Source organism: Bubalus bubalis, chromosome 13, assembly GCF_019923935.1.
Source record: "Bubalus bubalis isolate 160015118507 breed Murrah chromosome 13, NDDB_SH_1, whole genome shotgun sequence".
In the NCBI taxonomy this organism is placed as follows: Eukaryota; Metazoa; Chordata; class Mammalia; order Artiodactyla; family Bovidae; genus Bubalus; species Bubalus bubalis.
The window spans coordinates 47,031,215-47,175,393 of NC_059169.1; positions in this window are offsets into that span (position 1 = coordinate 47,031,215).

The following is a 144,179-nucleotide window of genomic DNA, read 5'->3' on the forward strand; positions in this document are numbered from 1 at the left end:
GGTGTTTAAGTTTAATTTTTCATTTTAAGGCAAACTTACAACAATTTATTGTGGTATTAAGGCTATGTAGAGCAAGTGGCTAGTTACTTTGATTTTTTTTCTTTATGGTAAGATATTCAGTATCAGAAGCTAAAGATTAGTAGCTTTAGGTGTACATATACACAATAATAATGGTAAATAATAATAATAATACTGCTTGGCTTTAAAAACAGATAATTCATCAGAAGTCCAAAGTTAGGGTCTTATTAACTATTTCTTGAAAAATTGTACAAATGGTAACAATTTGCAACATTCCTTATATTGTTCACTTACAGAAACCCAAAGTTATTTCTTTTTAAATGCACAATCTACAACAAAGAGTAAATTTGTTGAAGCATTTATGAATGTATCACTTCAAAGACAATCCAGATATGACCATTCTGCCTGGTCACTTTACATCTCAGCAGATAAGCTTGCCAATTTGTAGTGAATGATGAAATGTCCACTTTGGTTTCCTTTTCCTGTTATTTCACTAAGTATCAAGAAATAAAACACTGGTTTAGAAACAAAGAACAATCACATCAGAAATCTTTATTCAATATTTTTATGTGTAAATCTTTCCCATCCATGATTTAATGTTGTTTAAAAATCCTCCCTGATACTCACTGTTATTGACTCCAAGGATGCATTTTCTTTGTAATAATATATGAAACATAAGAGTTTTATACAAATTAAGAGAAATGATTTTCATGTGTTTATAATATTTCTTAGAAGAAGGAAAATATTTGGAGGCATGTTATTGATTTATTGAAGTCATTAGGGTAATGGAATAACCATTAAAGAATCTATTATCTGGGTTTTATGCAGTCATAGAGGTATATGGATTAGCTTTATGACTTGAAAAATGTTTCATGATGCAGAATAAAGAAAATAGACTTATTTGAGACACTTTAATACATCTTTGATATATCCCTTGCTTTTTAAACCCAGTGACATTTTATTGAGTAACTGAATTACATTTAAAAGACAAAATTAAATCTTCACTGGATTAAGATTACTTATGCAAGAAATTGCATTTCTCAGAGCATGAGGCATAGCAGGGAGAAGGGTTTTGTTTGTTGTAGAATTTCATTACTAGTATCAGGACATCTAATGCTGAAAAATACATTCAATAAATTCAAATTCATTTGTACATTCTTTATTCATTCTGAAATGTTCCAAAGAAAGTCACATGTCTTAGACTGGAGAAGATCTAGTTAATGTTCCATATAATAATCCCTGAGTCTTTTGCTTTTTCATATTACTATTTTCTCCTCATCTTGGGCTTATTTCAAGCCAGAAGGGCAGAGCAGCATGGTCTCCCAGGCCTGTAGTTACTGCTTCTTATTCTGACGAATCAATATATAATGTTAGCCTGAAACCTGATATCATCAACTACATTCTTTCTGTTTCACAGCAGGAAATAAAGTTATTTCAGAATCCAAGGCACAAAAATATGTGTTTATTGTAACATAATTTTGCCAGGCAAAATACTGAACCATTGTTTTCTCATAATACTCTTGGTTAAAATAGTTGATTCAATATTTTTGTAAAAATATGCTGTAAAATATAAATCAGCCTGAATATACTCCTTTCCTATACATACTTGTTGACAATATCTGTAATTAGAATGTAGATCAGTCTGATGCAAAGAGTAAAACAGGTAAAAATATACTTTTAATAGTTTAACCTTTAGTAGTTTTATTGTTTATTCTATGTTTTTGTATATCTTTTCTGTTCTTTAGCATTTAATACTGTTCTAGTTTCTAGTCTATCTGGCATTTACTAAAATGGAACTAAGAAATCACTTGCATAAAAATTAATAAAATATCACTTTTGATACAATGTCAATAAAATGAAGGAGATATTTGACACTGAGTGGTTTCCAATTATCCAAAATATCACATAATAAAGCCATTACTTACGTGTACATTCTTATTAGTAACACGGTGCATATCTGTTAAAGTTTGAGAATTTTGACGTTTTTGGATAGTAGGTATATTGGTGATAGCATATTTTTAAGTAAAAAAGTCATCTCTCTAAATCTTTGCCACTTTGACATTATTAATATCATCTTGCTACTCAAATATCAGACTGAATTCCAGTGTCTTTCCCAGAAACAGTGACCTAGCATTTTTCACGTTGCATGAAATCTGTGGAGTAACCACCTCAAGAACTCTATGACTAGAACTATACTGAGTCATGACTGAGAACTATTACACCAACAAGCCAGTCAGAACAGAAGGGAATATATATATATATTTTTTTTAATGCTGAATACTTTTTCTTCATCCATATTTCTCTACCTGGACAAGAACAGAATGAATCTAGATTTCAAAGTTTGAGAAAAGGCTTGTTTTGTGATACAGTTATTCACTCATCATATATAGGCTAATGCACAAGTTTAAATATAATATCCTACAACAAATCCCATTTTTTTTCCCCTAAAATAGCCTTAAGGAATTTTAAAAAGAAGATTTTTTTTTCAGTTCAGCTGAATGCTATGATATTTTAATGTTAAAAAAATTTCACTGTTAATAACAGAATTATCAATCACATTATTTATCTGTATTTACATTCTGATAGCATACAAAATCTATAATTTTCCTTTCTTATTCTGAGGAATTAACTCAGTTTATTAATTAATGTGTCTTCATAATATTTATTTGTGTTAAGTGCAGAAAACTTTTCCCTTTTAATTGATGGAAGAAAAAATAGTGTCACATATACACAGAGGAAATAAATCAACTTGTGACGATGGTAGGTATTTTACTAGACAGTACAGCTCCAGATGTTTGAAGCATTGTTTGTCATTTCAACAGACTGAATAAAGATGACATTCAGTGAAGAGGAAGGAGGTTCAGTGAAGAGGAAAGAGAAACTTGAAATCATACAATAGACCACAAATAAAGCACATAATTACTTCTTAGAAACAGAACAAAAGTTTATCGTTCAAATAACTCTCAACAGTTTAGCTCCATTCAGAAAGATGTTTATGTTTTGTGTTAAATTTGAATACATTGGACTCATTCCTAAGGCAAGCCAGATTTTAGCTCAGTAGGCATTGGAGTAGATCCAGGTAGCTGGCACAAGTCCTCAAATAAATAAACGTTAAAGAGTACAATACTACAGCAGCAACGTTAAATTAAACTTGACATTCTTAACAAAAAGATTAATTATTTCTATGCTTTTGGGAAATCTGATTTGTTCCCATAATTCTCTTCTTTTGGTATTTTGAGCAGCTGGTTTAAAATAAAATATTTCTGCCACCTTACTTTATTACTCATAATTAATACTTATAAAAATACAAATATTTACAGATTGCCATAATTTACTAGTAAATTAGTTAAATCATTGCAGCCTAATTTTGAATGACATTATTAAGCATCTATCTGCCACTTGAAAAATCCATTAACTTGTGTTGTATAATATTTCCCTTGACCACACCCATCTTTCTGTAATAGTGATGTCAAAACAACTAAAATATTTATCTAACTTTACCTCCAAAGGCTAAACATGTATTTAAGCCTCTTTAAATTACTTCTGAATAATGTTTGAGCACCTCTAGGAGGGTATTTTTCATGGACTCACATAGTTTTTCTCTTTGATATACTATAGTAAATGCCAGTTTCCTCATCTAGCATAGTAGTATAACAATGACCATAGATATTCAATATTACCAACAAACAGTGGGGTGTGTGGATAATTATTCAATTCCACATTACTTGCCTGAACCATTGAGACAAAGACCTCCTTTAAGATGGGATGTTTTCCTTCTCTGTCTAACTTATATCACTAAGTATAATATCCCTATGTGTGTGTGCTTAGTCACTTCAGTTCTATCCAACTCTTTGCAAACCTATGGGTTGTAGCTCACCAGGCTCCTCTCTCCATGAAATTACCCAGGCAAGATACTGGAGTGGGTTGCCATGCCCTTCTCCAGAGAATCTTCCTGACCTAGGGATCAAACCTATGTCTCTTGCATCTTCTACATTGGCAGGCAGATTCTGTACCACTAGCACCACCTGGGAAGTCCATGTATTTGTATATGTGTATATGTATATGTATATGTATATTTACATATGTGTGTTTTTATATATGGGCCTCCAGGTGGCTCAGCAGTAAAAAATCCACCTGCAATGAAGGAGCTGCAGGATATGTGGATTCTACTTCTGGTTTGGGAAGATACCCTGCAGGAGGACATGGTAACCCACTCCAGTATTCTTGCCTGGAGAATCCCATAAACAGAGGAGCTTGGTGGACCCTACAGTCCATAGGGTTGCAAAGGGTAAGACAGGACTGAAGCGACTTAGCACACATGCATATATTTCTATATAATATATATATTATCATTATATATCACTTTGGTTATTTTATAGAGAGACATAACATGATTTAAGATTATCACTTAATATGTAGGAATATATAATTTTTCATATATATGTACATATATGTAACAGAAAAAATCAAAAGGAACTTAAATATATACATATTATAAGTAGCTTCACTTGTTATCCCAGAAAATATTCTTTCACATTACTTTTTTATGATCCAACATATTTCAAAGAAGACTAAAATATGATGTACATTATTCATTTGTCTAAGTATTCAGTCTTGATAATATAGAACCTGAAGGCTGAAGACATTTAAGAATATAGAGATCTATTGAAAGTCTCTCATAACAGCATTTTATAGTAAAAAATAACTAAGTTAAGTTGCTTCTATTTTGAGATCCACAGCAATATTTGAAAGAGACAGCTTTGCTTATCTAATTAATATATGCCAGAAAGTTATATTATTATGGCTGATGTATCAAGCTCACTACATTTTAATCTGATTAGAGTTACATAATATATAAAGGTTACATTTCATCATACTAACACAAAGATGTTGGTGTTTGGAAAATGCCCAGAAATTTTCACAGTAGAGATATCCAGAGAAGGAGACACACTGATTTTGTGTATTAATCCCTACATAATTGCATAGGCAACCCCTAGTCAGGTGCATAAAACCTCAGAAACTGAATTGGGATCACTGCCTTAGTCTAAAATCATTGAGTGGGTCATGTAAATGGCAAACCCAATGCAGCAGAGCAGTAGAGCTTTGAAATTAGAATTTTTAAACCACAAACCAAAGAAAGTGAAAATTGGTCTGAAATTATCTGGGTTAATTTTGTGCTAAGATAAAATAAATAAAAATAAAAACCCCATATTCTTCAAAGAATTATAACAGGAAATAAAGTCTACATAAAATCCGAACACAATAAACAAGGGCCAGTAGTATTAAACCAATCTCTCTGGAGAAGGAAATGGCAACCCACTCCAGCGTTCTTGCCTGGAGAATCCCAGGGATGGGGGAGCCTGGTGGGCTGCCGTCTATGGGGTCGCACAGAGTCGAACACGACTGAAGTGACTTAGCAGCTGCAGTGGATAAAACAATAATGACATCTTACCCAAATCTGACCCAGATGTTAACATTACCAAACAGACTTTAAAGCAGCCAGCCATTGTATCTATCTCACTAGGTAAGGGAAAACCTTTAGAATGAATGGAAAGTTAGTTCTGAGAGAAATCTTTTAATATAAGAAAAGTAATTTCATAAAAATTATAATACTTAAAAAAATCCCAAATGAGTACTCTATGTGTTCAATAGCAAAATAAAGATGAGAAAAGAATTAGTGAATTTGAAGAAATGAGCTTGAAGACACATTAATAGAAATTATTTATTCAGAAAGAGAGAAATGTTAAAAAATAGCAAAATATGACAGGGAATTTACTGGTTTCACTTGCTATTGAAAGTTGAGCATTTCTATGAAACCTTTTGAAAGCTTAAATGGACTAAGCGAAGAAGCAGCTACCTTAGGACACATCTTGCTATTGAATACACACAGTAAGTAGAGACAAAGCGCAGATGTTCACAGACACATTTCAAAGCTCTGGTGGCTTGATGCTAAGTGTAGTTCCCAGCGAAGGAGCTTGGTGGTGCCACTCTCGCTGCTTGCGTTGTGTGATTCCTCTGTGATGGCTTCCCACAAAATCAACATTAAACTCTATTTTTGCTTTTTCTCTATTTTTGTATAAGCAAAAAATCCTCTTCAGATATCTTTTTGTTAGTGAAAAGTAGTATTAAGCAATCTTTGGAAAAGCAAGGTGCACCAGGATTGTGCAAACTAGTACAATAGCACCAAAGGACTTACAGGCAGGTAGGTCACTGTGATGAGGCCATCTGTATTTGCTGGCTGGCTCTTAGGCAAGTTAGGCCCCTACCCTCCCGAAGAGATTGGAAGACAAAGTTGCTATTTTTGTGGATGATTGCATTTCAAAGAAGGTAGGTAACTCCCAGGTCCTGAGAAAGACATTCCTCATTTGTAGAAAATTTACATTTCAAAGAGGTAGAGAAAGAGTTTACAATTGCAAGTTTTTCTAAAGTAAATGCCCTAATAAAAGAGAAATCAAGGACCTATAGTTGGGAAGAAACCTGTTCAAATTTAGTTAAGCTGTACATGTTAAGTAGCTAAAGTCATGTCTGAGTCTGTGATCTGATGGGCTGTAGCCCACCAGGCTCCTCTGTCCAAGGGATTCTCCAAGCAAGAATACTGGAGTGGGTTGCCATGCCCTCCTCTAAGGGATCTTCTTGACCCAGGGATTGGACCCACATCTCCTGAATCTCCAGCATTGGCAGGTGAATTCTTTACCACTAGGGCACCTGGGAAGTGTTTAAATTAAGCTGAAGGAAATGTTAAGAGTATTGGTCAATGACTAGGATAAAGTATGAACATAAATGATACAGCTGAACTATTTCAGTTTTTAGCTCTGTTTTATTTGACACTGGTTATCCTATAATCAGATTTACTTGTATTCTCTATGCCCTTTTACTATATTTTAAAAATTCCAATTAAAGCTATTCTAATTCATGCTTTAATTTCTGCTGACAATATTTTCCTAACAGTATCCTTTTCTTCATTAATTGGTCTGGGTAAATTAACTTGGGATTGCTTTTCAAATATTTTTCTTACTGCTATAATAGTCAGAGTCTTGTCAATCACTTATTTTTAAAATGGCTACATTTGAGTATTTTGTTTTAAAAACAAAGTAAACACTGTAAGTTGTATCTTTAAAAATACAAACAAATCATGACCAAAATTCAAGAAGTGAAAAAAAAAAATACTTTTCATGACATGAAAATGGTCAGAAATTCAGGCTTTAGGAGTTTCAAATATCATTACGAGAATCAAGCACAGTCACATAAAAATACCTTTACCTTATTAATTTGTCAACAGGTATTTGTTAATTACCACTTATGTTCCAAGCACTGCTTCAATGCTGAATATATAATATACCAGGGAAAGGGGGGCAGACAAAGTGTAACTGAACAGATAAATTAATAACAAATAAATAGTTCATTTATTTTGTAACATATAATTCATTAAGAAAACTCAAAGCAAGTTTGGTAGTGCCTGCCATGGTTAAAAAAAAAAAAAATAAAGTAAATAATGGGGGAGAATAAAGAAGAGGCACCATAAAGAAAGTGGTGTTGACATTTTCAACAATGTAGTGGGAAGACCTTACTGATAATGAGCATTCAGTTTGTCAGGTGGCTATCTGTGGGTAAGGTACTCCAGACAAAGAAAACAGCAAGTGCAGAGACTCAGAGATAGAAGAGCTAGACCCATTAAAAAAAAAAAAAGAAAGAAAGAAAAGAAAAGAGGCTAGAATGTCTGGTGAGGATAAGAAGGAGAGGAGTTGGGGATAATGCCCCAGTGATAACAGCAGGCCAGGTTACGTAACCCTATATGTATCATGGAGAAACTTTAACATTTTATCAGAGTGAGGTGGAGCCACTGGAGTAGATTTTGACCTGAGCTTAAAGCTCAACATTCATGAAACAAAGATCATGGCATCCAGTCCCATCACTTTGTGCCAAATGGATGGAGAAACAGTGGGAACAGTGGCAGATTTTATTTTGGGGGGCTCCAAAATCACTGCAGATGGTGACTGCAACCATGATTTTAAAAGATGCTTATTCCTTGGAAGAAAAGTCATAACCAACCTAGACAGCATATTAAAAAGCAAAAGAGACACTGATGTATAGAACAGTCTTTTGGATTCTGAGGGAGAAGGTGGGATGATTTGGGAGAATGGCATTGAAACATGTATAATATCATATATGAAACAAGTCACCAGTCCAGGTTCAATGCATGATGCTGGATGCTTGGGGCTGGTGCACTAGGATGACCCAGAGGGATGGTATGGGGAGGGAGGTGGGAGGAGGGTTCAGGATGGGGAACACATGTATACCTGTGGCGGATTCATTTTGATATATGGCAAAACCAATACAATATTGTAAAGTTAAAAAATAAAATAAAATAAAAATAAATAAATAAAAAGCAGAGACATTACTTTGCTATCAAAGGTCCGTCCAGTCAAGGCTATGGTTTTTCCAGTAGTCATGTATGGATGTGAGAGTTGGACTATAAAGAAAGCTGAGCACGGAAAAATTGATGCTTTTGAACTGTGGTGTTGGAGAAGACTCTTGAGAGTCCCTTGGACTGCAAGGAGATCCAACCAGTCCGTCCTAAAGGAGATCAGTCCTGAATGTTCATTGGAAGGACTGATGTTGAAGCTGAAACTCCAATACTTCGGTCACCTGATGTGAAGAGCTGACTCCATTTGAAAAGATCCTGATGCTGGGAAAGATTGAAGGTGGGAGAAGGGGAGGACAGAGGATGAGATGGTTGGATGGCTTCACGTACTCAATTGATGTGAGTTTTAGTAAACTCCGCGAGTTGGTGATGGACAGAGAGGCCTGGCGTGCTGCAGTCCATGGGGTCGCAAAGAGTTGGACATGACTGAGCGACTGAACTGAACTGAACTGATAGCATATATTTGACTTTCCAGGTGGTGCTAGTGGTAAAGAACCTGCCTCATGTCTCTCAAGAGACATGAGATGCAAGTTCAATCCTTGGGTTGGAAAGATCCCCTGGAGGAGGGCATGTAGCCTGGCAGGCTACAGTCCATAGCATTGCAAAGATTTGGACACAACTGAAGCAACTTAGCAGGCACACACACATAACATATATTAAAAGGATCATTCTGGCTGCTCAGTAGGTCAGAAACTATGAAATTAGGGAGTATCTTTACAGCATTCTTACAATAGTTCTGATGGAAGGGTCAATGGCTTTACTCATAGTGTCATAGCAATGATAAGAGGTAGGATTCTGAAATTGGAGCTAATTACAATATAGTGTGTGAGAGAAATTACAGAATAATTTCAAGGATTTAGGCTCCAGAATCTGGAAAAAGGGAGTTGCCATTTATTGAAATAGGAGAAGTTTACCGTGAGGAGGTGATTTGAGAGGTGTTTTAGACATGTTATGTGTGAACACCTAATAGAAATCTACGTGGAGACAGTAAGCTGATATTTGGATATGATTATAATTGGGGGAAGATCTCTTGTAAATGTAGGCACATAGAGTCAGAGGTCCCCTACAAAAGACCTAGGCGTATATTTTTTAACATAAGAGAAGCATTTTAGGATGAAGTCATTCTGTGATCTTTGCCTGGCCACAGTGCTTGGCTTTGCAGAAGACTAGGTCTTACAGTTCCAGAGAAGGCACTGGCGACCCACTCCAGTACTCTTGCCTGGAAAATCCCATGGATGGAGAAGCTTGGTAGGCTGCAGTACATGGGGTCGCTAAGAGTCGGACATGACTGAGCGACTTCACTTTCACTTTTCACTTTCTTGCATTGGAGAAGGAAATGGCAACCCACTCCAGTGTTCTTGCCTGGAGAATCCCAGGGACGGGAGCCTCGTGGGCTGCCATCTATGGGGTCGCACAGAGTCGGAAAGACTGAAGCGACTTAGCAGCAGCAGCAGCAGCAGCAAGTCTTGTAGTTAATAATTTCAAAGAAACAAAAGAATGGAACAAACAGTTATTACTAGGCAAGGAGATAACTCACTGTATCAGAGACAATATTTCACTTGTAAAGACTCCTAGTTCCATTTTGAAGGTAAAGGTTAGCCCAGATCACATTCTTGAGCTGTTCTGCAGGATCCAAACCCCTTGCACATTCAACCACCATATTAACTGGAACCTCAGGAATGATGATGCTCACCGTTATTGGCCTTTGTGACTTCAATCAAGGCCTAGAGCCTGGACTCTGTCCAACCTTTGTCTCAATTCCATTCTGAAGTTTCCTCTGCTCAAACCCCTTCATGAATATGCATATACCCATCCTTATCCTAAGACAAGCTCAATTTTGCTGTTTGGAGAGTCACAGCTGGAAATATCCTAAGAGTTCTCCTTACTTGCTGCAAGTAATAAATATTGTCTTTTTTCTTGGTTTTGTCTCATGGCTCCACACCTACCAAGATGTAAACCCAGTTTTAGGGTAACAGTTAAATATACATAATTTTTATTCTTAGCAAATAAATGGTGTTTAAAATGATAAAGCTATTCATTTGCAATGAATGCTATTGCTCTTATCTTCATTACCTAGCTCTTTAGGAACTTATTAAACAATGTTGTTCACAGTATTAATGATACAAATTATTACAAATTTTAGGACTTAATAATTTTACTTTGAAAGTGTGAAAGTGTTAGTTGCTCAATAATGTCTGACTTTTTGCCCTAGAGACTGTAGCCCACCATGCCCGTCAGGCTCCTCTGTCCATGGAATTATCCAGGCAAGCATATTAGAGTGGGTAGCCATTCCCTTCTCCAGGGGATCTTTCTGACCCAAGGACTGAACCCAGATGTCCTTCATTGCAGGCAGCTTCTTTTCCATTCTGAGCCAGGAAAGAAGCCCCATTGGTTGCCATGTGCATGCATGTATGTGTGCTCAGTTGCTTCAGTCATGTCTGACTCTGCAGCCCTACGGACTATAGCCTACCAGGCTCTTCTGTCCATGAGATTCTCCAGGCAAGAACATTGGAATTAGTTGCATGCCCTCCTCCAAGATATCTTCCTGAACCAGGGATTGAATCCAAGTCTCCTGGGTCTCTTGCATTGCAGGTAGATTCTTTACAACTGAGCCAAAGGGGAAGCCTATTGGTTGCCATACTACCAAGCCATTCTCTGACATAATCTGGATGTCCCATAATTCAACTCAATTCTGATACTATCTGAAGATGTCCTCAGTTTCTACAGGTTAAGGGCTCAGTCCCATAATAATGCTCTCCGCAGCTCTCAACACATGCACACTCTTCAGATTCCAGGCACAAGTTCAGGTTATCACTTGTACTTCTGACTATCTGTTGGATTGGTGATTTCAAGGAATTGCCTCCTTGAGTTTGATTAATTTGCTAGAACAGCTCACAGAACTCTTAGAAACATTTTATGTACTAGATTAATGGTTTATTATAAAAGGTTATAACTCAGGAAAAGCCTGATGGAAGAAATGCAGAGGGCAAGGTATGAGGAAAGGGTTTGGGGCTTCCACAGCCCCTCTCAGCATGCCTATATTTCCAGAAGCTCTCTGAACCTCACCCTTTTTTATTTGATGGAGGCTTCATTGCATAGACTAATTACAGTATTATCCATTGGAAATTGATTTAATCTCCATTCCCTTTGGAGGTCAAAGGGGTGGGACTGAAATTCCCACCTTTCTTATCACTGATTGGTACTCCTGGGAACTAGTTCACATCCTTCAGTGGTTCCAAGAGCCACCTTATCAACAGAAAAATAATCTTTGCTGTACCTCAAAGGAAATTCCAAGGTTTTTGTACCAGAGATGTGATGAAGAATATATACTTCTCATTATAAATTACCATATCACAAATAGTTTAAATATTATCTGAGAATGGTTTGCCTTGGAAACAAACAGAGGTCATTCAATCGTTTCTGAGATTGCATCCAAGTACTGCATTTCAGACTTTTGTTGACTATGATGGCTACTCCATTTCTTCTAAGGGGTTCCTGCCGACAGTAGTAGATATAATGATCATCTGAGTTAAATTCACCCATTCCAGTTCATTTTCATTCACTGATTCCTAAAATGTCAATGTTGACTCTTGCCATCTCTTGTTTGACCACTTTCAATTTGCCTTGATTCATGGACCTAACATTCCAGGTTCCTATACAATATTGCTCTTTACAGCATCAGACATTACTTCCATCACCAGTCCCATCCACAACTGGGTGTTGTTTTGCTTTGGCTCCGTCTCTTCATTCTTTCTGCAGTTATTTCTCCACTGATCTCCAGTAGCATATTGGGCATCTACAGACCTAGGGAGTTCATCTTTCAGTGTTCTATGTTTTTGCCTTTTCATACTGTTCATGGAGTTCTCAAGGCAGAAATATTGAAGTGGTTTACCATTCTCTTCTCCAGTGGACCACTTTGTCAGAACTCTCCACCATGACCCGTCCATCTTGGGTGGCCCTACATGGCATGGCTCATAGTTTCATTGAGTTAGACAAGGCTGTGGTCCATGTGATAAGATTGATTAGTTTTATGTGATTGTGGTTTTCAGTCTGTCTGCCGTCTGATGGAAAAAGATAAGAGGCTTATGGAAGCTTCCTGATGGGAAAGACTGAATGAGGGGGAAACTGGGTCTTGTTCTGATGGGTCGGGCCATGCTCATTAAATTTTTAAACCAATGTTATGTTGATGGGTGAAGCTGTGTTCCTTCACTGTTATTTACCTGGAACCAAACTATGGTGGAGGTAATGAAGATAATGGTGAACTCCTTCAAAAGGTCCCATGCAAGCACTGCTACACTCAGTTCCCCCAACTCTGCAGCAGGCCACTGCCAACCTATGCCTCTTCCAGAGACTCCTGGACATTCATGGGCAAATCTGGTTCAGTCACTTGTGGGATCACTGCTCTTCCCTCCTGGGTCCTGGGGCGCACAATCTTCTGTTTTTGCCCTCCAAGAGTCTATTTCCCCTGTCCTGTGTAAGTTCTGGCAGCTCTTTTGTGGTGTTAATGGCGACATCCTCCAAGAGGGCTTATATCATACCCAAGTCTGCTGCACCCGGCCCAAGTCTGCTGCAACCAGAGCCCCTGCCCCTGTGACAGTGCACTGCTGACCCATACCTCCACAGGGGACACTCAAAAACAGTTCTATCTCAGTCTCTGTGAGGTCTCTGGGTGCTGGTGCACACAAAGTTTGTTTGAGCCCTCTGAGCATCTCTGGTGGGTGTGGGGTTTGATTCTAAATGCAGTTTCGCCTCTCCTACCATCTTGCTGGGGGCTTCTCCTTTGCCCTTGGAAATGGGGTATCTCCAAAGTGGCCCCAGAACCGTGCAGCCACTGCTCCAGTGCCTACTATCTTGATGGGGCTTCTCTGCCCTTGGACATGGGGTATCACCTCACAGTCATTCCAGCACCATGCAGCCGCTGCTATAACTTTGCAGCCAAAGATGGAGAAGCTATATACAGTCAGCAAAAACAAGACCAGAAGCTGACTGGCTCAGATCATGAACTCCTTATTGCCAAATTCAGACTTAAATTGAAGAAAGTGGGAAAAACCACTAGACCATTCAGGTATGACCTAAATGAAATCCCTTATGATTATAGAGTGAACATCACGAATAGATTGAAGGGATTAGATCTGATAGAGTGCATGAAGAACCATCGAAAGAGGTTTGTGACATTGTACAGGAGGCAAGGATCAAGACCATCCCCAAGAAAAAGAAACGTAAAAAAAGGCAAAATGATTGTCTGAGGAGGCCTTACAAAATAGCTGTGAAAAGAAGATAAGTGAAAAGCAAAGGAGAAAAGGAAAGATATACCATTTGATTGTAGAGTTCCAAAGAATAACAAGAAGAGATAGGAAAGTCTAACTCACTGATCAGTCCAAAGAAATAGAGGAAAACAATAGAATGGAAACGTTAGAGATCTCTTCAAGAAAATTAGAGATACCAAGGGAACATTTCACACAAAGATGGGCACAATAAAGGACAGAAATGGTATGGATCTAACAGAAGCAGAAGATATTAAGAAGAGGTGGCAAGAATACACAGAAGAACTATACAAAAAAAAAAGATCTTCATGACTCAGATAATCACAAAGGTATGATCACTCACTTACAGCCAGACATCCTGGAGTGCGAAGTCAAGTGGACCTAGGAAGCATCACTACCAACAAAGCTAGTGGAGATGATGGAATTCCAGGTTATCTACTTCAAATCCTAAAAGATGATACTATGAAAGTGCTGCACTCAATATGCCAGCAAACATGGAAAACTCAGCAGTGTCCACAGGACTGGAAAAGGTCAGTTTTCATTCCAATCCCTAAGAAAGGCAATGCCAAAAAACGCTCAAACTACCACACATTTCATCTAATCTCACACGTTAGTAAAGTAATGCTCAAAATTCTCCAAGCCGACTTCAACAGAATGTGAACCATAAACTTCCAGATGTTCAAGCTGAATTTAGAAAAGACAGAGAAACTAGAGATCAAATTGCCAACATCAGTTGGATCATTGAAAAAGCAAGACAGTTCCAGAAAATATATCTACTTCTGCTTTATTGACTATTCGAAAGCCTATGAAAAATTTGGCTTAAAACTCAACATTCAGAAAACTAAGATCATGGTATCTGGTCCCATCATTCATGGCAATAGATATGGAAACATTGACAGACTTTATTTTTATTTTTTTTTTAATATCTGAGTATTTATTAGCAGACCACATATTATTATGGGGCTCCAAAATCACTGCAGATGGTGACTGCAGCCATGAAATTAAAAGACACTTGCTCCTTGGAAGAAATGTCATGACCAATCTAGACAGCATATTAAAAAGCAGAGACATTTCTTTGCTAACAAAGATCTGTCTAGTAAAAGCTATGGTTTTTCCAGTAGTCATGTATGGATGTGAGAGTTGGACTATAAAAAAGCTGAGCACTAAAGAATGATGCCTTTGAACTGTGGTGTTGGAGAAGACTCTTGAGAGTCCCTTGGACTGCAAGGAGATTTAACCAGTCCATCCTAGAGGAAATCAATGCTTAATATTAATTGTAAGGACTGATGCTCAAGCTGAAGCTCCAATACTTTGGCCACCTGATGCAAAGAGCTGACTCATTTGAAAAGTCCCTAATGCTGAGAAAGACTGAAGAAGGGAGGAGAAGAAGGGGATGACAGAGGATGAGATGGTTGGATGGCATCACCGACTCAATGGACATGAGTTTGAGTAAACTCAGAGAGTTGTTGATGGACAGGGAGGCTGGGCATGCTGCAGTCCATGGGGTCACAAACAGTCGGACATGACTGAGTGACTGAACTGAACTGAACTACCTGAAAAAGGAGTTCTAATATATAAGATTATAATTGTGATCTTTTTTTTTTCTATTACCTCTCAAGTTTTTTTTTTGTTGTTTTTTTTTTTTTTTTTTTTTTTTTTGCTTCATGCATCTTTAAGCTCAGTTTTCAGGTGTATATATGAACTAAGAATTGTATTTTCTTGATGATCTTGTTTATTCCTGTTTATATATATATAAATACTTGTTCTGAAATGGATTTGTTTGAAATTAAAACATTTATCCCAGCACTCTTTTGGTTACTATTTATCTATCATTTTATTTTAAGCTATTTTTATATTTCAAATACATTTTTTAAATACAGTAGTTCTTTTTTTTTTTAATCATTTTCTTTTGTCTGAGATTATTGAAATCGACAGTGCCCATTGATGTCATTGGGTTAAAGCTATCCTTTTGCTGGCTACTTTATATTCATTTCATTTTTTGTTTTTACCTCTTTGTCATCCCTCAATCTAATTAACCAAATATTATGATACTGTTTAACCTGTTCTTTTGGCTTATTATTTAGACATATTTTGTTTTAGAATCATTTATTTATTTTAATTCAAGGACAATTGCTTTACAATATTGTGATGGTTTTTGCCATACATGAACATGAATCATTCATAGGTATACATGTGTCTTCCCCATCCTGAAACCTCCTCCCACCTCCCTCCCCATCCTATCCCTCTAGGTTGTCCTAGAGCACTGGCTTTGGATGCCCTGCTTCATGCTTCAAGCTCACACTGATCATCTATTTTACAAATGGTAATGAATATGCTTCAATTCTGTTCTCTCAAATCATCTCACTCCTTCTACCACTGGGTCCAAAAGCCTGTTCTTTATGTCAGCATCCTTTGCTACCCTGCATGTAGGATCGTCGGTACCATCTTTCTAAATTCCATATATATGTGTTACTATAGTGTTTGTCTTTCTCTTTCTGACTTACTTCACTCTGTATAATAGGCTCCATGTTCATCCACCTCCTTAGATCTGACTTAAATGCATTCCTTTTTATAGCTGAGTAATATTCCTTTGTGCATATGTACCACAACTTCCTTATCCATTCCTCTGCTGATGAACATATAGGTTGCTTCCATGTCTTAGCTATTGTAAATAGTGCTGCAATGAAAACTGGGGTACGTTTTTATCTTTCAATTTTGGTTTCCTTGGGTTATATGGCCAGCAGTGGGATTACTGGGTGGTATGACAGTTCTGTTTCCAGTTTTTTAAGGTATCTCCATTCTTCTCTCCATAGTGATTGTAACAGTTTGCATTCCCACCAACAGTGTAAGAAGATTCCCTTTTCTCCACACCCTCTCCAGCCTTTACTGTTTGTAGATTTTTTGATGATGGCCATTCTGACCGAGGAGAAGGCGATGGCACCCCACTCCAGTACTCTTGCCTGGAAAACCCCATGGACGGAGGAGCCTGGTGGGCCGCAGTCCATGGGGTCACGAAGAGTTGGACACAACTGAGTGACTTCACTTTCACTTTTCACTTTCATGCATTGGAGAAGGAAATGGCAACCCACTCCAGTGTTCTTGCCTGGAGAATCCCAGGGACGGGGAAGCCTGGTGGGCTGCTGTCTATCGGGTCACACAGAGTCAAACATGACTGAAGCAACTTAGCAGCAGCAGCAGCATTCTGACAGGTATGACATGATACCTCATTGTGGTTTTGATTTGCATTTCTTTAATAATGAATAATGTTGAACATCTTTTCATGTGTTTATTAATCATCTGTGTGTCTTCTCTGGAGAAATGTCAGTTTAAGTCTTTTGCCCACTTTTTGATTGGGTTGTTCATTTTTCTGGTATTGAGCTGCTTGTATATTTTGGAGATTAATTATTTTTCAGTTGTTTCATTTGTGGTTATTTTCTCCCAGTTTGAAGCCTGTCTTTTCACCTTGCTTATAGTTTCCTTAGGAGAAGGCAATGGCACCCCACTCCAGTGCTCTTGGTGGAAAATCCTATGGATGGAGGAGCCTGGTAGGCTGCAGTCCATGGGGTCGCTAAGAGTTGGACACAACTGAGCACCTTCACTTTCATTTTTCACTTTCATGCGTTGGAGAAGGAAATGGCAACCCACTCCAGTGTTCTTGCCTGGAGAATCCCAGGGACGGGGGAGCCTGGTGGGCTGCCATCTATGGGGTCGCACAGAGTCGGACACAACTGAAGCAACTTAGCAGCAGCATAGTTTCCTTTATTGTGCAAAAGCTTTTAAGTTTAATTAGGTCCCATTTATTTATTTTTGTTTTTATTCCTATTATTCTGGGAGGTATGTCATAGAGGATCTTGCTGTGATTTATGTCAGAGAGTGTGCTGCTATGTTTTCCTCTAAGAGATTTTATAGTTTCTGATCTTATATTTAGATGTTTAATTAATTTTGAGTTTATTTTTGTATATGGTGTTAGAAATCATTCTAATTTCTTTATTTTACATTCTGGCAACTTTTCCAGCACCATTTATTGAAGAGATTACCTTTTCTCCATTGTATATGTTTGCCTCCTTTGTAAAAGATAAGGTGTCCATAGGTGCATGGCTTTATCTCTGGGCTTTCTATATTGTTCCATTGATCTGTATGTGTATTTTACACCAGTGCCATACTGTCTTGATGACTGTAGCTTTGTAGTATGGTCTGAAGTCAGGAAGTTTGATTCCTTCAATTCCATTCTTCTTCCTCAAGATTGCTTTAGCTATTTGGGGTCTTTTGTTTTTCCATACAAATTGTGGAATTATTTGTTCTAGTTTTGTGAAAAATATCATTGTTAGTTTGATAGAGATTGCATTGAATCTATAGATTGCATTGTGTAGTCTACTCGTTTTCACTATATTGATTCTTCCAGCTCAAGAACATGATATATTTCTCCTTCTATTTGTGACATCTTTCATCCGTGTTTTATAGTTTTCCATATATCTCTTTTGATTCTTAGGTAAATTTATTCCTAAGTATTTTCTTCTTTTTGTTGCAATGGCAAATGGGATTGTTTCCTTAATTTCTCATTCTGATTTTTCATTGTTACTTTATAGGAAAACAAAGGATTTCTGTGTATTAATTTTATATTCTGAGACTTTATTATGTTCATTGATTAGCTCTAGTAACTTTCTGGTAGCATCTTTAGGGTTTTCTATATAGAGGATCATGTAATCTGCAAACAGTGAGAGTTTTAATTCTTGTTTTCAAATCTGGAGTGTTTTTAATTATTTTTCCTCTCTGATTGCTGTGGCCATGACTTCCAACACTATGTTTAATAATGTGGTGAGAGTGGGCACACTTGTCTTATTCCTGATTTTAAAGAAAATGCTTTCAACTTTTTTCCATTGAGGATAATCTTTGCTATGAGTTTGTCATATATGACTTTATTTAGTGATCACCTTTGGGTCTACAATGTGCACTGAAAATAACCCAAATCTTATTTCATAATATTATAGCATTCCACATGTCAGGCCTTACACATTTTCAGTTCTTCAGTTATCTTGTTCTAATGTTGTCATATATACATGTCATACCTTTCACATATAGTGTTTTTTTAGGCCTCTTTGAGAACAATTAAATATACAGGAAATAATTTAGGTTATATTTATTGATTTAATTTATTTCTGCTCATCCACATTTTTGCTATGTCATAATCCTTCTTCTGAAATAGTAAGTTCGATTTTCTATTTTGTTTAACTGAGACAATTTATTCACATTTTAATTTTTTAAGATAATTTTAGATTCATAAAAGATCTTCAAAAATAATACAGTTTTCTTATATCCTTCACTCAGATTCTCATATTGTCACATCTTATGTGAACATGGTATATATGTGACAAGTAATACACCAACATTGATAAATTGTTATCAAGTGGACCTAGATTTTAGATTCAGATTCCATTAATTTTTCTATTCATGTCTTTTTTTTTTTAATTTTTTCTGCCCCAATATTCAATGTGAGATGACACAGTGCCTTTAGACATCATGTGTGTCTTTTTCAGTCTAAAACTATTCTTAGCATTCTCTTATCTCTCATGAAATTTATAGTTTTCAGGAATACAGGGAAAACTTTTTAAGCTGAACTTCATTGGGTTTATCTGTTTGTTTGTTTGTTTTTTCATATAAAGAGACTGGGAATAATGGTTTTGAGAAAAAAAATATTGCAAAGGTGAAGTGCTATGCTCATTACATGATATTTGGATCATATGCAATAAATATGCACATTAACATAGATTATTTGGCCAAGGATATTGTTGCCAATTTTCTTGTATACAGTAAAGATATTTTTCCCTTTAACATACTTGAGTGAACCACATCACTGAGTCCATTACACAATGGATACTAAACTCCACCTCCTGTAATAGGAACATATATATGATTTGAATTATTCTGTAAGAGATGTTTACTTCTCTATTATTTATTTTTTAATCGTTTACTTATATTGGTATCTGTGTGTGCTCAGTTGCGTGTGCTCACTTAATTGTGTCTGATCTTTTGAGAGCCCTTCAACTGTAGCCTGCCAATCTTCTCTGTCCATGGCAAGAGATTTTCCAGGCAAGAATACTGGAGTGGGTTGTCATTTCCTACTCCAGGGGATCCTTCAGACCCAGAGACTGAACCCACATCTCTTGCATCTCCTGCATTGACAGGCAAATCCTTTACCACTGATCCATCTAGGAAGCCTTATGTCAGTAAGGACTCATGTTATTTATTTGATTATTTGGGGTATAATCTGTTTAATTTTTTTTTTTAAGCTGAATAAAGCTTTTAATAATGACAAAGCCTCATGTTGAATTGAGGACAAATTCTTTCTGACTCAAGGACTTTACTCACTTTTTTACTTTCTCAGATGCTCAGTAAATAGTTATTTACATGGCATTTCTGAGCTATAGGTATTTTATTTCTTTTGTTTTTAATTGTTTTATTTATTTAATTTTAATTTTATTTTATTTTTTAAACTTTACATAATTGTATGAATCTGTTTAATTTTTAAAAGTATTGTTCAAATTGAATGAGCGTTGGCCATTGATAGCTCTTTCAGTTGACAGTGTTTTGCTATGGAGAACATATTCATTCAATATCTTTTATAAACTTCCTCCATGTTTGACACACTTGAGAAAATCAGTTAAAATTAATTTATTTATGCATTCAAACTGAGAGTATGTATATAAATATGTGCAAATGTGATGTTATTTTTAGTGACATACTTTAAACTCTCTTAAAATTTTAATCATTATACTTTTCAGGGTCCACTGAGGAGGGGTGTGAGTAGTAGGTCTCAAGTAGATTCCTTTGGCACTCATAATTTCATCATGCCTTAATATTGGTCTTTAAAGGGAGGAAGGATTGTTTTTTATTGTGGCTTGCAATATCCTTCATATCTCTTTCCAGTTATCTTAATAGTGCCTATATTCTTCCCTCAAGTCTCCTTTCATGGAGCAGAAGTCAGATGAAGAACAAAGATGTCAATTAGATTACTTAGGCTAGTTGTGTCTTTGAGGAAATAAAACAGTATTTCCCTTTGGTTCTTATCAGATAAGACCAGATCAGTCGCTCAGTCATGTCCAACTCTTTGCCACCCCATGAATCGCAGAATGCCAGGCCTCCCTGTCCATCACCAACTCCAGGAGTTCACTGAGACTCACCTCCATCGAATCAGAGAGGCCATCCAGCCATCTCATCCTCTGTCATCCCCTCTCCTCCTGCCCCCAATCCCTCCCAACATCAGAGTCTTTTCCAATGAGTCAACTCTTCCCATGGGGTGGCCAAAGTACTGGAGTTTCAGCTTCAGCATCATTCCTTCCAAAGAAATCCCAGGGCTGATCTCCTTCAGAATGGACTGCTTGGATCTCCTTGCAGTCCAAGGGACTCTCAAGAGTCTTCTCCAACACTAGAGTTCAAAAGCATCAATTCTTTGGCGCTTAGCCTTCTTCACAGTCCAACTCTCACATCCATACATGACCACAGGAAAAACCATAGCCTTGACTAGATGGACCTTTGTTGGCAAAGTAATGTCTCTGCTTTTGAATATGCTATCTAGGTTGGTCATAACTTTCCTTCCAAGGAGTAAGCGTCTTTTAATTTCATGGCTGCAATCACCATCTGCAGTGATTTTGAAGCCCAGAAAAATAAAGTCTGACACTGTTTCCCCATCTATTTCCCGTGAAGGGATGGGACTAGATGCATTGATCTTCATTTTCTGAATGTTGAGCTTTAAGCCAACTTTTTCACTCTCCACTTTCACTTTAATCAAGAGGCTTTTGAGTTCCTCTTCACTTTCTGCCATAAGGGTGGTGTCATCTGCAGGTGTCATCTGAGGTTATTGATATTTCTCTCAGCGATCTTGATTCCAGCTTGTGTTTCTTCCAGTCCAGCGTTTCTCATGATGTACTCTGCATAGAAGTTAAATAAACAGGCTGACAATATACAGCCTTGACATACTCCTTTTCCTATTTGGAACCAGTCTGTTGTTCCATGTCCAGTTCTAACTGTTGCTTCCTGACCTGCATACAAATTTCTCAAGAGGCAGATCAGGTGGTCTGGTATTCCCATCTCTTTCAGAATTTTCCACAGTTTATTGTGATCCACACAGTCAAAGGCTTTGGCATAGTCAATAAAGCAGAAACAGATGTTTTTCTGGAACTCTCTTGCTTTTTCCATGATCCAGCGGATGTTGGCAATTTGATCTCTGGTTCCTCTGCCTTTTCCAAAACCGGCTTGAACATCAGGAAGTTCCTGGTTCAAGTATTGCTGAAGCCTGGCTTGGAGAATTTTGAGCATTACTTTACTAGCATATTAGATGAGTGCAATTGTGTGGTAGTTTGAGCATTCTTTGGCATTGCCTTTCTTTAGGATTGGAATGAAAACTGACCTTTTCCAGTCCTGTGGCCACTGCTGAGTTTTCCGAATTTGCTGGCATATTGAGTTCAGCACTTTCACAGCATCATCTTTCAGGATTTGGAATAGCTCAACTCGAATTCTATCACCTCCACTAGCATTATTTGTAGTGATGCTTTCTAAGGCCCACTTGACTGCACATTCCCGGATGTCTGACTCTAGGTCAGTGATCACACCATTGTGATTATCTGGGTCGTGTATTCTTGCCATCTCTTAATATCTTCTGCTTTTGTTAGGTCCATACAATTTCTGTCCTTAATCCTGCCCATCTTTGCATGAAATGTTCCTTTGGTATCTCTGATTTTCTTGAAGAGATCTCTAGTCTTTCCCATTCTGTTGTTTTCTTCTATTTCTTTGCATTGATCGCTGAAGAAGGCTTTCTTATCTCTTCTTGCTATTCTTTGGAAGTCTGCATTCAGATGTTTATATCTTTCCTTTTCTCCTTTGCTTTTCCCTTCTCTTCTTTTCACAGCTATTTGTAAGGCCTCCCTAGACAGCCATTTTGCTTTTTTTGCATTTCTTTTCCATGGGGATGTTCTTGATCCCTGTCTCCTGTACAATATCATGAACCTCTTTCCATAGTTCATCAGGCACTCTATCTCTCAGATCTAGGCCTTTCAATCTATTTCTCACTTCCACTGTATAATCCTAAGGGATTTGATGTAGGTCATACCTGAATGGTCTAGTGGTTTTCCCTACTTTCTTTAAGTCTGAATTTGGCAATAAGGAGTTCATGGTCTGAGCCTCAGTCAACTCCTGGTCTTGTTTTTGCTGACTGTATAGGGCTTCTCCATCTTTGACTGCAAAGAATATAATCAATCTGATTTCGGTATTGACCATCTGGTGATGCCCATGTAGTCTTCTCTTGTGTTGTTGGAAGAGGGTGCTTGTTATGACCAGTGCATTTTCTTGGCAAAACTCTATTAGTCTTTGCCCTTCTTCATTCCATATTCCAAGGCCAAATTTGCCTGTTACTCCAGGTGTTTCTTGACTTCCTACTTTTGCATTCCAGTCACTTATAATGAAGAGAACATCTTTTTTGGGTGTTAGTTCTTATAGGTAATTATTTTTCTCTGTAAAATGGTCCAGAAAGTATCTAGAACCAGAGAAAATAAAACAAAGAGGCAGTTTGTCTTGCTTCACTTCATTTCAGTCAACTCATTTTGTCATCTATGAGATAAGATACAAATTAAATACCAATGTCATGAAAAGTACTTAAATGTTCACATTTATCTGAGTATAACAAAGTATAGTGTAAAAATTCTGACGGCTACATAATGGTTGCTAAAGTATAGAATATGCTATATATTCAATACTATTGGCTTTACATAAATTCTTATTTTATTTCATAATAAAGTTTTTAAAATGGATATTAGCATATAAATCATGGGATTCCTAGGTGAGGCGAGTGGTTAAGAATCCAGCTGCCAATGCAAGAGACACTAGTTTGATCTCTGGGTCAGAAAGATCCCCTGAAGGAGGGCAGAGAAACCCACTCTAATATTCTTGCCTGTAGAATCCCATGGACAGAGGAGCCTGGTGGGCTACAGTCCATGGGGTCACAAAGAGTCAGATATGACTGAAGCAACTTAGCATACAAGTCATAGAAAAGAATAAAATTAGCCTTGACAGTATTAAATGACTTGGTAAGGCTTACACAGATAAATTTTCAACTTGAAGTTCAAATCTACAAAGCTTGGTTAGGAAACGTGTTATTTTATATATATTTATCTGTACCTGTATTTATGCCAAGATCAGTCAACATCTATGTACATATAAGCATGCATGTATGACATGACAAGTCATAATATAAAAAATATCTATTGTAATAATGTCCTGCTTTATGATACTACACAAGTTGATTATCTTGTTTGGAATATAAAATTCTAATATATTTTTTAAAAGAAAGAAAAAAATAAAAAAAGAAAGACAAATACAGTAAAATAAAGTTTTTGTAATTTCATACTTATCATAAAATAATATGATATTGCTCTTGAATGGCAAATAAAGTTAAGTCCCTTCATTTTGAGGATGATATGTTTTGACACCAATATATGTAAATGGTTTGTTTAGGTTCAAATGTTTAACTAATGATACATAGCTGCTAGTTTTCTAGTTTCAACTTAATATTAGGCCATTTTATCTATTTTCTTTTACATTAAAATAAACTATAATTTATTATAAATTTATTGGGAATATTAAATTACAGATGGACCTGTTATAACTAAGTTCATAGTTGAGTGCACACTTTATACAGCAATGGAATAAAAGAGAAATAATATTACTATGAGGAGAATATTTAACTCCAGACTAAATAGTCATAAAGAATCATATATCAGTAGTAAAGGCACAATACCAAAATAGAACAGAGCTATAAACTAAGATATAGGCAAATGAGCAGACCTTTATATTAATATTTATGTGTGCACATCATCCTAGATAACTTCCAAATAAAGGATGAATATGTTCTTATAAACTTAGTAAAAGATAAAAGTGATAAACCCATTAATAAGAATAGGGTAGGATAACTTATGTTTTCATTTTTAATAACATTAATTAAAACATGTTTTATAGATAGTGCAAAGTTTTAGAATTAAATAGATGTCAATTTTTTTTTATTTTTATTTAAACACGAACATCTGCTTACATTCACTTGAAATCACTTTTCTCAAGCTGCTAAGAGAACAGTAATTGATGCAGAATTGAATTATAAAGAAAATGTCTAAATAAAACAGTTGTGGTACAATAAGGAAGGTATTCTCAGTCAATAAAATACTCCCTGAATATCAGTTACATGGGCAAATTAAATTAACTCTTCCACGACTTTAGGGAATCAAGAACTAATTAATACTTTAATTATTAACTGACTTTTACATGTTTTTAAACTTTTATAATATGCTTGATTTTAGCAGACACATTCATCTAAGAACATCATCAACTAACTTAATAAATTATAGCCAGAAAAATAAAAATCATAATAAGATTTAAATCTAATATAAATCATTAGTCCACATGTCCTTAACATTTCAAATCGAGAAGTGGTAATGTGAAAAAAAAAAAAAAATGGGAAAAGTCTGTCAATAGCAGACTGGTTGGATATGCTTAATTTTACTTATATTTCTTTATATATCTCTGCAAATAATTAGAACATATGTGATATTCAATGACATATCTATTTACATTCAAGGTGTATAGTGGTAGGGTTTGCATACCTGCATGCTGAGTGCATGCTAAGTTGCTTCAGTCATGTACAACTTTTTGTGATCTTATGGACTGTAGCCAGGCAGGCTCCTCTGTCCATGGAATTTTCCAGGCAAGAATACCGGTGTGAGGTGTTAATTCTTTCTCCAGGAGATTTTCCTGATTTAGGGATCGAACCTGCATCTCTCAGGTCTCCTACATTGGCAGGCAGATTCTTTACCAGGGGGTCTCTATAAAAACAGAGAAAAATAAATTTAAAAATATTTATTTATATTTAAATAAATGCTACTTTGTGTCTTATTTATGAAATGTATCCCTTCTGGGTTCAGTTTAAGATCAGAATAATGCACATACACGAAGGAGAAAAAATTGATAGCATCGCTTCCTTTAAGGAATTACATTTCTAAAAAGTAATGAAGTCATTGTGATGTACAAAGGGCAAAAATGATAACAAAATATTTTAGTAATTCCTCCTTTAGGCATCTGCTTTCACTGTAGATTTTTTATTTATTGGATTCAAGGACCAAAACAAACAAACGTTCACTGATTATTATTATTGCTTGCAAAGCTATCATTGAATTTATATCTTACAAAGTCTATTTTTTATATATAATTTAAAATATTGGATTCTTATTAATTCTGGAATACTGTATTCAATTCAAGGAAACCTCAAGATAGATTTGTCTCTGACTTTTGCTACCCATTTGGAAGGATCTTTATAAATTCATTAGAACTTCCTTAAAAATTATAATGTTTAGATCACTCGAAGACTATACTTGTTTTTCTGTTTGATATTCAAGGTTCTAAAATTGTATGCCAAATTTTATCTTTATGGTCATATCATAAAAATTTGTCAATATATTGTTGAAACTCTGAAAATTTTAATTTATATTATATATTACATATTTTTGATAACATATCTTATCATTTTGTAATAATTTTTGTTGGTCTAAAATATTCTTGCCTATATTTTATATTTATATAAAATTTTGTTTTGGTGAAAATATAGGTATGTACACACATGTTTCTTTTTTAATTAATTAGTTTATCTTAATTAGAGGATAATTAAAATATTGTGGTGGTTTTTGCCTTACAGATATTATTGACATAATAGGTTATACTCAATATATACACTTGATGAGTTGGAAAATAAGTATATATCTGTGAAACCACTACAACAGTCTATGCCATAAGCATAGCTATTACCTCCAAAGCTGTCCTCCTGTCATCTTTATTATTTTGTGATAAGAACACAAAAAGAGATTACTGTTCCGTTTGAAAACTCACTTAATGCTGATGAGATCCTTAAAAATCAGATGGAAAAAAATGATTTATTCTATGAAAATCAATCAGCCTTGTTCTCTTTCAGCTATCCTTGCATGTGCTCAAAAATCTCATGAACAAAGTAACTATAATGGCAAGGATAGAGGTATTTGCATTCACTCAGCTACATGAATTTTTCTCTATGAAGCTACACAGACCTCGATACCCAAAAGCAGAGAACCACTGAAGGTCAAAAAGGCTTACTTTCTCAGGGGAGCCATAGATGGTTTTTGGTTTCAATGAAGAAGATAAGTTAGATTGCACGTAAAATGTGTATCCTTTGCCAAAAGACTTTGATAACCATACCATCTGTTGCCTTAGTGAAAGTTTTAGTTGCATGGTAATTAAGGAGGAGAGAGGCAAGGAACATATTCTACCTCACAGTTATAAGAAGGAATGAACCAACCTTACTGGAACTTGATCATGGATTTCTGTTCTCCAGATCGAGAGATGATAGATAAATTGTCATTGTTTTAGCCACCCATTCTAGAGTACTATGTTATAGGAGCCTTAGAAAGTGAATATAGTCAGCAAAAGCATGATGTTGTGTACTGCTTTTTTTTTTTCTATTTTAATTATGAGTAAAAGGAAATTTAAGAAAGCTGAGGAGTAGGTCATCGTCTGTTGATAGTGATCAGAATTTCTGCCTTTATAAGCCTCTGCCCATACTACAGGAGCTGGAATGTCCTCTTGCCCGAACATTTGCAGTTTAAGTTCTCCCATTAAAAGACAAGTGCAAAAATTTGGAAAATGGGATAGAAGCCAGTTCTGTCCCTGTGGCAGTGGTGACTAAGCACATTGACTTTGACAGATGATAGATGGGAGGTTTGGCTGGTAAATTGTGGACATCCTCTTTAAATCCCACAGCTGGAAGCTGCAGGCAGCTCATCTCATCTCAGTGGCTCCTAGTGATATGTGCACCCTGATTTCTTGAACAGAATTTATGAATTCTTTGATCTTCTCACCTCAACATTTCTGGTATTATTTTAATTCCCTATATTATATCCTTGGCAGGATGAAATAACTAAAGCTGTCTGTTTTCTAAATCAAATGCATGCCCCCTCAAACTTTACAATAAAATAGAATTTAGAAATAGAACTCTTCACATAATCCAAAAATAATGAAAAACTTTACTGAATATTACTATAAAAGCAAAATTATATGACCTTTAGGACAAAAGGCTGATTTTATTCTCCAAAGAAAAATGCTAATTGACATTCTGCTTATTCTAGCTTCACATTGTACTGTAAAAGCCTGTGAAATGATACATATCATAAAACATTAATGTGAGTATCTTGTCAACTATGGGTTGATAGTTCAGAGAACCCCATAGAGCTCACTGTCAGGTCTCGATGTCTCCAAAGTGATGCTGTTAAATGAGAACAGTTAAAAGAGGTACCTTAGCTGGCTAGAAAATATTTTACATGTTAGATTATTTTATGTGAAACAAACCAAGACTGCTGTCCAAGTGATTTTATCTTCTAGAAAATTATTCTACATTTTTCCATCACAAAACAGACATTTATTATAGAAGTAAAGTGAATCTAGTGCATACTTGTCATCAGATAATAACTACTCTTGGGAATTATAGATACTTGGTTAAGTTTAGTGTCTCTTACTGCCTTAGGGATGTGGTTATATTATGACAAACATAGCCCTCATCATTTATTTTTTAAAAGGGATTATCAGTATAGTATACTAATACTACTAAATTTTATGTTTAAAATTTCCATATAGGAGAATTCTAGCTATTCAAACAGTTTTGTATGTTTCCTAAACCCTTTGGTCCTGCTATAACTGTTATGCATTTCATAGACTGAGCAGCACAGGGGCATTCCCTTAGCCTAAATTCTCATTCCTGGCTGCTGTGTGTTCCATTAACTGCATGATGATATGTTCAAATTTGGGGGGGGGGATCTATGTTCAGGCTGAATCTTTAAATGGTATATGTATTCAAGGATTAGAAATAGCTGCTATTAAAAACTTATTTTCCAGATAATTCCAAATTGGTGATGCTAGAATATTCCTGAGTGAATCAAGATGCTGCTTTGTTCAGACCTTCATTAAGTCCATATTCTCTCACAAGCAGGTATTCAATTGTCTTTAGGGTTTTGCATTATGCAGGATAAGTCCAGAGGTTTTCATATTTATAATCAAGGCTGATAGGCTGATTTATTTTAATCTTTGCCACAGAGAGTCCTATATCAGACTAGTATGCTTAGTGACATAAAAATAATTAGGTTCCTAATTCAGAAAACATGACGATCAAGTAAGCACAGTTCACGCTTTCTCTCCAAATGACTGCAGTTATAAAACCTAAACAGAACACATAGGAGAGCTAAGTAAGGACTCTAAAAAAGTAAAAGGTAGCAGATATAGTGACAAGATCAGAAATTGAAATATCACTGGTAGAAGTGAGTTTCCTATTTTTTTTTCCCCTCTGTTATTTCTCAATCTGGTCTCAAAGCAATCTAAAAACTAGAATTGGGCACCAGCACTGCAAGACAGAGAGCCAGGAGAAGCATCTAGTCAGATTTAATGCACAAGAAAGGATTCTTCGGGCAAGGACAGCAGAGTCTGTAGGACTTGTAGGGCCTGAAACTGCATTAAGGGAATTCTGTTCAATTCAAAAGGCTCTTCAATTAAAAAAGCTGTATTACCAAAAATTAGGGCAAGTCCCTTTGATGTTTTTCTTTCTCTCTTCTCCTGCCACTTGTTAGGATGCAAGTGCAGTTAAGGAAAATTGCATGTTGGTGGAGAAAGGGAATGAATAGAGTTCCAGTTTTGGAGTCAAAGGACCTAAATGAGGCTCTATCAATAGATCGTACCAGGAAGAAAACAGGGAGGGTGGATCTACTGAAAGGCAACTCTAGGGTGCACCCCTCAGTGATACATGTGTGAAATTAATCCTAAAATAGCATCAAATAATTTCAAAGCTAAACAAAGAGATAGATGCTGCTCAGTTCCCCAAAATGGCTACTGTTTGATGCATATGTGGAGCAGGTCAGAATACCACTGCAAAGCCTTTGCAAATTGAACCAACATTAAATAAAAAACCCAAAGAAGCCTGGACAGAATGGGTCAGCTAAATTCAACCATGTTGATACATTCTATAACAAAAATAAGAATATTTTCAAGGAAATTAAATTAGGTGTGGAGCAAGTGTGAGACTTCAAGCAGATAAGAAGAGGGAGCCTTTGGAAATTGTGGAACTGTTCTGTGTCCTAATTATGATGATGTTTGCATGAATAACACACTTGTAAAAATTCCTAAAGCTCTCCTATAATAAAGTCAATTTGACTGTATTATAATTTTAAAAATAAAATTACATTAATAACTATATTTTTTTATTTGTTCACTTTTATTTATTTATTTTACTTTACAATATTGTATTGGTTTTGCCATACATTAACATGAATCTCCCATGGGTGTACATATGTTCCCCATCCTGAACCCCCTTCCCACCTCCCTCCCCATCCCATCCCTCTGGGTCACCCCAGTGCACCAGCACCGAGCACCCTTTATTATGCATTGAACCTGGACTGGCGACTTCATTTCACATGTGATAATTTACATGTTTCAATGCCATTCTCCCATATCATCCCACCCTTGCCCTTTCCCACAGAGTCTAAAAGACTGTTCAATAAATCTGTGTCTCTTTTGCTGTCTCGCATACAGGGTTATCATTGCCATCTTTCTAAATTCCATATATATGTGCTAGTATACTGTATTGGTGTTTTTCTTACAGGCTTACTTCACTCTGTATAATAGGCTCCAGTTTCATCCACCTCATTAGAACTGATTCAAATGTATTTTATTAATGGCTGAGTAATATTCCATTGTGTATATGTACCACAGCTTAATTTTAAGTGATAGTATCAATTTATTATATAAATATCCTGTTGTTCCATCACTAAGTCCTGTTCCACTCTTTGTGACTCCATGGACTGCAGCATAACAGGTTTCCCTGTCCTTCACTAGCTCCCTGAGTCTGCTAAAATTCATGTTGATTGAGTTGGTGATGTCATTCTACCATCTCATCCTCTGTGATCCCCTTCTCCTCCTGTCTTCAGTCTTCCCCAGCCTCAGGGTATTTTCCAACAAGTCAGGTCTTTACATCAAGAGGCCAAAGTATCAGAGCTTCAACTTCAGCATCAGTCCTTCCAGTGAATATTCAGGGTTGATTTTTTTTTAGGATTGACTGATTTGCTCTCTTTGCTGTCCAAGGGGCTCTCAAGAATTTTCTCCATCTCTACAGTTTAAAAGCATTAGTTCTTTGGCATTCAGCCTTCTTTATGGTCCAACTCTCACATCCATACATAACTGCTGAAAAAATCATAGCTTTGAATATACAGACCTTTGTCAGCAAAGTGATGTCTCTGGTTTTTATACACTGTCTAGGTTTGTAATAGCTTTTCTTCCATAATTAATTTATTTCAAGAAGCTTCCCCCCCCCCCAAGGAGCTTTTAGTTTCATGGCTGCAGTCACCATCCACAGTGATTTTGGAGCCCAAGAAAATAAAATCTGCAACTGCTCCCATTGTTTCCCCATCTATTGGCCACAAAGTGAAGGGATTGGATGGCATGATCTTTGGTTTTTGAATGTTGAGTTTTAAGCCAGCTTTTCCACTCCCCTATTTCATGTTCATCAAGAGGCTCTTTAGTTTCTCTTCACTTTCTGCCATTAGAGTGGTGTCATCTGCATATTTTGAGGTTGTTGATACTTCTCCTGGAAATCTTGATTTCAGCTTGTGATTCATCAAGCCTGGCATTTTGCATGATCTACTTGGTATACAAGTTAAATAAGCAGGTAATAATATACAGCCTTGAGGTACTCCTTTCCCAGTTTTGAACCAGTCCATTGTTCCATGTCCAGGAATCAAACTGGCATCTCCTGTATCTCCTGCACTGCGGGCGGATTCTTTACCACTGAGCTACCTGTCAATCCTAAAGGAAATCAGTCCTGAATATTCATTGGGAGGACTGATGCTGAAGCTGAAACTCCAATACTTTGGCCATTTGATGTGATTTTTCATTGGAAAAGACCCTGATGCTGGCAGAGATTGAAGGTGGGAGGAGAGGGGGACGACAGAGGATAAGATGGTTAGATGGCATCACTGAAAGGATGGACATGACTTTGAGTAGGCTCAGGGAATTGGTGATGGACAGGGAAGCCTGGTGTGCTGCAGTTCAAGGGGTCTCAAAGAATCGGACACAACTGAGGAACTGAATTGAACTGAATCATGGAATCCACATAAGTATGTTAAAAGTTGTCAATTTCAAATTAAGTTTTCAGCTAAAGTCTGTTCTATTTTACTCACTTGAGCAGCCAATTATCTGTTTGACACTCTTGGAGTCATGGAACTGGGGTGTTCTACATTTATTTAAATAAACATTAACCCTGAACTCTTAATCTATGTTTCCCATTTTTAATTTATTCCCTTTTTCTCCAATTCTGTAAACAGCAGTACCAACTACCCATTTCCACATTGCAGAAAGAGTGACTGCATCTTGGCATGTAGATATTTCATTTCACAATGAATCAAAAGCCATATCTCCATACTTCTAAATTCAGTGCACATACATATGCACAGGGGCACACACATACATGGACATATGTACACATATTTAATTCTAATTCCTTTCCACCAATAGATTTTTTTTGTCTTAATGACCTACAGCTCTTGCTTAGTACTCTCTAACAGAAGTTTGTGTATTTTTTACCTCATCTCTCATTCTTTTTATATTTATTTTTTTAAGCAACAGGCTGATGACTATTTTCATATTTTACTTGGATATTAGTACCATACCACTTAAAATATTTCAGTAAATTTGTAATGGATTTATAAAAAAATGCAAAATAATTAAGGGCTTGAATATCCAGTTGAGGATGTGACTGGTGATAGAAGCAACGCCCGATGCTGTAAAGAGCAATATTGTGTAGGAACCTGGAATGTTAGGTCCATAAATCAAAGGAAATTGGAAGTGGTCAAATAGGAAATGGCAAGAGTGAACATCAACATTTTAGGATTCAGCAAACTAAAATGGACTGGAATGGGTGAATTTAACTCAGATGACCATTCATCTACTACTGTGGGTGGGAATCCCTTAGAAGAAATGGAGTAGCCATCATTGTCAACCAAAGAGTCCGAAATGCAGTACTTGGATGCAATCTCAAAAACGACAGAATGATCTCTGTTCGTTTCCAAGGCAAACCATTCAATATTACAGTAATCCAAGTCTATGCCCCAACCAGTAATGCTGAAGAAGCTGAAGCTGCATGGTTCTATGAAGACCTAAAAGACCTTTTTAGAAATAACACTCAAAAAAGATGTCCTTTTCATTATAGGGGACTGGAATGCAAAAGGAGGAAGTCAACAAACACCTGGAATAACAGGCAAATTTGGCCTTGGAATATGAAATGAAGCAGGTCAAAGGCTAATAGAGTTTTGCCAAGAGAACACACTCATCACAGCAAACACCCTCTTCCAACAACACAAGAGAAGACTCTATACATGGACATCACCAGATGGTCAACACTGAAATCAGATTGATTATATTCTTTAGAGCCAAAGATGGAGAAGCTCTATACAGTCAGCAAAAACAAGATGGGGACCTGACTGTGTCTCAGATCATGAGCTCCTTATTGCCAAATTCAGACTTAAATTGAAGAAAGTAGGGAAAACCACTAGACCATTCAGGTATGACCTAAGTCAAATCCCTTATGATTATACAGTGGAAGTGAGAAATATATTTAAGGGACTAGATCTGATAGAGTGCCTGATAAACTATGGACTGAGGTTAGTGGTATTGTACAGGAGACAGGGATCAAGACAATCCCCTTAGAAAAGAAATGCAAAAAAGCAAAATGGCTGTCTGAAGAGGCCTTACAAATAGTTGTGAAAAGAAGAGAAGCGAAAAGCAAAGGAGAAAAGGAAAGATATAAGCATCTGAATGCAGAGTTCCAAAGAATATAAAGAAGAGATAAGAAAGCCTTCCTCAGTGATCAATGCAAAGAAAGAGAGGAAAACAACAGAATGGGAAAGACTAGAGATCTCTTCAAGAAAGTTAGAGATACCAAGGTAACATTTTATGCAAAGATGGGCTCGATAAAGGACAGAAACGGTATGGGCCTAACAGAAGCAGAAGATATTAAGAAGAGGTGGCAAGAATACGCAGAAGAACAGTACAAAAAAGATCTTCATGGCCAAGATAATCACGATGGTGTGATCACTCACCTAGAGCCAGACATACTGGAATGTGAAGTCAAGTGGGCCTTAGAAAGCATCACTACGAACAAAGCTAGTGGAGGTGATGGAATTCCAGTGGAGCTATTTCAAATCCTGAAAGATGATGCTGTGAAAGTGCTGCACTCAATATGCCAGCAAATTTGGAAAACTCAACAGTGGGCATAGGACTGGAAAAGATCAGTTTTCATTCTAATCTCAAAGAAGAGAGCAGTGCCAAAGAATGCTAAAGCTACCGCACAATTGCACTCATCTCACATGCTAGTAAAGAATTGCTCATAATTCTCCAAGCCAGGGTTCAGCCATATGTGAACCATGAACTTCCAGATGCTCATGCTGCTTTTAGAAAAGCAGAGGAACCAGAGATCAAATTGCCAACATCTGCTGGATCATCGAAAAATCAAGAGAGTTTGAGAAAAACATCTATTTCTGCTTTATTGACTATGCCAAAGCCTTTGACTGTGTGGATCACAATAAACTGTGGAAAATTCTGAAAGGGATGGGAATACCAGACCACCTGACCTGCCTCTTGAGAGACGTAAATGCAAGTTAGGAAGCAACAGTTAGAACTGGACATGAAACAACAGACTGGTTCCAAATAGGAAAAGGAGTACATCAAGGCTGTATATTGTCACCCTGCTTATTTAACTTATATGCAGAGTACATCCTGAGAAATGCTGGGCTGGAAGAAGCACAAACTGGAATCAAGATTGCTGGGAGAAATCTCAATAACCTCAGATATGTAGATGACACCACCCTTATGGCAGAAAGAGAAGAGGAATTCAAAAGCCTCCTGATGAAAGTGAAAGAGGAGAGTGAAGAATTTGGCTTCAAGATCAACATTCAGAAAATGAAGATCATGGGATCTGGTCCCATCACTTCATGGGAAATTGATGGGGAAATAGTGGAAACAATGTCAGACTTTATTTTGTGGGTCTCCAAAATCACTGCAGAGTGTGATTGCAGCCATGAAATTAAAAGATGCTTACTCTTTGGGAGGATAGTTATGACCAACCTAGATAGCATATTCAAAAGCAGAGACATTACTTTGTCAACAAAGGTCCATCTAGTCAAGGCTATGGTTTTTCCAGTGGTCATGTATAGATGTGAGAGTTGGACTGTGAGGAAGGCTGAGCGCCGAAGAATTGACGCTTTCGAACTGTGGTGTTGGAGAAGGCTCTTGAGAGTCCCTTGGACTGCAAGGAGATCCAACCAGTCCATTCTAAAGGAGATCAATCCTGGGTGTTCTTTGGAAGGAATGATGCTGAAGCTGAAACTCCAGTACTGTGGCCACCTCATGCGAAGAGCTGACTCATTGGAAAAGACCCTGATTCTGGGAGGGATTGGGGGCAGGAGGAGAAGGGGACGACAGAGGATGAGATGGCTGGATTGCATCACCTACTCGATGTACGTGAGTTTGAGGGAACTCTGGGAGTTGATGATGGACAGGGAGGCCTGGCGTGCTGCAATTCATGGGGTTGCAAAGTCGGACACGACTGAGTGACTGAACTGAACTGACTGATGAGTCCTTATATGATCTGGCTTCTGCAAGCTTCATGGGGCTCTGTTAGTGCAATTCTCTTGGTTACTACTTACTAGGCTTTTTCTTTAATTTCCTTCTTTCATTGTCCTGATTAAGGTAAGCTCTTGCTCTCTCTTCATTAACCTTGGAGCCCCTTCATGATTATCCCTTTGCCTATAGTACCCCCACTTCCTTCTTTGCCTTGACTAACTAAAAACTATTCATCAGCTATATCTCTGCCTTAACAGGATTTTCTGGAGTGTTAAACTACACTTTCCAGAGAAGTAGAAGAGAGTAGTCTGGAATAAAAGAAACTAATTATTTTCTTTCATGCTTATCTGTCACTCCCTTCAGAGCATTATATGTTGATACATAATGTTGTGAATTTTTACTCATCTCTAGTATTAGAGGCCAATCAGTTCCAATAAGTCAATAATCACAAATTCTGTTTGACTAGAGTTTTAGCCTTCAATCAGCTGCATATAATAGGCCTTTAATATTAAAATTAATTAATAGGTGTATTTTAGATATCTGTTTACTTTTTATACTTTTTTTAAAAGTATTAGAATATGCTTCTTTGGGTAAGTCAGGAGTATAGCATATTTTGTCACTTACTTAAAGTAATTTTTTTTAATATAATTGATATTCCAATAAATTAATGCATGTTTTTAAATATGTTAAGGCTTTGACAATAACAGAACTTCTGAGGGTCCATACCAATTTACAGTGAGTAAATGGTCATGTGACTGCAGTTTACTTTAAACAAAATAATAAACTTAGTTGTGATATAAAAGTGATCTTAAATGTGAATAATTCAACAGTAAATATCTCATGTTTGATTCTATATATCAGTGTTTATTTTAAAATTGTGTATATACCATGTCATAATGACATATGGTATAAAAATAATCTAAAAAAACTATTTCAAGTTCAAACATAAAAATTAACTCTATCATGTGTTAATCAGAAAGGTTTGTATATTAGTGAGGATTGTATGTTTTAAGTGCTGTAAATCCAGCTTAAACTACATTAAACAAGTAGAGCATTTAATGGCACATGTCACTAAAACTTTAAAATTAAGACATATGCATGGAAAATTAAAACTTTCCAGGCTTCTGGATTATTCTAACCAGTTCAATTCTTTCACCTTCCAAGCTGTGTCATTCTGCCAAAATCAGTTTTATCTAAGAATTGGCCCTTACTCATTACAAGGTTTTAATCAATAAGGTGACATTATCTCTTTGCTCATCCATGAGGAAAAAGGGAGAGACAGGGAGAGTGAAGGAGGGAAAGAGGAAAGTGGGAAGGGAGGAAGAGGAAGGGAGGGAGAGATTTCAAATCAATAATGACATTAATACATTATCATCATCATAAAATATCTAGGATTCACTGTGATGGGACCAAATTAAGACAGACTTACAAGCATGCTAAGTTGCTTCAGTCGTGTCCAACTCTTTGTGACCCTATGGACTGTAGCCTGCCAGGCTCCTCTGTCCATGGAATTCTCCAAGCAAGAATACTAGAGTGGGTAGCCATTCCCTTCTCCAACACTAACACTTATCCTTACCTAAACTAATCACTGTGCTTCATAGGAAAACCATAGACTGACTGGGTAAATCCATTACAAGAGTTATGGATTTAAATATATTACCAAAGCTTAGTGGGTACATCACTTAGATAAGCCTTTCACTTTTAACCCATAAGCACACATATACATAAAAATGAATGTTATTTCTTACACAAATTAGATTTTCTTTCACAAATTTATTTTTAATAAAATCATATATTTTCTCTATGTTAAAAGCTATTATGGATAAGAATAAGAGAAATTAAACATACTTTATTAGATAATACTAAGTTTTCATCTACATAAACATATTAACCTTAGCAATTCTATTGCATTATTACAGTCCATTATATTTGTGTATAATTCTAGTTTATGTGAATTGAATTATATATCACAGACATTCTTCCCTTAATTCATTTTATGTATCAAATACTAGAAAATGATAAAAAGCATAAGACATCATATAATAAAAGTTTAATTTCAATTGCCCTATTTTTTCCTAGAGTAGAGTTTTTATAAAAAAATTCCTTACAAAAATAATCCTATCTACTAAATCTAATTAACTTTGTAGAGAAGGTTTTATTGTGTTCTTTTATATAGAAGGAAAACTATCTTTAGCAATGATTTACATGATGCATATAAACAAAGAGGGCATTTCCAAGATTCTCTCCAAAACAGTGAGATCTGTTTAAAACACACTAAACTGTATCTTTTGTAGAATTAATCATTGAAATTTTATTTGAATGGCTATTCTTTCTTTCATTCTACAAACTGGGAGAACAGTGTAGCAGCTGTTTGCCTTGAAAATTTGTAGATGTGGGCCTCACATACAATTTAGGTTTGTTGCTATAGCAATCGCTACAGGGAAAGAAAAATAAAAGAAAATTAATCCACCTTACCATTTAGCTTCCTAGAATGCACCCCTATGTGGTGAGTGCAATAATTAAATCTTGTTTACTGTGTTTTCTTTAAAACCTTTGATATACTTGATGATATCATCACTGCCTGATTGATTTTTCAGGTAAGGGAAACAACCAAAATTAATTGCCCTAATCTTCACTCAAGGACAACACATACATTTTAAGCTAAAGCAAATTGCATTTTTTTTTTCACTTTTAAACAGCTGGAGATTTTGTATTTCCCTTTCATTTCCTTTTTTGTATTATAAAAAAACACATTCTCAGGGAAAGAAAAATGGTTGTGATCCACAGGTTAAGATAGAGCTTGAAATGAACAGAACAAAAGGATTTGCTCTTAGACTAATGCAACTTCCCTCATGATACATAATGACTGCAGGAAGAGGAAACTTTTTATATCAAGAAGTCAGTTTAAAGGAAGATATAGTTTAAACTGGGCTGAATATATTAAATTCTAAGAGCAAATTGTTTTCAAAATTGTTTTAAATTCTTTCCTCAGATTTGTATGCAATAGAGTTAATGTATATTAAAAATCTATAAAGCACTATGGAAGATTATCCCAGACAATGACAAAAAGAGAAAAAGTAGTTTAAATGCATTAGTCATTTTTTATTTTGTAGCTGTTGTCCATTTAACACAGATGAATATGAATAATTTCACTTATCACATCATAGGCATGAACTTCTACTGATTAATCATAGAAACAACAATTTCTGTCTTTAGGAAAATAGCTATAAGTTACCAGCGCATCCTAACATTTACTCTAATTACCTAAAATCAACACCAGATATTCTTTCAATTCCTCCATTGTTTTACTTGTTCTCAACTGTCAATTTCCGTTTATGCTCTTGAATAACTATTCCTATTTGTTTCCACTTTTCTGATGAACTCATGTCCCTTTCATAAAAGCAGAAAGCTTTTCATTTTCTAGACAACATGGAGACTAATAATAATCTCCTAAAATGTGCTATATTGCAATTATAAAATTTATATGGCCACACACATTGTATTTCTCATTTTCTCCATGCCACAGGGGGCAATATCTTTCTTCTGTTTGAAAGCAATCTTTGCATCTGTTATTAACTGCTTCTTTCTCACAATGCTATAGATAATTACAAATTTCTTCTATTCCACCTTCTCAATTTCAATCCTCTCAAGCTATATCCTTTTCTTTGTCAAGCAAATTTCTACTAAGATGATATTTACCTCTAAATCCCTGAAAGAAGGAAGGTGTATGTCTCACATTTTGGTCTTTTCCTTGACAATATTAAATATACTCCTTGTTAATACAGAGTAATTTCAAGTTATGTCTTAAACATTATTTGAAAATCTCTGTAATTATTTATGGATCAATCCTAAATTTAGTTAGTTATTCCAGATTGAAGTTTATCTAATGATTGCTTTTTCCTTTCTCTCCTGAATTCATCCTTAACTGGAGGTTGTTTGTACTAATGACATTTATCCAACTCTCACTTCCCTTTTTATATTTTCCTATCTTCCTTCAACATAAATGCTATAGGGAGAAAATTTTGAAAATCTTGGCTTAAGAAAAACCTTCTACATTAATACACAAATTGAAATTTAATCTCAGAAATATCTGAAAACAACTAAAGCAGTACAGGCAGGCACTTTTGTGGCTATTTTCTATTTTTTCTTATTAAGAATCTGGTGATAATAGATTCTTAATAAGAATTGTTGGTTTCAAACTAACACCCTTTGAAAGTGACAGGCTCTTTCAACAGTAATATCAAGATAAGAAATTAGTCACAGAAAGTAGTATCATCCTTTCATTTTGGGCCTGTTTTAGTTTCTTTCTAGGTCTAGATATTCTCTCACATATTCCACATTGTCTTGATCAATGACATTTGTACTGGAATTACTAGTGTGGTCCCACTGTATTTATAACATTTTTAAAATGTGTTTTCAAAGATTAGTTTTTAAAATGAGTAAATATGATAAAAATAAATTCCAAGCAGCACATATTTTATGGAAAAGTCACAGTATATAATAATAATTGCAGTAATTAAGTGAGGAAGTCAGTAAACTAAGGTGGCACTAAATAAGCTAAAATAAGCAGATTGAAACTTAAAGCAGAAAAGACTCTTGCAATACCTCAAAGGGAATATAAGCAATATTTGAATAATAACTATGAATGGACTATATAACCTTTAAAAATTGTAGTGACCTTTAAAAATCACAATATAGTGATTGACTATACTATACAACCGTAAGTCATATAATATTGTATAGCAAAAATACCTAAAAGAAAGAAAAAAAAATTCAAATCTAAGAACAAGCAGTTGAAAAGAACCAGTTAGAATTCCCCTTAAAGGCAACATCTTTATATCCAATTAGTGAATACCCTTGCTTTTTCTGCCTTCTTCTTTATAAAATGTTTCCCCTTAGCTCCAGTCATCTCAGTGACCCCAATCACTTTCAATTGGGTGCTTTCCCAATGGAATCAACATTTCCTAAAATAATCTCTTGAAAATAGCATATGTCATTTACTAATAATCATTTCATATATTAAAAATCGGCACCTTTCTGATGGCTCAGATGGTAAAGAATGTGACTGAAATGTGAGAGACCCAAGTTTGGTCCCTGGGTCAAGAAGATCCCCCTAGGGAAGGGAATGGCTACCCAGTCTAGTATTCTTGACTGGAGAATTCCATGGACAGAGGAACCTGGCAGGCTACAATCCATGTGGTTACAAAGAGTTGCAGATTACCAACTGCAGTACTGTAAATGGAGGGGGAGGGGACATTTCCAATGGCTTTATTTTGATTGCTTTATATTGGGCATAACTGCCCGTGAATTATTTCTCTCTTCAAGGGTTTTTAAAACTTCTTCAAGAAAACTTCTAAATCTGAGAAAAAGCCTTTCCATTATGTATGTATTAAATTTGTATAAGTCTTCCAATACAGGTTACGCTAGATATCTAGACATGTGCAAACAATACATGCACACAGACACTTATATATATATTTATTTATATATACTGATATAAAACCTAGATCTATATTTTGACATCTCAGTTTATTAAATTGATTCATCTTAATAAGTGAGTCAGTTCAGTTCAATCACTCAGTTGTGTCCAACTCTTTGCCACCCCATAAACCGCAGCACGCAAGGCCTCTCTGTCCATCACTAACTCCCGGAGTCCACCCAAACCCATGTCCATTGAGTCGATGATGCCATCCAAACATCTCATCCTCTGTCGTCCCCTTCTCCTCCTGCCCTCAATTGTTCCAAGCATCATGGTCTTTTCAAATGAGTCAACTCTTCACATCAGGTGGCCAAAGAATTGGAGTTTAAGCTTCAACATCTCTTGCAGTCCAAGGGACTCTCAAGAGTCTTCTCGAACACCACAGTTCAAAAGCATCAATTCTTTGGCACTCAGCTTTCTTCAACAGTCCAACTCTCACATCCATACATGATCACTGGAAAAACCATAGCCTTGACTAGACGGACCTTTGTTGACAAAGTAATGTCTCTGCTTTTGAATATCTAGGTTGGTCATAACTTTCCTTCCAAGGAGTAAGCATCTTTTAATTTCATGGCTGCAATCACCCTCTGCAGTGATTTTGGAGCCCAGATAAATAAAGTCAGCCACTGTTCCCACTGTTTCCCCATCTGTTTCCCATGTAGTGACAGGACCAGATGCCATGATCCTAGTTTTCTGAATGTTGATCTTTAAGCCAACATTTACACTCTCCTCTTTCATTTTCATCAAGAGGCTCTTTAGTTCTTCTTCACTTTCTGCCATAAGGGTGGTGTCATCTTCATATCTGAGGTTATTGATATTTCTCCTGGCGATCTTGATTCCAGCATGTGCTTCTTCCAGTCCAGCATTTCTCATGATGTACTCTGCATATAAGTTAAATAAGCAGGGTGACAATATACAGCCTTGACATATTCCTTTTCCTATTTGAAACCAGTCTGTTGTTCCATGTCCAGTTCTAACTGTTGCTTCCTGACCTGAATATAGGTTTCTTAAGAGGCAGGTCAGGTGTTCTGATATTCCTATCTCTTTCAGAATTTTCCACAGTTTATTGTGATCCACACAGTCAAAGGCTTTGGCATAGTCAATAAAGCAGAAATAGATGTTAGTAAATGTTGCTAAAGTGATATCAGAAACAAAATAATTAAGTCAATTATGCCTGCCCTATTTTCTAATAATGAGGAGTTGTGTGTGTGTGTTAGTTGCTTAGTCACGTCCAGCTGTTTGCAACCCCATAGACTGTAGCCCACCAGGCCTCTCTGTCCATGGGATTCTCCAGGAAAGAACACTGGAGTGGGTTGCCATTCCTTTTCCAAAAAGAACTATAGAAAGAAGGAAAATGAAGTCACTCAGTTGTGTCTGACTCTTTGTGGCCCCATGGACTATAGCCTACCAGGCTCCTCCATCCATGGAATTTTCCAGGCAGGAGTACTGGAGTGTGTTGCCATTTCCTTCTCCAATGAAGGATTAGATTTGTTTACCAAAACATACTAACTGTGGCTTCCCTGTTGGTACAGTAGATAGGATCTTCCTGCCAATGCAGAGGACATGGGTTTGATCCATCATCCGGGATGATTCCACATGTCACAGAGCCACTAAGCCCGTAAGCCACAACTACTGAACCCACATTCTAGAGCCTGTGAGTTGCAACTACTGAACCAATGTGTTGCAGGTACTGATGTCTGTTTGCTAGAGCCTGTGCCTAGCGATGAGAGAAGCCACCATAATGAGAGTCCTGTATGCTGCAACTAGAGTGTTTTCCCCACTAGCTACAACTAGAGAAAGCTCACACAGAGCAAAAAAGAACCAGCATAACCAAAAAACAAAAAAAGAATCCCATATCAACCATCATCATTGTAAAGTCAAATCTTACAATGAGACAGGCTCTCATATATTATTTTTTGACTGGAAAACAAATAGGCAATAATATAAAATGTAATGAAATTATCTTTCTATTTAGATAGATGGCATAGCATGATTTAGGACTTCATAAGACTAATATAAAATATTGCATTTTAATTTTTGAGAATTCATAAATGAATACAGTATAAAAATTAAATGGCACTTTTCAAAGTGTTTATTAATGAATATTACTTATCAAATTATATTACCTGTATTCAGAAATTTCATTAAAATATGAACAATTGTAAAATAAAACTCTGAGATTCAGTGTTAAGAATAGTCAACTTACATAAAAAAAAGAAGGAAATTACATCCATTTTAAAAAAGTATAGTTAAGTGTAAGCCATATATTGAAATACACAAAAGTTTGATGTTGGTGTTTACAACATTGGTAATAAAAGACCCCTTTGTAACACAGAATGGAGTCTAATAAATTAAATAATTAAAAATGAATTAAATAATAAAAATATTATTATCAGAAGAAATACTTAAACTCTGAAGATAATCCATGTATTTATTTAATACTTGAAGTATGCTACCTATTGTGTTCAATTTGAAATCATAGTAAATTTGATACAAATTTACTGTGTTTTAAAAAAATAATGTAAACAAATTTCAGGACTGTGCCTTCATGAAGACAATTGTACAGACTGGATTGAATAGTGTTAACTAATTTCCTAGCAAATATGTGAATTTCATCAGCATCATGAAAGCTCTTATTAATTCCCCACACACCTTACATTAATTCTTAATTAGTAACTAAAAATGTCAAAGCCAAATGGGAAATGCTGTACAAATTAAAAATAAATGAATTATCAGCAGTACTATCCAAAAGAAAACAAAAACTGTTTCTCATTACATGGTATAGTGTACTGCTAACATTCATAATGACTTTAATTATGTTTAGATTAGTAAATTTATGATAATTTTCCTAATGGTGAATTATAATTGTGTACAAGTTGGTGATAAAAATAAGAAAGATGATTTGTTGTATGAAAATATATCAATCTGAATGTCTATATAGCCATGTTAATTTTTAATAAAACCTTGCAGAATTTTTAATAGTAACTTCTTAAATTCAGAACATCATTTTGAAAGAGAAACAATTGGGAAAAACATCTAATGAGGGAAAAGAATATGTGTTTGTATTCAATGTGTCTAAACACTAGAAATTTACAAAATAAGATGCATTGTATTTGCCCATCTGGGTAAATTTAATAATACAACTATTTTAACTTATTTTATTTGAAGAGACAGGAAAGGTAATTGGCTAAAATGTGCATGTGTTTAGTTGTTGTCCGACTGTTTGTCACTCCATGGTTTGTAGCCTGCAGACTCCTCTGTCCACATGATTTCCCAGGAAAGACTACTGGGAGTGGGTTGCCATTTCCTTCTCTAGGGTATCTTCCTGATCCATGGATCGAATTGTCAGGCAGATGCTTTACCTCTGTGCCAGTTGGAAAGCCCCTATTGGCTAAAAGCCAATCAATAAATTATAGTATGAATTAAAAATGGGGAAAAGACAAACGAGGCAAGAAAACCAATAAGAAAGCAATGCGTCTTGAATAACTTTATTATATGTTCAAATCCCAAAATAGTAAATATATATATATATATATATGCTAAATACAAGCATATTAATGCCAGAAGAAAGAAAATACAGTGTGTATGCTTTCAATTTTGTTCTAGGAAGGTCTTTTATTACTAGATGCACAAAACACAAATTTTCAATAAACATTAATAAAGTGTAATGCAAATAAACATTGAAAATGTGTGTGGGTAAAACAGAAAATTTGTTCTTAAAGGCAATTATCATTCTGGGGAAAATTTTTGCAACAAGTTACCAACAAGAGTTTAAATCCTTAAAATACTTAAAATCACATAAGAACATATACATGTATGGTAATATATATAAAATGCCCCAAGATAATTATATACCTACTACACATGTAGATAAAATATATCCATATAAATAAATTAGATAAAATCATATCTATACAATTAATAAGACAAATAAAATGTGCAAAAACATGATATTTTTTCAAATATATACTATTTATATATATTATACAGATTTTAATTTTTAACATTTAAATATCTATACTATATCAAGAGGAAAAACAAGCTCTAGAACAAGATGCATATATACTAACATCTACCAAGTTTATTGATGTGAGTTAATATTGAAGTGAGTTCAATACCAAGTTTTGCAATTTGTTGACATGGAGTGCCACTCTTATTTAGATCTCTTTTAATGTCTTTCAACAATTTTAATGTATTTTTCAGTCTACAGGACTTGCACTCCTTTGGTTAAGTTTATTGCAAGTTATATTTGATATATTGCAATGATATTGCTTTTTACATTTTTATTTCAAATATTTTGTTACCTAAATAGAAATATTGTTTATATGTCAGTCCTACATCATGACACCTTCCTAATACAAGAAAATTATTACTTCTAGTAGATTTTTATGACAACTTTGCAATTTTGGATATCCAGGGTCATAAGGACAGGAAAGCCTGGCATGCTGAAGTCCATGGGGTCTCATAGAGTCAGACATGACTTAATGACTGAACAAGGATTATGTTGTTTGTGAATAAAAATAACATTATTTATTCCTTTCTGATTTGAACAATTTTAATTCGTTTCTTTACTTTTCTGCATCTTTTATTTTGGGGGCCTTATTTCACTGGGCAGAATTTTTGTTGCTTGAAGTAACAAGTGAAATACTTGCCTTATTCCCTACCTGGGGGAGGGAAGAATCATTTTTTCACTACCAAAGGTGGTGTTAACTGTCGTTTTTTTATACTGCTTTCTATCAAGATCAATAAATTTCCTTTTATTCCTACTCTGCTGCAAATGTTTATTATGAATGGATTTTGGAAAATGATTTTTGTGCACTATTGAGATGATCATGCAGTTTGCCATTTATACTATCAATATGATTGCTACATTAATTGTTTTTTAAATGTTAAAGGAATCTTGCATTCCTTGGAGAACATGACTTATTTACATACATGTCACATATACAAAAAAAATAAGGTGTATACTCCTTTTTATATATTGCTATATAAAATCTTATTTTTTGAGACTTTTTATCCATATTAATGAAGAAAATTAGTCTTTATTTTCTATAGCCACTCCAGCTTTCTTATTGCTGGTTTGCATAGTATACATTTTTTCCATCCTAAAACATTCAGTCTATTTGTGTCTTTGAGTCAACAGTGTATCTCTTGTAGACTTCAGAGAGTTGGATTTGTTTTTGTGTTATTATGACTCCCTCTTCTTTGGGTAGAGTATTCAGTATCCTTGTACCTTATAGGTCAACTTTCTCTTGCTTTATTCAAGTTTTTATTTTTGGTTTTAGTGTTTAACAGTTTGGTTATGCTGTGCCCAGATGTGAATTAGTTTCTGCTTATAATATTTAGATATTTTTAAGCTTCTTAAATCTGTAGAGTAGCACTTTTCTTCAAATTTGGGAAATATTCAGCCATTATTTATTTTTTTTTCCTATTTTTTCCTCTTCATGTTGTAAATGCACCATTATTCATAAGTTGATATACTTTATAACTGCTTTCAAATCTCTCATCTCTTTTCATTCATTGTTGTTTAATCCTTCTGTATTTCAGAAAGAACAATTTACATTGAAGTATCATTAAGTTTGGGCTTCCCTGGTGTCTCAGTAATAAAGAATCCGCCTGCTAATACAGGAGTCATGAGTTTGATCCCTGCTCCAGAAGATTCCTTGGTGAAGGAAATGGCAACCCACTCCAGTATTCTTCCCTGGAAAACTCCATGGACAGAGTAGCCCAGCAGGCTACAGTCCATAGGGTCGCAAAGAGTTGGACACGACTTAATGACTGAACAATCTTTAAGTTTGCCTCCTGGCTCAGTGGTAAAGAATCTACCTGCCATTTCAGGAGATGTGGGCTGGATCCCTAAGTTAGTAAGATCCCCTGGAGAAGGAAATGGCAACCCACTCCAGTATTTTTGCCTGGAAGTCCCATGGGCTTGTTTATTTAGCAACTTGCCTGGACTAATTCTATGGAGCCTGTTTATCCTGTGATAGGTGGTCACTGATATATTTTCAATTTTAATTTTATATTTGTGTGTGTGTGTATGAGTGTGTGGGTGTCATGTTTTAAGTTCACTCCTTCTTAGGGGTAATTTCACTGTCTGTTTTTACCTTTTTTCTCATGTCTTCTTTGCATGTTAATTTGATCTCACATTCTGAAAGCATTTGTGGATTCCTAGGACATTTTCTGCTCCCTTCTAAGCTTGCCTGTAGACAGGCAGGCTGTGAATGACTTTATCAAGACTACTGTGGCTGTTCCATTGCCTTCACTTTCCTGTTAACTTTCGGGTTAGTCTGCCAGTCTATTGCTTGCCTTGTTGAGGATTTCAGATTCAAGTTTGCAGAGATATGGGTCTCCTCAGTTTACTTGATGGCTGATATATCAACTGCTTCTGACAAAAATCAGGGGCATCTGTTTTTTTCTTACTCTCTGCTCCAAAGCAGGCAACTCTTCATGTGTAACAAGTTGCCAGTTTTGTTTTTCACTGTTAGCCCAAATATGCAAGAACTACTAAACTGATGGAGCTGGGGCAATGAGATCAACCCTATATTTATCAACTTTTGTATTTTTAGAAACTTCTTGTCTAGGCCTGTTAAGTGCTGTGGACTTTGTATATGTAGTAAGGTTTAGGCTAAGCTTTATATTCTAGGTAGTTTTCAAGGAGGGGTCTTTAGGTTGATGGTAATCTCTGGGTATTGACTTATTTAGAAGCAAAAGTTTTTTTTTTTTCTTTCTAGAATAAGTCTCCAATGAAGAACTTCATATCTACCTAATTTTAAAGCTAAGCAAATTTTTAATAAACACTATCCTATCAGCAAAATTCCTATTAAGCAAAAACATTTCATTTTTTTGTTGTTGTTGTTTTGGATTATTGATTATATTCATTTAATTTTTTACTTGAAGCATAGTTGATTTGCAATGTTGTATTAGTTTCTGGTGTACAGCAAAGTGGTTCAGTTAAACATATATATTCTTTTTCATATTATTTTTTATTATGCTTTATTATATGATATTAAATATAATTCCTTGTGTTATACAATAGGCCCTTGTTGTTTATTCATTCTATATATAATAGTTTCTTTCTGTTAGTCCCAAACTCCTAATCCATTCCTCATCTGTGACACACCACCCCCAACCTTGGCAATCATAAGTGTGTTTGCTCTGGCTCTGAATCTGCTTCTGTTTCATAAATAAGTTCACTTGTGTCATGTGTTAGATTCCACATATAGGTGATATCATATGATATTTGGCTTATTCTTTCTGACTTACTGTATTTAGTATGATAATCTCCAGGTCCATCCATGTAGCTATAAATGGCATTATTACATTCTGCTATGAAATTAATTTAAGTGAATGTTGAATATATAAATTTATCAATTTTAAGGAAGAATAGTTATTTGGAAATCATACAATTGATTGATAAAGCAAATCAACATAGTCAGTCAGTAGAGTCTCTCAATCATGTCTGACTCTTTTCAGCCCCATGGACTGCAGAACTCCAGGCTTCCCTGTCCATCGCCAACTCCCGGAGCCTACTCAAACTCATGTTCATTGAGTTGTTGATGCCATCCAACCCATCTAATCCTCTGTGGCTCCCTTCTCCTCCCACCTTCAATCTTTCCCAGAATCAGGGTCTTTTCAAATGAGTCAGTTCTTCACATCAGGTGGCCAAAGTATTGGAGTTTCAGCTTCAGCATCAGTCCTTCCAGAAAATATTCAAGGTTGATTTCCTTTAGGATGGACTGGTTGGATCTCCTTGCTATCCAAGGAACTCTCAAGAGTCTTCTCCAACACCACAGTTCAGAAGTAAATATAAAAATATATTAAAAATAGTATGAGAGTCCTCCTGTAATGTATAATGAAAGTCAGAAAAGAAGAAAAAAAAAAAACAAAAAACTTTACATCAGAGTATAATATGTATAATCATACACAGCAAAATATAAATCTTGACCAAAAATAAATAAATAAATAAATAAAGTGGTTGTAGTTTCAGCTCATAGAAAACTGACTGACTCACATTAATCTATCAGTCAATAAAGGGATTCTGTTTGAATAATCTGAACAATGACAAAACTCATCCACTCTCAACACGCAGAAAAATCCTCTGCCTCCTCTAGGGTTACAGATGAGGAGACATGTGTTTTACTCAGCTACCATTTTGTACAGCTTCAGTTTATCAAAAGTCTCCATCTCTATGCATCTAAGCATGTGACTGTTCTGTGAGCATATTTATGGAATTTTCATGGAAAATTATACCACATTGCATTTTATAATATTAACAATGTTGTGTCAGATTGACCTCTCAAAACAACCTAAAATCCAAAACTACTGCAGAAGAGGAGGAAAAACACTGCAGAAGAACATTTTCCTAAAAATTATCACCGATGAATGTTTCCATGGAATACTTAGTCTTATCTTTACAGAAACAACTGAAATAATAGACACTGGCCTCATTTTTCCATTTTTATTAAATCATAAGATGATTAGTATTCTTTAAAATGTGACCATAATTGTAAGTAACTTTAAGCAAAATTCTGGCATGCAAAGTTCTTATATTGTTATATAAGACTCAAAAATGCCTATTAATAGTCATTTACATAGATGGGGAAAGAGTGGAAACAGTGTCAGACTTTATTTTTGGGGCTCCAAAATCACTGCAGATGGTGACTGCAGCCATGAAATTAAAAGACGCTTACTCCTTGGAAGGAAAGTTATGACCAACCAGATAGCATACTGAAAAACAGAGACATTACTTTGCCAACAAAGGTCCATCTAGTCAAGGCTATGGTTTTTCCTGTGGTCATGTATGGATGTGAGAGTTGGACTGTGAAGAAGGCTGAGTGCCGAAGAATTGATGCTTTTGAACTGTGGTGTTGGAGAAGACTCTTGAGAGTCCCTTGGACTGCAAGAAGATCCAACCAGTCCATTCTGAAGGAGATCAGCCCTGGGATTTCTTTGGAAGGAATGATGCTAAAGCTGAAATTCCAGTACTTTGGCCACTGCATGTGAAGAGTTGACTCATAGGAAAAGACTCTGATGCTGGGAGGGATTGGGGGCAGAAGGAGAAGGGGATGACAGAGGATGAGATGGCTGGATGGCATCACCAATTCGACGGACGTGAGTTTGAGTGAACTCCGGAAGTTGGTGATGGACAGGGAGGCCTGGCGTATTGCAATTCATGGGGTTGCAAAGAGTCAGATATGACTGAGCAACTGAACTGAACTTAACTGACATTTAATATATTCTATTTAAACTGCATCAATGCTTATACTATTTTCTCAAAATAAAGTATGTAAAAGTATAAGCATTAATGCATTAAACATAAATTTATTCATGAGATATTTATATAATGATACATGTGTTAACATGGTACATTTTTTTTTCAGAAAACAAAATTTGAGGTCATAGTTAGCATGATCTGGTTAAATTGATATAAAGTATTACATATATCTAAAGTACAGAGGAGGAAAAAATCATATCAAATGTATGGTTTTGCAAACTACTCACTTTGAAGACATTTAAAGTTCCATACAGGCCATTTTGTAAGCACTGGGTACTGAACAAATTCTACACCCCATCACCAATTAACAAAAAGAGTTCAATTTTATTTGATAAATAAAATGTTTCAAAATTGTCTTTAAAAAATTATTTCTGTTATTAAAATATTGAAAAAGCAGTAATCTCATTTCATGACTTACAAGAGTGCTAAGACTCTGAGAATCTTTAGAGAAATTACCTGAAACAATTGTGTGATGGCTAATATCTACCAGGCACTTGGCAGACTGGGGACTGGAGCCTGTTTCTTGCTTCATGGTGCTGAGTTCTTTAGCTAAATATCAAAATGAAATTTTGTTGTTAATGTAAATAATTATGTGTTTGAAAAAAACAAGAATTATATTTCAAATAATTCTTATCAATCAGGCTTTTGTTTTCCCTTCTCTTAGGAAATTAAAAAAAAATTGATATAGAAATATAGATGAAAATTACAAACCAGAAATAATTACAGCTGCATTTTAATAATATAATTAGTAGGATCCATCAACTAATTAATTATCTTTGAGTCACAGTAAATGAATCAAATTCTGTAATGATATTTACTCTATTTAATCATAAATTTTGTTATTCAGTTGAATAATAATAGAATGCGTTTAGAATATCTCCAGCTTGAGAGACAATAACAAACCTTGCCAATAGGTGGTGCTGTTGTTCAGTAGCTTTTTTGTGTCTGACCCTTTGTAACCCCATGGACTGTAGCACACCATACTCCTCTGTACTTCACTATCTCCTAGATTTCTTCAAATTCCTGTCTATTGAGTGAGTGATTCTATCTAACCAACTCATTCTCTGCTGCCCCCTTCTCCTTTTGCCTTTCATCTTTCCTAGCATCAGGGTCTTTACCAAGGAGTCAGCTGTTAGCATCAGGTGATCAAAATATTGGGGCTTTTGCTTCAGCAACAGTTCTTTCAGTGAAGATTCAGGCTTGATTTCCTTAAGGATTGACTGGTTTGATCTCCTTGCAGTCCAAGGAACTCTCAAGAATCTTCTCCAGCGCCACAATTTGAAAACATCAATTCTTTGGTATTGAGCCTTCTTTACGGTCCAAATCTCATATCCATACATGACTACTGGAAATACAATAGCTTTGAATATAGGAACCTTTGTCAGCAAAGTGATGCTGTATAGGTTTGTCATAGCTTTCCTTCCAAGGAACAAGTGTCTTTATATTTCATGGTTGCACTCACTGTATTTAGTGATTTTGGAGTTAAATAAAATAAAATCTGTCACTGTTTCCACTATTTCCCTTTCTATTAATATTTACATTGAAGTGATGGGAAAACCACTAGACCATTCAGGTATGACCTAAATCAAATCCCTTATGATTATACAGTGGAAGTGAGAAATAGATTTAAGGGCCTAGATCTGATAGAGTGCCTGATGAACTAGGAATGAGGTTCGTGACACTGTCCAGGAGACAGGGATCAAGACCATTCCCATAGAAAAGAAATGCAAAAAAGCAAAATGGCTGTCTGGGGAGGCCTTACAAATAGCTGTGAAAAGAAGAGAAGCGAAAAGCAAAGGAGAAAAGGAAAGATATAAACATCTGAATGCAGAGTTCCAAAGAATAGCAAGAAGAGATAAGAAAGCCTTCTTCAATGATCAATGCAAAGAAATAGAGGAAAACAACAGAATGGGAAAGACTAGGGATCTCTTCAAGAAAATCAGAGATACCAAAGGAACATTTCATGCAAAGATGAGCTCGATAAAGAACAGAAATGGTATGGACCTAACAGAAGCAGAATATATTAAGAAGAGACGGTAAGAATACACAGAAGAACTGTCCAAAAAAGATCTTCACGACCCAGATAACCACGATGGTGTGATCACTGATCTAGAGCCAGACATCCTGGAATGTGAAGTCAAGTGGGCCTTAGAAAGCATCACTACGAACAAAGCTAGTGGAGGTGATGGAATTCCAGTTGAGCTATTTCAAATCCTAAAAGATGATGCTGTTAAAAATGCTGCAGTCAATATTCCAGCAAATTTGGAAAACTCAGCAGTGGCCACAGAACTGGAAAAGGTCAGTTTTCATTCCAAACCCAAAGAAAGGCAATGCCAAAGAATGCTCAAGCTACCGCACAATTGCACTCATCTCAACTCTAGTGTTGGAGAAGACTCTTGAGAGTCCCTTGGACTGCAAGGAGATCCAAGCAGTCCATTCTGAAGGAGATCAGCCCTGGGATTTCTTTGGAAGGAATGATGCTAAAACTGAAACTCCAGTACTTAACCACCTCATGCGAAGAGTTGACTCATTGGAAAAGACTCTGATGCTGGGAGGGATTGGGGGCAGGAGGAGAAGGGGATGACAGAGGATGAGACGGCTGGATGGTATCGCTGACTTGATGGACGTGAGTCTCAGCAAACTCCGGGAGTTGGTGATGGACAGGGAGGCCTGGTGTGCTGCGGTTAATGGGGTCACAAAGAGTTGGACACGACCGAGTGACTGATCTTATCTGATGGGACCAAATGCTATGATCTTAGGTTTTCTTTCTTTCTTTCTTTCTTTCTTTTTTTTTTTTTTTTAATGTTGAGTTTAAAACCAGCTTTTTCAGCCTCAGCAAAAGGTTTTTTAGTTCTTCACTTTTTGTCATTAGAGTGGTATTATCTGTATGTCTGACTTTGTTAGTATTTCTCTTGGCAGTCTTAATTCAAGCTTGTTATTCATTCAGCTTGGCATTTCACATGATGTACTCTGAATATAAGTTAAATAATCAGGGTGACAATATGCAGCCTTGATATACTCCTTTCCCAGTTTTAAACTAGTCAGTTGTTCTATGTCTAGTTCTAACCTTTGCTTCTTCACCTGCATAGAATTTTCTCAAGGGACAGGTAAGGTGATCTGATACTCCCATCTCTTTAAGAATTTTTCACAATTCCCTCATGACTCAGTCAGTGAAGAATCTTACTGCAATGCAGGAGACCTGGGTTTCATCCCTGTGAGGGAAAGATCCCTTGGAAAAGGAAATGGCAATCCATTCCAGTATTCTTATCTGTAGAATCCAGACAGAGGAGCCTGACAGGCTATAGTCCATGAAGTCACAAGAATCAGACATGACTTAGCAACTAAACCATCACCATCACACAGTCAAAGCTTTAACATACTCAGAAAAGCAGAGTAGATGTTTTCCTGGAACTCCATTGCTATCTCCAAGATCCAATGAATGTCCACAATTTGATCTCTGGTTTCTCTTTGAAACCCGGCTTGTATATCTGGAAGTACTTGATCCACACACTGTTGAAGCCCAGCTTGAAAAATTTTGACCATGATCTTGATAGCATGAGAAAAGAGTGCGACTATACAGTATTTTGAACATTCTTTGGTATTTCCCTTCATTGAGTTCAATCGCCCAGTCGTGTCCAACTCTTTGCGACCCCATGGACTGCAACACACCAGGACTCCCTGTCCATCACCAACTCCCAGAGTTTACCCAAACTCATGTCCATTGAGTTGGTGATGTCACCCAACCATATGATCCTCTGTCATCCCCTTATCCTCCTGCCTTCAATCTTTCCCAGCATCAGGGTCTTTTGAAATAAGTCAGCTTTTCACATCAGGTGCTCAAAGTATTGAAGTTTCAGCTTCAACATCAGTCCTTCCAATGAACATTCAGGACTGATTTCCTTTAGGATGGACTGGTTGTATCTCCTTGCAGTCCAAGGGACTCTCAAGAGTCTTCTCCATCACCACAGTTCAAAAGCAGCAATTCTTTGGCCCTCAGCTTTCTTTATACTCCAACTCTCACATCCATATATGACTACTGGAAAAACCATAGCCTTGACTAGACAGACTTCTGTTGGCAAAGTAACATCTCTGCTTTTTTTTTTTTTTTTTAATATGCTGTCTAGGTTGGTCATAATTTTCCTTCTGCAGTGATTTTGGAGCCCCCCAAAATGAAGTCAGGCACTGTTTCCACTGTTTCCCCACCTATTTCCCATGAAGTGATGGGACCGGATGCCATGATCTTAGTTTTCTGAATGTTGAGCTTTAAGCCAACTTTTTCACGCTCCTCTTTCACTTTCATCAACAGGCTTTTTAGTTCTTCTTCACTTTCTGCCATAAGGGTGGTGTCATCTGCATATCTGAGGTTATTGATATCTCTCCTGGCAATCTTGATTCCAGCTTGTGCTTCTTCCAACCCAAAATTTTACATGATGTACTCTGCATATAAGTTACATAAGTAGGGTGACAATATACAGCTTTGATGGACTTCTTTTCCTGTTTGGAACCAGTCTGTTGTTTCATGTCCAGTTCTAACTGTTGCTTCCTGACCTGCATACAGGTTTCTCAAGAGGTAGGTCAAGTGGTCTGGTACGCCCATCTCTTTCAGAATTTTCTGCATTTTATTATGATCCATACAGTCAAAGGCCTTGGCATAATCAATGAAAAATAAATAGATGTTTTTCTGGAACTGACTTGCTTTTTCAATGATCCCTTTGGAATTGGATTAAAAACTGATCTTTTCCAGTGTTGTGGCCATTGCTGAGTTTTCCAAATTTGCTGACATACTGAGTGCAGCACTTTAATAGCATCATTGTTTAGGATTTTAAATAGCTTAGCTGAAATTTCATCACCTCTGCTAGTTTTCATAGTGTTCATTGTGTTGCTTCCTAAGGCCCACTTGACTTCACACTCTAAGAAGTCTGACTCTAGGTGAGTGTCAACATCATCATGTTTATCCAGGTCATTAAGACTTTTTTGTATTGTTCTTCTGTATATTCTTGCCACCTCTTCTTAATCTCTTTTACTTGTATTAGATCCATACTGTTTCTAATTTTTTTCATGCTCATCCTTGAAGAAAATATTTCCTTGATTTCTTCATTTATCTTGAAGAAATCTCTAGTTTACCCATCCTATTTCCCACCCCCCACCCCCCATTTCTTTGCATTGTTTTTTTTAAAAAGGTCTTCTTACTCTCCTTACTATTCTCTGGAACTTTGCATTCAGTTGGGTATATCTTTCCACTTCTCCCTTGACTTTCTCTTCTCTTCTTTCCTCAGCTGTTTGTAAAGCCTCCTCTAAAAACCACTTTGGCTTCTTTCATTTCTTTTTCTTTGGGATGGTTTTGGTCACTGCCTCCTGTACACTGTTATGAACCTCTGTCCATAGTTCTTCAGGCACTCTGCATATCAGATTTAATCCCTTGAATCTATTTGTCACCTTCGCTGTATAAGAGTCATATAAGAATGCCTAATGGTTTTACCTACTTTCATCAATTTAAGCCTGAATTTTGCAATAAGGAGCTCATGATCTGAGTTACAGTCAGCTCCAGGTCTTGTTCTTACCGACTATATAGAGCTTCTCCATCATTGGCTGCAAAGAACATAATCAATCTGATTTCAGTATTGACCATTTGGTGATGTCCATGTGTAGAGTCCAAATGTTGAATGCCTGTACATCATTAGACTCTGGAAAATCAATTACTCCTTCAAGCTACCAAATAATTATTCAATTAACATTTAATATTGTGTGTTAAAAACTCATGACTTTATTCATCACCTAGGTTTTGAATGTCTATTGTTGTTTAGCTCCTAGTCTGTGTTCCACTCTTTTGCGACCCCATGGACTGTAGCCCATAAGACTCCTCTGTCCTTGGAATTTCCAGGCAAGAAAACTGGAGTGTGTTGCCATTTCCACTTCCAGGGGATCTTCCCAACCCAGAGATTCAACCTGTGTGTTCTGAATTGACAGGTATGTTCTTTACTACAGAGACACCAGGGAAGCCCAAATTCAATGAATATAGGTACAAGGCCAATTCTTCCTAGCCTTATACTTTTGGGGAAAAGGGGGAATTAACATGTTAGTATGTAACTGCAATTCAGTCTGACAAATGCTCTGTAAGGTAAATGCAATGGTTATGAGCATGAATGGAAAGCGGGAATCCACAATTAGGAAAAATGTTCCTTGAGGAAACTGCTAAACGTAGGAAAACAGGAGTCTACATTTGGGACAGAATGTGTTGAGACCATAGAAAACCCTTCTTCCTAAAATATTGAGAAATACACTAATATATATATATATATATATATATATATATATATATATATTTCTTTACTTCTTCCATTTAATGTAAAGCAGAGATTTTTGACTAACATACAGAAGATCTCATAGCTCTTAATTAATAGTCTGAAGTTTGGAGGCTCAACCAGGACAATCTTGTTCAGGAGTCGTTATTTTTTCTGACCACTTAACAAAGCACTAAAAAAGGATAGTGATATTAAAACAATATAATGCAGCTAGACATTCTGTGAATTATCCTATGCATAAAATATTCTGATGACACTAATATTAACACATTTCTAGTATCATTACAAATACTCACATCCCATTCAAATTATTTTATCCTTTAACCTAGTTATTTTCAACCGATTACAAATAGGTGGGTAAAATATATTCATCATTTTATTAATCTTGGGTATATTTTGCTTTATTTATGTTTACAATTGCTTGTAAATGTTCACACTTATTTTACTTTCCCTACAGGATATTTAAAGATAAGCACACCAGCTGAAACTGACCACACAGAAGCGTGCCTGCTGAGATGGACCCTGCAGAAGCGTGGCCAAGAGCAGCTACCCCTCGCCCAAGGTCAGGGGGTGCGACAGAGAGTGCCAGGCTGTGTCGGCACAGGAGCAGTCAAGAGGAGTTACCCCATGTCCGAGATCAGGGCAGCAGCCAGGAAGAGCTACCACACACCCGAGGTTGGGGAGGCAGCTGAGAGGAGTAACCCCACATCCAAGGAGCGGCGGCTGCACATTCAAAAGAAGGCCGAGAGGAGCTACTCCACGTTCAAGGTCAGAAGAAGTGGCCAGGAGGAGATACCCCTTGTCCAAGGTAAGGAGCAGTGGCTGCGCTTTGCTGGAGCAGCCGTGAAGAAATACCCCATGTCCAAGGTAAGAGAAACCCAAGTAAGACAGTAGGTGTTGTGGAATGGTATCAGAGGGAAGACACACTGAAACCATAATCACAGAAAACTAGCCAATCTGATCACACTGACCACAGCCTAGTCTAACTCAGTGAAACTAAGCCTTGCTGTGTGGGGCCACCCAAGATGGGAGGGTCATGGTGGAGAGGTCTGACAGAATGTGGCCCATGGGAGAAGGGAATGACAAACCACTTCAGTTTCCTGGCCTAGAGAACCCCATGAACAGTATGAAAAAGGAAAAAATGAGAGGATACTGAAAGGGGAGCTCCCTGGGTGAGTAGGTGCCCAATATGCTACTGGAGATCAGTGGAGAAATAGCTCCAGAAAGATTGAGCCAGAGCAAAAATAATACCCAGCTGTGGATGTGACTGGTGATAGAAGCAAGGTCTAATGCTGTAAAGAGCAATATTGTATAGGAAACTGGAATGTTAAGTCCATGCTGCTGCTGCTGCTGCTGCTAAGTCTCTTCAGTCGTGTCCGACTCTGTGCGACCACAGAGAGAGCAGCCCACCAGGCTCCACCATCCCTGGGATTCTCCAGGCAAGAACACTGGAGTGGGTTTGCCATTTCCTTCTCCAATGCATGAAAGTTAAAAGTGAAAGTGAAGTTGCTAGTCAAATTGGAAGAGGTCAAACAGGAGATGACAAGAGTGAACGTCAACATTCTAGGAATCAGCGAACTAAAATGGACTGGAATGGGTGAATTTAACTCAGATGACCATTACATCTACTACTACAGGCAGGAATCCCTCAGAATAAATGGAGTAGCCATCATGGTCAACAAAAAAGTCCGAAATGCAGTAATTGGTTGCAATCTCAAAAATGACAGAATGATCTCTGTTTTCAAGACAAACCATTCAATATCACAGTAATCCAAGACTATGCCCCAACCAATAACGTTGAAGTGGCTGAATCTGAATGGTTCTATGAAGACCTCTAAGACCTTTTAGAACTAACACACAAAAAAGATGTCCTTTTCATGATAGGGGACTGGAATGCAAAAGTGGGAAGTCAAGAAATACCTGGAGAAACAGGCAAATATGGCCTTGGAATACTGAATGAAGCAGGGCAAAGGCAAACAGAGTTTTGCCAAGAGAACGCACTGGTTATAGCAAACACCCTCTTCCAACAACATTCTACACATGAGAAAACTCTACACATGGACATCACCAGATAGTCAACATCGAAATCAGATTGATTATATTCTTTGCAGCCACAGATGGAGAAGCTCTATACAGTCAGCAAAAACAAGACGGGGAGCTGACTGTGGCTCAGATCATGAACTCTTTATTGCCAAATTCAGACTTAAATTGAAGAAAGTAGGGAAAACCACTAGAAAATTCAGGTATGACTTAAATCAAATCCCTTTTGAGTATACAGTGGAAGTGAGAAATAGATTTAAGGGCCTAGATCTGATAAGTAGAGTGCCTGATGAACTATGGGAGGAGGTTTGTGACATTGTACAGGAGACAGGGATCAAGACCATCCCCATGGAACAGAAATGCAAAAAGGCAAAATGGCTGTCTGAGAAGGCCTTACAAATACCTGTGAAAAGAAGAGAAGTGAAAAGCAAAGGAGAAAAGGAAAGATATAAGCATCTGAATGCAGAGTTCCAAAGAATAGCAAGGAGAGATAAGAAAGCCTTCGTCAGTGATCAATGCAAATAAATAGAGGAAAACAACAGAATGGGAAAGACTAAAGATCTCTTCAAGAAAATTAGAGATACCAAAGGAATATTTCATGCAAAGATGGGGTCAATAACAGACAGAAATGGTATGGACCTAAAAGAAGATATTAGGAAGAGGTGGCAAGAATATATAGAAGAACTGTACAAAAAAGAGCTTCATGGCCCAGATAATACTGAGGGTGTGATCACTCATCTAGAGCCAGACATCCTGGAATGTGAAGTCAAGTCAGCCTTAGAAAGCATCACTATGAACAAAGCTAGTGGAGGTGATGGAATTCCAGTTGAGCTATTTCAAATCTTGAAAGATGATGCTGTGAAAGTGCTGCACTCAATATGCCAGCAAATTTGGAAAACTCAGCAGTGACCACAGGACAGGAAAAGGTCAGTTTTCATTCCAATCCCAAAGAAAGGCAATGCCAAAGAATGCTCAAACTACTGCACATAGCACTCATCTCACATGATAGAATCTCAGGGATGGGGGATCCTAGTGGGCTGCTGTCTATGGGGTCACACAGAGTCGGACATGACTGAAGTGACTGAGCAGCAGCAGCAGTAGCACACGCAAGTAAAGTAATGCTTAAAATTCTCCAAGCCAGGCTTCAGCCATATGTGAATCTTGAACTTGCAGATGTTCAAGCTCGTTTTAGAAAGGGCAGAGGAACCAGAGATCAAATTGCCAACTTTCCTGGATCCTCAGAAAAGCAAGAGAGTTCCAGAAAAACATCTCTTTCTGCTTTATTGACTATATCAAAGCCTTTGACTGTGTGGATCGCAATAAACTGTGGACAATTCTGAAAGAGATGGGAATACCAGACCACCTGACCTGCCTCTTGAGAAACATATATGCAGGTCAGGAAGCAGCAGTTAGAACTGGACATGGAACAATGACTGGTTCCAAATAGGAAAAGAAGTACGTCAAGGCAGTATATTGTCACCCTGTTTATTTAACTTATATGCAGAGTACATCAGGAGAAACGCTGGGCTGGAAGAAGCACAAGCTAGAATCAGGATTGCCAGGAGAAATATCAATAACCTCAGATATGCAGATGACACCACCCTTATGGCAGAAAGTGAAGAGGAACTCAAAAGCCTCTTGATGAAAGTGAAAGTGGAGAGTGAAAAGTTGACTTAAAGCTCAACATTCAGAAGATGAAGTTCATGGCATCCGGTCCCATCACTTCATAGCAGATAGATGAGGAAACAGTGGAAACAGTGTCAGACTTTATTTTTTGTGGTTCCAAAATCACTGCAGATGGTTACTGCAGCCATGAAATTAAAAGACACTTACTCCTTTGAAGGAAAGTTATGACAAACCTAGATAGCATATCAAAAGCAGAGATAAAAAGATCCGTCTAGTCAAGGCCATGGTTTTTCCAGTGATCATGTATGGATGTGAGAGTTGGACTGTGAAGAAAGTTTAGCACTGAAGAATTGACGATTTTGAATTGTGGTGTTGGAGAAGACTCTTGAGTGTATCTTTGACTGCAAGCAGATCCAACTAGCCCATCCTAAAGGAGATCAATCCTGTGTGTTCATTGGAAGGACTGATGCTGAAGCTGAAACTCCAATACTTTGACCACTTCATGCAAAGAGTTGACACATTGGAAAAGACCCTGATGCTGGGAGGGATTGGGGGCAGCAGGAGAAGGGGATAACAGGGGATGAGATGGCTGGATGGCATCACTGACTCAATGGACATGAGTTTGAGTGAACTCTGGGAGTTTTTGAGAGACAGAGTGGCCTGGCATGCTGTGATTCATGGGGTCGCAAAGAGTCCGACACGACTGAGCAACTAAACTGAACTGAACTGATGACTGGATGGTTTATTCATATCTTAAAGGAAGGCTATTTATAAACCAAAAAATGTGTAAACTAGTTATCCTCAAGCTCTTCATTCTGGTATGAAGTCCAGAACCTTGATTCTCTGTGCTATTTTTGATTTCTGTAAAGAACCTCTGAATTCCACATTCACTATGAGAGGTGTCCTGGTTCACCCTTCAAAAACTTGACCTGTAAATTATGGGCTATAATCTTCACCCTTACCAATTACTATTATATTTTTCCTATCATAATAATTGAAAGAACTTCCCTCATTGCTCAGCTGGTAAAGAATCTGCCTGCAATGCAGGAGATCCCAGTTCAATTTTTAAATTGGGAAGATCCCCTGGAGAACGATAGGCTACCCACTCCAGTATTCTTGGCCTTCCCTGGTGTCTCAGATGGTAAATAATTCACCTGCAATGCTGGAGACCTGGGTATGATCTCTGGTTTGGGAAGATCCCCTAGAGGAGGGCATGGTAACCCACACCAGTATTTTTACCTGGAAAATCTCATGGACAGAGAGGACCCTGGTGAGCTACAGTCCATAGGGTCCTAAAGAGTTAGACACAACTGAGTGACTAAACACAATATAGCAATAATTGAAAATCAGTTGTAATTTCCTAAAAAACCTGAGCTACTTTTATTTGTCTCTGGAATATTTTAGAAGTCATGCAGAATGTATATAGTTTTTGTAAACAGAAGGAATGCCAATGAACCTTCTGTTTCTATTCCTGAAATGGAACATAGGTAACTCACTTAAAATGAGGTCATTAGGGTGATCTTAGGACACAGACACAAAGAGGGAAGACTATGTGAATAAATCGAGAAAGGAGGCATCTGTAAGCCAAGGAGAGAGACTATAGAAGAAACTAACCCTGTCAATACCTTGAATGAACTGTTAGCCTCTGGAATTGTAGGGAAATAATTTTCTGTTGTTTAAGACACCCAGATTGTGGTCCTTTTTTATGACAGCGCTAGCACAATAATACATTGGTAGAAGGAAAGCGTGAGTTCTTTTCAGGGTAAAAACTACTGCTTTGCTCTCCGTTAAAATTTCACAGTAGGAACTATTCTGTAGTCAACATTCATGAACAAGGCCAATATTTACATCAAATTATACTACAGTAGCATCCATATTAATGGTTCTAACCAAAATGAGCATGTGTGAAAATAAATCAAAATAGAAATAGTGAAGATTTAAAAATTTCTCACTCATAATTTTCAAGTGTGCATTTCTCAGCTTTTTCTCCAAGAGCTAGCATTCATCTACATTAAAGAAGACAATGACCCATAAAATGCCAGTCTTTCTATAATATATGAGGATAAATTAGTGCTTTAGGTATGTACACTTTGATGTGACCACATTTTCCAGCCCCATGACACTTGGAAAACAAACAAAAACTCTTTATGTGTGGCTCCTTATGTGTGTTATGTCTGAGGTGTTCTTAGGCTACTTTTCACCAAGTAAATGTGGCTTCTAAATGTCATGGTCTAGGGGAAGCATTAGGCAGGGAAATGGGAATATAGAAAAGAAAATTAGGCCCACAGGGACACTGCCTCCAACACTTAAAATTGAGTCTACAACTAGAAAGGTTCTATAATTCTTGTTGCCACATTAAGCTGTGTGACAGAATTTGCTATAGTTTATATACTGAAATGATGGGGGAAAAGCATAAAGACTTGGAGGCTTACATTAAATGTGTGGAAAGCCTAATTCTTAGTTGTTTTTCTTCCCTGAAGTTGTCATCTATTATCATGATAAATAACAACTATTATATTATATATACTAAATCTAGACAGTAAGTAAATATGTTATAAAAAGTTCAAGTATTTATGCCAGCCATACTGGTTTTAAAAGAGAGGAGCAGAAATAAAATAAGACAATCACAGAGATAAAGCAAAGATAAGATGCAGCTCTAGGAATACAAACAAAATGGTTTTATATTTTTAACAAAATGCTAAACTAACCACATTAACAGAACACTAATTTCTATTCTACTTAAAAAAGGAATATACACATATTACTTTGCTATCACATGCAGTCATTTTAATCAGAGATATTTAATCACTAAAATAAATCCCCCCAAATTTTTCATATAGCCCATAATAAAAGCATATGTGAATTTATCTTGCATTTTTCTCAAAAATGGAATATATATAAAAAAAGGGATTTTTTTTTACTGTAAATATATTTTTCTTGTCTTCATATAACTGCTTAGCATCTGCTCCAGAGAGCAAATATCTCAATAGTTTTTTTTCTTATTATTATGATAATTACTTCAAAGTTTTGTACTGTATGATACACAAGCTCAAAGCAAAAGCTTAATGAAATTTTCTCCCATCCACTGATTTATCCTAAATATAAATTCATGCCTTCTATTATTTCTTGTAAATCAACCTAAATCAGTGGAAGAGTACCACTTTGACGAAATATCTTTGCAAATTTTCTTTTAAGAGAAGTTTATAACCATTAGGAAGGCTTTGAATTATTTTATTAAACTCCATTAATTTGTTGGACACCCAGGGGCTTATATCTTTGACTAAATATCAGATAAACAACTACATAGCAAATAGATTCATATATAATATTTGCTAATAAATACTCATCATAAATCTACTTACTATTCACTAGCTATTAATAATGTAATTACTTTCTATTTAGCATAATAATAATTAAATAATAAGAACTGTGTGAAATCATATTTTGCTGACAAATTTTAGCTTTTAATTCATGTTGCTATACTATGGAGATGGTTTATATTTGCCAGATTAAAAAAAAAATCATAGATAAAATAATAGAGTTTTGGGCACAACATTTTCTATACAAGTCCCTGACTCTAGATCTCTTAAAAGTAAGTCTCTTAAAAATAGCACTTGTTGGCTTTAGCCAAGGACAGCAGCAGAGTATAAATATTTTTAAAAAATTCATATCTCCTTGGTTTTCAACACGATGTGGTATTGTATAATACCAAGATTAATGTATTCAAATTAATATAAACAGGATTAACTTCAGGTTTTTCCTGTAATTTTTTTTTTTTTTACCTTATTGAAGTGTTGGTATTCAACACGACACACTCTGTAAAAATAGGATTAAAATGTTGTTCTCTGTCCGTTCATCTTCATTCACTATTGATTGGTATCTAAAGAGTCCTATTCTTAGATATTTGGCCTTAACTATATCTGTAACCTCTTTTTGTTACACTCTACCTTTTCAATTCTTTGATCGTGTTGAGGCAGGAGATAGATGCCACCCAGGATGAGCAGTAGGAGCTTCTTCTCTTCCCTGTGGACACAAATTCCATAATAGCAAGAGGGAGGAGAAGCTAAGCCCAGCCCAGGTGAGAAATAAGAGACCACTTATTTCTCATTCTCTAAGTCAAGGAGATCTTCCCAACTAAAAGGCTCATTAGAAGTCAAAAGGGGAATTATGTCAAGCTCTCCATACAACTCTTTGCTAGAATCCATCTTGGCTGAAATATGCACATGCTCACACATGGAAGATCCTGAGATGTACCAAACACAGACTGAAAACCAGGCACATAAAAATGATCAGCCAAAAGAAACCCAAAAGCAATGTCCCATATAAGTGATTCAAACCATCACAAGGATGCAACTCTCTCAGAGCCCTCCTATGTGTCTAATATCTACAAGTACTCTTTTTCCTCTTAGGAAATACTTTACTTGTTTCACTACTTTCCATCTCTATGTGGAAACTGATTTATACAAAGCCAAAGGGTCAGTGTCTTGTCATTTACCACTGGTCTAATGGCTAGGATTCAGATATCTCACTGCCACAGCTGGACCGCAATCTCTGACCAAAAACTGAAACCCTACTCTATGGTGCTATAGGCAGAGTTCACCAGAGACCAATATGTTTCATGTGTCTGAGAGGCATTCAGGGTCAGCCTTTCCTCTAAGTTCCCTCTTTTCTTCATCACATTTGCCTGTTCAAATTCTCTACGGCTGTAGTTTCAATTGTAATTAGTTGTATTTGTTTATTTCATATTTGGTATAAATTCCATAAATATAGGGATGTAAGGCAATCTTATGTTACAGAGTCAGCATCTATTTAAATATTTGAAAATTATTAGGAATTCAATTTTATATATAGTTGATTGAATTAGTGTATGACAGTTAAGAAGTAATTAATTAAATAATGTATTAGTGCAATTAATTACTGCAATTGACTAAATGTATTAATACAATACAGCGATATCTTGAGTCTAAACACTGTCCATTTTTAAGTTCAGATGTGAGCGGGTATGACAGACACATTTTAGGGTACTTGATGAAGGTCTGAGGAGCACTCTTGCTTTCATGATCCTAGTAAATATTGATCACAAACTATATATTACACAAATAAAGCAACTAAGATTTTGTCTTCATGAAGTTTACAATCCCATTGGCACAGAAAGAAAATAAGCAAAAATCACTACAAATAGGGTAATTATAATGGGCAACAGAGAGAGATGAGTAAAAACAAGAAAAACAACCTACCAAAAAAAAAAAAAAAAAAGGAAAAAGGGTAACAGGAGTGCAAGGCAGATTGAAGAAGAGGGGAGTGTGGCATGGGGTTCAGTTCAGTTCAGTTCAGTCGCTCAGTCATGTCCGATTCTTTGTGACCCCATGCATCGCAGCACGCCAGGCCTCCCTGTCCATCACCAACTCCCGGAGTTCACTCAAACTCATGTCCATAGAGGTGGTGATGCCATCCAGCCATCTCATCCTCTGTCGTCCCCTTTTCCTCCTGCCCCCAATCCCTCCCAGCATCAGAGTCTTTTCCAATGAGTCAACTCTTCGCATAAGGTGGCCAAAGAACTCGAGTTTCAGCTTTAGCATCATTCCTTCCTAATACCCAGGGTTGATCTTTAGAATGGACTGGTTGGATCTCCTTGCAGTCCAAGGGACTCTCAAGAGTCTTCTCCAACACCATAGTTCAAACGCATCAGTTCTTCAGTGCTCAGCTTTCTTCACAGTCCAACTCTCGCATCCATACATGACCACTGGAAAAACCATAGCCTTGACTAAACGTGGCATAGGGTAAGTGACATAAAATTGAAAGTCTTTCCTTATAAGTTCAAACACACTAATTAAAAGTGTGAAAGAAATATATACTTAATTATAATATTCTCAGTGAGGTTGTTTGGAGAAGGAAGGAAGAAAGTGAAATGTTCAGTAAATAAATACTCTGTAAAATTAAAGAATCAGCAGGTTTAACCATATTATTTAAAGCTGAAAAGTGCATCTTATATAATAATATATCCTATATGTGCTTTAAGAATATTAGTATCTCACTTTAAAAATTGTCTTAAAAAGTAATAACAACACAATAAAAAGGAAGAATGTGAAGCTTAAAAAAAATAGGTCAAAATACTCTAATAAACAAAATCTTTTTGAATTTAAGGAAAAAAGTTATGAAGTAAATTTATCACATGGTAGCAATTTCCAATACTAAATCACTAGATCAAAATATAATCATTAAAACCTGTATTTTTAATGGAAGAGGAAGGATAAATGTAAAATTGTGACCGATTAGCATATTTACTCATGGCAAATAAGTGCTAATATAAATCAGAGTCTTCTGTCATCAGAATCTCTCCACACCATTATGTTTTATGGAAAAGAACATATGCACAGGCAAAGCAATAGAATTAAAATTTCATAGTATTCAAACAAATAAGAGCCTATGAATATAGTTTGATGTTCTACAGAAAATCATAAGGCTTTATGAATATGCTTTATATTTATTATTAATATTATTATAAAATGTTCAGTAAGCCTACAGCTATGCTGAGGGTGTTTTTAAAAATATGATTTTGTTTATATTTTCAAGAAACCTAAATGCCTCCCTGATAGACAATGGTATTGAGTTAATCAAATTTCAAAATTTTATGAAGTTTTTTAAACTAACCATCAGTAAATGTCTATTTTATAAAATAAATTCAGATACTTTTGTTTCAAAGGTAAATAAAGTAAAGGTAATAAAACTGGAGCCTATAATACAGAGTGAAGTATGTCAGAAAGAGAAACATCAATACAGTATATTAATGCATCTATATGAAATTTAGAAAGATTGTAATGAACATACTATATTCAAGGCAGCAAAAGAGACACAGATGTAGAGAACAAGCTGTTGGATTATGTGGGAGAAGGCGAGGGTGGGATGATATGAAAGAATAGCTTTGAAATGTGTATTACCATATGTAAAATAGATGACTAGTGCAAGTTCAATGCATGGAGCAGGGCACTCAAAGCTGGTGTTCTAGAACAACACAGAGGTTTGGGTTGGGGAGGGAGGTGGGAGGGGGGTTTAGGATGGGGGGTGCACATGTGTGCTCTTGGTCGATTCATGTTAATGTGTGTGTGGCGGGGCCACCACAGTGTTGTGAAGTGATTGTCCTCCAATTAAAATAAATACATACTGCTGCTGCTGCTAAGTCGCTTCAGTCGTATCTCACTCTGGGCGACCCCATAGATGGCAGCCCACCAGGCTCCCCCGTCCCTCGGATTCTCCAGGCAAGAACACTGCAGTGGATTGCCATTTCCTTCTCCAATGCATGAAAGTGAAAAGCAAAAGTGGTCTCTCAGTCGTGTCCGACTCTTAGCAACCCCATGGGCTGCAGCCCACCAGGCTCCTCTGTCCATGGGATTTTCCAGGCAAGAATACTGGAGGGTAAACAATCATCTCAAAATTAGATGGAATAAGAAATAAAAGTAAAGAATGATGTTGCTGTTGATTTATATAAAGAAAGCTTTTCAGAATGGGAAGGTTTGAACATACTGAGAATATATATTCTTTTGTGCTTTAGGGTAGAGAAAAAAAATCAAATTTTTGTATGGAGGGAAAAATAGTGCATGTTTAAGCAAGGAGGTCCACTTTAGCAGAAAAATCAATCTGTGAACATGATCACTTGGCCTTTGATCTGTTTCTGACTTTTCTATGCTCTCAGCATGACAAGACCCTAGGTGAAGGAGAAGGAACATTTCTAATGGTAATTTTAACACAGGCTTTTGAGCACAAAGCCATTTTGGATATTTCCAAAATATCTCAAAAAAAAAAAAAATGGTAGCAAGAGAAAACACTGTGATACACTAGTGAACATTTGCAGTTGAATATTATTTAAAATAAAACTGATATGGAAATAAATGTTAAAAAATGATATATCCCCCTCAAAATAGCACACATGTGTGTGGATCATTATTTCATATGTTTTTTTAATTATCATACTTTTTACTTATCACAAGCAGATATGAGTACTTTAGACAGTAATACTCTTTGTTTTGTTTTCATAATTTCATTTGCTATTTTATTTAGGATAACATTATAAATTAAAAAGATAGAGATAACTACAATTTTTAATTTTTCTTCTGAGGGCTATTAATTAAATTGATTCTGGTGATCTCTTCACAATGTATGTGTGTATATATATATACATATACATATAAATGCAAAGATGGGCTCGATAAAGGACAGAAATGGTATGCACTTAAAAGAAGCAGAAGATATTAAGAAGAAATGGCAAGAATATACAGAAGAACTGTACAAAAAAGATCTTCAAGACTAGATAATCACGAAAGTGTGATCAATGACCTAGAGCCAGACATCCTGGAATATGAAGTCAAGTGGGCCTTAGAAAGCATCACTACGGACAAAGCTAGTGGACGTGATGGAATTCCAGTGGAGCTATTTCAAATCCTGAAAGATGATGCTGTGAAAGTGCTGCACTCAATATGCCAGCAAATTTGGAAAACTCGGCAGTGGCCACAGGACTGCAAAAGGTCAGTTTTCATTTCAATCCCAAAGAAAGGCAATGCCAAAGGATGCTCAAACTACCGCACAATTGCACTCATCTCACACACTGGTAAAGTAATGCTCAAAATTCTCCAAGCCATGCTTCAGCAATATGTGAACCGTGAACTTCCAGATGTCCAAGTTGGTTTTAGAAAAGGCAGAGGAACCAGAGACCAAATTGCCAACATCAGCTGGATCATGGAAAAAGCAAGAGAGTCCCAGAAAAAACATCTACTTCTGCTTTATTGACTATGCCAAAGCCTTTGACTGTGTGGATCACAATAAACTGTGGAAAATTCTGAAAGAGATGGGAATACCAGACCACCTGATCTGCCTCTTGAGAAATTTGTATGCAGGTCAGGAAGCAACAGTTAGAGCTAGACATGGAACAACAGACTGGTTCCAAATAGGAAAAGGAGTACGTCAAGGCTGTATATTGTCGCCCTGATTATTTAACTTATATGTGGAGTACATCATGAGAAATGCTGGGCTAAAAGAAGCACAAGCTGGAATCAAGATTGCCAGGAGAAATATCAATAACTTCAGATATGCAGATGACACCATCCTTATGGCAGAAAGTGAAGAGGAACTCAAAAGCCTCTTGATGAAAGTGAACGTGGAGAGTGAAAAGTTGGCTTAAAGCTCAACATTCAGAAAATGAAGATCATAGCATCTGGTCTCATCACTTCATGGGAAATAGATGGGGAAACAGTGGAAACAGTGTTATACTTTATTTTTCTGGGCTCCAAAATCACTGCGGATGGTGACTGCAGCCATGAAATTAAAAGACACTTACTCCTTGGAAGGAAAGTTATAACCAACCTAAATAGCATATTCAAAAGCAGAGACATTACCTTGCCAACACAGGTTCATCTAGTCAAGGCTATGATTTTTCCTGTGGTCATGTATGGATGTGAGAGTTGGACTGTGAAGAAGGCTGAGCACCGAAGAACTGATGCTTTTGAACTGTGGTGTTGGAGAAGACTCTTGAGAGTCCCTAGGACTGCAACGAGGTCCAACCAGTCCATTCTGAAGGAGATCAGCCCTGGGATTTCTTTGGAAGGAATGATGCTAAAGCTGAAACTCCAGTACTTTGGCCACCTCACGCGAAGAGTTGACTCATTGCACAAGACTCTGATGCTGGGAGGGATTGGGGGCAGGAAGAGAAGGGGATGACAGAGGATGAGATTGCTGGATGGCATCAATGACTCGATGAACGTGAGTCTGGGTGAACTCCGGGGGTTGGTGATGGACAGGGAGGCCTGGCGTGCTGAGATTCATGGGGTCGCAAAGAGTCAGATATGACTGAGTGACTGAAATGAAATGACACATATAAATGTTAAATAAATTAGATCATACATTTTAACATATAATTTTGTCAATTATATTACAAGAAAGTTAAATAAAAGTTAAGAATTTTTTTCTAAGAAAAATTTTTCTCACAAATTTTACCTTATATTCTTTAATCCAAATGAGTTGTATAGATTACTTTAATCCGTATGAAGCTTTTAGGCTTCTAAAGTAGAGATTTATTTTTCTATATTCTACAAGGAAAAATGAACACTGAAATACTATATCATAAGCCTTGTCTTAATGTATTTATATCCTTCAGATCCTCTTTTTTAAAAACTCAAAGTGACCATGGGGAACCAATCCTCCATGTAATGATTTGTAAGGCACTTCAAAATCAGAGATAGTCTTGCAAATAATGCAGTCTAGTGTTTTCTTGATGTCAAGTTAAAAGCTCTTGCTCAGTAATATTTGTTCACTTAAAGCATATATTAAAACTGACTTTTACCTTGGTTTTTGTATTTCTGATATTGAGATTCTCTATCAACACCACCCAATCTATCCTCATCCTCCACTTTGAACATTACAAAATCTTTTTAACAGATGTATCTGTGTCTTTTAAGGTACATATCCATTAAATTGTACACAGAACATAGTTTGTTTGTTTGTTTGTTTGTTTTAAGAACTATGATCATGGCATTTCCTAGTTTTAACTGAGTTAATCAGCATGCTTTGTTCTTTCATTAAAACCCCAAACTCAACATATTCTACAATGTCACGAATAACTTAGCCCACTGTCTACTATCAGCTTCACTGCCCTCATTTCTGTCTATCTCTAAATTCTCCCATTAGCAGGGGTCATATTAGTTATTTGTGTAAGTGACACCATTTCCCTTACGTTTTTGTATTCTAAGAAGACATCCCAATGACTGTTTAGAATCAAAGAAAAATCAGCATGCCTGCCTATTAGTAGACACATTTTCTCTCATCTCTGGAAGGAATATGTGAGCATCTGTGAGATGTATATTTTATGGACCACATAATGACTGCTATTTTTCAAGAAACCTTCTAACCCAGCAAGGATATTATTGTATTAAAAGGAAATTCTATGAATAATTCCAAGTTTCACAGAAAAAAAGTCTTTAGAATGGTAAATGCGTTAACACAGAAATATAAAATTTACTAATCTCTGAATTTTTAAATATAAATTTTAAATATGCAGGATGCATCCATTTAACAATATTTTTAGAATTTCTCCATAAGATGAATATGAGACGAAGTTAAAATATACTTGAGCTAATTCAGAGATTTGTTAAAATTATGGAATAGGCAAAACCATGTTTATAAATTGGAAATACAATAGATTGACATATACTGAAAACACAAAGAATTTAGTTATATTTTCAAGGTAAAAATGGTATTTCTTCACAGGAGGAATCTACAGTGTAAATGTTTACATAACTCCAAAAGTTGTTATGTTGAAATGTATTCCCTAATATAATGATCTCTGGAAGTGGAGTCTTAGGGAGGTGAACAGGTCATGAGGGCAGATCCCTCAAGAAGGGAATTAGGGACCTTTAATATGAGACCCCAGAGAAATATTTTACCTGTTTCCACTTTGTCAGAACACAGTAAGATGACTCTCTATGAACCAGGAAGTGGATCTGCAGTGTATGAACCAGGATGTGGACCCTCACTGGACACCAAATGTACCAGTGACTTGGTCTTGGATTTTACCATCTCTAGAACTGTGAGAAATGTTTTGTTTTATTATTTTTTTTTAATAAGGCACTCAGTTTATGACATCTTGTTATAGTAACCTAAATATAGCAAACAGTATTCTCTTTATGAAGTCACATGTGCAAGTATTTATACACTAACATTTATTTATTTACATACAGTTTGTATACATTTACAAATTATCATTATTTGTATGCATTGTATTATTTGTACACATTGTATTATTATTTGTATGCACTTACATTATTTATATACAAATATTTATATACTAACAAGAGCTTCCCTGGTGGCTCAGATGGTTAAAAAATGTGTCTGTAATGCAGGAGAGCCATGTTCAATCTCTGGGTCGGGAAGATACTCTGGAGAAGGGAATTACTATTAACTCTAGCATTCTTGCCTGGTGAATTCCATGGACAGACAGTCCATTGGTTTGCAAAGAGTAGGATACTAGAATAATAGATATAAAAACAGAAATAAATAAGGGGAACCTAATTAAACCTAAAAGGTTTTGCACAGCAAAAGAAACTAAACCAGGTGAAACAACAACCTTCAGAATGGGAGAAAATAATAGCAAATAAAACAACTAAAAAAGGATTAATTTCTAAAATATACAAGTAGCACATACAACTCAATACCAGATAAACAACCAACCCAGTCAAAATTAGGAAAAATACCTAAGCAGACATTTCTCCAAAGAAGCCATCTAGATAGCTAATAAACATATTAAAGATGCTCAACATCACTCATTATTAGAGAAATGCAAATCAAAACTACAATGAGCTATCACCTCATACTTGTCAGAATGGCCACCATCAAAAAATCCACAAACAAGTGCTGGACAGAGTGTGGAGAAAAGGGAACCCTCTTGCACTGCTGGTGGAATGTAAACTGACACAGTCATTATGGAAGACAGTATGGAGTTGTCTTTAAAAAAAACTAGGAATAAAACCACCATATGACCCAGCAATACCACTTCTAGGCATTTACCCTGAGGAAACTAAAACTGAAAGACACATGTACACCAATGTTCATTTCAGCACTATTTACAATAGCTAAGATATGGAAGCAACCTTAATGTCAATTGACAGATGAATGGATAAAGAAGGTGTGGCAGATATATACACAATGGAATACTACTCAGCCATAAAAGGGACACATTTGTGTCCATTCCAATGAAATTGATAAACGTAGAGCCTATTACACAGAGTGAAGTAACTTAGAAAGAAAAAAACATCTATTGAATATTAACACCTATATATGGAATCTAGAAAGATGGTAATGGTGAGCTAATTTGCCAGGCAGCAAAGGAGTTTCAGGCATAGAGAACCAACTTATGGAAAAAGGCAGAAGGGAGGAAGAAGAGGATGAGATGAATAGAGAGAACAGCATGGAAGCATATTCACTACAATATGTAAAATAGTTTGCCCATGGAAATTTGCTGTATGACTCAGTAAACTCAAAGAGGTGCTCTGTAACAACCTAGAGGGATAGGATGGGGTGGGAGGTAGGATGGAGGTTTGAGAGGGTGGGGGCATTCATACCCAAGAATATGGATAATTCATACTAATGTAAGTAATGCTCAAAATTCTCCAAGCCAGGCTTCAGCAATACATGAACTGTGAAATTCCAGATGTTCAAGCTGGTTTTAGAAAAGGCAGAGGAACCAGAGACCAAATTGCCAACATCCGCTGGATCATAGAAAAAGCAAGAGAGTTCCAGAAAAACATCTATTTCTGCTTTATTGACTATGCCAAAGCCTTTGACTGTGTGGATCAAAATAAACTGTGGAAAATTCTGAAAGAGATTGGGATACCAGACCACCTGACCTGCCTCTTGAGAAATTTGTATGCAGGTCAGAAAGCAACAGTTAGAACTGGACATGGAACAACAGACTGGTTCCAAATAGGAAAAAGAGTACGTCAAGGCTGTATATTGTCACCCTGCTTATTAACTTATATGCCGAGTACATCATGAGAAACGCTGGGCTGGAAAAAGCACAAGCTGGAATCAAGATTGCTGGGAGAAATATCAATAACCTCAGATATGCAGATGACACCACCCTTATGGCAGAAAGTGAAGAGGAACTAAAAAGCCTCTTGATGAAGGTGAAAGAGGAAAGTGAAAAAGTTGGCTTAAAACTTAACATTCAGAAAACAAAGATCATGGCATCTGGTCCCAACACTTCATGGGAAATAAATAGGGAAACAGTGGAAACAGTGTCAGACATTATTTTTGGGGGCTCCAAAATCACTGCAGATGGTGACTGCAGCCATGAAATTAAAAGACATTTACTCCTTGGAAGAAAAGTTTTGATCAACCTAGACAGCATATTGAAAAGCAGAGACATTACTTTGCCATCAAAGGTTCGTCTAGTCAAGGCTATGGTTTTTCCAGTGGTCATGTATGGATGTGAGAGTTGGACTATGATGAAAGCTGAACACCCAAGAATAGATGCTTTTGAACTATGGTGTTGGAGAAGACTCTTGAGAGTCCCCTGGACTGCAAGGAGATCCATCCAGTCCATTCTGAGATCAGCCCTGGGATTTCTTTGGAAGGAATGATGCTAAAGCTGAAACTCCAGTACTTTGGCCACCTCATGCGAAGAGTTGACTCATTGGAAAAGACTCTGATGCTGGGAGGGATTGGGGGCAGGAGGAGTAGGGGACGACAGAGGATGAGATGGCTGGTTGGCATCACTGACTCGATGGACGTGAATCTGGGTGAACTCCGGGAGTTGGTGATGGACAGGGAGGCCTGGCGTGCTGCGATTCATGGGGTCGCAAAGAGTCGGACATGACTGAGCGACTGAACTGAACTGAACTGATGGTATAAATCTAACCCATTTATAAAGCAATTATCCTTCAATTAAAAATCGAAAGTTGAATATAAGTGGGTGACTAACATACACATATTAGTAAAAGTGGACACTAAGATAACAGTATGCAAAAGGCAAAGTGATTGAGACAGTTTTACAAATAGCTGAAAGAAGAGAAGTGAAAGGCAAGGGAGAAAGATACACCCAACAGAATGCAGAGTTCCGGAGAAAAGCAAGAAAGATAAAAAGGATTTCTTAAATGAACAATGCAAAGAAATAGAGGAAAATAAAGAATGAGGAAAACAAGAAGTCTCTTCAAGAAAATTGGACACATCAAGGAAACACTTCATATAAGGATGGGAAAGATAAAGCACAGAAAGAGTAAAAATCTAGCAGAAGTGGAAGAGATTAAGAAGAGGTGACAAGAATATACAGTTCAGTTCAGTTCAGTTCAGTTGCTCAGTCCTGTCCAATTCTTTGTGAACCCATGTACTGCAGCGCCCCAGGCCTCCCTGTCCATCATCAACTCCCGGATTTTACTCAAACTCATGTCCAAAATGTCGGTGATGCCATCCAACCATCTCATTCTCTGTCGTCCCCTTCTCCTCCTACCCCCAAACCCTCCCAGCATCAGAGATTTTTCCAACTGTTCCCATGAGGTGGCCAAAGTACTGGAGTTTCAGCTTTAGCATGATTCCTTCCAAAGAACATCCAGGGATTATCTCCTTTAGGATGGACTGGTTGGATCTCCTTGCAGTCCAAGAGACTCTTTTTTTTTTTTTTTTTAATTGCAATAGTTTTCTTAAGAGTCTTCTCCAACACCACAGTTCAACGGCTTCAATTCTTTGGCCCTCAGCTTTCATTATAGTCTGATTCTCATATCCATGCATGACCACTGGCAAACCCATAGCCTTGACTAGACAAACCTTTGTTGGCAAAGTAATGTCTTGGCTTTTTAGTATGCTGTCTAGTTGGGTCATAACTTTTTTTTTTTCACCTATCTATTTCCCATGAGGTGATGGAACCAGATGCCATGATCTTTGCTTCCTGAATGTTGAGCTTTAAGCCAACTTTTTAATTCTCCTCTTTCACTTTCATCAAGAGGCTTTTGAGTTCCTCTTCATTTTCTGCCATAAGGGTGGTGTCATCTGCATATTTGAGGTTACTGATATTTCTCCCAGTGATCTTGATTCCAGCTTGTGTTTCTTCCAGCCGAGCATTTCTCATGATGTACTCTGCATATAAGTTAAATAAGCAGGGTGACAATATACAGCCTTGACGTACACCTTTTCCTAATTTGGAACCAGTCTGTTGTTCCATGTCCAGTTCTAACTGTTGCTTCCTGACCTGCATATATGTTTCTCAAGAGGAAGGTCAGGTGGTATGGTATTCCCATCTCTTTCAGAATTTTCCACAGTTTATTGTGATCCATACAGTCAAAGGCTTTGACATAATCAATAAAGCAGAAATAGATATTTTTCTGGAACTCTCTTGTTTTTTTGATGATGCAGCGGGTGTTGGCAATTTGGCCTCTGGTTCCCTTACCTTTTCTAAAACCAGATTGAACATCTGGAAGTTCACGGTTCACATATTGTTGAAGCCTGGCTTGGAGAATGTTAAGCATTATTTTACTAGCGTATGAGATGAGTGCAGTTGTGCGGTAGTTTGAGCATCCTTTGGCATTGCCTTTCTTTGGGATTGGAATGAAAACTGACCTTTTCCAGTCCTGTGGCCACTGCTGAGTTCTCCAAATTTGCTGGCATACTGAGTGCAGCACTTTCACAGCATCATCTTTCAGGAATTAAAATAGCTCAACTGGAATTCCATCAGGTCAACTAGCTTTGTTCGTAGTGATGCTTTCTAAGGCTCACTTGACTTCACATTCCAGGATATCTGGCTCTAGGTTAGTGATCACACCAACGTGATTATCTTGGTTGTGAAGATCTTTTTTGTACAGTTCTTCTATACATTCTTCTGTGTATTCTTGCCACCTTTCTTAATATCTTCTGCTTCTGTTAGGTGCATACCATTTCTGTCCTTTATCGAGCCCATCTTTGAGTGAAATGTTCCTTTGGTATCTCTAATTTTCTTGAAGAGAGCTCTAGTCCTTCCCATTCTGTTGTTTTCCTCTATTTATTTGCATTGATCCCTGAGGAAGGCTTTCTTATCTCTCTTTGCTATTCTTTGGAACTCTGCATTCAGATGCTTATATCTTTCCTTTTCTCCTTTGCTTTTCACTTCTCTTCTTTTCACAGCTATTTGAAAGGCCTTCTCAGACAGCCATTTTGCCTTTTTGCATTTCTTTTCCACGGGGATGATCTTGATCCCTGTCTCCTGTACAATGTCACAAACCTCAGTCCATAGTTCATCAGGAACTCTATCTATCAGATCTAGGCCCTTAAATCTATTTCTCACTTCCACTGTATAATCATAAGGGATTTGATTTAGTTCATACCTGAATGGTCTAGTGGTTTTCCCTACTTTCTTCTATTTCAGTCTGAATTTGGCAGTAAGGAGTTCATGATCTGAGCCACAGTCAGCTTCCAGTCTTTTTTTTGTTGACTGTATAGAGCTTCTCCATGTTTGGCTGCAAAGAATATGATCAATCCGATTTTGGTGTTGACAATCTGGTGATGTCCATGTGAGTAGTCTTCTCTTGTGTTGTAGGAAAGGGTTATTTGCTATGACCAGTGTGTTCTCTTGGCAAAACTCTATTAGCCTGTGCTCTGCTTCATTCTGTATTCCAAGGCCAAATTTCCTTTTACCCCAGGTGTTTCTTGCCTTCATACTTTTGCATTCCTGTCCCCTATAATGAAAATACATCTTTTTTGGGTGTTAGTTCTAACAGATCTTGGAGGTCTTCATAGAACATTTCAAATTCAGCCTCTTCAGCAAGTCCAGGACAGTCTCCTGTGGTGTCACTGTTCCTTTCTCCTGGGTCCTGGTGCACAAGGTTCTGTTGTGCCCTCCAAGAGTCTTTTTCCCAGTCCTGTGTAAGTTCTGACAGCTCTATGGTTGAGTTAATGCCGTCCTTCTCCAAGAGGACTTATGCCATACCCACACCCAGAGCCCCTGTCCCTGTGGCAGATCACTGCTGACCAGTACCTCTACAGGAGATGCTCAAACACAGTTCTGTCTCAGTCCCTGGGATCTCTGGGTCCTGGTGCACACAAGGTTTCTTTGAGCTCTCTGAATGCCTCTGGTGGGAATGGAGTTTGATTCTAAATGTGAAATCACACCTCCTACTGTGTTGCTGGAGTTTCTCCTTTGCCCTTGGATGTGGGGTATCTCCTCACAGCTGCTCCAGTGCCTACCATCTTACTTGTGTTTCTCTGACCTCTTGGACATGGGGTATCTCCACACAGCCGGTCCAGCAAAGTGCAGGCGCCACTTCTGACCTTGGACATGAGGTATCTCCTCTCAGCCACTCTCTGCTCCAGTGCTGTGCAGCCACTGCTCACCACTCCAGCACAACGAATATACAGAACTATACCACAAAAGATCATAATGACCTGTATAGCCACGATGGTGAGGTCACTCACCTAGAGCTGGAGTGTGAAGTCAAGTGGGCCTTAGGAAACCTTACTGCAAACAAAGCTAGTGGAGGTGGTGGGATTCCAGTTGGAGAAGACCCTTGAGAGTCCTTTGGGCAGCAAGCAGATCAAACCAATTAATCCTAAAGGAAATCAATCCTGAATATTCATCAGAAGGATGGATACTGAAGCTGAAGCTTCAATACTTTGGTCATCTAATGCAAACAGCTGACTCATTAGAAAAGATCCTCATGCTGGGAAAGATTGAAGGCAAAGGAAGAAGGGGGAGAAGAAGATGAGATGGTTAGATAGCATCACCAACTCAATGGACATGAATTTGAGAAAGCTCTGGGGGTAGTTAAGTACAGAGGAGCTTGGTGTGCTGTAGTCTATGGGGTCAAAAAGAGATGGACACAACTTCTTGACTGAACAACAGAAACAAGGTAATATATACTATACATTTCTGTTAAAAAATACATATCTTCTAACTGGTATGACCTTTAAGCTCAAACATATATTGAGGTGACTGAAGTAAGAAATGTTATGAAATAAAGTAAGAGTCATGGTTGGGCATGTAAGCCCAACCAATCCAAGTACTGTTTCTGAACTTTCTAACCCTTATGTAAAACTGTACTGGATATGTTTAAACTGTGGTAGTTTTCATTTTATGCTATGATTATAAAATTCAAATATTAGAATATTTATGGAATAATTATATTTAATAAACTAATTTAATAGTGCTTATTTTAGTGAATTCTGTAAAGAATTGAAACATATTTAAATATATGGCTTATAGTTTATTTTTAAAGATATAAGTATTAGTAATATTAAATGGACTGCAAGGAGATCCAACCAGTCCATTTTAAAGATCAGCCCTGGGTATTCTTTGGAAGGAATGATGCTAAAGCTGAAACTCCAGTACTTTGACTGCCTCATGCGAAGAGTTGACTCATTGGAAAGGACTCTGATGTTGAGAGGGATTGGGGGCAGGAGGAAAAGGGGACGACAGAGGATGAGATAGCTGGATGGCATCACCGCCTCGATGGACGTGAGTTTGAGTGAACTCCAGGAGCTGGTGATGGACAGGGAGGCCTGGCGTGCTGCAACTCATGGGGTCGCAAAGAATCAGACACGACTGAGTGACTGAACTGAACTGAATATCAAATGACTATTAAAAAATTACATGGAAGTGTAATTCATACTTCATTATTCTTCCTTATTAATCATAATCAAAAGCTCAGTGTTGAAGATGATTTGGGCATGTTTCCAATATATTAAAGTGGCACATGCTCTGTAACTCAATAATTCTGCTTCCAGGAAGTATCCTAGAGGTAAAAGAGATAGCCAGGTAAAGATCATCACAGCCATTTTTGCTACATGAAAAATGAAAAAAAAAAAAAAAAAAGAAAGAAAGAAAGAAAAGGAACAACTAATTCATTATTATCCATTAATAGAAATATAAGTTTTGATGATATTCCACATGGTAGAAGTTAGAGATATTAGTTCAAATCAATTTAGAATTATGTCCATGATATATTATTGGTATTACATGTGCATTAGGAATTAATGTGTGTTTGACTCTGATTTTTCTCCCCTCCAAAGAGTTAGCTTTATTTGTAGATCACCTTAATCTCTTTATACACACTAGGTTGACCTATGCTTTATATATGTTTTTTTCTTTAAATTTTCTATGAATTATTAAAAACCTGTTAGAAAAGTTGCAAATATTAAAGCTTAGTAAAAAAAAAATTCAATTTTGTCAAAGTTTTGTGACTTCTTAATTCTATATAAAAGTATATAGAACACTATGTCCAATTTAAAAACCCTTAAATGTTGTGGGATTGAATGTGCAAACTGTAATTTGATGTTTTATTTTCTTTCATCTATGGATTTGTATCCCTTTTTTTTTCCTTATAAAACAGATATTTATTGAATACGCTGACCAAATATATGAGATTTCTGATTAAACATTAATTAGATGTTATATTATTTTATAATTTTATTATTCCTTCAGATATGTTGAGTTAGGATCTAGAAGCTTAAAGTTGTGGGAAAAGGGTAATGTTTGACTGTACTTGCTTACTCAAAAAACAGAGAAATATTCCTGAATAGCTATGCTTTTCTTTAGAGATTTTACCATTTAAATTCACTTGGGAAATATTACTTTTTGGAGTTTTATGAGTCACATTTGGAAGTTGTCTGTCACATTTGTTGCTATATGACCATTGCTTCTTCATATATGGTGTCCATGATTGTCATCACAGGAAGATATGCTATACTTTTTTCTTGAAATTGCCCCTGTGAGTCAGTGTAGCAACATTGCAAGCAACGTTATCTTGCCATGCTTTCAGTTCAGTTCAGTAGCTCAGTCGTGTCCAACCATTTGTGACCCCATGAATTGCAGCACTCCAGGCCTCCCTGTCTATCACCAACTCCTGGAGTTCACTCAAACTCATGTCCATCGAGTTGGTGATTCCACCCAGCTATCTCATCCTCTGTCGTCCCCTTTTCCTCCTGCCCCCAATCCCTCCCAGCATCAGAGTCTTTTCCAATGAGACAACTCTTCACATGAGGTGGCTAAAGTATTGGAGTTTAAGCTTCAACATCAATCCTTGCAATGAACACCCAGGACTGATCTCCTTTAGAATGAACTGGTTGATCTTGCAATCCAAGGGACTCTCAAAAGTCTTCTCCAACACCACAGTTCAAAAGCATAAATTCTTTGCAATAGTGTTATTTGATGCTAAAAATAAATAAAAATAAATAAAATTGATATACAATAACCTCAGAGACACAAAATTATAATCTCTCCAGTTTTCAGTCTTTATGTTTTCCAAATATTTCCCTATGTGGAAGTGATCATTTCAAGGATATGATACCATATAATAAATTATTGCATTTCTTATGAATAGCAGGTTAAGTGATTAGGGAATTTCCCCCTTAACTGTTGGAGAAACACAGATTTTTAACAAGCTTTTTAATAATAATAAAAATGATGTTATACTACACAATGAAAAAAGTTTTAAGTAATTGCCTAAGGCATGTACTTATCCAAACCCTGATACCCTACGTTGTTTAAGTGACAAATACAGAGCTTGTGTCAATCTTCTTCATATTCAGAAATTTTGCTGATTCATTTTCAACTATCAACTTTAGGTATTGGTGATTTTAATCTTTACAATCCCAATAGGCCTTTTACAGCCTTGACTATTGTTAGTATTATTTTGAGTATTGCTATTTCATCTGTACTTTAAACTTGGTTCATATTGCATTCATATTTAAATTGACTTATCACAAATGACATTTAAAATTCATTTAAATACTACAAAAATTTTAAAGACATATTTTTTACATTTTTGGTAACAGCAATGTCTTATAATAGAGGAATATGTTGTCACTGATGTTGTTTAGAATCATCAATTTATGGTGAAAACAAAAAATACTTTACAGTTTTAAAATGATGATTTCAACATCTTTCTATGTAATGCACATTGCTTATATTTGATGCCATGTTGCTATCAACCTAATAATGTTACACCTCTCCTCATAACTTCTTTGTTGTGGCTGGCAAACATATTTTAATATCAATTTAAATCATGAGAATTTTCATAATTATTAAAATGTAAAAAAAAAATATTTCTGAAACTTGAAATAGAACATGTTTAATGAGAGACAAATATATATATATATATATATATATATATATATATATATATATACACACACACACACACACATTATATATGTATAATGTATATACTGGGTATTGTTTTTGCTTTGGCTCCATCCCTTCATTCTTTCTGGAGTTATTTCTCCACTGATCTCCAGTAGCATATTGGGCACCTACCGACCTGGTGAATTCCTCTTTCAGTATCCTATCATTTTGCCTTTTCATACTGTTCATGGGTTCTCAAGGCAAGGAAACTGAAGTGGTTTGCCATTCCTTTCTCCAGTGGACCACATTCTGTCAGACCTCTCCACCATGACCCGCCCATCTTGGGTGGCCCCACAAGGCATGGCTTAGTTTCATTGAATTAGACAAGGCTGTGGTCCTAGTGTGATTAGATTGACTAGTTTTCTGTGAGTATGGTTTCAGTGTGTCTGCCCTCTGATGCCCTCTTGCAACACCTACCATCTTACTTGGGTTTCTCTTACCTTGGATGTGGGGTATCTCTTCACGGCTGCTCCAGCAAAGCACAGCCAGCCACTGCTGCTTACCTTGGATGAGGGGTATCTCCTCATGGCCGCTCCTCCTGACCTTTAACGTGTAATAGCTCCTCTAGGCCCTCCTGTGCCGCGCAGCCACTGCTCCTTGGAGTTGGGGTTGTTCCTCCCAGCCTCGGCCTCTGGCCTCAAGCATGGGGTAGGTCCTCCCGGTCGCCGCCCCTGTCCTTGGACACGGGGTAGCTCCTCTTGGCTGCCACCCCTGAGCTCGGACATGGGGGAGCTCCTCTCCACCGTTCCTGTGCCGTCACAGCCTGGCACTCTCGGCCACTACCCCTGACCTTGGACATGGGATAACTCCTCTTGGCCACCTCCCCTTGGGCATGGGGTCTTCCCAGCTTCTGCCCATGACCTCAGACGTCGGGTAGCTCCTATCAGCTGTGCAAAATGTGCCGGTCACAGCCGCCCTCGCTAAATGCACCTGCCGCAGCTGCCCATGCTAAATGAGCGAGTCGCAGCCACCTGCGCTAAATGTGCCTGTTGCAGCATGTCAGGTTCATGAAACAATGCAAATTAGAAGTGATCAAACAAGAGATAGCAAGAGTGAACGTGGACATTCTAGGAATCAGTGAACTAAAATGGATTGGAATGGGTGAATTTAACTCAGATGACCATTATATCTACTATTGTAGGCAGGAATCCCTCAGAAGAAATGGAGTAGCCATCATGGTCAACAAAAGAGTCCAAAATGCAGTACTTGGATGTGATCTCAAAAACGACAGAATGATCTCTGTTCGTTTCCAAGGCAAACCATTGAATATCACAGTAACCCAAGTCTATGCCCCAACCAGTAACACTGAAGAAGCTGAACGGTTCTATGAAGACCTACAAGACCTTTTAGAACTAAAAAGATGTCCTTTTCATTATAGGGGACTGGAATGCAAAAATAGGAAGTCAGGAAACACTTGGAGTAACAGGCAAATTTGGCCTTGGAATACAGAAAGAAGCAAGGCAAAAACTAATAGAGTTTTGCCAAGAAAATGCACTGGTCACAGCAAACACCGTCTTCCAACAACACAAGAGAAGATTCTGTACATGGACATCACCAGGTGGTCAACAATGAAATCAGATTGATTATATTCTTTGCAGCCAAAGATGGAAAAGCTCTATACAGTTAACAAAAACAAGACCAGGAGCTGACTGTGGCTCAGATCATGAACTCCTTATTGCCAAATTCAGACTTAAATTGAAGAAAGTAGGGAAAACCACTAGACCATTCAGGTATGACCTAAATTAAAATTCCTTATGATTATACAGTGGAAGTGAGGAATAGATTTAAGGGCCTAGATCTGATAGATAGAGTGCCTGATGAACTATGGACTGAGGTTCGTGACATTGTATGGGAAACAGGGATCAAGACCATTCCGATGGAAAAGAAATACAAAAAAGTAAAATAGCTGTATGAGGAGGCCTTACAAATAGCTGTGAAAAGAAGAGAAGCAAAAATCAAAGGAGAAAAGGAAAGGTATAAGCATCTGAATGCAGAGTTCCAAAGAATAGCAAGAAGACATAAGAAAGCCTTCCTCAGCAATCAATGCAAAGAAATAGAGGAAAACAACAGAATGGGAAGGACTAGAGATTCCTTCAAGAAAATTAGACATACCAAAGGAACATTTTATTCAAAGATGGGCTCGATAAAGGACAGAAATGGTATGCACCTAACAAAAGCAGAAGATATTAAGAAGAGGTGGCAAGAATACACAGAAGAACTGTCCAAAAAATATCTTCATGACCAAGATAATCATGATGGTGTGATCACCCCCCTAGAGCCAGACATCCTGGAATATGAAGTCAAGTGGGCCTTAGAAAGCTTCACTACAAACAAAGCTAGTGGAGGTGATGGAATTCCAGTTGAACTATTTCAAATCCTAAAAGATGATACTGTGAAAGTGCTACACTCAGTATGCCAGCAAATTTGGAGAACTCAGCAGTGGCCACAGGACCGGAAAGGGTCAGTTTTCATTCCAATCCCAAAGAAAGGCAATGCCAAAGAATGATCAAACTACCGCACAATTGCACTCATCTCACACGCTAGTAAAGTAATGCTCCAAATTCTCCAAGCCAGGCTTCAGCAGTACATGAACCATGAACTTTCAGATGTTCAATTGGTTTTAGAAAAGGCAGAGGAACCAGAGACCAAATTGCCAACATCTGCTGGATCATGGAAAAAGCAAGAGAGTTCCAGAAAAATGTCAATTTCTGCTTTATTGACTATGCCAAAGCCTTTGACTATGTGGATCACAATAAACTGTGGAAAATTCTGAAAGAGATGGGAATACCAGACCACCTGTTCTGCTTCTTGAGAAATTTGTATGCAGGTCAAGAAGCAAAAGTTAGAACTGGACATGGAACAACAGCCTGGTTCCTAATAGGAAAAGGAGTACATCAAGGATGTATATGGTCACCCTGCTTATTTAACTTATATACTGTGTATATCATGAGAAACACTGGGGTGGAAGAAGCATAAGCTGGAATCAAGATTGTCGGGAGAAATATCAATAACCTCAGATATGGAGATGACACCACCCTTATGGCAGAAAATGAAGAGGAACTAAAAAGCCTCTTGATGAAGGGAAAGAGGAGAGTGAAAAAGTTGGCTTAAGGCTCAACATTCAGAAAACGAAGGTCATGGCATCTGGCCCCATCACTTCATGGGAAATAAATGGGGAAACAGTGGAATCAGTGTCAGACATTATTTTTTGGGCTCCAAAATCACTGCAGATGGTGACGCAGCCATGAAATTAAAAGACACTTACTCCTTGGAAGGAAAGTTATGACCAACCTGGATAGCATATTCAAAAGCAGGGACATTACTTTGCCAGTAAAGGTTCGTCTAGTCAAGGCCATGGTTTTTCCACTGGTCATGTATGGATGTGAGAGTTGGACTGTGAAGAAAGCTGAGCACTGAAGAACTGATGCTTTAGAATTGTGGTGTTGGAGAAGACTCTTGAGAGTCCCTTGGACAGCAAGGAAATCCAAGCAGTCCATTCTTAAGGAGATTAGCCCTGGGATTTCTTTGAAAGTAATGATGCTAAAGCTGAAACTCCAGTACTTTGGGCACCTCATGTGAAGAGTTGACTCATTGGAAAATACTTTGATGCTGGGACGGATTGGGGGTAGGAGGAGAAGGGGACGACAGAGAATGAGATGGCTGGTTGGCATCACTGACTCGATGGACATGAGTCTGAGTGAACTCCTGGAGTTGGTGATAGACAGGGAGGCCTGGCGTGCTGTGATTCATGGGGTCGAAAAGAGTCGGACACGACTGAGCAACTGCACTGAACTGAACTGAACTGAATGTGTATGCATATTTACATTAAATTATATGTATGTTTAAGATATATTCAGTAAACAATACAACTAGTATAGTTAGGCATCACACTTTGAAAGTCCATATAATATGATTTCTATATAGAGATGTTTAAAAAATAGTGGATCAAGCATAAATTATGCAGCATATTTTTATCATAACTTCCAATATTGACATATCAATAAATAATATGAAATATTTTATAATAAATGCTTTTGGAAATTAGTAAATATTAATACTGTTTGAGATCTATAGCATGCCCAAGTCTGAACTGATAGTTTAAGATATTTTCTCATTATATAATCAATTATTTTGATTTCATATGATTCTCAAAATCATGTCTTATTTTCAGAGCTGGAAATGCTTGAATTATAATATAAGACATTTCTTCACCAAAACTTCTACTAGATAGAGAAACCTATGCATGAGTGTAAATGTACACAGTCATGTCTATTCTTTGTTTCCATGGTATGTAGCCCTCCAGGCTCCTCTGTGCTTGAAATTATCCAGTTAAGAACACTGGAGTGGGTTGCCATTTCCTACTCCAGGGGATCTTCTTGACCCAGGGATCAAACCCACATCTCTAGCACCTCCTGCATTGGCAGGCAAGTTCTTTACCTCTGTGTCATCTGGGAAGACTTATAGAAGTCCCTCTTACCTATTAAATTACTTTTATTATTATTATTTTTTATTATTTTATTTTTATTTTCTACTTGTTTATTTTATTATTTTATTTTTAGTTATTATTATTAAATTATATTATTATTATTTATTTCTCAATCTTTATTTAAATACATCTATAGACATTAAATATTAGCTTCCATAATGCTCTTATTTTGCCTATTTTGAAAAATAAATACATGTTTAAAGACATTTGATTTTCTTATTTTGATATAATTTAGAAAGGATGCATGCATTATGTTCAAAGTAGATTTAGTTTTTAATTTCCCTACTGTAATGTTAAATTTAATTATGACAATTCTGCCAGAAATGCAATTGCAAAGTCATTGTATTTTTCAAATAAAAATCTTTGCTATGGTACTTTTTCAAAATGAATTCTGTGAGTTTCAAAGTTTGAACATGTACCAGAAGAGAAGTTTTAAGTAGCTAAAGATATATTTGAACCAAGACAGGTTTAACCACGATAGTTCTAGAATAACTAAAGTTACCCTAACAATCTGACTCTTTTATTGGCCTGTAAAGAGAGAACAGAGAAAATTGCCTTCAAAAGTAGAGAGAGCAGCTGAATCTTATCAGGTATATCTTGAATTAAAATGATCTACTGTACTGCCAGGAAACTGACAGCCTTGAATTGTGGTTCAGGTTTGTTGTACTTAATAATCCTGAGTGTTATAGGGTCATCTTTGAAACATATTAACTGTACTACACTATTAAATGTCTATATATGAAATGAATGTTATTATGAGTGAGGAATATGAGTCTATGAGCATTTAAGGGGTAATGTGGTTTCTTCAAGTGTGATTTATATGTATGCATAGAGATAACTTAATCCACAAGAGATGTGCAAGTAATTTATTTCCAACCACTGAAGTAAAACTGGACAATAAATTATATGATTTTTAATGAGATGCTGCAGCCAAGGCAAAAATGACATTGAATGATACAGAAGTCTTGTCACTGTACTGTTTATCTTTGGCTTAGGGCACTTGGACATTTTTGTTGTAACATCAAATTATTTCCTTTGCACATATGTGTATTATTGCCATAGTTTTATACAGACACTAAATGATTGATATTCAGAGTTGGCTGTTTTTACTTAAACTGTGCAGTTATCATATTTTAATGAAAAAATATAACAATATTATCAGGTGCAGAAATAAATGAATCTTGGTGTACAACATAAACAGATTTAATTTCATAGAAGGTATGATTTTCCTCTCATTTTATTAAGACTGTTGTAGAATTTTACTCAGAGCATTGTAAAACAATTTTCCTGTGAGAGTTGTTTATTTTTCTATAGAAATAATTATGAGATATTTCTATTCTCTTTTAGTTATTAATCTAATGAAATATTATAATGAGTCAAAAACATGGATTTAATGTCTAATGAAATGTTTTGGGGAAATAAATTATTAGAATCTTGCACATAGTTAAACAAAGAAAGAAAGAAAGAAAGAAAAAAAGAAAGTAAAGTCCCTCAGTCATGTCTGACTCTTTGTGACCCGATGAACTGTAGCTTACCAGGCTCCTCCGTCCATGGGATTTTCCAGGCAAGAATACCTGAGTGGGTTGTCATTTCCTTCTCCAGGTGATCTTCCCAACCCAGAGATTGAACCTGGGTCTTCCTCAGTGTAGGCAGACACTTTACCGTCTGAGCCACCAAGAAAGTCTTAAACAAGGACACGAATAAATGAAAGTTGATTGTTTAAATTTCAGAGATCATTGTATTTATTATATTATTGCATTTATTTATGACAATTTACTGTGACTATAATATACATTCATAATCTAATCTCGGAGAAGGCAATGGCAAACCCACTCCAGTACTCTTGCCTGGAAAATCCCATGAACAGAGGAACCTGGTAGACTGCAGTCCATGGGGTCGCTAAGAGTCGGACACGACTGAGAGACTTCACTTTCATACATTGGAGAAAGAAACGGCAACCCATTCCAGGGTTCTTGCCTGGAGAATCCTAGGGATGGGGGAGCCTGGTGGGCTGCCGTCTATGGGGTCACACAGAGTCAGACACGACTGATTTGACTTAGCAGCAGCAGCAGCATAATCTTTCTCAGTAAAGCTGTTTCCTAAAAACCTAGTTTGCCTTTCAATATTGGTTGTATTTTTTTTCCCCTTTAATGATGTGCTTCTTTTTATCAATTCAATATTGCAGTCTTGGAATTCTTGTGCTGGTAAAGATGGTGTAAACCCACTAAGGTCTTGTTTCTCCACAAATGACAATAAAAATCTCTGGACAGAGTACAAAGAATAACTATCTGAGGGCTGTGAAAAATAAATTCAGACAAATTGAAAAGGAAGTCAAAACTAAGAAAATTCTATATAGCAATGGGGTTTTTGTTGTTTGCCTCCAGACTTGGTTCCTAATTGGCCTGAGTTCTGGGGATATTCAGCATGCACAACAGCACAAAATCCAGAATTCATCTTGTTTCATTTAGAGCATTGAAAAGAATGAGAACTGAAAAAATGTAGTCCTATCAGCAGAAACGTGAGGAACGAATTCCATTTACCTATTTGTTTAATGTTTGTTTGACAGCTCCAGTCAAAGAATTGTATTTCAGTGATGAAACTATTATTATCATCAAACATGTCAAGAGAAAAATCCATGTCTCAGTGCTAAGGACCCAGGAAAAGGCACACATGGATCCGAAGAACAAGGGGAAAATCACCATTATTTTTCCTTCTTTAGTCACTGCATTACCACAAAGCAACTACAGTTTAACAGTAGTTACTGCAGCAAATTACAGTCAAAGCAAAGTATGTTTATCATACCATTTCAAGAGTTGAACACAATAATACTGATGCCAGAAAAGTAATTTAGAAAAAAATGCTATTGTATCCCTTTATAAATAGATATTACAATAAAATATTTGTATTTACTCTCATTCTCTTCAATACTATTACCATTGTAATTTACTGTTTTGATAGTAGCCGCATAAATGAAATTCCCAATGACTTACATCTCATTTCCTTGTCTTTTTTTTTTTTTTTTCCCCCCATACACTTGTCTTTTGGACTACCTTGGTTATTAACTCCCATATTGATGTCTTATATGTTAGTGATCTCTCATAATTTTAACTCTGGACACTCTAACCTCTAAGGCTAAGGCTTCAGTCTACTTATTCTTATGTATCAAGCTCAGAAACCTGTAGTCCTATTAGAAACTTACATACAACTGAGTCCCTTGTCACCTTTAACTTCATTTTACTATTTTAACTAAACCAAAATCCAGTTATAGGCAACTCATGCCTGAAGTCACAGAGGTGAATATGACTAGAGTAAAATGTAAATCCATGGTAATGGCCAAAATTTAAAGTCACAGTACTTTCAAAACCAATGTTAACAGAATTATGTATTGTGAGTATACATAAATATTACTTGGTGGACTGGTTCCTTATTTTTTGGCAAGTAAAAATGGTATTAAAAACATATTTTAGTTATTGAAAAATATTCATAGATGTCACTTGGATGTCCTTCACCATTTAGTCAACAAAACAACAAAAACTCAAAACTAAACCAAAACAAAAAGATATTACCTTGTTCATGCTCTTGTGTATATTTAAAGTTAATGTTTTTGAAACTTTGAAAACCACAAGTTTAACATCACTTGATATCTGACTAGCAGATATTTTCATTTGAGCAAAAATATTTCAGTACTTCTATTTAAATTAAATTTAGCATATTTCCTGAGAATATTGTAAAGTAATTAACCTCCAATTAAAATAAATAAATTTATATTAAAAATAATAAAAATTTTCCAGATAAAAGTGTTCATAGAATAAAAATATCACATAGAATTAAAACCATCACTATAGTTTACCCATGCAGTTAGTAATCTGCATAGACTCTGGATAATAGCATATTTTTATTTTCTTACTTGTGTAAACTCAAATATCATTTTTCCCTAGAGAAAATTTTATCATTAACTAATATTGGCATTCCTGAATCTTTATTGTTACATATTAAATAGTAATACATATCTTGGTTGATTTAGTAACTTGCTTAACAAATATAAATTCAACATCTCATGTGCACAATAATATCTACTATACCTTAATACTAAAAATAAGAAAAATTAATAAAACTAAAGAAAAATACACTCCTGAAATTCAAAATATGGCACACAGTGGTAAAGAAGCTGCCTGCAATGCAGGAGACACAGAAGACACAGGTGTGATCCTTAGGTTGGGAAAATCCTCTGGAGGAGGAAATGGAAACCCACTCCAGTATTCTTGCCTGGAAAATTCTATGGACAGAGGAGACAGTCAGGCTACAGTCCCTGGGTTCGCAAAGAGTCAGACACGGCTAAGTGACTGAGCATATATGTACAAGTTCAGGCCAATTCTGTATTAATGTTCATATTAGCCTGTTTAGTAATCCCTTTCCAGGAAGTCTTATTTAAGTTGTTCACTCTTTTATGAAAAATTCCATAATTATAGGCATTAAAAACCACATTAACAGCTTAAAATTATGTAAATCTTTAATATATAATATACTTTGTAGTTACAAAGAATTATATTCTCACTTCATGCAATTGACTTAGTTATGTCTCCTTAAAATCTAAATAGAATACTGTTTGTTTTTTTCAATTTTGATGATACTGATATATGTGGCAAGGTACATGTATTACCATAGATCAGCAAAAAATGTTGAACTTACTAGAGAAAATAAAATGAAATTCGGAAAATCAATATAAAAATAATATGCTTCTGTGAAATACTATTAAGATTCCACAGCCACAGTATATGGGGATATTGAAGATAAACTTTTGAGCTTTGATTTATTTAATTTCACAAATCTTGATTTTTTAGTATTTAACACTATGCCACTCTAGCTGTTGTAGTCAGTTGATACATATTTTGTTTTGTTTTTCTTCCCAAGATTACTTATAACTGAAACTAATTTCTTGTTTAATAGTAGATCTCATGGAACCATTCTTTTAAAAATATGTGCATGTGTTCCACATGTACACCCATGGTGGATTCATGTTGATGTATGGCAAAACCATATTATTGTAAAGTAATTAGGGATGGTACCGGGAAGGAGGAGGGAGGGGGGTTCAGGATGGGGAACACGTGTATACCTGTGGTGGATTCATGTTGATGTATGGCAAAACCAATACAATATTGTAAAGTAATTAACCTCCAATTAAAATAAATAAATTTATATTTTTAAAAATTAAAAAAAAATAAAAATATGTCCTCAGATAGAGAGTGATAGGCTCCAGGTTCTTTTACCCTCAATCCTTTTCCCTTCTCTTTTTCATCTGTTTATATCTCATCCAAAATAAAATCTTCATATTTTTTATTAAAAGTACCAATTTTGCCTGTATACGTGGATGTCCATATGTCTGTTCAATGATTTGTAGGTATTTTTTAGTACCTTAAATGTCTTTTATTTAGATATCATCATGGAGAAATTTAAAGTACTTAAATATCCACATTTATATGTCTTTCTAGTGCCAAACCTATGCTAAATATCTTGAAAAAATATTAAAAACATGCTTAAATATCATAAAGTTTTCTACATATAGAGAAGTAATAAAAAGTCAAATTAAAAGTAACATTTGAGATTCTAGTTTACAAGTATCTTTAATAAAAATAGTTAAACAGTAATTACATTAATTTAAAAATATATTTCAGTCAATTTCCTCATAAAATTGCTATATTTTTATGAATTGATTAGTATACAGGTGAAATTGTGTCTTAGTTAACATCAACTTTATGTCTAAAGTCAAAATAAGTGAACATTTTAATGATAATCTGATTTGAAGAATCAATATAGAGGAAAAATAGTTCAAAATAAATTGTGGATGATTTTAGTCTTTGAAATGAATATGTGTTTTGAATTTTAAAGGGGAAAAATAAATTCAGGTTAACCAGAAAATTGATTATAGATTTCCAAACACTTAAAGAAATTAACACATGAAGAAATAGAATTCTTCCCACAAAGAATAGGAACAAGGCAGTATTTGTTTCCAACCATTTCTTTCCAACATGATAATGGAAATACAAGCTAATGCAATAAGACAAGACAAGAAAAGATGCATAATAAAATAGAAGAAAGAAATAAAAGTGTTTACAGATGACATGATTATGTATACAGAACATATAAAAGAATCAACAACAACAATAAAGCTGGAATTAATATGCAATTATAGCAAGATTGCAAGATGCAAGGTTAATAAACAATATATACAAAAGCCAATTGCTTGCCTATACACCAGCAATAAATAAATGCAGACTGAAATTTTACAAATACCACTTATAGTAGTATCCAAAAGTGAAATAATTAGTACCCAAAAGTGAAACAAAATATGTACAAGATATATGTAAGTAAAACCAGAAAATTCTGATGAATGAAGAAGAACTAAATAGATGGAGATATATTCCTTGTTAGATGGCATTTCTTTCTATGTTAATTAAATTCAATATCCACCAAAATGCAAGCATGGTTATTTCTTTTCTGTGTGGGTAAACAAAAATTAATTCTAAAGTTTATATGGAGAGGCAAAAGATCCAGAATGGGCAACAAAATGTTGAAGAACCATATTGGTGGCTGTCCTTACTCAATTTAAAGACTTAATATAAATAAATATATATATATATATATATATAAATATAAATAAAGTGTGGTATTGGTAACAGAAAATATAAATAGTGTAACAGAATACAAAGTGCAGAAATAGATACACATAAATATAGTCAGGGTTTCCCAGGTGGCGCTAGTGCTAAAGAACCTGCCTGCTAATGCAGGAGACATAAGTGATACTGGTTTGATCCCTGGGTTTGGAAGATATCCTGGAAGATAGCATGGCAACCCACTCCAGTATTTTTGCCTGGAGAATTCCATGAACAGAGGAGCCTAGGGGGCTGCAGTCCATTGGGTCACAAAGAGTCGGACATGACTGAGTGACTAAGCACAGCACAGTACAAGTTAACAACAGTTCTCTGTATCAGTGAGTTACTTCAATGGCATTATTTACCTACTGTTGTGACAAAACATTTAGGTATCTTGGAATGATTACCATCATTTCATGTCTTTTAACCAACAGAGTAGGCAAAGCAGATTAGGACACGACTGAAGTGACTTAGCACTAGCACACATATAGTCAATTGATATTTGACAAAGGATCAAGTTTATATAATAGAAAAAAGACAACACTTCAAATAATGCTGGGACAAGCAGACATTTACATGCAAAAATAAATAAATAAATCTAGGCACAGTCCTACACCTTTCACAAAATTAACTCAAAATGGAAAATAAACCTAAATACAAAAGGCAAAACTGTAGAACTCCTAGAAGCTAACATAAGAGAAAAATAGATGACCTTGGATAAGGTGATTATTTTTACATAAAACACTAAAGGTGTGATTTATAAGAGAAATTATTGATAGGTTGGACATCATTAAAAGTAAAACCTTCTGCTCTGCCAAACACGTGTTGATGAGAATGAAAAGGCCATCGCGGAAGGGGAGAAGATATTTGCAAAAGACACATTTGTTATCCAAAATTGATAAAGAACTCTTAAAACCTAACAGTAAGAAAAAAATGCAATTAAAAAATATACCAAAGATCTTAACAGATACCTCACCAAAGAACATGTACAGACAGTAAATAAGCATACAATGATGCCCCAAACCATATGTCATTAGGGAAATGCAAATCAAGATGACAAATATATACCACTATACATCTGCTACTTGTTTCGTATTCAGCCATATCTGACTCTTTGTGACTCTATGGATTGTAGTTCTCCAGATTCCTCTGTTCATGAAATTTTCCAGGCAAGAATATTGGAGTGGGTTGCCATTTTTTACTCCAGGGGATCTTCCTGATGCAGGGATCAAGCCTGTGTCTCCTGCATCTCCTTCATTGGCAGGCAGATTCTTTACTACTGAGCCAGCCAGAGCCAAAATCTGAAACATGAAAACACCAGATGTTGGTGAGAATGTGGGGCAACAAAAACTGTCATTCACTGATGGTAGGAATACAGAATGGTAGAGCTACTTCAGAAAACATGTAGACAGTTTCTTACAAAATTAAATATACTCTTACTACATAATCTAGCACTCATGGTCGCTAGTATTTACTTAAGGATTTAATACACAAAAATCTGCACTGTAGTATATTTAAAATGGATAACCAACAAGGACCTACTGTACAGTACAGGAACTCTGCTCAATGCTATGTGGCAGCCTGGGTTGAAGGGGAGTTTGGGGGAGAATGGATACATGCATGTGTGTGGCTGAGTCCCTTCACTGTTCACATGAAACTATCACAATATTGTTAATGAGTTATCCCCTAATAAAAATAAAAAAGTTTCAGGTTAAAAAAAAAGAAGAAGAAGAAGCTTCATGTAGATTCTTATGGTAGTTTTATTCATAATAACATACTGCCTGTGCCACTCAGATCATGATTTCCATCATGTGATTTAGTGGAATTGTGGTCTTGAGTATAAATTTTCTGAATCTGCTTGAATTTTTTTTTAAACCAACAAAAGACAGACAAAGCAAAAGTCATAGGTAGTTATATGACTTTCTATCATAGTCTACCAATTTTTGGCCATAAACACGTTTTTTTCATGAGTAAAATTCATGCTATAAAATTGGTCAGACTTAAATGTTTGTTTGCAAATCTTCAGGAATTGACTTCATTTTCTAAATTGAACTTCATCAGTCTGCAAATCAGTAAGACTCACTCAAAACAAACAAAAAACAGCCCTTGAAGCAATGAGAAACTTTTTTTTTTTTTTTTTGCTTGAGTACTTGTGACTAGTGCTTTTTCAGTATTTCTTATATTGAACGTAGTTGGTGCTTTCACATCATGTTAATTTTGAAACATGATGAACTACTTTCTTTTTGACTGCTTTTTTGCCTCCTTTCTTAAAGCATTTGTTCTTGCCAACCCAGATCTTATATATGAAGGTGGTTACTCATAGAATCACTTCATGGGAAATAGATGGGGAAACAGTGGAAACAGTGGCAGACTTTACTTTTTTGGCCTCCAAAATCACTGTAGATGGTGATTGCAGCCATGGAATTAAAAGATGCTTACTCCTTGGAAGGAAAGTTATGACCAACCTAGATAGCACATTCAAAAGCAGAGACATTACTTTGCCAACAAAGGTCCGTCTAGTCAAGGCTATGTTTTTTCCAGTGGTCATGTATGGATGTGAGAGTTGGACTAAAAAGGAAGCTGAGGGCCGAAGAATTGATGCTTTTGAACTGTGGTGTAGGAAAAGACTCTCCAGAGTCCCTTGGACTGCAAGGAGATCCAACCAGTCCATCCTAAAGGAGATCAGTCCTAGGTGTTCTTTGGAAGGACTGATGTTGAAGCTGAAAATTCAATACTTTGGCCACCTTATGTGAAGAGTTGACTCATTGGAAAAGACCCTGATTCTGGGAAGGATTGGGGGCAGGAGGAGAAGGGGATGACAGAGGATGAGATGGCTGGATGGCATCACCGACTCAATGGACATGAGTTTGACTGAACTCTGGGAGTTGGTGATGGACAGGGAAGTCTGGAGTGCTGCAATTCATGGGGCTGCAAAGAGTTGGACACGACTGAGCGACTGAACTGACTGACTGACTCATAGAATAGTAGGTTCACTATGCTACTCTGAATAAAATATCAGAAAATAAATCTTACTTTTTATGTTCTGATGCAATTCAAGTAACACTGATATTGCTGAAAACTACGTACTATATTATTTTGTTATGGTTATATCTTCAATGTTAGATGTGAAGTCCTCTCAGAGTTTAAATATTTTAACTTTTCTATCTATTTATAATTGAGTTTGATTAGCTTTTATTCTTCCTATATCTGATTTTCCCCCTTTGTCTCATTTTTAAGCATTCAAATAATATAATTTGCTTTTCTGTGTTATTCTAATTAACTGCTTTTTGTATTTTATATTATACATCTCTGGTTGTGCATATTCATCACCTTTTCCTGGTCTCTAATTATACACTGAATTATACATTGGTCTTTTTTTCTCCTGGACACAATAATTAGCTACATTTTCGGTAGAAAATAAACTATGCTTCCACATTTTCTGGATTCTAAGGAAAATATACTATATCTCCTAAGAATTTCAGAAAATTATTGACATTCAATTTGATTGATTCACTGACACAAAATTTTAATCAAGGACCTGAATTATTTCCCTCCTACCATTATTAGTGTCCCCTTTATTCCCTGCTGCTGCTGCTATGTCACTTCAGTCGTGTCTGACTCTGTGTGACCCCATAGATAGCAGCCCATCAGGCTCTGCCATCCCTGGAATTTTCCAGGCAAGAACACTGGAGTGGGTTGCCATTTCCTTCTCCAAAGCATGAAAGGGAAAATTGAAAGTGAAGTCTCTCAGTAGTGCCCGACTCTTTGCGACCCTGTGAACTGCAGCCTACCAGGCTCCTCCATCTGTGAGATTTTATTGCCTTTTCCACTTTATTCCCTACATAGTAGCAAAATGACAAAAGCAGTTCCAACCAGCACAAACTGAATCAATGGCATTCTGACCAAGGAAAATATGTCCTACTTTCCTATGATTCATTTTAGCATTTTATTGGCTAGAATTTCCACATATCTAGTCTGCAACAAACAAGTGGGGAAAGCAATGGCAATAAATTCATATTCTTCCCATCCTTGAAATTGGTAGTGAAATCACTTTTTCTAAAGCACAGACTTGTTGAGGAAGAAGCCTCTGTAATGGTAAAGTGCCTAATGCGATACTAAAGAACAGAGGTTCTGTATGTAACTGATAATATTTAAAATGTGTTATTTTGACTTATCTTCCTATTCTCTTTATCAAGTTTTCTGTTAAATGACTCCAGGTACTGTAGCCCACCAGGCTCCTCTCTCCGTGGAATTCTCCAGACAAGAAAACTGGAGTGGGTAGATATTCCCTTCTCCAGGGGATCTTCCCAACACAGAGATTGAACTCAGGTCTCCTACATTTCAGGCAGATTCTTTACCATCTTAGTAACCAGTGAAGTTCTGGTAAATGACCAGTGATATCATTTGTTATTATTAAATTAAAATGTGGGTGATTATTTTCTAGTAAACAAAGTTGTGTTTTAAAAAGGTGGACTTCAACACAATGTTATAATTATTTTCTGAATAATCTGTAATAATGATGACTGATTTATGTGAAAATATATTTTGTTAAAATATAGATAGATTGCATATCTATATATCTATATACATATAGAGATGAGTATAATAAAAGTGTGGCCAAAGTAATGGAGCTTTAGCTTCAGCTGAATGAATATCAGGGTTGATTTACTTTAGAACTGAGTGTTTTGATCTCTTCTCAGTCTAAGGGATTCTCAAGCATCTTCTGCATCACCGTAGTTCAAAAGCATCAGTTCTTTGGTTCTCAGCCTTATTTATCGTCCAACTCTCACATCCATATATGAGTATTGGAAAAACCATAGCTTTGACTATATGAACATTTGTCAGCAAAGTAATGTCTCTGCTTTTTAATACTCTGTCTTGGTTTGTCACAGATTTCCTTCCAAGAGCAAGCATTTTTTTTTTTTTTTCATGGCTACAGTCCATGTCCATAGTGATATTGGAGCCTGAGAAAATAAAATCTGTCACTGCTTCCAATTTTCTCCTTCATCATTATTTGTCATGAAGTGATGGGATCAGAAATCATGATCTTAGTTTCTTTTTCTTTTTTTTTAATATTGAGTTTCAAGTCAGCTTTTCACTGTCTTCTTTCATGCTCATCAAGAGGCTCTTTAGTTTCTCTTCATTTTTTGCCATTACAGTGCTATTATCTGCTTGTGTGAGGTTATTGTTTGTTTTTTTTTCCTGGCAATTTCAAGTCCAGCTTCTGATTCATCCAGCCTGGCATTTCACATGATATATTATGCATAAAAGTTAAATAAGCAGGGTGACAATATACAGCCTTGATGTGAAAGTGAAGATCGTTCAGTCATGTCCAACTCTACTGTATAGTCCATGAAGTTATCCAGGTCAGAATATTGGAGCAGGCAGCATTTCCCTTCCCCAGGGGATCTTCCCAACCCAGGGATCGAGCCCAGGTCTTCTCCATTGTAGGCAGATTCTTTACCAGCTGAGCCACAAGGGAAGTCCAAGAATACTGAAGAGGGTAGCCTACCCCTTCTCCAGCAGGAACTGAACCAGAGTCTCCTGCATTGCAGGCAGATTCTTTACCAACTGAGCTATGAGGGAAGCCTACAGCCTTGGTGTACTATTTCCCAATAGTGAACCAGTCCATTGTTCCATGTCCATTTCTAACCCACATACAGGTTTAACCCACATACAGATTTCTCACAAGATAGGCAAGGTGGTCTTATATACCCATCTCTTTGAGAATTTTCCAACATTTGTTGTGACCCACATAGCCAAAGGTTTTAGTTTAGTCAGTGAAGCAGAAGTAGATGCTTTTCTAGAATTCTCTTGCTTTTTCTATAATCTAATTGATGTTAACAATTTGATATCTGGTTCCTCTGCCTTTTCTAAATACAGCTGTTACATCTGGAAGTTCTTGGTTCTTGTACTATTGAAGGCTAGCTTGAAGAATTTTGAGCCAAACCTTGCCTGCATGTAAAATTGGAAAAGACTCTGATGTTGGGAAAGATTAAAAGCAAAAGGATATGGAGATAGCAGAGAATAAGATAATTGGATAGGATGACTCAATGAGCATGTATTTGAGCAAACTCTGGGAGATAATGGAGAACAGAGGAGCCTGGAATCTGCAATCCATTGGGTCCAAAAGAGTCAGATACACCTTAACGACTGAACAAGAAACTAATAAAAAAGTGTATACATATACATTTATACAATTGTTTTTATTTATCTTTACAATGTTCTGTTAGTTTCTGCCATAAAAAATGCAAATAAGTCATAATTATACATATACCACCTTGTGTTAATATAGCAAGTTCTCACCACCTATCCATTTACACATGATAATGTATATATGTTGCTGTTGCATTTGTCTCCATTTGTCTCCATTTGTCTCACTCTCTCCTTCCCTCACTGTGTCCACAAGGCCATTCAATACATGGGCATCTCCATTCCTTCTATACAGATAGATTTATCAGTACATTTTTCTAGATTCCATCTATATGCATTAATATATATATTTTTTGTCTTTCTGTTTCACTCTGTGTAACAGGCTCTGAGTTCATCCACAACACTAGAACTGACTCAAATTTGGTCTTTTTTATGGCTGAGTAATAAGGAAAAAGCAAGAGAGTTCCAGAAAACATCTATTTCTGCTTTATTGACTGTGCCAAAGCCTTTGACTGTGTGGCTCACAATAAACTGTGGAAAATTCTGAAAGAGATGGGAATACCAGAACACCTGATCTGCCTCTTGAGAAATCTGTATGCAGGTCAGGAAGCAACAGTTAGAACTGGACATGGAATGACAGACTGGTTCCAAATAGGAAAAGGAGTAGGTCAAGGCTGTATATTGTCACCCTGCTTATTTAACTTACATGCAGAGTACATCATGAGAAACGCTGGACTGGAAGAAACACAAGCTGGAATCAAGATTGCTGGGAGAAATATCAACAACCTCAGATATGCAGATGACACCATCCTTATGGCAGAAAGTGAAGAGGAACTAAATAGCCTCTTGATGAAAGTGAAAGTGGAGAGTGAAAATCTGGCTTAAAGCTCAACATTCAGAAAACGAAGATCATGGCATCCGGTCCCATCACTTCATGGGAAATAGATGGGGAAACAGTGGAAGCAGTGTCAGACTTTATTTTTGGGGGGTCCAAAATCACTGCAGATGGTGACTGCAGCCATGAAATTAAAAGACGCTTACTCCTTGGATGGAAAGTTATGACCAACCAAGATAGCATATTCAAAAGCAGAGAGAGACATTACTTTGACAAAAAAGGTCCATCTAGTCAAGGCTATGGTTTTTCCTGTGGTCATGTATGGATGTGAGAGTTGGGCTGTGAAGAAGGCTGAGCACCAAAAAATTGATGCTTTTGAACTGTGGTGTTGGAGAAGACTCTTGAGAGTCCTTGGACTGCAAGGAGATCCAAGCAGTCCATTCTGAAAGAGATCAGCCCTGGGATTTCTTTGGAAGGAATGATGCTAAAGCTGAAGAAACTCCAGTACTTTGGCCACCTCATGCGAAGAGTTGACTCATTGGAAAATACTCTGATGCTGGGAGGGATTGGGGGCAAGAAGAGAAGGCGACGACAGAGGATGAGATGGCTGGATGGCATCACTGACTCTATGGATGTGAGTCTGAGTGAACTCCGGGAGTTGGTGATGGACAGGGAAGCCTGGTGTGCTGCGATTCATGGGGTCGCAAAGAGTCGGACATGACTGAGCGACTGAACTGAACTGAACTGAATATCCCATTGTATATATGTACCACATCTTCTTTATCCTTTCATCTGTCAATGGACATCTAGGTTGCTTCCATGTCTTGGCTATTTGTATATAGTGCTGCAGTGAACATTGGGTACATGTGTTCTTTGAAATTGCAGTTTTCTCAGGGTATATAGTAGTGTATATATATAAATTTTACATATATACATTTCTTATATAGTGTATATATAAAAGTGTGGTTTTTTCAGGGTATACAGTAGTGGGGTTGCTGGGCCATATGGTAGATTTATTTATTTACTTATTTATTTATTTGTTTTTAAGGAATCTCTATACTGTTTACCATAAAGTATCAGTTTATATTCCTACCAACAGTGTGGGAAGTCTTCCTTTTCTACACACCCTCTCACCATTTATTATTTGTAGATTTTTTGATGATGGCCATTCTGACATGTATGAAGTGATAACTCATTGTAGTTTTGATTTGCATTTATCTATTAGTGATGTTGACCATCTTTTCATGTGTTTATTGGCCATCTGTATGTCTTCTTTGGAGAAACTCCTGTTTAGGTCTTAGGCCCAATTTTGATTGGGCTGTTTGTTTTCCTGATATTGAGCTGCATGAGCTACTTATATATGCTGGTGATTAATCCTTTGTCCGATTTTCCCTTTGCAATTATTTTCTCCATTTCTAAGTGTTATCTTTTAATCTTGTTTATCAGTTCTTTTGCAGGGTGAAATTTTTAAGTTAAATTCGGTCCTTTTTGCTCATTTTTGTTTTCTATTTTCATTACTCTACAAAGTGGGTCAAAGACGATATTGCTGTGATTATGTCAAAGTGTTTACAGCCTATGTTTTCCTCTAAGAGCTTCATAGTTTCTGGCCTTATATTTAAGTCCTTAATCCATTTTGAGTTAATTTTTGTGTGTGGTGTTAGGAAATATTCTAGCTTCATTCTTTTGCATTATAATTGTTTTTGTATCCCCCTACATGTTGCATTTGTTGTGCTTTGCAATGTGTTATTTTAGTTGTTTGATACTTTATAAGTATAGCTTAATTAATTTCTATTGTTTGGAATTATTCTAGATTTTTTGACATATTACAACATATAACCTGTGTTAGAAATATCTCAGCAGTCACTGAGATACAGTGTTCATCAAAGACAATGATGTGTTATGCAAATTTAATTGCAGTACTGATTGAAATGAGAAAGCCAAGATTTTTTCCTACTTAGTCCCAGTGCTATACAGTCCCCTAACTTCAAGTGAAATCCATCCTGTCTACTCTTCACCATAGATAAGTACGTGTACATGCATGCTAATTAGCTTGTTTTTTCTAACTGTGTGTGACCATAGGCACTGTAGCCCACCAATGTGGGATTCTCCAAGCAAAAAAACTGAAGTGGGTTGCCACGCCCTCCTCTAGGGGATTTTTTTAACCCAGGGATTGAACCCACATCTTAGGTCTCCTGTATTAGCAGGAAAGTTCTTTACATTAGTGTCACCTGGGAGGCCCATAGATAGAAGAGTCTGTGCCAAGGTTGAAGGAAGAAACATGCTTTCAGAGGATCCACAGCTCTACAAAGATAAGAGAGTGCTGAGTTTCTATGTGTGGATAGTTCAACTATTATTTTATGCTTTACTGTACTATATTTAGTATTACATATATATATATGCATATATATAATAAATTATATAATTATAGTTACATAGTTAGTTAATAATAGTTAATTATTTTAAAAGCTAAAATAATAGTTTTAGCTTTTAAAGCTAAAATATGTACCTTATTTGCTTGCTGATATTTTCTGACAACACTGCCCTAGGGGGAAAAATAATGCAAATTGTGCCTCACACCAGTGATTACATTATTCAAAAGGAAAAGTGGGAGAAATGAAGAAGATAAAGAAAGAATTAAAGAAATATCATGTAATTATTAAATAAAAGTTTTCTTAATATTAATCTAAAATTGGATATCAAAGACCAGTGATTAAGAGAAGTATTTAAAACTGAATGATGCATGCAGACTTATTTTCTGAGCAAAATTACTCAAAATCCAAAAGAAAGAATGCTATTCAGATTGTTTAGTAGGAGAGATTTTGAAAGGAATGCAAACATGTGTATAGACATTTCTTTCTGTCTATAGCACAGTCCTCAACCTTTTCAGCACCAGGAACTGGTTTCATGGAATATATATATGAAACCATAGAACATATGAAACCAGTGGAATATATGAAACAATTGAATATATGAAACAATGAAACCATTCCATATGGGTGTGTATATATATATATTCCATGAAATATATATATATATATATTTTTTTTTTTTTTCTCCTCACAGACTAGGAAGGGGGAACATTTTAGGATAATGCAAGTGCATTGCATTTATTGTGCTATTTATTTCTATTATTATTACACTGTGGTAATGCAGTAATGTAAACAATGGGGAGTGAATGTAAATACAGATGAAGCTTTGGTCACTTGCCCACCATTCTCCTGCTGTGCAGCCTGGTAGTGGTTTGTGGTGTGGGGGTTGGGGAAAGTTGGTCTATACCATGTCCCAAAAGTTCAGTACTGCAGTTGGATTTTGAGATGGTGTAGAATCCTATATTACTTTTTTGGAGCTTTTAGATAAGAGAACTGGGAATAGCAGATAAACCTATTTTACAGCAGTTTTGAAGGATACTTATATAGCTTAGAGTTTCAGAGAAAATATTGCTGGAGACTAAATCCAAGCTACTGTTTATAAAGGAAGCAGTTGCTAGAGCCCTAATGAGACTTTCAGACTGTCGATGAAGATCAAGGCTAGGTGCTGGAGAACTCTTGAGAGTCTCTTGGAATGCAAGGAGATCAAACCAGTCAATCCTAAAGGAAATCAACCCTGAATATTCATTGGAAAACTAATGCTGAAGCTCCAATACTTTGGCCACCTGAAGTGAAGAGCTGGCGGATTCATTTTGATATTTGGCAAAACTAATACAGTTATGTAAAGTTTAAAAATAAAATAAAATTTAAAAAAATAAATAAAAATAAATAAATAAAAAGACTCTGATGCTGGGAAAGTATAAGGGAAGGCGGTAGCAGAGGTTGAAATGGTTGGATGGCATCATTGACTCAATGGACATGAGTTTGAGTAAACTCTGGGAAATAGTGGAGGACAGAGAAGCCTGACATACTGCAGTCGATGGGGTTGCAAAGAATCAGACATGACTGAGCGACTGAACAATAAGAACAGAATCCATATGTATCACATGATATGTTTTTGGCTATGTGATCTAAATTAATTTTATAACAATCAACTTCCTTGACCTAGGATTCACCCTCTTTAAATTTCTTTCTGATGTTTGAAATTGTTATTCTTGCTCAGTTCTCAACTTTACCATGTTTTATGTCTAGAATGTTTATTGCTGCTCATTCTCACATCTTTGCTCATTTAATCCTAGTTATCCTTTCAGTTTCAGCTTAAAAGGTACTTCTCATTCGAACAATTGCAAATATATGATTAACTATATACAATATTATCTTTAATGTCTATTTTCCACACTTACCTAAGATATGGAAAGTTACTGCTTGGTTCTCTAATCTCTCCTGAGCATTAAGTGCAGTATGCGGAAAATGCTTTTTTTTTTTTTTTAACATATGTGTGTGTGTTAGTTGCTCAGCTGTGTCTGACTCTTTGTGACCCCATGGACTGTAACCCACCAGATTCTTCTATCCATGGAGTTCTCCAGGCAAGAACACTGGAGTGGGTGCCATTCACTTCTCCCAGGGATATTTCTGACCCGGGGATCAAACTTGGGTCTCCTGAATTGCAAGCACTTTTTTTTTTTTTTTTCTTTTTTTAACCTACTGAGCCATCAGTCAGTCAGTTCAGTCACTCAGTCGTGTCCGACTCTGCGACCCCATGAATTGCAGCATACCAGGCCTCCCTGTCCATCACCAACTCCCGGAGTTCACTCAAACTCATGTCCATCGAGTTGGTGATGCCATCCAGTCATCTCATCCTCTGTCTTCCCCTTCTCCTCTTGCCCCTAATCCCTCCCAGCATCAGAGTCTTTTCTAATGAGTCAACTCTTCGCAGGAGGTGGCCAAAGTACTGGAGTTTCAGCTTCAGCATCATTCCTTCCAAAGAACACCCAGGGCTGATCTCCTTTAGAATGGACTGGTTGGATCTCCTTGCAGTCCAATAGACTCTCAAGAGTCTTCTCCAACACCACAGTTCAAAAGCATCAATTCTTTGGCCATCAGCTTCCTTCACAGTCCAACTCGCACATCCATACATGAGCACTGGAAAAACCATAGCCTTGACTAGACGGACCTTTGTTGGCAAATAATGTCTCTGTTTTTTGAATATGCTATCTAGGTTGGTCATACTGAGCCATCAGGGAAGCACTTATGCATATATTATTGTTAGTGATCAAGAGAAAAATGTCACATTGGGATAACTGGGTTTTTCAACTATTGCAACTATCATTATTAAATAAAAGTTATTGCTTTCTATAGACACCTTATTTTGGGGGCATTAACATTTTTATAATTTATCAAGACTTTGTTTTCTAGACTAATATACTTACAAAGTTATTTGTACTACCTAACATAAAACACAATGTAAAATATCTTGGAAACTAAGTATGTGAGTTCTTGATGTGTGTTACAGAAAACTGAGAAACAGTAAATATCTTCTCTGCTGCTTAGGGAAAAAAAAAGGAACTATAGCCAAATATGAAATTACACAAGTTTAAAAAGTGCTTGCTAGTTAAACAGAGAAAACATCCACATTTCTTATGTAATAGAAAACGTCTTCAGATAAAACTGTTCAATGTATTTTTGGTGATAATATAAGTATATGAAAGAATAGGATTATAAGCAACATTCACATTTGGACATTTGCTCATTAGGACTCAGAGGAACAGAACTGAGAAATACTTTTTAAAAAATAATGTAATGAAATAAGTGACTTGGAATTACAATCATTAAAATTAATATATTTAGTGATTATATGACAAGCCAAAATATCAGCAATTATTGAACATTGTTACTTATAAAGGTGCAAATACATCATATGGTTTATTAATATGTGACTAAGGCATAAAGGAAATGACATTGAAAGGGCTAGAGATAAAGATCTGTGATTTGTAAGGTATTAAGTATTGCCATATTTCAGATAATTTCACCACTTCAGTTTAACATGAAAAATGCTGATTCATAAATAATTTTAAGTATTCATAGAGCTGCAACATCGTCTTTTCAGACTATTGTAAATCAAAAGTGAAAAATTTTAAGACCTAATGAGGATAACTTGAAAAGAATATTTATTGTATGCTGTCACAATTTCTTAACTTAGAAAAAAAATGATAGTTTCAGCAGTCATCTTTTTATTTTACCAAATCACATTATGTCTTAATCACTTGTGATTTTAGAACATATCACATTCTGCCATGTACTGTGATTAGGTGGATACAAGTTTTTCTCTCTGAATAAATTGTGAACAACTTAAGGAACTGTATCTTACTCATTTTTCACATCACAGAGTACTTTTTAAATGAAAAGGATTAAATATATTTTGAATATTTAAATACAAAAAGAATAGTGTAGAATTAGCAAGATTCCAAGTTGTGTTTAAAATAATGCCACATAAACAGTATTACCTCTTATTTAAATTTAATGAAAATAACCATGACATAGCTTAGTCGGTAAAGACTCTGCCTGCAATGCAGGAGACCCAGGTTCGATTCCTGGGTCAGGAAGATCACCTGGAGAAGGAAATGTCAATCTACTCCAGTATTCTTGCCTGGAAAATCCCATGGACAGAGGAGCCTGGCAGGCTACAGTCCACGGGGTCACACGAGTTGGGCACGACTTAGTGACTAAACCACCAAACCACCACAACGGTGACATGAAAAGGCAATTTCATCTTAATGGAAGGCAGGGCAAACTCTCATTCTGAAATTAGAATAAGAAGAAAAGTGCCAAGTTCAATGAAAGAAAAAAGAAACATACTAGAGAATGCAAGAATATGCAGGGTGGATACTTCACACTTTAGAAAGAAATATTGGGAAGATAGGGAATTCTTCAAAGTATTAATAGATACACATTCTTAAAAAAAATCAATGGTCATTTATTTGAACAGATAGATAAAAGTAAGTGGATCTAACTGGAAGGAAAGCAGGGGAGGAGATGGCGAAAGAGAAAATCAGAGGATTATGCATTTACACATATGGCAGGGCACATATATAATTGTGGCTTCCCAGGTTGTGCTAGTGATAAAAAATCTGCCTGCCAGTGCAGGAGATGCAAGAAACTTGGGTTCTGGTTCGGTCCCTGGGTCAGGAAGATCCCCTGGAGAAAGAAATGGCTACCCACTTCAATATTCTGGCCTAGGAAGTCCCATGGACAGAAGAGCCTGGCAAGCTACAGTCCATAGGGTCACAAAGTGTTGGACATGACTTAGCACCTAAGCACACACAGAGATAATTGTGGCTGACAAACTCTTTTGAGATATTTACTATCAACAGAAAGTAAAGGCTAAATATAGACATACTCACTCATGCTGAGAGATATTGAAAGAGAGTGCAAGAGATAGAGACAAACAGAGAGACAGACAAGAGATGGAGACAGAGAGTTTCACATATTTTTATTCCTAGGGATCACCTGTGGATTCTAGAGCATTCTCCTGGCTCCTCCTATATATGTTGCTGTTATTCAGTTGCTAGGTTGTGTCTGACTCTTTGCGACCCTGTAGACTGAAGCACTCCAGGCTCTCCTGTCCTTCACTATCTCCCAGAGTTTGCTCAAACTCATGTCCATTGAGTCGATGATACTATCCAACCATCTCATCTTCAGTCACCCTCTTCTCCTTCTCCCTTTTACATGTTATTTTGCAAATAACTTGTTCAGGAAGAAAACTCATGTTTGGAATATGAATAAAGATCTGCAGTGAAGAGGTAATGGGAACTAAATGAAGATGTAAAATAAAGAAGGGAATTAATAAGATGCAAATTCACTTAAATAGCTACTATCATTTTTTTAAATACCTTTGGTAAAAATATACCAAAAGTTTCCCAAGAAATCAAAGGATCTAATAAATAATTACTGCATTTTAAAATTAACAGATGCTAATAAAAGCTAGCATGTAGGTGGAAAAATAAAATAACATTAGATGCAAATTTTAATATAGAAGAAAGAAAACCATAGCATAAGATGAAAATCAGCTAGCACCAGTAAGGGAAGAAAATGTGTAAGAAAAGCAAAGCCATATTGATAATAACAGAAAAAGGCAGTAGGGAAGATAGAAATATTTAAAAATGCAGTCTAACTTGATGGGTGTGAGTCTGGGTGAACTCCGGGAGTTTGGTGATGGACAGGGAGGCCTGGCGTGCTGCGATTCATGGGGTCACAAAGAGTCGGACACGACTGAACGACTGAACCGAACTGAACTGAACGCAGGCAGACATGCAAAAGAATCTTGAGAAATTGGACAAAAGTAAAATGACAAAGAATTATAAAACTGTGCATTCATCACAGAATGCACATACTTTGGCTTGACTAAGGGACTTATTAGTTAGGCACTTAAATCATTTCAACAAAATTAAAGTAGTTAAACAAATGATAAAAATAAAAAAATAAAAAGCAAAACAGGAGGAAGGTGTTAGTAAGCTTATAAAAAAATATGCAGTGAATTGGAAAGAAAACCTTCAGATTTCACAAATAATTTTAAAGTAGTTATTTGACTAATAATTTAAAAGCAACAATAACTAGATAAATAATTAGCAATACAGTCAGGTTACAGGAAAACATAAATTAATAAATCAAGAGATCAAAACACACTGGTACCAAGATATACAAAATGTTAAATAAAAAACAAGAATAGACATCCATTCCCAGATACATTATTTCAAATTCTAGTTGGCATAAATGATTATTTTTTAATATTATATCGTTAGTGCTTATTTTTGTAACATAATGTCTCAGTTATTATTTCTTGAGCTATTTGTCCTGAAATTCATTTTATTAATTTTAAACTAACCATTTTTGTTTTGTGTAGAGAGGAATTGTATTCTAATTTCTATCTTTGAACATTTATAAATTCCTTTAAAAAATATATACAACTAGGTATAATCTGAAGAGTATTTGGGGCCAAAATTAACCTCAGAGTACACTTCTTTTACTGAGGAAGATCCAAAGTGACCAAAAAACAAAACAAAACAAAACAAAACTGCTCTGAGAAAATTAGATTTTGTATTTTGAGCCCCTTTTGAACATATCAAAATTAATAATTTAACATCATGTGTTTAACTAATTGCATTTGATTAAATGTTCAGATTTATTACCAAGTCCATGAAAATAAGAAGGCCATAAGGCAGAGCAGAAATTTAATGTATGTACAGTTTAAAGGACCTGTTTTTAAACACTGGATCATTCTCTATCTTTGAGAAGTTAGAAATAACTTTTTAAAATTATTTATTTATTTTAATTGGAGGGATAATTATTTTACAGTATTGTGATGGGCTCTGCCATATACCAACATGAATTAGCTACAGGCATACGTGTTCCCTCCCTTCTGATTACCCCCTTTCACTTTCAACCTCACCCCATTCCTCAAGGTAGTCACAGAGCACTAGCTTTTATTTCCCCATGTCATACATCAAATTGAGGAAAGCAGCTTTTAATTTTTATTTAGTCTCACCATTTTTATCTTTCTCATTGACTATTATAGTAATTAAAAATTCAGCTTTTGTAAATATTTTACTATAGTGAATAATTTAGTATGAGTTTAAAAATGTGAGGTAATTGAGTTAATACTCAGTTTTGAAAAGGTAATCTATTTTCTATAGTGTTCTATTTTAAAACTATGTTGTAGTATTGCTCAATACTTTCACAATAAGAAGCAATATCACATTTCTTTACCAACCAGTAAAGCCCAGTAAGCTATTTAAGAGCTCAGAGTAAGACTTTGGGTTCACTTTGGCCCCACAAAATATTCATGATGTGGTTTGTGTTTATATGTAGCTACTGACAACTTCTCACATTGGATGAAACAAGGAGAGAGCAGTTGTCCCCAGAGGTCTCAGAAAGTAAAACTTCTTTGTTCTTCGTGAAAGTATTATCAATCTCACAGGAAAGGTGAAGGCCTATCATCCTCTCAAAATGAGTTCATGCAAAGGGCATGGATGGGAAATGTGGTAAAGTGTTTATTACTATAGAGTGACTATTCTTTAAGAAAAAAAAAACAAAAAACTTCTATATTTAAAGTCTTCAAGTTGAAATATTTCAGAAATATTAAGCATCAAAACTATCACATCATTAGATAAGGTAAACATTTGTTAATAAGGTTCTTCTTTCAAATTGTTACATTTATTTAAAATCAAATTATAAGCAAAAGAATGGGACAATTTCCTGATGATAAACTCCATTTTAACCCACGATCCCTTGAAATATGATTGTCAGTATAAAAGTATATAGAAGTCACAGCTTTCTGAGATTATAAATTCATCAAAAGAAAATAAATTTTATCTCAGTGGTACTAAGTTAACTTTAGTTACATGCTACAAAAAATGATACAAATTCTACTATTTTAATAAAATAATGATCTAAAGAAAAATATATATATGTGGTCATATCAGTTCAGTTCAGTTCAGTCTCTCAGTCGTGTCTGACTCTTTGCAACCCCATGAATCACAGCACGCCAGGCCTCCCTGTCCATCACAAACTCCCGGAGTTCACTCAGACTCACGTCCATCGAGTCAGTGATGCCATCCAGCCATCTCATCCTCTGTCATCCCCTTCTCCTCCTGCCCCCAATCCCTCCCAGCATCAGTGTATTTTCCAATGAGTCAACTCTTTGCATTAGGTGGCCAAAGTATTGGAGTTTCAGCTTCAGCATCAGTCCTTCCAATGAATACCCAGGACTGATCTCCTTTAGGATGGACTGGCTGGATCTTCTTGCAGTCCAAGGACTCTCAAGAGTCTTCTCTAACACCACAGTTCAAAAGCATCAATTCTTTGGCCCTCATCTTTCTTCACAGTCTGTCTCTCACATCCATACATGAGCACTGGAAAAACCAAAGCCTTGACTAGACGGACTTTTGTTGGCAAAGTAATATCTCTGCTTTTCAATATACTATCTAGGTTGGTCATAACTTTCCTTCCAAGGAGTAAGCGTCTTTTAGTTTCATAAATGATCAAAATATACTTTTTATATTTGGTTTTCATCCAAAGTTCTTGGCTTACAGCTTCCAAAACTCTTTGTTGTTGTTCAGTTACTCAGTTGTATCCTATACTTTGTGATGTGTGGACTGCATCAAGCCAAGATTTCTGTCCTTCACCATATCCTGGAGATCACCCAAACTCACATGCATTGAGTCAGTGATGCCATGCAACCATCTCCTCTGTCATCAACTTCTCCACCTGCCTTCAATCTTTCACAGCATCATGGTATTTTCCAATGAATTGGCACTTCTCATCGGGTGGCCAAAATATTGAAGCTTCAGCTTCAGCATCACTTCTTCCAATGAATATTCAGAACTGATTTTCTTTAGGGTTGAGTGGTATGAATTCTGTGCAGGAAAGGTCAGCTTTTTCACTGTCCTCTGTCACTTTCATCAAGAGGCTCTTTAGTTCCTCTTCACTTTCTGCCATTAGGGTGATGCCATTTGTATAGTTCAAGTTATTGATATTTCTCCCCACAATCTTGATTCAGCCTGTTTCATACAGCCTAGCATTCCCCATGATGCAATCTGCATATAACTTAAATAAACAGGGAGACTCCTTTCCCAAATTTGAACCAGTCCATTGTTCCATATCTGATTCTACCTGTTGCTTCATGACCTGCATTCAGGTTTCTCTGGAGGCAGATAAGGTGGCTTGGTATTACCATCTCTTGAAGAATTTTCCACAGTTTGTTGTGAGCCATATAGTCAAAGGTTTTAGCATAGTCAATGAAGCAGAAGTAGATGTTTTTTTCTGAAATCCCCTTACTTATGCTGTGATCCAACAGATTTTGGCAATTTGATCGTGGTTCCCCTGCCTTTTCTAAATCTAGCTTGTACATTTGAAAGTTCTTGTTTCACATACCATTGAAGCCTAGCTTGGAGAATCTGAGCATTACCTTGCTAGTATGTGAAATGAGTGCAATCATGAGGCAGTTTGAACAGTCTTTGGCACTGCTCTTCTTTGGGACTGGAATGAAAACTGATCTTTTCCAATTCTGTGGTCTCTACTGTGTTTTCCAAAATTGCTTGCATATTGAGTGCAGCACTAACAGCATCATATTTTAGGATTTTAAATAGCTCAGCTGGAATTTCATCACCTCCACTATTTTTGTTCATAGTCATGCTTCCTAAGGCCCACTTGACTTCACACTCCAGGATGTCTGGCTTTAGGTGAGTGTTCACACTACCATTGTTATCTGGGTCATGAAGATTTTCTTTGTATACTTCTGTGTATTCCTTCCAGCTCTTCTTAATATTTTCTGCTTCTGTTAGGTCCATACAGTTTCAGTCCTTTATTGAGCCTGTCCCCAATCCCTCCCATCATCAGGGTCTTTTCCAATGAGTCAATTCTTCGCATGAGATGGCCAAAGTATTGGAGTTTCAGCTTTAGCATCAGTCCTTCCAATGAACACCCAGGACTGATCTCCTTTAGAATGGACTGGTTGGATCTCCTTGCAGTCCAAGGGACTCTCAAGAGTCTTCTCCAACACCACAGTTCAAAAGCATCAATTATTCGGCGCTCAGCTTCCTTCACAGCCCAACTCTCACATCCATACATGACCACTGGAAAAACCATAGCCTTGACTAGATGAACCTTTGTTGGCAAAGCAATGTCTCTGCTTTTGAATATGCTATCCAGGTTGGTCATAACTTTCTTTCCAAGGAATAAGTGTCTTTTAATTTCATGGCTGCAGTCACCATCTGCAGTGATTTTGAAGCCCCAAAAAAATAAAGTCTGGCACTGCTTCCACTGTTTCCCCATCTATTTCCCATGAAGTGATGGAACCAGATGCCATGATCTTAGTTTTCTGAATGTTGAGCTTTAAGCCAACTTTTTCACTCTCCTCTTTCACTTTTATCAAGAGGGTTTTTAGTTCCTCTTCATTTTCTGCCATAAGGGTGGTGTCATCTGCATATCTGAGGTTATTGATATTTGTCCTGGCAATCTTGATTCTAGAATTTCCTAAATACTGTACATGAATTAAAAATATTTTTTTCATGTAATGAGGTGGCTTCTGGAAAACCTTCAAGAATAGGGGCTGGTTACCAATGAAACCAAACAAGGGATTAGAATTTAACCCTACCCCTTACACATCCCACCCACCTCCAGAGAAAAGAGTGAAAGAAAGTGAAAATGTCAGTGGCTCAATTGTACCTGGCTCTGCAACTTCATGGACTATAGCCAGGAAGGCTCCTCTATACATAAAATACTCCAGGCGAGAATACTGGAGTGGGTTGTCATTCCCCTCTCCAAGGGATATTCCTGACTCAGGGATGGAAACTGTATCTCTTGAACTGCAGGCAGGTTCTTTACCACTGAGCCACCATGGAAGTCAGGGAAAAGAAAGGAGTCCAAAATTGAGTTCAGTAACCAACAGACAATAATTTAGTTAACAATGGCTCCATTAAAATTCTAAAAGGATGGGTTCAGAAAGCTTCCTGATTGCTAAATATGAGGTTTGTGAAGAATGCTATTCACTGAAAGGGAATGGAAGCTCTGCTCTCCTTCCTTGATATTTGTACTCTGCATCTCTTCCACTTGGCTGCTCTTGAGTTATATCCTTTGATAATAACTGAATATTCTTTTGTGTAACCATCTCTTGTGCTGTTGGAAGAGGGTGTTTGCTATGACTAGGGCAATCTCTTGGCAAAACTTGGTTAGCCTTTGACCTGCTTCATTTTTTTTTTTTTTCACTTGCTTCATTTTGTACCCCAAGGCCAAACTTGCCTGCTACTCCAAGTATCTCAGCAAATTTGTAAAATTAAACAGTGGTCACAGGATGGGAAAAAGTCAGTTTTCATTCCAATTCCAAAAGGCAATGACAAAGAATGTTCAAATTACCTTAAAATTGTACTCATTTCACATTCTAGGAGGTAATGCTCAAAATCCTCTAAGCTAGGCTTCAAAAGTGAACCAAGAACTTCCAGATGCTCAGGCTGGATTTAGAAAAGGCAGAGGTACCAGAGATCAAATTGCCAGTATCTGTTGGGTCATAGAATAAGCAAGGGAATTCCAGAAAAATATCCATTTCTGCTTCACTGACTATGCTAAAACCTTTGACTGTACGGCTCACAACAAACTGTGGGAAATTCTTCAAGGGAAGGGATTACCAGACCACCTTGCCTGCCTCCTGAGAAATCTTTGTGGAGTTCAAGAAGAAACAGTTATAACAGTACATGGAACAACAGATTGGTTCCAAACTGGGTAAGCAGTACATTGAAGCTGTATATTGTTACCCAGCTTATTTAATTTATATGCAGAGTGCATCATGGGAAATGCCAGACTGGATGAAAGCTAAGCTGGAATCAAGATTGTGGGGAAAAACGCCAATAAACTCACATATGCAGATGACACCACCCTAATGGCAGAAAGTGAAGAGGAACTAAAGAGACTATTGATGAAGATTAAGGAGAGGCATGGAAAAGCTGGTTTAACACTCAACATTCAAAAATTGAAGATCATAGCATCTAGTCCCATCACTTCATGGCAAATAGATGGGGAAACAATGGAAATAATGAAAGATTTTATTTTCTTGGGCTCCAAAATCACTGTGGAAGATGACTGCAGCCCTGAAATTAAGACACTTGCTCCTTGGAAGAAAAGCAGTGACAAACCTAGACAGACTATTAGAAATCAGAGACGTCACTTTGCCAAGGTATATATAGTCAAAGGATGGTTTTTCCAACCGTCATGTACAAATGTGAGATTTGCATCATAAAAAAGTCTTAGCCCCAAAGAATTGATGCTTTTGAAGTGTGGTGCTTGAAAATACTCTTGAGATTTCCTTGGACTGCAAGGCGATCAAACCAGTCAATCCTAATGGAAATCAATCCTGAATACTCATTGAAAGGACTAATGCTGAAGCTGAAGCCCCAATACTTTAGCTACCTGATGGCAAGTGCTGACTCTTTGGAAAAGTCCCTGATGCTGGAGGAGACTGAGGCAAGAGGAGTAGGGGGCAACAGAGGATGTGATGGTTGGATGGCATCGTTGACTGACTGGACAGGGGTTTGAGCAAACTTTGGGAGATAGTGAAGGACAGGGAAGCCTGGCGTTCTGCAGTCCAAGGGGTGGCAAAAAGTGTGACACAACTGCACAGTTGAGCAACAACAACCTTATTGTTCTCCATAGCAACTGCAATAGCAAATAATATTCAGCAATTAGATTCATAGAATAAAACAACTTCTGGAAAGTAAGGTTTATTTCAGCATCAGTTGAAGCTGTTATCATAATATCAAGTCAAAGAAAAATGGCAAAACTGATCCCTGTAGAAAAAATAAGTAAAAGGTCAAAATCTATACTAATATTAACAGAATTGAAGCAGTACAATATAAGAGATATAAAGATGGTAAAAATAAGAACCAGCTACATGTTAATTTTTAACATATTCTTATTTGTAAAATATGTATATTATTTAACGTGGAGTTGCTCAGAAATTGTGCAACTTTTATGTAAATATACCACTAGTTTCAATGCCATTTAAATTTTATTAATAAGAATGCTTTGCAAACATTTCACTCACATTTGGATAATTTTTTTTTCTTTTATTTGCCTCCATTCCCTATTATCACTTCCTCTGGTCTGTCCTTTATGTTCTTGACAATGTGATATACATTATAACCATTTCTTTCCTTAATGTTCTGAAAATACTACATACATAACTTATAAAATCATTTACGTTATTAAGTATTATCATTTCCATATTTTGCTCTTAAAACAGTATTAGAGAATATTGGCAACCTATTCAAGTCTATACAATGTGTATATAAATGAAACTAGGATTCAAATTCTTTCTTATTCAAACCTATATTTGACTCTATCTCTGCTTAGAAATACATTTTAGTCAGTGCAAAAATATTTAAGTACTAAAATATGTTTATGAAAAGTGAAAATAATTTATTATATAAGCTTCTCTTAACTCATGCATTTACATTATGACGTTATCATTAGAATTTGAATTTAACTATATAAAGAATGCTAAATTTCAATATCCTCAAGTATTTGAATAGTAAGAAGATTCATACTGCTGTTTGTTAAAGAGTAGCAACAGTGATATTTCTGAAGAAAAATAGTGGTACATAAGTAGAAGCAAGAAATCTTTCTGGTATTGAAAGAAAAAATAATGGCATCCAGAAAACTGAAGTATCAGTATAATTACCACTAAAGGAAAAATATATTTAATTACTCAGGCTGAATGGAAGCAGGTTTCATAAAGCTTTCTATGATTATAGACTAATATTACTTCCAATAAAATAATTACAAATTAAGAAGTTTTTACAATATATATCATTATGCCAAGTGTATATGCCAGTATGCATATATTAAGATCATTATTAAATATTATTATGTTTATATGTTTATGCTTATATTTTTCACTTACTCATAGCATCACTTCAATAGCATAAGAAAGGAATAGTAAAGTTTGAGACACATACAGCTTCCAAAGTGGGGAAGCATTCAATCAATAATCAATCTATTATTTAAAAAATGTATATTTTCTCCTACGCTTTGACTCCCTCATAATAATAAGCATTTAAATAAAACATAAAACCATAAGTTGTATTTGGAAGCTCATGAGGTTTTATAAACACAGTTGTAATCATTAGTGTTTGGCTATAAAAACATACTATTTATGATCAGTATTTTTACAAACTGACATAGTGCCATGACAACTTGTCAGAAAGTTGATAAGAAAATATACACTTAGTTCTCTCTGTTTTAAAAAGACATTGAATGATTTCACAGTATTTTGGGTATCTTACACATTTTTTTCTGGGCATCATCCACAGTAAGAACAATGCCTAGTGCAAACCTTTGCTTAGTAAAATATTTACTGAGAAACCAAAAAAAAAAAAAAAAAAAACCAAATCAAACAGATTGTTATACTTGTCTTTATTTATTGATGCTTGAATGATATTTGAGCTTTCTTTAAAAACATAATTTTATCATTTATGTAATTACTTTTGTCTGTGCTAGGCCTTCATTGTTATGCAAACTTTCTCTAGTTGCAATACTTGGGCTTCTCCTTGTGGTGGCCTTTCTTGCTGCAGAGCATGGGCTCTAAGGTGTGCAGATTTCAATAGTTGCATCACATGGGCAATTCCTGGTATCTAGAACAGAGGCTCAACAGTTGTGGCACTCAGTTACTTCTTGGAGTGTGTGATCTTCCTGGATCAGGGAATGAAATTGTGTCTCCTGCATGGGCAGATGGATTCTTTACCACTGAGTCACCAGAGAAAACCACCATTTGAATCTTATTTGTAGAAAATTTTGATAGACTGTCTGCCATATTTTAAAAGCAGAATGATATATTTTATTTATGTTACTTTAGCTGACTCTATCCCTATATATATGCATATATACATTGACTTCTACTATAAAAAATTCCTAAAGAGCCCAGTTCAGTGGTTGCAATTCCTACTGTCAATTGTGTCTTACACCACATAGTCACTGTTGAGCTTCTCAAGGATGCCAATCTTTTATCATAATATTTTTAATTCATTAATAAAGTCCTTTAGATCTTCTTGGGGAACAGAGCCAGAGGTTTGGTTTTCTTTTGTTTCCTTTTCTCTCATAACATATTTTTTTCTAAGCTGCCTATTATTTTAAGACCCTGATTCCCTTTCTCAGATCAGATCAGATCAGATCAGTTGCTCAGTCGTGTCCGACTCTTTGCGACCCCATGAATCGCAGCACGCCAGGCCTCCCTGTCCAGCACCAACTCCCGGAGTTCACTGAGACTCACGTCCATAGAGTCAGTGATGCCATCCAGCCATCTCATCCTCTGTCGTCCCCTTCTCCTCTTGCCCGCAATCCCTCCCAGCATCAGAGGCTTTACTAATGAGTCAACTCTTCACAGGAGGTGGCCAAAGTACTGGAGTTTCAGCTTCAGCATCATTCCTTCCAAAGAAATCCCAGGGCTGATCTTCTTCAGAATGGACTGGCTGGATCTCCTTGCAGTCCAAGGGACTCTTAAGAGTCTTCTCCAACACCACAGTTCAAAAGCATCAATTCTTCGGCACTCAGCCTTCTTCACAGTCCTACTCTCACATCCATACATGACCACTGGAAAAACCATAGCCTTGACTAGATGAACCTTTGTTGGCAAAGTAATGTCTCTGCTTTTGAATATGCGATCTAGGCTGGTCATAACTTTTCTTCCAAGGAGTAAGCGTCTTTTAATTTCATGGCTGCAATCACCATCTGCAGTGATTTTGGAGCCAAAAAAAATAAAGTTTGGCACTGTTTTCCCCATCTATTTCCTGTGAAGTGATGGGACCAGATGCCATGATCTTCGTTTTCTGAATGTTGAGATTTAAGCCAACTTTTTCACTCTCCACTTTCACTTTCATCAAGAGGCTTTTGAGTTCCTCTTCATTTTCTGCCATAAGGGTGGTGTCATCTGCATATCTGAGGTTGTTGATATTTCTCCCAGCAATCTTGATTCCAGCTTGTGTTTCTTCCAGTCCAGCATTTCTCATGAAATATAAGTTAAATAAACAGGGTGACAATATACAGCATTAACGAACTCCTTTTCCTATTTGGAACCAGTCTGTTGTTCCATGTCCAGTTCTGTTGCTTCCTGACCTGCATACAAATTTCTCAAGAGGCAGATCAGGTGTTCTCGTATTCCCATCTCTTTCAGAATTTTCCACAGTTTATTGTGATCCATACAGTCAAAGGCTTTGGCATAGTCAATAAAGCAGAAATAGATGTTTTTCTGGAACTCTCTTGCTTTTTGCATGATCCAGCGGATGTTGGCAATTTGATCTCTGGTTCCTCTGCCTTTTCTAAAACCAGCTTGAACATCAGGAAGTTCACAGTTCACATATTGCTGAAGCCTGGCTTGGAGAATTTTGAGCATGACTTTACTAGCGTGTGAGATGAGTGCACTTGTGTGGTAGTTTGAGCATTCTTTGGCATTGCTTTTCTTTGGGATTGGATTGAAAACTGACCTTTTCCAGTCCTGTGGCCACTGCTGAGTTTTCCAAATTTGCTGGCATATTAAGTGCAGCACTTTCATAGCATCATCTTTCAGGATTTGGAATAGCTCAACTGGAATTCCATCACCTCCACTAGCTTTGTTCATAGTGATGCTTTCTAAGGCCCACTTGACTTCACATTCCAGAATGTCTGACTCTAGGTCAGTGATCACACCATCGTGATTATCTGGGTCATGAAGATCTTTTTTGTACTGTTCTTCTGTGTATTCTTGCCATCTCTTCTTAATATCTTCTGCTTCTGTTAGGTCCATACCATTTCTGTTCCCTTTCTCTACTGCCTGCCAGAGCTTTTCAGAGGTCTACTTTTCATTTTCTTTAGCCATAAACATGTCTATCTCTATGCTTTATAAAATGTCCCATCAGCATGAGAAGACCCCACAAGTTTTTGAGAAGCCATTAATTTTTCTTACTAATTAAAGAGTGAATACATGGCTAACAAGAAATACACATATTATTAGAAATTTTTGAAAAAATAACTTAGTGATAAAATGTAATCAGCAAATTTATGAATCAACAATAAAACACACTAAGTGAATGATTAATTAGCTTACATATATAATTAAGGCCTACGGATTATTAAAGTAATAGCTACAAAAGAGAATAAAATCTTACGAACATTTAAATATCAATACTGTGATAATATTATGTAAGAAGTGGTTGGAGAATGGAAGAAAATACAGTCTCATGTTAATCTCACACACTAGCAAAGTAATGCTCAAAATTCTCCAAGCCAGGCTTCAACAGTACATGAATCTTGTATGTGTAGCAAAAATTTCTGTTGATTTACTGGCAAAGATTCATGCTTTCAATTTATTTTTAGTATCTATGGCTTTATTAATTCCATGAAAATTCACCATTGGAACTCAAAAGGTGATTTAAAATACTGTATTATATGTTTTACTTGTGGCAAATGAAAGGGGTCAGTAAACCTAATCCACCAAACTGACAGAGGTGGAAGAGAGAAGCTCATTTTTATCTTCAAAGTTGTTTTATTGTTGTTTAGTCACTAAGTCATGTCACAAAGGGGGCTTTTTTGTGATCCCATGAACTATAGCCTGCCAGGCTCCTCTGTCAATAATGGGGTTTCCTTAAATACATGTAATTATCTCTATTAATTTTTTTTTTTTTTGGTGTGTGAAATTGTAATAAGCACTATTCAGTAGCTGTATTTCATTAGTTGTTTTCTGATTTATGGTATGCTATTTCTTTTTCTGGCTTCTGGATGAGAACAATAAATGAGGCATGACAAGTCTTAGAGAAATGTCTGATGTATTTTGACATATCATTGCTATTTATTACATAAACAGAGCTATTTATTTTAACCTTTAGAAGAAATGGAGTAGCCATCATAGTCAACAGAAGAGCCCAAAATGCAGTACTTGAATGCAATCTCAAAAAGGACAGAATGATTTCTGTTCATTCCAAAGCAAACCATTCAATATCACAGTAATACAAGTCTATGCCCCTACCAGTAATGCTGAAGAAGCTGAAGCTGAATGGTTCTATGAAGACCTACAAGAACATCTAGAACTACGACACAAAAAAAGATGTCCTTTTCATTATAAGGCTGCTGCTGCTGCTAGGTCACTTCAGTCATGTTTGACTCTGTGTGACCCCTGTAATGCAAAAGTAGGAAGTCAAGAAATTCCTAGAGTAACAGGGAAATTTGGCCTTGGATTAGAGAATGAAACAGGGCAAAGGCTAGAGTTTTGCCAAAAGAAGGCACTGGTCATAGCAAACATCCTCTTCCAACAACACAAGAGAAGATTCTACACATGGACATCATCAGATGGTCAATACTGAAATCTTTCAGTTCAGTTCAGTCACTCAGATGTGTCCGACTATTTGCGACCTCATGCACCACAGCCAGCCCATGAGGCCTCCCTGTCTATCACCAACTCCCAGGGTTTACCCAAACTCATGTCCATTGAGTTAGTGATGCCATCTAACCATCTTATACTCTGTTGTCCCCTTCTCCTCCCACCTTCAATCTTTCCCAGTTACAGGGTCTTTTCAAGTGATTCAGCTCTTCATATCAGGTGGCCAAAGTATTGGAGTTTCAGCTTCAACATCAGTCCTTTCAATGAATATTCAGAACTGATTTCCTTTAGGATGGACTGGTTGGATCTCCTTGCAATCCAAGAGAGTCTCAAGAGTCTTCTCCAACACCAAAACTGAAATCAGATTGATTATATTCTTTGTAGCCAATGATGGAAAAGCTCACAGTCAGCAAAAACAAGACTGGGGGCTGACTGTGGCTCAGATCATGAACTCCTTGTTGTCAAATTCAGACTCAAATTGAAGAAAGTAGGGAAAACCATTAGATCATTCAGGTATGATGTAAATCAAATCCTTTACGATTATACAGTGAAAGTGAGAAATAGATTCAAAGGAATAGATCTGATGGACAGAGTGACTGAAGAACTATGGATCGAGGTTCATGATATTGTACAGGAGGCATGGATCAAGACCATCCCCAAGAAAAAGAAAAGCTAAAAGGCAAAAGGGTTGTCTGAGAAGGCTTTAAAACAGCTATGAAAAGAAGAGAGGTGAAAGGCAAAGGAGAATATGTAAGATATATTCTTTTGAATGAAGAGTTCCAAAGAATAGTAAGGAGAGATAAGAAAGCCTTCCTCAGCTATCAATGAAAAGAAATAGAGGAAAACAATAGACTGGAGATCTCTTTAAGAAAATTAGAGATATGAAGGGAACATTTCATGCAAAGATGGACAAAAGAAAGGACAGAAATGGTATGGAACTAACAGAAGCAGGAGGTATTAAGAAGAGGTGGCAAGAATACACAGAAGAATATATATATATATATATATATATATATATGTATATATATATATATATATCTTCATGACCCAGATAATCATTACAGTGTGATCACTCAGCTAGAGCCAGACATCCTGGAATGTGAAGTCAAGTGGGCCTTAGGAAGCACCACTACAAAGTTAGTGGAGTTGGTGGAATTCCAGTTGAGCTATTTCAGATCCTAAATGATGATGGTGCTGCACTCAATATGTCACCAAATCTGGAAAACTCAGCAGTGGCCACAGGACTGGGAAAGGTTAGTTTTCATTCCAATCCCAAAGAAAGGCAATGCCAAAGAATGCTCAAACTACTGCACAGTTATACTCATCTCACATGCTAGCAAAGTAATGCTGGAAATTCTCCAAGCCAGGCTTCAACAGTAGGTGAACCATGAAATTCCAGATATTCAAGCTGGATTTATAAAAGGCAGAGGAAGAGGAGATCAAATTGCCAACAGCCATTGGATCATCAAAAGCAAGAGAGTTTCATAAAAACCTCTATTTCTGCTTTACTGACTATGACAAAGCCTTTTACTGTGTGTATCACAACAAACTGTGAAAAAATTTTCAAGAGATGGGAATACCAGACTGCCTGACCTGCCTCCTGAGAAATCTATATTCAGGTCAGGAAACAACAGTTAGAACTGGACATGGGATAACAGATTGGTTCCAAATTGGGAAAGAAGTACATCAAGGCTGTATACTGTCACCCTTCTTATTTAACTTATATGTAGAGCACACCATGAGAAACACTCTGCTGAATGAAGCAAAAGCTGGAATCAAGATTGTGGGAGAAAATCAATAACCTCAGGTATGCAGATGACACCACCCTGTGGTAGAAATTGTAAAAAGAATTAAAGAGCCTCTTGGTGAAAGTGAAAGAGGAGCGTGAAAAAGTTGGGTTAAAACCCAACATTCAGAAAACTAAGATCATGGCATCTGGTCCCATGACTTCATGGGAAATAGATGGGGAAACAATGGAAACAGTGACAGATTTCACTTTTTTGGACTCCAAAATCACTGCAGATGGTGATTGCGGCCATGAAATTAAAAGATGTTTGCTCCTTGAAAGAAAAGTTATGATCAACCTAAACAGCATATTAAAAAGCAAAGACATTACTTTGTCGACAAAGGTCCATCTAGTCAAAACTATGCTTTTTTTTTTTTTTTTTTCCAGTTGTCATATATGGATGTGAGAGGTGGACTCTAAAGAAAGCTGAGTGCCAAAGAACTGATGCTTTTGAACTGTGGTGTTGGAGAGGACCCTGAGACTCCCTTGGAGTGCAAAAAGATCCCACAGGTCCATCCTAAAGGAAATCAGTCCTGAATATTCATTGGAAGGACTGATGCTGAAGCTGTAACTCCAATACTTTAGCCAGCTAATGCGAAGAGCTGACTCATTTGAAAAGACCCTGATGCTGGGAAGGATTGATGGTGGGAGGAGAAGGGGATGACAGAGGATTAGATGGTTCAATGGCATCACTGATTCAATGAACATGAGTTTGAGTAAACTCTTGGAGTTGGTGATGGACAGGGAGGTCTGATGTGCTGTGGTCCATGGGGTCACAAAGAGTGGGATACAACTGAGTGGCTGAATTGAACTGAATTTTTAACTGAAATATTTCAGCTAGCACTACAATATAAATAGGCTTCCCTGGTGGCTCAGATAGTAATGAATCTGCCTACGATATCAGTAACCGGGGTTCCATCCCTGTGTCAGGAAGATCCCCTGGAGAAGGGAATGGCAACTCATTCCAGTATTCTTGCCATGTACATAGGAGGCAGGAAAAGGCGAGCTATAGTCCATGGGGTCACAAAGAGTTGGAAATGACTGAGAGACTAACACACGCGCACACACACACACACACACACAATTTAAACATCATGAAAATAATACTAGAATTCTAGATCTATTAAAAATGACTTTAGTGAGGAAAACAAAACAAAATTTTATATAGACCAAGCAAAATGAGAATCTAGAAGAGTTTCAAAACAAGAATAATATCATAAACATTACTAGTTCTCAGTTGGTGGTGATTTTCTTGACTTAGAATAGTGATTGTCTTTTACTGGTAGAGATAAGGGATGCTTCTTAGCATCCTATAATGCACAGAACAGCGTTTCCTTTTTCCGTGCATACACACACACATGCACACACAGAATGCAAAATATCTACATTGTCAATATTTGGAAACCCTGGCATAGAGCTACATGATTTTATAGACAATACAGGGAAGAGGGATTCTTAGCAACTCCTAAGGAAGACTATTAAGACAGACTAAAAGAGACAGTAAAAACAGAAAGTATCTAATCAGCCTCAAAGATGTTAACACTAGTGGTGTACAATAGGTAGTAATGAAACCTACTTTAGCTGTAGACTTATAACTAAGTCATATAGCTTTTGACTGTACAAATTTTCCTCAAAATTTCATATTTTTAGATAAAAAGGCTGACAAATACTATCCAAAATGTGCACAGTATGTGAGAAGGAAAACTATATTAAGGATGAAGAAACAATGATTAAATGCTCCATTCCTCTACCAAATTTAAGAAATAAGTATCTTTATTTCAAATATGATTTATTTTGAATTAATTATTTCAATTAAATATTATTAGTATATTATATAATATATTACAAATTATAATATATTAATATAATAATATAATATTATAACTATAATTAATTAATATTTATTAATTAATAATTGAAATAATAATTAATGCATTATTAACTCATAATAATGCAAAATACATTATTAAGTATGTCATTTTAATGGACAGCATGCAATTATGTCTTAAAAATTCTTTCACAAATTGGTTTAGAGTCATATCATACAGTAGGAATATTTATACGTAGCTTCTTTCTTCTAAGTAACAAATTGTCCTAGAATTTATAATGATAAAAAAAAAAACTTACTTATAGCTTATTTGTAAATCTAGCTCTTTTAATCTGAGATTCAGTTCAGTTCAGTTCAGTTCAGCTCAGTCACTCAGTCATGTCCGACTCTTTGCGACCCCATGAATCGTAGCACGCCAGGCCTCCCTGTCCAGCACCAACTCCCAGAGTTCACTGAGACTCACTCCATCGAGGCAGTGATGCCATCCAGCAATCTCATCCTCTGTCGTCCCCTACTCCTCCTGCACCCAATCACCCCCAGCATCAGAGTCTTTTCCAATGAGTCAACTCTTCTCAGGAGGTGGCCAAAGTATCGGAGTTTCAGCTTCAGTATCAGTCCTTCCAAAGAAATCCCAGGGCTGATCTCCTTCAGAATGGACTGGTTGGATCTTCTTGCAGTCCAAGGGACTCTCAAGAGTCTTCTCCAACACCACAGTTCAAAAGCATCAATTCTTCAGCACTCAGCTTTCTTCACAGTCCAACTCTCACATCCATACATGACCACAGGAAAAACCATAGCCTTGACTAGATAGACCTTTGTAGGCAAAAGAATGTCTCTGCTTTTCAATATGCGATCTAGGTTGGTCATAACTTTTCTTTCAAGGAGTAAGTATCTTTTAATTTCATGGCTGCAATCACCCATCTGCAGTGATTTTGAGACCAAAAAAAATAAAGTCTGACACTGCTTCCACTGTTTCCCCATCTATTTCCCATGAAGTGATGGGACCGGATGCCAGGATCTTTATTTTCTGAATGTTGAGTTTTAAGCCAACTTTTTCACTCTCCTCTTTCATCTTCGTCAAGAGTCTTTTTAGTTCTTCTTCATTTTCTGCCATAAGGATGGTGTCATCTGCATGTCTGAGGTTATTGATATTTCTCCCAGCAGTCTTAATTCCAGCTTGTGCTTCTTCCAGCCCAGCATTTCTCATGATGTACTCTGCATATAAGTTAAATAAGCAGAGTGACGATACACAGCCTTGACGTACTCCTTTTCCTATTTGGAACCAGTCTGTTGTTCCATGTCCAGTTCCAACTGTTGCTTCCTGACCTGCATACAGATTTCTCAAGAGGCAGGTCAGGTGGTCTGGTATTCCCATCTCCATCAGAATTTTCCACAGTTTATTGTGATCCACACAGTCAAAGGCTTTGGCATAGTCAATAAAGCAGAAATAGATGTTTTTCTGGAACTCTCTTGAATAAAATGCATTTTTATAATGGTGTACTTTGCAATTTGAAGGTTAAATATATGCTTAAAAGATATATATTTTCCAAGACTATATTTATCAATCAATGAATTTAATTCAGAATAATTCTAGTCTTAATTATTCTGTAAAAATTAAATTGCTTTATACTTTAAACAGCTTACTTGTTATATTTGTCATAAATGTCAAATCATGAAAATATCCTCCTACATACATGAGAAGGTATTATAAAGGGTGATCCTGATCTAGGACCAGCAGGAGAACTAAATTACCCCTGCCATTAATGATGATGTTACAGTAGTAATTACTGGATAACATCTAGCAAAATTATACTGTAAGAGCAATTTCCCAGTGAGTTAATTAACACCTGGATTCACTGCTTCTTACTTGGTTAAGTAGTATAAAAAATAATAATTGAAGAAAATAGAAAATATCTTGTTTTTATTTAAGGACATACAGATGACTCAATCCCTGAGGGGGGGGAACAGAAATGTATTCCCATCCTGAAATTTTATATTATGAAAATATATGTGTATGAATATGGAAATTATTATTTCAGAATATATATAGTATGAGATGTGCAAATAATCATTTTAGTAAATGAAATATTCCAGTAAAGTTTGGCCAACAAAAAGTGTAACTTTGAAGAATATATTTATTTGGCTTGGGTTTAAAGTGCGGCACTCAATATGCCAGCAAATTTGGAAAACTCAGCAGTGGCCACAGGACTGGAAAAGGTCAGTTTTCATTCCAATCCCAAAGAAAGGCAATGCCAAAGAATGCTCAAACTACCACACAAGTGCACTCATCTCACACGCTAGTAAAGTAATGCTCAAAATTCTCCAAGCCAGGCTTCAGCAATATGTGAACCGTGAACTTCCTGATGTTCAAGCTGGTTTTAGAAAAGGCAGAGGAACCAGATATCAAATTGCCAACATCTGCTGGACCATCAAAAAAGCAAGAGAGTTCTAGAAAAGCACACATTTCTGCTTTATTGACTATGCCAAAGCCTTTGACTGTGTGGATCACAATAAACTGGAAAATTCTGAAAGACATGGGAATACCAGACCACCTGATCTGCCTCTTGAGTAATTTGTATGCAGGTCAGGAAGCAACAGTTAGAACTGGACATGGAACGACAGACTGGTTCCAAATAGGAAAAGGAGTACATCAAGCCTGTATATCGTCACCCTGTTTATTTAACTTATATGCAGAGTACATCATGAGAAACGCTGGGCTAGAAGAAACACAAGCTGGAATCAAGATTGCTGGGAGAAATCTCAATAACCTCATATATGCAGATGACACCACCCTTATGGCAGATAGTGAAGGGGAACTCAAAAGCCTCTTGATGAAAGTGAGAGTGGACAGTGAAAAAGTTGGCTTAAAGCTCAGCATTCAGATAACGAAGATCATGGCATCTGGTCCCACCACTTCATGGGAAATAGATGGGGAAACAGTGAAAACAGTGTCAGACTTTATTTTTCTGGGCTTCAAAATCACTGCAGATGGTGACTGCAGCCATGAAATTAAAAGACGCTTACTCCTTGGAAGGAAAGTTATGACCATCTGAGATAGCATATTCAAAAGCAGTGACATTACTTTGCCAACAAATGTTCGTCTAGTCAAGGCTATGGTTTTTCCTGTGGTCATGTACAGATGCGAGAGTTGGACTGTGAAGAAGGCTGAGCGCTGAAGAATTGATGCTTTTGAACTGTGGTGTTGGAGAAGACTCTTAAGAGTCCCTTGGACTGCAAGGAGATCCAAGCAGTCCATTCTGAAGGAGATCAGCCCTTGGATTTCTTTGGAAGGAATGATGCTAAAGCTGAAACTCCAGTGCTTTGGCCACCTGATGCTAAGAGTTGACTCATTGGAAAAGACTCTTATGCTGGGAGGTATTGGGGGCAGGAGGAGAAGGGGACGACAGAGGATGAGCTGGCTGGATGGCATCACTGACTCAATGGGCGTGAGTCTCAGTGAACTCTGGGAGTTGGTGCTGGACAGGGAGGACTGGCGTGCTGCGATTCATGGGGTCACAAAGAGTCGGACATGACTGAGCCACTGATCTGATCTAATCTGATTCATTATATTACAGCACTGCTTAAAAAATGCTTGCTTGGGGCTTCTAAAAAAATTACATATGGTTTAATTCAATTTCTAATTTATTTAAAAAATACTTCAGAAATTACTTAAGAAATAAGTAATGTAATGTGTAAAACATAGGGATATTTTCACTGTGCTTGTCTTGATATTTTATACATTAAAATACCAGTGAAATTGTTTCAGCATGATTGTTTAAATTACAGAGATGTTTTAGAACTAGTAATGCAATACTAATTACTATGAATATGTAGAACAAGGTGGCATATAAAAATGATTGAAAGCAATATCTACACTTCATTTTTTTTTTAATTGAAAAAATATAAGTTAAGTACTTGACACAACCTTTCCTTGTCATTCAAGCATATACTTATGTCATGGTATATATGCAGTGTGGGATTACATATGTAAACTTATATAATATGTTAATATATAAAAATATGTAGCATATACAGTGAGATTACTTGTAGTAAGTATGAATATTACTTTATAAACATTCTAAAGCAATAATGATATCACTTTTTGTGTTAAATGATGTCAAGATATAAGATGACTTTAATATAATTTATTATGTTTTGTGAGACCCGAACCACATTGTAGACAGATTCTTTATCATCTGAACCACCAGGGAAGTGCAACTTAAAACTTAACAAAACCTACATAATTAGTAGCAAGTGTAATAAAAATGGGCTTCCCAGGTGGTTCAGTGTAAAGAATATGTCTTCTATTGATAATATTATAGACTTGCTTCACAGTTCTATTTTTTGAAAGTGAATGCACTTAACAATAAATGTGAAAAGTGGGATGATTTGAGAAAATAGCATTGAAACATACATTACCATATATAAAATAGGTAACAGTGTGAGTTCAATGAACGAAACAGGGCACTGTGATAACCTAGAGGGAAAGGGTTGGGTGGGAGGGGGTGTTCAGGATGAAGGGGACACATATATACCCATGACTGATTCATATTTATGTATGGCAAAAACCATCATAATATTGTAAAGTAATTATCCTCCAATTAAAATAAACAAATAATATTTTTAAAATCAACTTTCTAGTTCCCAGGCAGAGTAGTCTGCTAAGACAGAGTTCTCCTTGACTACTCTAAACAATGCACAACCACACATGGAAAGCTCATCTTCTAATATTTTTAGGGTTTTTTTTATCTAGCATCCAATGGAGTTTCAACTTTATTTGAGTCCTAAATTCTGCTAGATAATTTTAAAAGATGATTATTGTCAATATTTTGGTAGAACAATTTATTGGTTTGAACAATAGACAGCTGATTGTCAATGTAAAAAAATTTGAGAACAGTACATAGTGCAAAATGTTTCAGCATTGCATATGTATCATTTACATATGATTAAAGAATATAATTTGAGCACCAAAGAAACTTCAGTGTCAGAAATTCTGTTTGCTAAATATTTTCATCTAAATATACTTATTAACTAATTATTTAGGGAAAATGATAATATTTAAATGCATAAAAATCAAAAATCTATGATAGACCTTAACATTTTATGGTTAATCCTAAAGGGTATAATGAGATTAAAATTTTGAACTAGATTATAAAATCCAATGTAAGTCCTATTTGACCTTGAAAATGATAAGTAACACAGAGGACTAAGAACTCTTGAAATCAAAATATAATTGTGATACTGGTGAAGAAATTAGTATGTAATTTCATGCATAATTGATGATAATTTTGATTAAAAATAACAAAATAAATGAGCAGCAATTAAGACAGTATTTTATTTCCTCTGTTATTAAAACAACTATGAATTTTATAATAAATATTGTCAGATAAAATAAAATACTTTCAGTAGGTGTATTCCAATGTATATTGAAAAGTACATACTATAAGGAATACATATTATTTATTGTTAAAATAGCAACAATATATACACAATATCTGGTGAATATATATAAATACATATATATATATATATTATACTAGCTTCAGTAAAATTAAAAACATAAAATAGTATAACCTGATCTTCAAATACCTTAAAACTATTTGCAAGAACTCTTTGATACCACCTTTAAAATGCATTAGAAATTCCAATGTAAGTAGACAGTCCAAACTGTGCTTTCTTGATTTGTCAGACTAACAAATAATGTGAGTTATGGAAATTATTCTTAGGCCATTTAATCATAGAAGAAACACTAGCATTACTTCCCCCTCCCCACACTTGGTATTTGCACACACATATCCCTGGTAGCTCAGCTGGTAAAGAATCCACCTGCAATGCAGGAGACCTCAGATCAGTCCCTGGGTTGGAAAGATCCACTGGAGAAGGGAAAGGCTACCCACACCAGTGTTCTTGGGCTTCCTTTGTGGCTCAGCAAGTAGAATCCGTCTGCGATGCAGAATACCTGGATTTGATCCCTGGGTTGGGAAGGTCCCCTGAAGAAGGGAAAGGCTACCCACTCCAGTATTTTGGCCTGGAAAATTTCATGGATTGTAGAATCCATGGGAGTCACAAAAAGTCCGACATGACTGAGTGACTTCCACTTCCTTCTCATTCATCAGTTTGGGATTATACAGAACATTTCTTTTTTAATGTTAGATTTTATATGATACTATATCTTAAACTTCTCACCATTACAAATTTTTCAAAGGATGACTTCAACAGATTTATTGTATAGAAGTGGTTTTTGTTTTCTTTTCATTGAGATTCATTTGACATATAGGTGTTTCTCAGGTGGCACTAGTGGTAAAAAAACAAAACAAACAAAAAAAAAAAACAAAAAAAAAACTCCTCTGCCAATGCAGGAAACATAAGAGAAATGGGTTGTATATCTGGGTAGGACAATCCCCTGGAGGGGGATGGCATGGTAACCCACTCTATTCTTGCTTGGAGAATCCCCATGGAGAGAAGAGCCTGGCGGGCTACAGGCCATAGGATAACAAAGAGTCGGACACGACTGAAGCGACTTAGTTCAGTTCAGTTCAGTCACTCAGTCGTGTCCGACTCTTTGCGACCCCATGAATCGCAGCACGCCAGGCCTCCCTGTCCATAACCAACCCCTGGAGTTCACTCACACTCACATCCATCGAGTCAGTAATGCCATCCAGCCATCTCATCCTCTGTCGTCCCCTTCTCCTCCTGCCCCCAATCCCTCCCAGCATCAGAGTCTTTTCCAATGAGTCAACTCTTCGCATGAGGTGGCCAAAGTACTGGAGTTTCAGCTTCAGCATCATTCCCTCCAAAGAAATCCCAGGGCTGATCTCCTTCAGAATGGACTGGTTGGATCTCCTTGCAGTCCAAGGGACTCTCAAGAGTCTTCTCCAACACCACAGTTCAAAAGCATCAATTCTTCGGCACTGAGCCTTCTTCACAGTAGCACACATGCAATTGACATATGATATATTAGTTTCAGGTGTATAACATAATAACTTTATATATGTAAATATTATGATCACAACAATATCTACTTAACATTCACCATCACACATAGCTACAAATTTTTTTTCTTGTGATTAGAACATTTGATATACTCTTTTAGCAACTTTGAAGAATATGTTCATGCATGCTAAGTCATTTCAGTTATGTCCATCTCTTTGAGACCCTATGGATTGTGGCCCACCAGGCTTCTGTCCATGGGATCCTCCAGGCAAGAATACTGGAGTGGGTTGCCATGTTCAACTCCAGAGGATCTTCTTGACCCAGGAGTCAAAATTTGTCTCTTGTGATTCCTGTTGAGCCACTGGGGAAGCCCTTGAAAAATACAGTACAGTTATTGTTAACTATAATCACCAATCTATACTTTACATTCTGGAGCCTTATATGCTTTATAACTGGATAATCATGCCATTTAACCACCTTCACTCATTTCACCCCAGCCCTAGTACATGATGCATATATTGATGATTAAGAAATTTGCTAAGCAGAAATAAAGACACAAGGAAGAGAACAAACATACGGATAACAAGGAGGGAAGAGGGGTGAGGTGAACTGGGAGACTGAGATTAACATATATGGTGGTTTACTCATTAAGTTGTGTCCAACTCTTACAACCCCATAGACTGTAGCCCGCCAGGTTCCATTGTCCATAGGATTTTCCAGACAAGAATACTGGAGTGGGAATGTATATACATTATTGATACTATGCAAAATATATAACTAATGAGAACCTACTGTATAACACAGGGAAATCTACTCAGTGCTCTGTGGTGAAGTAAATGGGAAAGAAATACAAAAAAAGAGATGATATATGTAAACATATAGCTGATTCTTTTTGCTGTACACAAAGTGTACATGGTAGAAACTAATACAACATCATAAAGCAACTATACTCCAGTAAAAAAAAAAAATAAGAAAATAATATAAACTTATTTGCCTGTGTAATAAAATTTTTAAAGTGTTCAGAGAGCAATGTTATTTTAAGATCACTTTCAATGCTGTGGTAAAAATGTCTTTGGAGGTAGAGAAATGTTTGTCACAACTAAGGCAATAGCGATAGATACATACAAAATAATAATTGCAAATATATTTTAGATGCATGATCATCATTTCATGCTGTAGGATCAGATACAAGGGGGTGAACAAAATAAGTAATCAAGGCAAATTTCTTTATTTCTAAATTCAAAACTAATTTAAAGTCTTTGTACATGATCTGGCCATTTAATACAATGGAGAAGGATTAGAGGTGATTTGGAAGATATAAATTTATGGAAGAAACAAAGAGTTTCTATTTAGATATGTCAAATTTGGATATGATTTAAAAATGAGGATTTGATTTTAGGAGTTGATAAAAATAATGTTAAGTATTTGAAAATAAATTTTCAATATTTATAATATAAGTAAAAGGTGAATGATAGAAGAAAATGCATGCTATACCCTGAAAAGAAAAATAGATCAAACAGAAAAAAAGAGATACATCAGAAGGATATTAAGAAAAGGTGTCTACTGAGGTGGGATTTTAGTGATTCATAATTATTATTGATTCAGAAATCAAAAAACATGTATATTTTAACAAAGACAAAATGGTACCTGGTGCACGGTGGGATAAATATAGTATATGTAAATGTTTACACTCACACACACACAAACACAGAGGTATTTGGATTGTGATAATGGTAAAAGAGTAATGTTATTTGGAAGAAAATGTTATCTCATTATAAATTTTGTTTCAATTTGTTAATCCTTGATATTAAAAGAAATTGGATCATTTATGATGATAAAGAGGATATAAGTGAGCTGATAGAAATGCAACATAGCATACAATGTATATGTAAAATATATTTGATTAAACTCTGATGGAAAATCATTATTTTTCCCAATTCAATTAAGGTTAACACTGAAAATCTAGGTAAGGTGACAGAGATTGGTAATGTAATATCTTACTTCTGTATAAAATACTAAAAGATAGTATTTATTTAAGGTATTTAAAATATCTATTTAGGCTTAATTTTTTAATATAAGAAATTAATGCAGAAAACTGCAGTTTATCCTAGCAAACTGACACTGAAGTTGTTAAGCTCAAGGGAAATAGACCAGTTTTTTGGTCTACTCAAAAAGTACAGTTTATTTTTAATATTAAATTTCCAAATATATTATTCAACAAGTCTCATCTATTCTGAAATATTTAAATTTAAAGACAGAGATTGGTAGAACTGATTTTTAAAATGACCCAGCAATATTATGTCCACAAAAAAGTATTTTTCTATCTAATGATGTAGACTGGTTGAAACCAAAATAATAAGAAAAAATATATATATATTATGTCAAATATAATTAAAAAATACATTGATATCAGATATATTATATTATAATTAAAAGATACATTAATATCAGATAAAGTAGACTTCAGAACAAAGAACATTTTCAGAGAAAGAGAAGAGCACAAATTATAATAAACAGTTCAGTCTTCAAGAAGATAATATAACAAAACTAAAATTGCATGCATCAAACAAGACTATGTCATGCAAAACAAATGGATTTTATAAGACAAATCCAAAATTATATGTGCAGATTTTAAAACCCATCTGTCAGAAATTGCCAAATCAATTAATATAAATAAGCAAAGTATCTAATATATATAATAACTCATTAACACAATCAATTAACCAGTACAAACAGATTTATAGAACACTCCAACAAAAAACAAGAGAATATACTTTTTTAAGTGCTCATGGAACATATATGAAAATGCACCCTATGCTAACTGAAAAAGCAAACCTTGAAAAATTTAAGAAATTGAGTCATACAGAGTGTGTTATCTGATCATGATATATTCAAACTGGAAGTAAATAATAGAAAGGCAAAAATAAAAGTTCTAAACACATGCAGAATAAATGTTTAGTGAACATGAAGATCACAATTAGACTGCATAAAATAAAATATAGGAAGATGTAATACAAAATATAAAAGAACAGTGCCAAAAAAGAACAGAGTACCAGTCAGCTGTGAAATAACTTTAAGCTAAATAGTTTTTAAAAGCAAATAAAACTCTAAATCCATAGAAAATAGTAGACCATGAGAGATATAACTAAATCAAGTTAGAAGAAAAATAGAATTCAGCTTCTCCCATTATGCTTTCCACCTGCAAATCCTTAAAAACCATGTATTTAATTAATCAGACTGAACTAGTATTTATTCTCCAGTGAAACTAAGCAGGTAGAGAGATAACATATAGATTGCTCTGTATACATCACCAATATCCAGTGATCCTCATTTATGTGGTTCCCTCACACTTAAAAATACCAAGACTTAAACAATCTTGGCCTAAAAAATAAAGAACAACACAGTTTTGAGAAGTATGAGGAAAATCAATATTTAGCAGCAAGGATGTTTCTACTGTATTGTAAGCTCCTATGAATATATTTTTCCATCTTCATCTTAACATTTTGAGTAGATTTAGACAAAGTGGAATGTTCATTCATCTTCAAATAGCTGTCTGTAATGACAATATCTCATTATTGCAGTGTTGCTAGCAAAGTAGTATGTCTCTTCTAGGAAATAGAAATGGGTCCCATGAATCAGAAATGCCAATTCATTAATTTCTGAAAAATTTCCAAACTTGTCTCCAATTATTTGATGTTTTCTTTTCTGTTGTTACTTGCTAATCTACAGATCCCTAAGATATCATATCACAAGACATATCAGGGAGTCTATTTTTAAAAATACCATGTCTCCTTCATTCTCACCTAGTTTATTGTCAATATTTGCCTTTCTGTATTATTTTTTGTTCCTTTTAACAAAGTGACTATGTTTTTTTAAAATGTTAGCTTTCCATCTGGATGTTACTTCTTGTTATATCTATCACCTAGGTAACAAAACAAAGTCCAGTATTATTTGATAAGGGTCAACAGAGAAGCCAGTTTAATTGATAATACACACATGCTCATCTACATAAAGTGGCTTATATTTCAAAGAAGTGTATTCTCAACATAATTTTCAGTTTTACAATTCAGCTAATGGAGTAAAAAACTCATTGAAGCATCAGCTTGAAAACTCCAGCATTTGGCATCAAGTCTTAGAGCAGTTTTTAACAGCAAAGGAGACATTCAATAAGTTTCAGAGTTGCTGCTTTTATAATTTCTCATAGCACTGGCAGAAGTGAAAAGCAAATCCCATTGCCTTGAAAAGCTCTTTGCTCTTGGGTTTTAATGCTGTGTTTTCTTTTCTGTCCTCTTCATGCTCCTCTCTCTAGCTTTCTCCCATGTTTCTTAACAGCAATCAAGATGATTCTTCCAGTCCTAGACTGACCATATTTCCTAGTCTACTTAATGACTCGGCTCATTTGTTTACTGTGCTGCAGCCAGACTAGTTGCTCTTTCCAAATATCTTACCTGATTTTTTTTTTTTAATAACTAAGTCTCCATAATGTTTCTTATATACTGGGAACTCTTTTATGTGCCATACATTACTCTGCAATTCTCAGGGCAATCGTAGGCAATATATGTTATTATTATCTTTATTTTATAGATGGGAAAATTAAAGCTCAGAATAGATTAAACAACTTTCCCAAGGTCACCAATTAATGTGTGGTGAGACTGATCCAAATGTACCTTGTTTGAAACTAGAGTCTGCTTTTGACTATTTTTCTATTTATCACTAAGATAGGCATGTTCTTTCTTATTCTACAGTGAAATGAAATCCTACATTTATTGTTGGAGACACTGTAGTTTTGATATTCTCCACACCCTCATTTTAGGGACTATCACCTTCATCTTGGGGCTCCTCCTGTGGCTCAATGGTAAAGAATCTGCCTGCAATGCAGCAGTCCCAGGAGATGCAGGTTCCATCCCTTCCTACCTCCCGGGAATGTACCCTGGAAGAGGGTATGGCAACCAACTCCAGTATTCTTGCATGGAAAATCCCATGGACCGAGAAGCCTGTCAGGCTACAGTCTGTGGGGTCTCAAGGAGTTGGACATGACTGAGTACACGTGTATCATGCACCTTCATGACCATGATAGATGTTCCTCATCACTTGGACTTGCTCCACAACTGACTAAATTTGAATGTTTTCAGTTGCTCAGTTATGTCCAACTCAGGCCTATGGGCTGTAGGCCAATAGGTTCCTCTGTTCATGGGATTTCCTAGACAGGAATAATGGAGTGGGTTGCCAGTGAAAAAATTGGCTTAAAGCTCAACATTCAGAAAACTAAGATCATGGCATCTAGTCCCAACATTTCATGGCAAATAGGTGGGGAAACAGAGGAAACAGTAGTAGGCTTTATTTGTTGGGCTCCAAAATCACTGCAGTTGGTGATTCCAGCCATGAAATTAAAAGATGCTTACTCCTTGGAAGAACATTTATGACCAACCTAGATAGCATATTCAAAAGCAGAGACATTACTTTGCCAACAAAGGTCTGTTTAGTCAAGGCTATGGCTTTTCCAGTAGTCATGTATGGATGTGATTTGGACTCTAAAGAAAGCTGATCGCTGAAGAATTGATGCTTTTGAACTGTGATATTGGAGCAGACTGTTGAGAGTCCCTTGGACTGCAAGGAGATCTAACTAGTCCATTCTCAAGGAAATCAGTCCTGAATATTCATTGAAAGGACTAGTGTTGAAGCTGAAACTCCAATACTTTGGCCACCTAATGCAAAGAACTGACTCCTTTGAAAAGACCCTGATGCTGGGAAAGATTGGAGGTGGGAGGAAAAGGGGACAACAGAGGATGAGATGGTTGGATGGCATCACCAACGTGATGGACATGAGTTTGAGTAAACTCTGGGAGTTGGTGATGAACAGAGAGGCATGGCTTGCTGTGGTCCATGGGATCCAAAGAGTTGGACATGACTGAGTGACTGAATGGAACTGAACTGACATTTTTTCCACCAGAGGATCTCCTTGACCAAGGGATCGAATCCCTGTCTCCTGTGTCTCCTGCATTGCAGTCCATGTTTAAATCACACACTCCTGTGCTCCATCATTTCCCTTATCTGTATTCAGATAAGTACATTTACACTTGACTTCACAGCAACTTCAATTCTTTCTGTTGTCAGTTACTTCCTATTCTGTTTTATATCATCTGATGTCCTGCCAAATGTAGCAAAATTGCCACAATATTTTTCTACATCAGCCATGTGGATAAATTGTATCCCAAGTCTTAGTTATCCCATTTGTATCTAGGTTGCTGAAAACCAGTGGAAAAAAGCAAATAGATTATACTACAAATTCATGTTTGTATTTGTATCCAAAAGTTGCATTCATGACCCCGGGCCTGATATATTTAATTTCTCACAGGATAACTCAAAGACATCTCAAAATAAGTGTATTTTAATTTTAGTTCAGCTTGTTCTGTGAACTTAAATGCAAACATCTCATCTAATTAGAGAGATTAACATGCGGTCCAAAACCCAATGAATGCCCTTCTTATAAATCTAATTCCTTCTAATCATTATATATTGTGCTTGATGTGAAAACTTAAAGCCTTGAGCCCTTTATTGAAGAAAGACATGTTAAGGCATGTGTAATTTAATATCCTGTCAATCTCTGAAGCTCTTCTTTTCCTCTTATTCTTAATTACTATACTTTACATACCCTTGTCTCTCAATGATCTAGAACAGCAACTTTTTCTACCATAGAATATGTGCTTTCTCCTCCTGAACTATCTTTTCAGGTATTCTCCACAATTAGATATTTAATCTACTAGCATCTTACAGCCATTATACATGTTTGTGTTTTTCTTGTATTTACACATTATTTTTATATTGCATTAGCAATTTGCTGCCTATTTATTTCTTTGTTTTCTGGCTGGAATTCCTGGAAGAATAGTATATTGTTAAAAGGAAAAAAAAAATCAAAAATAACTAATCTCAGATTTTAAATAATGTTCAACATGTTGTCAGGCAGAATATATATATATATATATATATATATATATATATATATATATATATAGACTCTCAAGAAAAACTGGAGGAAACAGATGAGTGAAACCAAAGGACACCTGAAGGTATCCCCTTAGAAGCAAATGGCTATGTGAACCCTATACTGAGCTTCCATTTGTGCAAAACAAGGGGATCCAAAAACATAGTCACATTCAGGCTTGGAAATGGAAGCAACAAATTATATCCTAGGAATTTGTCCCTACTTGCTCAATATTATTTTTCTTTCAGTGAGTAAATATGGGAGTTAACTAGAAGGTCCCACACCCTGTGCTAACAGTGTTGTTGCATGCTAGGACTTTTACATGCTTAAATTTCTTCCTAAACAAGAGCTCCATGAGATCATTGTGATTCTTGTACCTATAACAATAAGTCATTCACGAGGTCACAATACAGGTACTACTGAATAAATAGACTATCTTTAAAATTATCTTTCTTCATCCTGGAGTATTCTTAAATCCTTCTTTTCCTGGCAAAATCCTACTTGTGCAATAACATGTAGAACAAATATCATCCTTCTAAAAAAATCTTAAAATTCAAAAAGATTTCAGTAATATATTCACATTCATGTACAGATGCATATGCATGACACATAAATGCCCAAGGGGATTATGAATTGCAAAAAAAAAAAAAAAAAAAAGCTTCTTTTCTTCTTTTTTTTTTACCTGCAGCTTCCCAAGTTTTTGACATACTCCTATCTCTAATATTTTTCTTTTCAAATAATATGATTTTTACAACTTGATAAATTAAATAATTGCTTTTTCCCTCCATAAGATTTTTCTTAGATGCTATTGCCTTCTGTAATATTCTAACTCTTCTTGGAATTTTATTTGTTGTTTAATGCACTTTTGGACTATATGGGGAAAGCAAGGGTGGAATGATGTAAGAGACTAACATTGAAAATGTATATTCAGATCAGATCAGCCACTCAGTCATGTCCGACTCTTTGCCACCCCATGAATTGCAGCACGCCAGGCCTCCCTGTCCATCACAAACCCTCGGAGTTCATTCAGACTCACGTCCATCGAGTCAGTGATGCCATCCAGCCATCTCATCCTCTGTCATTCCCTTCTCCTCTTGCCCCCAATCCCTCCCAGCATCAGACTCTTTTCCAATGAGTCAACTCTTAGCATCAGGTGGCAAAAGTACAAGAGTTTCAACTTGAGCATCATTCCTTCCAAAGAAATCCCAGGACTGATCTCCTTCAGAATGGACTGGTTGGATCTCCTTGCAGTCCAAGGGACTCTCAAGAGTCTTCTCCAACACCACACTTCAAAAGCATCAATTCTTCAGCGCTCAGCCTTCTTCACAGTCCAACTCTCACATCCATACATGACCACAGGAAAAACCATAGCCTTGACTAGACGGACCTTTGTTGGCAAAGTAATGTCTCTGCTTTTGAATATGCTATCTAGGTTGGTCATAACTTTCCTTCCAAGGAGTAAGCATCTTTAATTTCATGGCTGCACTAACCATCTGCAGTGATTTTGCAGCCCAGAAAAATAAAGTCTGACACTGTTTCCACTGTTTCCCCATCTATTTCCCATGAAGTGATGGGACTGGATGCCATGATCTTTGCTATCTGAATGCTGAGCTTTAAGCCAACTTTTTCACTCTCCACTTTCACTTTCATCAAGAGGCTTTTTAGTTTGTTTTCACTTTCTGCCATAAAGGTGGTGTCATCTGCATATCTGAGGTTATTGATATTTCTCCCGGCAATCTTGATTCCAGCTTGTGTTTCTTCCAGTCCAGCGTTTCTCATGATGTACTCTGCATATAAGTTAAATAAATAGGGTGACAATATACAGCCTTGACCTACTCCTTTTTCTATTTGGAACCAGTCTGTTGTTCCATGTTCAGTTCTAACTGTTGCTTCCTGACCTGCATACAAATTTCTGAAGAGGCAGATCAGGAAGTCTGGTATTCCCATCTCTTTCAGAATTTTCCACAGTTTATTGTGATCCACACAGTCAAAGGCTTTGGCATAGTCAATAAAGCAGAAATAGATGTTTTTCTGGAACTCTCTTGCTTTTTGCATGATCCAGCGGATGTTGACAATTTGATCTCTGGTTCCTCTGCCTTTTCTAAAACCAGCTTGAACATCAGGAAGTTCTCGGTTCACATATTGCTGAAGCCTGGCTTGGAGAATTTTGATCATTACTTCATTAGCGTGTGAGATGAGTGCAATTGTGCAGCAGTTTGAGCATTCTTTGGCATTGCCTTTCTTTGGGATTGGAATGAAAACTGATGTTTTCCAGTCCTGTGGCCACTGCTGAATTTTCCAAATTTGCTGGCATATTGAGTGCAGCATTTTCACAACATCATCTTTCAGGATTTGGAATAGCGCAACTGGAATTCTATTACCTCCACTAGCTTTGTTCATAGTGATGCTTTCTAAGGCCCACTTAACTTCACATTCCAGGATGTCTGTCTGTAGGTCAGTGATCACAGCATCGTGATTATCTGGGTCGTGTATTCTTGCCATCTTTTCTTAATATCTTCTGCTTCTGTTAGGTCCATACCATTTCTGTCCTTTATCGAGCCTATCTTTGCATGAAATGTTCCTTTGGTATCTCTGATTTTCTTGAAGAGATCTCTAGTTTTTCCCATTCTGTTGTTTTCCTCTATTTCTTTGCATTGATCACTGAAGAAGGCTTTCTTATCTCTCCTTGCTATTCTTTGGAACTCTGCATTCAAATGCTTATATCTTTCCTTTTCTCCTTTGATTTTCACTTCTCTTCTTTTCACAGCTATTTGTAAGGCCTCCCCAGACAGCCATTTTGATTTTTTGCATTTCTTTTCCATGGGGATGTTCTTGATCCTTGTCTCCTGTACAATGTCATGAACCTCCGTTCATAGTTCATCAAGCACTCTGTCTATCAGATCTAGTCCCTTAAATCCATTTCTCACTTTCACTGTATAATCATAAGGGATTTGATTTAGTTCATACCTGAATGGTCTAGTGGTTTTCCCTACTTTCTTCAATTTAAGTCTGAATATCCCACGTTGAAAGTCAGGAAGGGCAGCAGTGAGGGATACCCCTCATCCAAGGTAAGGAGCAATGGCTGTGCTTTGCTGGAGCAGCCGTGAAGAGATACCCCATGCCCAAGGTAAGAGAAATCCAAGTAAGACCGTAGGTGTTGCAAGAGGGCATCAGAGGGCAAACACACTGAAACCATACTCACAGAAAACTAGTCAATCTAATCACACTAGGACCACAGCCTTGTCTAACTCAATGAAACTAAGCCATGCCCATGGGGCAACCCAAGATGGGCAGGTCATGGTGGAGAGATCTGACAGAATGTGGTCCAATGGAGAAGGGAATGGCAAACCACTTCAGTATTCTTGCCTTGAGAACCCCATGAACAGTATGAAAAGGCAAAATGATAGGATACTGAAAGAGGAGCTCCCCAGGTCAGTAGGTGCCCAATATGCTACTGGAGATCAGTGGAGAAATAACTCCAGAAAGAATGAAGGGATGGAGGCAAAGCAAAAACAATACCCAGCTGTGGATGTGATTGGTGATAGAAGCAAGGTCCGATGCTGTAAAGAGCAATATTGCATAGGAACCTGTAATTTCAGGTCCATGAATCAAGGCAAATTGGAAGTGGTCAAACAAGAGATGACAAGTGTGAATGTTGACATTCTAGGAATCAGCGAACTGAAATAGACTGGAATGGGTGAATTTAACTCAGATGACCATTATATCTACTACTTCAGGCAGGAATCCCTCAGAAGAAATGGATTAGCCATTATGCTCAACAAAAGAGTCCAAAATGCAGTACTTGGATGCAATCTCAAAAACGGCAGAATGATATCTGTTCCTTTCCAAGGCAAACCATGCAATATCACAGTAATCCAAGTCTATGCCCCAACCAATAATGCCGAAGAAGCTGAAGTTGAACGGTTCTATGAAGACCTACAAGACCTTTTAGAACTAACACCCCAAAAATATGTCCTTTTCATTATAGGGGACTGGAATTCAAAAGTAGGAAGTCAAGAAACACTTGGAGTAACAGGCAAATTTGACCTTGGAATATGGAATGAAGCAGGGCAAAGACTAATAGAGTTTTGCCAAAAAAAATGCACTGGTCATAACAAACACCCTCTTCCAACAACACAAGAGAAGACTATACATGGACATCATCAGATGGTCAACACCAAATCAGATTGATTATATTCTTTGCATGCAAAGATGGAGAAGCTCTATACAGTCAACAAAAACAAGACCAGGAGCTGACTGTGGCTCAGACCATGAACTTCTTATTGCCAAATTCAGACTTAAATTGAAGAAAGTAGGGAAAACATTTATATTACATATGTAAAATAGATGACCAATACAAGTTCAATACATGAAGCAGGGCAATCAAAGCTGGTGCTCTGAGACAACCCAGAGGGGTGTCGTGGGGAGGGAAATGTGAAGGCGGTTCAGGATAGGGACACACCTGTGTACGCATCAGTGATTCGTCAGTTCAGTTCAGTTCAGTTCAGCTCATTTCAATTCAGTCCCTCAGTCATGTCGGACTCTTTGCGACCCCATGAACTGCAGCACACCAGGCTTCCCTGTACATCAATAACTCCCGGAGTCTACCCAATCCCATGTCCATCAAGTTGGTGATGCCATCCAATCATCTCGTCTTCTGTTGTCCCCTTCTCCTCCTGCCGTCAATCTTTCTCAGCATCAAGGTCTTTTCAAAATGAGTTAGATTTTTGCATCAGGTGGCCAAAGTATTGGAGTTTCAGCTTTAACATCAGTCCTTCCAATGAACACCCAGGACTGCTCTCCTTTAGGATGGACTGGTTGGATCTCCTTACAGTCCAAGGGGCTCTCAAGAGTCTTCTCCAACACCACAGTTCAAAAGCATCAATAAAGAAAGCGCTAAGCTTTCTTTATGGTCCAACTCTCATATCCATACATTACCACTGGAAAAACCATAGACTTGACTAGACGGACCTTTGTTGGCAAAGTAATGTCCCTGCTTTTTAGTATGCTATCTAGGTTGGTCATAACTTTCCTTCCAAGAAGTAAGTGTCTTTTAATTTAATGGCTGCAAATACCATCTGCAGCGATTTTGGAGCCCCCCAAAATAAAGTCTACTACTGTTTCCTCTGTTTCCCCTTCTATTTGCCATGAAGTCATGGGACCGGATGCCATGATCTTAGTTTTCTGAATGTTGAGCTTTAAGCCAACTTTTTCACTCTCCTCTTTCACTTTCATCAAGGGGCTCTTTAGTTCCTCTTCACTTTCTGCCATAAGGGTGGTGTCTTTTTTTTTTTTTTTTTTTTTCTGTTCTATCTTTAAAACTACTTTAATCATTTTCATGCTTCATCATTTTCATTTGTTGTTGAAGTAGGTATTCACATTTCTTTCTCTTTCTCTCTGTCTTTTTTTTCCCCTTTGTAAAGCTCTAAAATAATTTCTCATTTCATTCATGATTACCTGGTTGCTCATATTTGGACAGAAATTTCTCTATTGTCTCTACACACAACATATCCACAGTTTTCTCCAGTAAGTTGCATGGGTTCTCCCACCAAGACACCATAACCACCAAGCATTTAAACTCTCAAATATGACTCAAAAGTCATAATACAGGATGTTAGCGAAAATAGTCTTTCTCCTTTTTCCATCCTTCATATTTTTGTAGGCTTTTGAACTATTGAAAAGCAATATACTCCTCAGAGAAGTCTTTCGATTTTCTTTCACTGTTTTCCAAGTTCTGGTTTTGCAAAGCAAAACAAATCCAGACTGATAAATTATATTGGAATTACTTCCTCATTTTTCCTGGAATCTTATACTTTTCTCATTTTCTTTTGAATTGGAGATTCTATTGTATATTCTTTTGCTTGTATGTTTTTCAAGCAGTCCTCTAGAATCTTAGTGAGACTTTTCACCTTCAGATTTAAAACTATTTTCAGTTGAGTTATTGTCTTCTAGTTCTTTTATAGTCATTTCCTCACTTTTCTTTTTTAAGTTTTTGATGTTAAAAT